Source organism: Phacochoerus africanus, chromosome 6, assembly GCF_016906955.1.
Source record: "Phacochoerus africanus isolate WHEZ1 chromosome 6, ROS_Pafr_v1, whole genome shotgun sequence".
Taxonomy (NCBI): domain Eukaryota; kingdom Metazoa; phylum Chordata; class Mammalia; order Artiodactyla; family Suidae; genus Phacochoerus; species Phacochoerus africanus.
The window spans coordinates 77,306,144-77,449,060 of NC_062549.1; the positions used below are offsets into that span (position 1 = coordinate 77,306,144).

At 44.7% G+C, this 142,917-nt stretch overlaps 4 protein-coding genes across 7 annotated transcripts; 2 read left to right on the forward strand and 2 right to left on the reverse strand.

The window, feature by feature from the left end:
• Positions 1-15,866: 15,866 nt before the first annotated feature.
• MRPL15 (mitochondrial ribosomal protein L15) lies at positions 15,867-30,028 on the reverse strand. Its single transcript, XM_047783917.1, has 6 exons — positions 29,751-30,028; positions 21,876-22,425; positions 20,950-21,104; positions 19,821-19,986; positions 17,027-17,150; positions 15,867-16,365 (listed from the first exon to the last, which is right to left on the reverse strand). Exons 2-6 carry the CDS (start codon positions 21,981-21,983, stop codon positions 16,028-16,030), a joined length of 891 nt encoding a protein of 296 aa, XP_047639873.1. The 5' UTR covers positions 21,984-22,425; positions 29,751-30,028; the 3' UTR covers positions 15,867-16,027.
• A 96-nt stretch (positions 30,029-30,124) lies between these two features.
• Positions 30,125-48,891, forward strand: LYPLA1 (lysophospholipase 1). 2 transcript variants are annotated; one of them, XM_047783918.1, is made up of 9 exons: positions 30,125-30,382; positions 31,135-31,166; positions 35,385-35,450; positions 37,218-37,265; positions 39,134-39,204; positions 42,824-42,897; positions 44,682-44,783; positions 46,061-46,237; positions 47,133-48,891. In XM_047783918.1, exons 1-9 carry the CDS (start codon positions 30,314-30,316, stop codon positions 47,184-47,186), a joined length of 693 nt encoding a protein of 230 aa, XP_047639874.1. In that variant the 5' UTR covers positions 30,125-30,313; the 3' UTR covers positions 47,187-48,891. The 2 variants fall into 2 exon arrangements, with proteins under 2 accessions (XP_047639874.1, XP_047639875.1); XM_047783919.1 differs by lacking the exons at positions 30,125-30,382; positions 31,135-31,166; positions 35,385-35,450 and adding an exon at positions 35,783-35,801.
• Positions 48,892-56,376: 7,485 nt separating this feature from the next.
• On the forward strand, positions 56,377-84,797 carry TCEA1 (transcription elongation factor A1). Of its 3 annotated transcripts, none has more exons than XM_047783920.1 (10): positions 56,377-56,591; positions 66,957-67,019; positions 71,264-71,369; positions 74,740-74,827; positions 76,087-76,232; positions 77,271-77,327; positions 78,863-79,017; positions 79,409-79,555; positions 81,591-81,662; positions 83,270-84,797. In XM_047783920.1, the coding sequence occupies exons 1-10, from the start codon at positions 56,529-56,531 to the stop codon at positions 83,276-83,278; spliced, it is 906 nt and encodes a 301-aa protein (XP_047639876.1). In that variant the 5' UTR covers positions 56,377-56,528; the 3' UTR covers positions 83,279-84,797. The 3 variants fall into 3 exon arrangements, with proteins under 3 accessions (XP_047639876.1, XP_047639877.1, XP_047639878.1); XM_047783921.1 differs by having other exon boundaries at positions 76,090-76,232; XM_047783922.1 differs by lacking the exon at positions 56,377-56,591 and adding an exon at positions 64,604-64,680.
• A 3,595-nt stretch (positions 84,798-88,392) lies between these two features.
• RGS20 (regulator of G protein signaling 20) lies at positions 88,393-103,557 on the reverse strand. The gene is made up of 4 exons (XM_047783923.1): positions 103,364-103,557; positions 99,938-100,024; positions 94,128-94,362; positions 88,393-90,642 (listed from the first exon to the last, which is right to left on the reverse strand). The coding sequence occupies exons 1-4, from the start codon at positions 103,507-103,509 to the stop codon at positions 90,454-90,456; spliced, it is 657 nt and encodes a 218-aa protein (XP_047639879.1). The 5' UTR covers positions 103,510-103,557; the 3' UTR covers positions 88,393-90,453.
• Positions 103,558-142,917: the final 39,360 nt, after the last annotated feature.

Here is a 142,917-nt window from a genome sequence, read left to right on the forward strand (position 1 = left end):
CGAAGTCCCACCAAGGGAGGGCGTTCCTTATAGTTCAGCGCAGACGCCAAAACACCCCCCCCCCATTTTTTCCACCTCTAATTATTCCAGCTCAGCTCGTGATTACACAGTGTACTCGGGAGCCCAGAACAGCCTCGGTGGATTTCTTTTGTGTGATGAGAGACTGGAACACTGAACTCTACTTCTGACCGTGACGGTCCCCACACCTCTCTGGCCGCATGAGAGCGGGGCGGGCGATGGGAGAGGCCTCCTTGTGGAGGAGCCTCAGACACCGGCCAGGACACCCTCGCCCCACCCCCACCCCCGCTGCCACCGGAGTGACCCGGGTGTGCAGGGAGGCGGCCAATGGGTGGCCCAGCCCCACTGGAAAGGCTTAATTCACACTCCTTTTGAAAAATAGAAGCCCTTTAACCCTCAGCCACCCGCTACCCCTCTGCGTTGCATTTGCTTGGGGTGCAATTTGGTGTTTTCTAAGGGAAATATCTGAAGAATACCTTGAAATTCTGATTTGACAAGTCATGGGCCACAGGGGCCAAAGTTCTGTTCTTTGGTTTTCTCTGTAAAACGAGGATAAACAGCACGGCCTGGGTGGCAGTGCCCAGGGAGAGAAAGCGGGTGAGGGCACTTGCTTTCCCTCTGCCTCTGCAGGGCGCCAGGCTGCTGGCCTTTCAACACCCTTTCTGGCCTAGAATGTGGCTGAGCCTGGAAGTGTGAGCAGGTTTTCAGGTCTGCAGACACCATCAGGCTGCCCCCTCAGCAGGGAGGCTGCAAGAGACCAGCTCCACGCACGCTCCGACCCTGGTCCCGCGGATTTTATTTCATCATGGGTGAGGTGGCCTGATTTCCTACACTACCAACTATTTCTCTGAATCTCTCGTTTCTCTATCGGGTCGTTTTATCGGTCATCATTTGCGTCCTACAACATGAGCTGACGGTCCAGGCAGACTGAAGGAGGGCCGGGAGGGAAGGAAAGGATGCTGCTTCTCCAGGGCAGTTGGGCCCCACACCAGCTGGGAACCTCTCCTCCAAGAAGCCGGCTCCTGGACCCGGAGGTGGGTCTCATCCTCCCCACAAGGCTGAGCTCTGCCCCTGCATGCCCGTGGCAGCTGTCACTCAGCCCAGCCTCGGAGTTCCCCATAGCTGGTAAGCCTGGAGTCTCAGTTTGTAGATGTCTTTGTTTGTTCTCAAGGAAAGAAGCAGGAAGTTCATTTTTACCGGTGACCTTGACTAGAAGTCTTTGATGATGAGGTTCCATGGGTTAAAGGTTCATCATGGTTTATTTATGTCATTGTAAGATGACGCATCCTTGTTCTTACATTTTTTCACATTTCTTTAATGGATGTACTTCTTGAAATAAACTGCACACACACACACACCTGTAGTTCAAAGCAAAATTAATTTAATAGATCTTTTTTTGTAGCTCCATCCCAACCTATAATATAAATAATGTCATGTCATTTTCAAATACTTACCTGGACATTTAGAATAATAATTGTCTTAGTCTTTCTAAAATGTTTTAGACTTTAATGGAGAAATTTAAAACATTCCTTAACTTGTAGATCAAACATAACTTTTTTGGTATTATCTTTTTTTCTCTTTGTTTAAAGAGAAAAAATGTTTTTCCAATGGAGGGGAGAAAAAAAAACCTGATTGCAAAAAAAAAAAAAGTGATTTACAGCCTGTGGTTCTAAATTCACCTTTAGGAATAAGAAATTTGAGGAAATGGTTCCCTCTAGTGTTCGAATGAGGTACTGCAACATGCCGGCTCCATAACTATCAGATCTTCTCCAACTTTAACTGGTACAGAAATTATCTGGGACCTTGTTAAAATGCAGATTCTTGTTCAGATGGTGAGGGGTGAGGACTGAGATTCTGCGCTGCTAACAAGATCCCTCAAGGATGCAAATTCTACTGGTTCATGGAATTTCAGTGAGTTTGATGATAAGTCTGGTTGTCATAATAGAAGGTTGTAATTATATATGAAGATCTTTTTCGATGTTAAAAATTCATGTCAGACTCGTTTTCCCCCCTTTCTGCAAGAGGCACCGTATGAGCTGCATTGGTGATGTTGATTACCAACTGCAGAAAAACTAATCGCCCTAAGTGAATTTCCTTGAATGCTCAACCCTTACTTTGTCCCTTTTTTTTTTTTTTTGTCTTTTTAGGGCCGCACTCATGGCCTATGGAGGTTCTCAGGCTAGGGGTCTAATCGGAGCTGTTGCTGCCAGCCTACACCAGAGCCACAGCAACGCCAGATCTGAGCCGCGTCTGCAACCTACACCATAGCTCAGAGCAACGCTGGATCCTTAACCCACTGAGCAAGGCCCAGGATCAAACTCTCAACCTCATGGTTCCTAGTCGGATTCACTTCCACTGCACCACGATGGGAACTCCTCAACTCTTATTTTGAACTACAACAGCTAAGAACACGTCCGCTTACTCCTTTGCCCCTGCCTTCTGCCAACAGTTCTAGGAGACGCTGATATCTAAACAACTTTACAGGGTTTCTGGGCGGGTTAAGTGAAAATCTGTGTAAAACATTGTTGCTGCTTTGGGTTTAGTTTCTTCCTCCTCCTCTGTCACCAGCTACAGCCAATAAAGACTTGGATTTGCTCAGACAGACTCCAATTCCTTCTAAATGCAGGTGAGCATTTACGGCTCTGTGTTTTCATTACTTCTTCAAACTTAGTTCCCCTTCAACTGGTTTGTGTAAGGCAGTCACTCTGCCTTTCCAACTTTAGTAGCCCCAGTGCCTAACACTGTGCCAGGAGTGTGGGCCCTTCAGGTTTATTCGTTTTTGTTTTTTGGCCACACCTGTGGTGTATGGATGTTCCCTGGGCAGGGACTGAATCTGAGCTGCAGTTGTGACCTATACCACAGCTGTGGCAATGCTGGATCCTTGACCTACTGCGCCACAACGGGAACTCCCTGCACTTTGGGCTTGTTGAAAGTCTAAATCATGCAAAATTAAGGATACTAAGTGGGACCAAGGTCCTACCTGGAAACCCCTGTGAGGTGTTCACATTTTGTCACTAGGTGGCAGTCTTGTCTCATTTCTGACTGTTTTTGTGAGGGTGAAAGATTCCTCTTACAGAAGAAAGCTTGTAGAAGCTTGTAGAAGAAAGAATTCCCTGGAGCCTTTTTGGGCCATGGCATGTAGCAGCTTCACGTGGGATGTGGGACCTCAGTTCCCAGACCAGGGATTGAACCTAGGCCACAGCAGTGAAAGTGCCAAGTCCTAACAACTAGACCACACCAGGGAACCCCCTGCAGCTCTTAAAGTTGGAAGGAGTCTCAGAGGTCACTGCCCATCTCTTCTGTGGGTCCTTCAGTCCAGCTCTCAGGCAGAGGGCCCGCATTTCACTCTGGATAGCTCTGGAAAGCCACTGCATACAGCAGCCAAGAGGTGTATAGATAAAGGAGGAGACAGTCAAGGATCGCCTGCTCAGCCCAGCGGCCGCTGCAGACCTGTCCCAGGTCCTGGATACACACCTGTCACAGGTGTCACAGCTAGGGTCCATGCCAGGGAGCAGCGGGGAGGTGTGGGGAAAGCCACAACCGCAGCCTCTCCAACAACTTCCAGCAGCATCGAGGCTTTCTCTGGAATTCCTCCCTCTCAGAAGAGGGAATTTAATTGTTATACAATCATCTTTGAGTGATGACATGGTGCTGACATAATATTGGAAGCAGCAAAAAGAAAGAACTATAAACCTCTGGTTGATATGAGAAGGTGCAGTTAAGAAGAAGGTTGAAGATGTGAAGAAGGCAGAGGGAAGTGTAGATTCCTTCCACCAATAAACTGGACACAATTTTATTACGCTGCATGTAGGGTATCTACCACTATCATTTATTTTATTTTATTTTATTTTTTATTTTTTGCTTTTTAGGGCCGCACCTGTGGCATATGGAAGCTCCCAGGCTAGGGGTCTAATTCGAGCCGTAGCTGATGGCCTACACCACAGCTCACAGCAATGCTGGATCCTTAACCCACTGAGTGAGGCCAGGGATCAAACCCGCAACCTCATAGTTCCTAGTCGGATTCATTTCCGCTGCACCACGACAGGAACTCCATACCACTATCATTTTAATTTAAACATGTTTTATATTGTAAAATGTCTGGTTTTAAAATATTCTTTTTTTTTTTTTTTTTGGCCGTGCCCACAGCATGTGGAAATTCCCAGGCCAGAGACCCAAGCTGCTGTAGGACAATGCTGGATTCTTAACCCATTGTTCCGCAAGAGAACTCCTTAAAATATTCTTTTCTGTTTTTGTTTTTCTTTTTTTGTTTGTTTTTTTTAGGGCCTCACCCACGGCATATAGAGGTTCCCATCAGCTCCTTAACCCACTGTGCCCAACCAGGAATCGAACCCAAGTCCCAGTGCTCCCCAGATGCTGCTGATCCCGTTGCACCACAGTGGGAGCTCCTATGGAACATTTTTTTTTGTCTTTTGTCTTTTGTCTTTTTGTCTTTTTTGTTGTTGTTGTTGTTGCTATTTCTTGGGCCGCTCCTGCGGCATATGGAGGTTCCCAGGCTAGGGGTTGAATCAGAGCTGTAGCCACCAGCCTACGCCAGAGCCACAGCAACGCGGGATCCGAGCTGCGTCTGCAACCTACACCACAGCTCACGGCAATGCCAGATCGTTAACCCACTGAGCAAGGGCAGGGACCGAACCCGCAACCTCATGGTTCCTAGTCGGATTCGTTAACCACTGCGCCATGACGGGAACTCCTGGAACATTTTTTGATTATTCGTTCAATCTCTTTACTTGATAGACATCTTTTAGAAAATCATGAACAATCCTAGCAAACCAAATCCAAGAACATGAAAAAAGAGTATATGTCATGACCAAGTGGAGTTTATCCACAATATGCAAGATTGGTTTAATATATCTGAAAATTAATAATAGAATAAAAGACAAAAGCCACAAGATCATCTCAAAGACATAGACAAAGTATTTAACAAAAATCAATATCCATTTATGATTTAAAAACTCAGTAAGAGCAGAGAAAATGTCCTCAACCTGATGAAAGTCATCTACAAAAAAAAATGCACAGTTGACACCAGTGAAGAAAGAAAAGCTTTACATTTTACAGCCAAGAATAGGAACAAGGGATGACTGGAGTGACCTGTTTACAGCAAGAACATTACGCAAGAAAAAGAAATAAAAGGCACCCAGATTGTAAAGAGAAGACATACCATCTCTACTCATAAATGACATGATCTTGTAGATTATCTAAATCCAAAGGAATCCACAACATCAACAAATCAAAGCTAAGGAAATCTCAAGCTCAGCAAGCTTGGAAGATACAAGATCAATATACATAAGTCAGGTGTATTTCTATACACCACCAATAAACAATTCAAAAATGAAATTAAGAAAATAATTTAAATTACAATGGCAGTAAAAACAAGATACTTAGGAATAAATTTCACAAAAAAAGTGCAAAGCTTGTACAAAATATCATTAAAAGACCTAAATAAAAGACTTCCCGTGTTCATGGATTAGAAGACAATATTACTAAGTTGAAAATATTTCCCAAATTGATCTGCAAATTTAATACAACTGTTCTAAAAAAATGCAGAAGAGCCAAAATAATCTGGAAAGGATAATTGAGTTCTCTTGCAACCTAGTGGTTAAGGATCTGGCAATGTCACTGCTGTGGCTCTGGGACACTGCTGTGGCAAGGGTTCCTTCCCTGGCTCAGGAACACTGGATGGTCGTGGGGAGGCCCCTCCCCACCCAAAAAAAAAATTGGAAAAAATCTTAAAATTTCTTAATTTCAACAAAACTAGAGTAATCAAGACTGTATGGTATTAGCATTTTTTTTTTTTGGTCTTTTTGCCTTTTCTAGGGCCGCACCCGCGACATATGGAGGTTCCCAGGCTAAGGGTCGAATCGGAGCTGTAGCCACCGGCCTACACCAGAGCCACAGCAACATGGGATTCAAGCCGCATCTGCAACCTACACTACAGCTCACAGCAACGCCGGATCCTCAACCCACTGAGCAAGGCCAGGGATCAAACCCGAAACCTCATGGTTCCTAGTTGGATTCGTTAACCACTGAACCACGATGGGAACTCCAGTATTAGCATGTTATTAAATATACAGCTCAGTGGAATAAAACCGAAAAACGGAAAAAGAATACTTTCTTCAATGAATGTTGCCGGGATATCTGGATATCCACGTACAAAAGAATAAAGTTGGACCCCCAATTCATATTCAAACATTAACTCAAATCAAATGCCTAAATGTAAAAACCAAAACTATAAAATCCACAGAAGAAAACCTAGGAGTAAATCTTCATGATTTATGAGGTACCTTGTATGAGGTAATTGTTAGATATGACACCAAAACACAACGGAAAAAAAATAGATAATGTGGATTTCAACAAAATTAGAAACTTCTGAGCATCAAAGTGAAGATGGAAGAAAATATTTGCAAATCATATATCTAATAATAGTATCTTGACTATATAAGGAACTATTACAACACAACAATAAAAAGACAATCCAATTTTAAAAGAGATTAAGGACAGGAATAGACATTTCTCCAAAGAAAACACGTAAGCGGCAAGAAAGCCAGTGACGGTGATGGCCAGCATGTTTAAATAGTAGGGAAATGCAAATCAAAATGACCAGAGATATGAGGTCATACTCAGCAGAGAGGCTACAACAAAAAACACAGGCAATAACCATCTTGGCAGAGGATGTAGAAAAACTGGAGCCCTGGGCACGAGGCTGGTGGGACTGTAAGTGAGCATGGCCACTGCAGACAAGAGTTGGGCAGTTCCTCACAGAGAAAAACAGCTCTACACATGATCCAGCAATTCCACTCCTAGGTACAGACCCAAGAAAAAGGAAAACAGATACTCCAACAAATCCTTGTATGTGAATGTTCATGCAGCCCTATTCACAATGGCCGAGGGGCAGAAACAGCCCAAAGACTCACCAACGGATGGATGACAAAGAGGGGCGTGGTTTACTCACAATGGCATATTACTCAGCCACGAAGAGGAAGGACATTCTGACACATGGATGACCTTGGAACATATTATGCTGAGTGAAAGAAGCCAGATACAAAAGATGACATACTGGGTGATTCCATTTACATGCCATATCCAGAACAGATAATTCCAGAGATAGAAAAGCACGTTAGCGTTTGCCAGGGAACTGGAGAGGATGAACAATGGATGACTGCTTAGTGGGAACACATTCTTTCTGGAGAGATGAAAATGGAAATAAATGGAGGTGGTGGTCCCACAACATTTGGGATGCAGGAAGGTGTCTCTTACTTGGTGGGAGGAATTAATGATCCATAGCCAGGGTGAAGGTGCCCCCCTCAAGCCTGGTCCAACGCTCGTTTTAGCTGAGGATTCTTTCATTCATTCTACAACACCTATTATAATAGCTGAAATTGAACAAGATGGTCCAGCAAGTGCACTGGAAGCATCTGGAACTCTCCCTTGGCAGCGGGGGGAATGTGAAATGGCACAGCCATACTAGAAAAGAATGTGGTATATGATGTAGACAGATATCTGTGAGAAAAGAAAGCCTATGCCCACAAAGGCTTGTACACAAATGTTTGCAGCAGCTTTATCCATAGTAGACAAAACTATAAATGGGCAGATGCCCATCAATAGGCGGATGAGTAAACAGATTGTTTAATGGAACACATGCTTTGCAATAAAAAAAGGAATACACTATTTATACACACATTAGCATGGGTAGACCTGAAATTTAATTATAGTCACTTTACCAATAATCACTAAAAACTGGAAAATGACCTGAACCTAAAATAATGCACACGCCATGTACATCCACAAAATGACTGGCCTGAGTGGTGGATTGGCCCTTAACAAGGCTGAGCCTTTCGTGGGCACTGTGATAAGAGAGCCACACTCTTGTCACAAACTGTAGGAGTCTGTCTAGAGGAAATTCTCTGGGGACAGAAACCAGTCCACTGGTGGCCAAGTGCTGGGATTTGGGGGAGGAGACTAACTGCAAAGGACCAGAGGCAACTTCAGAGGTGGTGGCTGTGTGTTATGCTCAGCTGTAGACCCGAACACTTTTACTGAGTGTAACTACCAGGAACCTTGACCTTCTAGGAAAAGAGGACATCAGTGTTCACGGGAGACCCAGGCTTCAGCCAGGCCACGGAAGCACAGCCTTGGGAGGAGGAGGACAGAGTTGTCCTTACAGGGGAGGGTTTGCCAGAAGGTCCACAGACGTGGTGCGGGCAGGCGGGGGAAGGCAGGCCCAGTCCCCAAAGCTGCGTGTTTTTCAAAAGAAACCTGAAGAGGCTGGCACAATTCACAGGAGCCCCTCACACGCTTCTCCCCATAGGAAATGAGCTCCTTTCCTGCAAAGTTACTTGACTTTGAATCTGGACTTGAAGGATTATCAAGGTCGTGGCTACTTCTGTGATTGATTCCGAGCAGCTCCAGTTCTCTGAAGAAAGCACAAACTGAAGGCCGAGGCTTATCCTAACCCGATTACCAAAGGGCCCAGATCAGACTGCACTTAACCTTCTAGCCACTCTCTACTCTGAGGTGTCACCACCCGAAAACAGACTTCAGCTTCCCTGAATGTAAAATGGACACGTTCACCTCGTAGAGCTGTTGTGAGGGTTTCTGGCTCTGGATGAGGGATTTCTGTTCCCTGTGAGTTACCAGAATAATCTTCGCAGTCAGAAGAAATCAAGAAATATTAGGTTTTGCCCTTTTGGTTTGTTTGTTTGTTTTGCCTTTACTAGGGCCGCTCCCTCGACATACGGAGGTTCCCAGGCTAGGGCTCGAATCAGAGCCTACACCACAGCTCACATCAATGCCAGATCCTTAACCCACTGAGCAAGGCCAGGGATCGAACCCGAAACCTCATGGTTCCTAGTTGGATTTGTTAACCACTGCACCACAACGGGAACTCCAGTTCTTATGTTTTATAAATAAATTTTAATGTTAACTATAATTTAATTTTAACTATAATTCAATTTTAATGTTAGTGTCAGATTTACAATGTTGATTTTTTTTGTTTGTTTTTGTTTTTGGTCTTTTTAGGGCCACACCCATGGCATATGGAAGTTGCCAGGCTAGGGGACAAATCGGAACTGTAGCTGCCACCCTACACCATAGCCACAGCAATGTGGGATCCGAGCCATGTCTGCAACCTACACCACAGCTCACAGCAATGCCAGATCCTTAACCCACTGAGTGAGGCCAGCGATCGAACCCAAGTCCTCATGGATAGTAGTCGGGTTTGTCAACCACTGAGCCACGACGGGAACTCCTGATTTTTTAATGATTACTTTCATTTATTTTTTCTTTTTATGTCACACCTTCGGCATATGTAAGTTCCTGGGCTGGGGGCTGAGTTGGAGCTGCAGCTGCAGCTGCAGCAATGCTGGAAACTTAACCCATTGAAGGAGGCCAGGGATCAAACCTACATCCTCATGGAGACAGTGTTGGGTCCTTAACCCACTGAACCACAATGGGAACTCCTACTTTCATTATTGAAAGCAGAATTTAAAGCTTTTCGGTTCATATAGTGAGTTCTTGACTTGATGCTTCCATTTAAATCTTTCAAACAATAAATTTTAAAACATGTGTATTCATATATAGGAAATTTAAACTATGTTGATGCTTATAAACCTATCCTGTAAGATATACACAATAACCTTAATTGGTGAAATGAAAAAAAAATCAAGTAAATCCATACAGAAAAATAAAAGACCAGAGCATTACATGGCCAAAAAGCATATGATTAACAGGCTTTTTTCTTCCCTTTTTGTAATTTCCAGTTTTTTTTTTTTTTCACTACATAGAATTTTTGGAATGAGATAATATTAACTATTTTAAAATGTTTCCCTGAAGTTTCCATACTTTCTTCAGATGGAGGATTCCTTTTGTAAACTAAGGGAACCTAATAATTTTGCAAACAAATCAGTGACTTAGTCACTGAGATTCAACTTTATCCTCCTGGTTCTGGGTCAAATTCCTACAGCCTCTTCAAAATGTCCTTTCTCAGCATTCCTATTGTGGCTCAGCGGAAACGAATCTTACTAGTATCCATGAGGATGCAGGTTCGATCCCTGGCCTTGCTCAGTGGGACAAGGATCCAGTGTTGCCGTGAGCTGTGGTGTAGCTCACAGACAAGGCTCAGATCCTGCATTGCTGTGGCTGTGGTGTAGGCCAGCACCTGTAGTTCCAATTCGACCCCTAGCCTGGGAACCTCCATATGCCTCGGGTGCAGCCCTAAAATAAAACATAATGATAATAATAATATGTCCTTTCTCACCAGGTCCTGATTAAAATAATAAAGTTTAGGAGCTCTCTTGTGGCTCAGCAGGTTAAGGATGTGGTGCTGTCACTGCAGTGGCTCAGGTCACTGCGGTGCATGGATTCAATCCCTGCACCTGTGAACTTCCACATCCGAGGTGCAGCCAAAAAAAAAACAATTAAAAACCTGACTTCGTTCAGTCTGAGCATCACCAGATGCTTTTGGATCCACCAGCATCTGCCTTCTCCAGACAGTGGCATTGAGGCACAGAGAGGTCAGGTACCAGTCGTACCAGTCACACAGTGAGAAGCTCTCAAACAGGCCTCTGCCCACGTGACCTGGTGAGTCTCCAATCACAGGGGTGTTGCAGTTAACTTCAGCTGCAGTTAAACTCCGCTGGTGCCTGAATCAGCACCTGCAAATCAGAGCCCTGCCCGCCCTGCTGCCTGCAACAAAGCTTCCAGACTCAGCATTCTGGGATCCGTACACACGGTTCTCTGACACACTGAGCTGGTTCCTCTGCTGGTGTCTCTGCTGTCACACAGCTGCTCCATGTTAGAAAGGATAAAGTAACATTATACAAAGGAAAGTGAACCCCCGGAATCCACTGTCATCACGTCCAGGCATTAAAGATCTTTTCTAACGCATATCAACTCAAGCATCTCTGGTCTTGGACACACACAGGCCACATGCACTGAAAACAAGCTGAAGGCCACAGACCAGGAAAGGGCCTGGGTCTAGTCCGAGGGCAGCTTTCTCTTAGGCCTTGGGGTGATGTGAAGTCCTGGTCCCTGGAAGTGCCCTTGGAGAGCTCAACCTGTGTCTCCCCGCTGCGCAGCCGCCAAGCACTGCCTTTCGAGCAGAATGCATGGGGTTGGTGGAACGTGCCTGTTTGGCAAAGAACCATCTGCACTATCACAGCATTAAGCCCAGGATACAGCTGCTCGTGACTAAGACCCGCTGCCTGAGCGGACATGTCACCAGACAGCTGTTTCCTGTTTACCTCCTTCCCTGTATCTTCCTACCCTGATTTCCTTTCACCTGGAGCTCCCCCCTCCCCAGGACAGCCCAGCTCAGCCAATCTGCTCTTCGCCCATCTCCTTGCCACCCTCGGCTGCTGCTAGGGAGCCGAGTCCTTTACAGGGGACGGGGGGCCCTCATACAGCCTCAGGACTACTTTCTGGGACTACCTTTGCCTGACCGACCCCCACCCCCCACCCCGCCCCCTCCGCCATTCCGAGGTCCCATGGGGCCATCCCAGTCCCGCAAAGCACAACTGTGAGCTGAGGCACAGGACAGTCTCTGTGGGGTGGAAACTCCCCCAGAGCAATGCCCACATTGGCACAGGGTTCTCTCCTCCTCCAGGCGGACACAGAACAGGATGCGTTTAAATGTAAGGAAGTTCATTTCTATGCAGTTTTCCTTAATCTAAGGCAACACCTCAGTCCTCACTGTGTTAGAGCAGAAAGGGACTTCGAAGGTCACTTGACACAACTCTTGTCTCACACAAAGATTACATCACTGGTTTACAGTGAAGAAAGGTGAAGTGACTTGTCTAATGGACCTGATTTCAATGGCACAGAGTGGAAAGTATCTTTGAAATATTAGATGTAATGAGTAAGTCATTGCCTTCACTTGCAGCCTTTTTCCCTCCATTTTTTAAAGAAATTTTTTATTATTTGTTTATTTATGTTTGCTTTTTAGGGCCACACCCGAGGCATATGGAGGTTCCCAGGCTAGGGGTCCAATCAGAGCTGCAGCTGCCAGCCTACACCACAGCCACAGCAACACCAGATCTGAGCCGCATCTGCGACCTACACCACAGCTCATGGCAGCGCCAGATCCTCAACCCACTGAGTGAGGCCAGGGATCAAACCTGTGTCCTCATGGATGCTAGTCAGGTTCGTTTCCACTGCACCACGATGTGAACTCCTCTCCCAAATTTTTAAAGTTTTATTGAAGTATAGTTGATCTACAGTGTTGCGATAATTTCTGTATACTTGCAGCCTTTTTGATTTAAAAAAAAAAAAAAGACCGCAAATTGAACAGTGGTTTAGCTATCTCTGGGATATAGGTCAGGATGGGCAACAGTACGAGAATTCAGGCTTTAGTTTTTAAGACTTCCGTATTACATAATTCCAAAACAAGCATGGACTACTGTTATAAAGATAGACTGGGACAACTTGTCCCCATGATTCTATTTTTTGTTTGTTTTTTAGGGCTGTATCCCCAGCATATGGAGGTTCCAGGCTAGGGGTCAAATCAGAGCCACAGCTGCCAGCCTACACCACAGCCACAGCAATGCACGACTTACGCACATCTGCAAACTACACCACAGCTCACAGCAACACCGGATTCCCGATCCACCGATCGAACCTGAGTCCTCATGGATCCTAGTTGGATTTGCTTCCACTGTGCCACAACGGGAACTCCCATCCCCATGATTTTAAAAAATGAAAATGTATTCTGCTCCTGACTTAGTGAGTCGTTATGATGGTCAATAAAAACACTTTTTTTTTTTTTTGGCTTTTTAGGGCTGCATCCACAGCATACTGAGGTTCCCAGGTTAGGCGTAAAATTGGAGCTGTGGCCACTGGCTTTTGCCACAGCCAAAGCAACACAGGATCTGAGCCACATCTGTAACCTACACCACAGATCATGGCAACACCAGATCCTTAACCCACTGATAGAGGCCAGGGATCCAACCTGCATCCTCATGGATATTAGGCAGATTCGTTTCCAATGAGCCACCAGAGTAACTCCATAAAAACACATTTTTTTGTACTCTGGTATTTTTTCTTTGTAACCTACCATCTCTCTTCTTCCATAAACAGTACTCAAATGTAACTTTTTAAATACCTAAGATAGGAAGACTGCAACAGTTTTACGGCCAAAATGTTTAGAAAAGGCAGATACAGAAAAAGGAGATGGTTTCCAGAGGAGTTCCATTGTGGCACATCAGGTTAAGGATCCGGCAGTGGCTCTGGTCAATGTTATGGCAAGGGTTCAATTCCTGCTCGGGAACTTCCAACTTATTTTTAAAAAAAAAAAAAAAGATGCTTTCCACCCAGAGTTTTATCATCTCTCCTTCATAAACACCGTGCTCACTGAGACTGATGCATCAGCCAACTTAGTTTTATAACTCACTGAACCCAGCATCCCAGAATGGTGCATGTAGGGTTAAGCACAGAAATACAGAATCCTGCGCTTTTTCAGATGTTTATCTGGTCTAAGTCAATTAACCTCAGGGCTGAAGTTTGGGCAATCCCCCTGCTGGTGGTCCAGCATATTCACTCTGATCCACCCATCACACAGCATTTACACCAGCTGCGGAGGAAAGCCTTTAGCCCCTGTGCAGGAGGGCAGTACCCAACCCCTGGCCTAGGGAATAGACACTTAGGTTCCCTCCGTCATAGGAAAAGCTGGCTCCTCCTGGACCCTTCTCAGATCAGGAAACATATCTCACTCTGGGGATGGGAAAAGCTGGGACAGGCTTGGAGAATGCAAGGCAGCAGTCAGAATAAGAAAAAGAATCTCAGGAGTTCCCATCATCGCGCAGTGGTTAGCGAATCCGACTAGGAACCATGAGGTTGTGGGTTCCATCCCTGGCCTCGCTCAGTGGGTTAAGGATCCGGCGTTGCTGTGAATTGTGGTGTGGGTCAGAGACTCAGCTCAGATCCCGCTGCTGTGCCTCTGGCACAGGCTGGCGGCTACAGCTCCCATTCGACCCCTAGCCTGGGACCCTCCATATGCCGCGGGAGCGGCCCTAGAAATGGCAAAAAGACAAAAAAAAAAAAACCAACCTCATTCAAGTCACTGTGACTTGGGGCCAAAACTAATATTAACACCCCAGCTCTGTCACTTGGTGTCTGAAAAATAAAAGTGTGTTTTTAAATTGTTGCCTATCCTCTGAAATTCATAGGCGACTATCATTGAAGATGATGGCCCTGGGAGTGATACTTTTTTTTACTTTCAAAACTTTCGATTTTCTTTTTTTTTTGTCTTTTTCCTGTTTCTTTGGGCTGCTCCCGTGTTATATGGAGGTTCCCAGGCTAGGGGTCTAATCGGAGCTGTAGCCACTAGCCTACGCCAGAGCCACAGCAACGCGGGATCCGAGCCACGTCTGCAACCTACCCACAGCTCACAACAACGCCGGATCGTTAACCCACTGAGCAAGGGCAAGGACCAAGCCCACAACCTCATGGTTCCTAGTCAGGTTCATTAACCACTGCGCCACGACGGGAACTCCAAAACTTTCGATTTTAATGACTATTAATAATGACAAAGTATTGCAGTGTACCATATCTTATTTTGGTAAACACCTTGGTAAATAGGACATTAAAAAAAATGGATGATATCCAATGATGCAGAATGACAGGGTATGTCCTGAATGAAAATATTAATACTTAGTATAAAATTTTAATTAGAACTTGGAATTGCTTGTTCATCCTAAATACAGAATGGATTCTAGATTTTTTTTTTTTAAATTACGTATTGGTTGGGATTAGGCTCGATGCATTCAGCAAAAACAAACAAGCAGTATCAGAAAAACCCAAAAAGCTGAGGCTTAAACAGTAACGCTGAGATAAGGAATCTGAGGTATTCAGCCCAGGACTGGTGCGGCAGCTCCAATGCCTACAGGGTCTCAGACTTCAAGCTCCAGGCTTGACTGTCCCTCAGTGGGCCCTGGTAGTGATTCTTTTCAAGTTCTAGGTACTAAGAAATGGTTTAATAACAAGCTAAACTAAATAATCCTGGTTAAAAACCAAGTATCTCTTGGTCCATAAATTACATAATAAACTGGACCTTAGCTCAGCAATATTTGAAGTACAAAACAATGTTTAGCGTTTAAAATTTTAATAAACAAGGAGGAATCATTTTATTTCTACTACAGAAGAATTATCATCAATTATCTGACATTTAATTTCATCAAGATAAATTAAGCTTTTGTATGGCTCACATACAATAGACTTCTGCAAAACCAAGGACCTTACTGACTGCTGAACCTTTTCTGTTAAATGAGTTTAATTTTCACATGACCAACTGCTTTTATGGCTTATGTAATAATTGAACATTTTTTCAAAATCATTTAAAATGACTGAAAGACAAATGTTTCCAAAGTCTAAGAAGTAAGAGAAATTCTATCAGTTAGAATTAGAACATTGCCCCCTTCAAGAAAAAACGTTAATGGCTTGATCATTTTTGCCTATTCCATCACAACTGAGAAACTGAATTCACGTGGGATTCTTCCTTCAACTCTGCTAGCAAATTCTGAACTACTGAGAAGCTACCGACCAGTCCTGGTCTTACATTCACGTCCCACATCACCATCATCCCGAGGTGAAGGCCTGACGTCTGGACACTGGGTGGCAGAGCTTCCTCGTGGCTGCTGATTACAAGGCTCCCCAGCTGGACCCTGCGGCCTGCCCCGCAATCCCACCTGCCCACGCTCCCTGAGCTGCATCAGGTATGACAAGATCCGGATGGGAAGATGGGAAACTCAGCCAGAAACATTCTAAGAGTTCCAACCTTCCTTGGGCAGAGTACCAGGAAGCTTGTACCTTTGAGACAGAAGGCACACAGATCCAGTTCCTCGAGTACCGTACATTTATTTTAATTTAGGTTAAAAAAAGAGAGAGACAGGATTATACCAAACACACCAACCTCTGCAGAATTACAGTTAAGCACATGCCACGGGAAAGACGTGTGTTCCGGCCACTCCCCAGTGCTCTGACAATCTCTCTTGGAAGGAGCTCACGAGCTGTAGTACTTGAGGAGATTCTCATCTGTAGGTTTTAGAATTTTCTTATCTGCCATATTCACCACCCATCCGGGAGCAAGACCAAAGAAAATCTGCCTTGGATCCTTTCGAGTACGGAGCATTTTGAAGAGTTCGTCTTTAGTGATATCAGGCAAAACATAACCGTACTTCCTGGCGAGCTCAAGCCTTGCTTCAGGAAATCGGGCAGGATCCGCCAGGTACCCGCGGTTCTTTGCATCAGTGTAGTACGGTACCAGCGCCTCGGGGGGGAGCATGCGCTTCGGGATGGGTTGTCCCCGGAGAAAGAACGGAACAGGTTTGCACAGAATTTCTAAAAAAAATTTTAAATTAAAAAAGAGAGATGCATGCTGTATAGCACTGGGAACTATATCTAGTCACTTATGATGGAGCATGATAATGTAAGAAAAAAAGAATGTTTGTATGTATGTGTGACTGGGTCACCTTGCTGTGCAGAGAAAACTGACAGAACACTGTAAACCAGCTATAATGGAAAAAAATAAAAATCTTTTAAAAAAAGAGAGAGATGCAAATATTGGCTATATACATAACAGTTTTCTTTTAATAATGATGTTCTTTTAATTATTAATTTTTAATATTTCTGAGAAGAACTTAATTCTAAAAATTTTTTTTTTATTAAATAGTCTTAAGTAAGCAAACAGAAACACTTGATTTTCAAACATCTGCTCTTAAAAGTCAAAGTTACTCCTGGGTTATCAACAACTGGTGAATTTCTAAGCATGAAGAATGTTATATTTAAACCCCATATTTGGTGGGCTTTTTTTTTAACCCAACACCTTTTTATGACATACTGGCTAACATGACTTCATGTTAGAAGACAGCCCCACCAGCCACACTGCTAACAAAATCCCACAGCAGAAAACCAAGGTGTCTGAACAGCAAGTCCAAGAGCTGTGAGAGCATTTAAACCCTCGTGTGGCTGTCAGCTCGGGACCCAGAGAGGACAAGCTTACCCAAGCTTCTCGGGTCGTAGAAGGCCGTTGTGACAACACCCCCATTCTTCTCGATTGCAGCGATGGCCAGCTCTGAAGCCATCTGTACTTCAATATTGACTTTCGCCTTAAAGGTGTCGGCACCCTGTCACCCATCAAAACAAGGTCTGTGAGCACCTGGCTTGGAGGGCAGGCTTCTTTTCTCCTCCAGGGCGCCCCCAATGTAACAGCTGTTCCTCCCTTAAATACCTCTGCTTCCAGGTCCTATCAAACACCAAATTCTTCCACACTGAGGCCAACGTGTTTTACCAATATTCACTCCCTGAGCAGGGGTGATTAATAGATTTTATGTATTCGGCAGACACCAACACAAGCACCCATTCCCACCACTTTATTAGACTGTTTAATCCTCAAACAACCCTCAACTGACAGAATCAATGCTACACCATCACAGACACTGAAGAACAGAGAGGTGAAGCAACTTGCCCGAGATCGCAAAGCCAAGGAGTCTGGTGCAGCACCTGCGTTCCTAACCGTAACATTATGCGTGTGCTATAGATACAAACTCACCTTCCTGATCCATAAGAAGGCGAGAGGCCAAGGGACAGACGGTGAAAGAAGGGGACAAGCGGGCAAGGACTAGCACAAGACGAAACAGCTGAACTTGGGCAGCTCAGTCCCTCCAGGGAAAGAGGCAGAGAGGGTAACAATAAAAACCTACTGAACTTTTTAAAGTCCTGGCTTTGATCACTTTAGTTAGAACATACAATATTTTACTTTAATTTCAAGAGATTCTGACAAAAATAGAAAGGCAGTGGCACAACCGGTTTTTTGGTAGTGATAAAAAATTTTTTTTGCTATTTTAGTGTGGCTGAAACAAGCTGGCTCCCAATTTCAAAATATTCCACCAATTCTAAGACACATTTTCTCACATTTTCCCATCTATGATACCGGCAGGCATTTTATAATCAATGCCTTGAACTCAATAAACTAAGGTCTTGTCATATTATTTTATTTATTATTTATTTATTTATTTTGCTTTTTAGGGCCACACCTGGGGCATATGGAGGTTCCCAGGCTAGGAGTCTAATTAGAGCTGTAGCTGCCAGCCTACGCCACAGCCACATCAGATCCAAGCCACACCTTCGACCTACACCACAGCTTGCAGCAACGGGAACTCCCTTGTATTATTCTAGATTGCCACTGTCCGTTTTCGCAGGCTCTTTAACCAATTCCCTATCATCGGGCACTGGAGTTAGTTTCTATATTCTCAGCATCAGGAGTATTTTTAGGAATGTCTTATTCTGTTGTTTTGAGAACATATTTTCCAAAATTGGTAATTTTATGCTGAGAGATAAAACAGTTTTATTATCCACTACTTACTACAAACCTGAAATCCAGAAAAGGTCAACCAATTTACAGAGCTATAAATGATGTGTAATACTTATTCAACCACCGCCCCAGTGTGGATTTCAGAATGAGTTTTGCTAGTTTAATAGACACTTGCCTGAAAGCTGATGGGTGTGCAGTTTAATATCTGGTGAGGTCATGGGTTTTTCCATATGTTAACCTATGCCTTAGACACTGAAGCAGAATACTGGAGCTTAATTGTGTACTTGGTATTCTCTCTTCAAATAATTTTTTTTTTTTTTGGCTGACCCAAGGCATATGGAGTTCCCTGGAAATGAACCAGATCCAAGCTGCAGATACTCCAGGCCACAGCCGCAGCAATGCCAGATCCTTTAACCCACTGTGCTGGGCAGGCAATCAAACCTGCGTCCTGGCACTGCAGAGACACTGCTGATCCCATTGTGCCACAGCAGGAATTCCCAAATCATTTTATTTGGAAAGGTTTTATCCATAAGTTTACTCTTCTGAAGGAATCTGCTCTTTTCCTGTAAACATAGGCTTCCCTCTAGTGGGCACGAAGTTACACACACTTCCTTATATTACGCTACCAACTCCTTAACAATGTACAAGTTCACTTGCTTATAAAACTCCTGGCCATTTTCTATGAATAGAAAACTCTTCAGTACAATTAGAACTGGATTTGAGGGAGTTCCCATGGTGGCTTAGCAGGTTAAGAACCTGACTACTAGTATCCATGAGGATGTGGGTTTGATCCCGCCTCGCTCAATAGGTTAAAAGATCCAGTGTTGCCATGAGCTGTGGTGTAGGTTACAGACATTCTGGTGTTGCTGTGGCTATGGTATAGGCCGGGAGCTACAGCTCCAATGTGACCCCTAGCCTGGACAGCTCCATATGCTGCAAATGCAGCCCTTCAAAAAAATAAATAAATAAAATAAAAAGAACGTTCCTTTCTTCCATAAATATTAAGTGATCATCATGGCCAATAGTTCTAATACTGAAAATACAGCACCTGCTCTCAAAGAACGGATATTGCTGTGAGGAAAGCAATGAAAAGTAAATGCATTACTCATTCATAAGTAGCAGGTGTTCATATGTTCAAAGAAAAGCCCCCTGGGCATAGTAAGGCTGCTGCTTATGGCTGCTTTATAAAGGATGTCAGAAAGATCTTCCTATTGGGATGACATCTGAATGGCGGTCAAAGGGAGGGAGAGAGCAAGCAGAACAGACACAGAGAAGAGCATTCCAGGACCAGGGAATGGCCCGCCACTGTCCCACCGGAGAGAGCCAGCAGCTTTCTAAAACCACAACAGAGCAGAGCAAAAGCGCCACCACATAATGGTTATCACAACTCAAAAGGGATCAAAATAAAGGCAGCAGCATGTAGACTGAATGGAAATCAGAAATAGGCTTCTATGTAATTCCAAAAACTTGAATCCAGACTTACCTCCTCTACCAGCTGGACACCATAATCCCTCTTAGATGGCTGGATGGTCACACCCCTGCCATTGACAAGCTGGGTTAAGTCAATAGGTTGTGTAGGATCAACTCGACCCAAGTCAATAAGATACTGCAGTCTATTGAGACTCAAAGGCTGATACTGGTGTCGGAAGCTGCAGAACAAGAAAGGTGAAAACGCAGTCAGACTTATCTTCCTGTGAGATCCAAGGCTTTGTCCTATGTTTTCTGCCCTCAATTTAGATGGTTTAATGAAACTCCTGAGTATACTATAAACATGTAATACTCCTTGAATTTTGGCAACAAAACAAAACCATTAAGTACTTACTTTGTTTCCTTAAAAATTACTGGCCTAAGCATTTACTTCACTCACACAATTAAACAAATACTGAAAAATTTAACACACTATCTGAATTATTCACTAAAGGAATTCAGGGAGTTCCCGTCAGCTCAAGGGTAATAAACCTAACTAGTATCCATGAGGACACAGATTTGATCCCTAGGCTTGATCAGTGTGTCAAGGATCCAGCGTTGCCATAAGCTGTGGTGTAGGTCAAAGACAAGGCTCGGGGAGTTCCCGTCGTGGCTCAGTGGTTGACGAATCCGACTAGGAACCATGGGGTTTCGGGTTCGATCCCTGTCCTTGCTCAGTGGGTTGAGGATCCGGCATTGCCATGAGCTGTGGTGTAGGTCACAAATGCGGCTCGGATCCCGAGTTGCTGTGGCTCTGGCTGGCAGCTACGGCTCCAATTTGACCCCTAGCCTGGGAACATCCACATGCCATGGGAGCGGCCCTAGAAAGGACAAAAAAAAAAAAAGAACTCAAAGTAATGGTAGTTATCATGTATTGGGTGATGATAGTGGACCAGATTTTTACATATATTGTTGTGCTAAACAACCTCAAGAGCAGGCTCTATAAGTATCTCCATTTGGCAGGTCTGAGTGCAAAGTCTGGCTTTTTTTTCCCTACTAAATCAGGCTAAGTTTCATTACCAAAAGTGGGTCACAGCAACAGGAGCAAGTTTGCTTCAAGTGGATTTAAATTTCTACCAAGCTATTTTTAGGTGATTCTCAGTAAGAATTAGAGATTTTCAGGTTGAGAAGCAAAGCAAAGTTACCTATGTCCTTCATTAAAGCCATATTTTGGGATTCGAAGGTAGAATGGAGTCTGGCCTCCCTCAAAGCCCAATCGGGGCCGGGTTCCTCTCTGCCGTTCTCCCTTGTGGCCTCTGCCACATTTTCTGCCTCTTCTCCGACCTCTTGGTCGTCTTTCCTACAAGGAAAGAAGAATGTTCTATGATCCACACGCGCATCTGTTTAAATCATATTTCACCTTTGTGCTGTATCTTTTGGTTATGCCCTTCATTCATCCACCAGCTAGCAATAGCCAAATTTACAAGGTTCCAGACACCATCCTAGCTGCCCTGAAATCCAAATACTCAACACTAACAGCTTTGCCTCTGAAGATGTAGCTGATTCTTGCAACCAAGTTGTGTTTCAAAGGCAAAGTTCCAAGAATGAGATGAGAAAAAGGATTCTATGACAGGCGGGAATTGAAGAAAATTCTAGAATTAAACATCCACGACTAGCAAAATTTATGTAATATTCAAGTGCATTTATTTTTAAATTAATTGTAAATATGCCACTGTTACCCATATATAGTATTTTATTTAACTTAATTTCCTGTCACTTCACGAAATCAAGGAGTTCTTAAAGTGACAGTACGTCCACTAACAGCTCAGTGATTTACAGAAGAAACATCGAACATAGTATCTTTCCTATAAAGATAAAGACACAATGGAAAAAACTTCATTAAAACCCGTCTTAACGAGACAGTCGTTTTTAACTCCTGCGATTTCGCTCCTCGATAGTAAAATAATTATGCTCTTAAACCCGAACCTTGCAGAGAACTGAAACCACGTGGTCAGGAGTTTTCCCACGTCACTCAAGGAGACCTGGGGCCCGGCAGCCCCTCCCTCCCCCCAGAGCCTATGGACTCACAACCCTCAGGACCCCGCAACCGCGCCGACGTCCGCGGCCTTACCGGTTTCCTGGAGCCCGGATTCGGCTTCAGGTTGGCCAGACTCACTCTGGGCAGGGCTCGCAGCAGGTCCAGGGCCCGGGGCCCACCGCCCTGCACCGGGCCGCCCATAACCCGCGCCGGAAAAGCCGCAAGGGCGCCGATCTACGTGATCTGGGACGCTGCTTTACGGCTGCGGCACCGCCCCTGTCGTGCTGTCAGTCCGCTGCGCCGCTTGCCGCGGGGCACACCGGGAGCCGGCTCCGCGAGGGAGGCAGCACGTGCCTCCCCATGTCCACCTCGTAGCGGCGTGATCTGGCTTTGTTTTCAGTTGGTTGGGGCTGGGCTATTTCGAGAGGTCGTGCCCCGACCCCGGCTCTGAATGTGCAGCGTTTCTCTTGCGCTGCACCAGGCAGGCACTGAAAACGCTGTGTGTAGGAGTCCCTGGCCTGTGCTGTCACAACGTCTGGTCCTTAGAAGCAGGGCTGTCTCTGACCTCCAGGTGGAGTGCAGAATAAGATCACCTGGACGCTGAAGCACTAGCTTGCGCTGGGCCAGTTGTATACACTATGGCCTGAAAAAAAGTTGTGCAATGTAAAGGTTGGGAGTTAAGTTTTATTTGGGGCAAAATGACTATAAAGTCTGGGAAACAGCGTTTCAGGGACCTCTGAGGAACTGCTTTGAAGAGGTAGGGGGAAGGTCAGTGTATATGATTTTAGTGAAGGGGGTACGTGCAATCAAGCACACGTTTTGGCAGACGTTTGCTGCTAGTCATCAGGAACAAATACCATGGTTAATGACTTTACGGCTTTTCTAGACAGGAGATGTAAAAATTTGGGTTCATAAAATCCCCTGAAAATAGCTATCTGAAAGTTGTTCTGCCAGTTTTTCCCAGAGCACATTTCTGATCTCCATGCTTTCAGTATGTGTTGAAGGTCAGCAGCTGCAGTGGCTACTAACAATCCTAGGAGAGACAGATGGCCAGTGCCAATTTTTAGTTGGCACCAGTGAGACAAGAATACCTGAGGTCTAGGTATTGCAATGGCTGGCTAGTAGCAACTGTGAAGAAGACTCAAAACCCTGCATCCAGTCTGAGTGCCTCTGTTATGCCTTGACTGAGTCACTGAGGTACTAACTCAAAAGCTGTTAATAATGAAGAAGCCAGGCTGAGTGCTTGGTATGTCAGTCACGTGCTGATTCAGCCTCATTTTGTTCAACTAAACAACTCCTCGTGGGGTAGATGTTTTATCACCTTTGACAGACTTGGCAGGGTTGGTAGTTGGACTAAGATCTCAGCAAGCCGCAGAGACAGGATTTGTACTTTGGCTCCTATTATATAAGTAATATTTTTTTATAACATGAAGCTGAATATCTGCAGCACAAAATACGTAACATTTTCACTGAATAAAATATGAGCTTCCCTATTTTTGTCTTAAGTGAGTGTAATATAGACCATGCTTCTTTCTTTTTCTTCTATTGTTTTTTTTTGTTTGTTTCACTGTCTGGGGTGTTGTTCCTACTGGTTCCTGTTAGTGTAAGTAAGAAATAACTTTGTGGAGCACAGCTACTTCCTTTTTTTTTTTTTTTTTTTAAGGCTGCATCTATGGCATATGGAAGTTCCCAGGCTAGGGGTCAAATTGGAGTTATAGCTGCCAGCCTATACCACAGCCACAGCAACACCAGATCCAAGCTGAGTCTGCAACCTGCACTACAGCTCACAGCAACACCAGACCCTTAACCCACTGAGTGAGGCCAGGGATCGAACCTGCGTCCTCATGGATATTAGTTGGATTCATTGCCACAACAGGAACTCCACTACATCTATTTTTAAACCTTTAAGAAGTCATTTTAAATCAAGTATAAAAAAACTGCCAAAAAAGAAGAGTTTGCATTCTCTCCTTTATTTAAGCAATATTTATGAGCAAGATACTGAACTTGTTACTGAAAAACGTACAAAGATAAAGTCAAACAAGATCTTGCTCCCAGATTGTTTGAAATGAGGTAGAGGAGACTTTCCAAAATTGAGTATTTTTTAAAAGTTAAAAAAAAAAGTAAGCCTCTTATAGCTCTAATAACACAAATCAAGAAAAATACAGATATGTGAGTTCTATAAAACGATATGAAGATAAAGTCCAGACTCTATTTAAAAGTGTAGAAAAAATATGGTGGAAAAAAATAGAAGCTAGTTCCTGCCTTTAAGTGTTTTCAATTCAATATATTTCATCATCTTTTTGTTAAAAATTTCATACTTCTGGGAAGAAAATTGCAAAACATGTTGCAAAATACTGCCTACAGAAAGACACACCATATTTCCCCTTAATCAGAAAATCATTGTACTAAGTAATGAGCTCCTGGGTGAGTGTTAACGCCAATAATTTTTTTATCATTGAAAAATTTTATTGGGTAAAAGAGATACAGGAAATATAAAACAGCGTGCTGACTTCCAGGAAGTAGATTTTCTTTGTTGGCTAGGTTGTATAATGTTATTGGTGGGCATAGGTTAATAGTGGGAATAATAATAGTTCGCAGTTAATTGTAGGCTACCTGTTTGTTTATCCAGTAATGCAGCATGTTGCCCTAGCTTATAAAGCAGTCAAAATAATTTGGTGAGTCTCATCTCTGTTGTAAGAATGTAAATCCAGGGTGTGTGGTGAGTAAGTCATCGACCTTTAAGCCTATAGAAGTTTTACATCATTGTTATTAATGCAGGATAATTTTATTTTTTAGGGCCACGCTTGTAGCATATGGAAGTTCCCAGGCTAGGGGTCGAATCCAAGCTGCATCTTCGACCTACTCCACCAGCTTGTAGCAACACTGGATACTTAGCCCACTAAGGCTGGTATTGGATACTATTCAGGTTCGGGTTCTTAATCAAACCACAACGGGAACTCCAGGATAATATTTATTAAGCATCCGCATGCTTGAAGTGTTGTGCTAGCCCCTGTTTAAATCACACTAAGAAAACCCTGTAATAAGAAGACATCTCAGCAACTACTTATTATGCATCCTGACTCCAGCCCTGGTCAGTAGCGACTCCTCATTATAAAGGAATGAGGTGAACCCTATAAAGGTGGTGTAACTTCAAGTCCTTTGGGCAGGGCCTCTTTCTCCTACACTCCCAAATCAACTTCCCCACCTGTCTCGGTGCCTTGACAGTCTCTCAATACAGATTGATTTCTGGTGCCTCTCTTTCCCTATTGCCCACATCAACGAGACCTGTCTCTCTGATCCACAAACACCATGCTGGTTCAATCCATCTTCATCTTGCCTAGAACAGTGCTACAGTCCACTGACTGATCTGTTTTCATTTCCACTGTTGCCCCCTTCCAGTCCATCCTCCAAAAGTAGGCAGAGTCTCATTACCCTTCAGTGACTCCACATCGCACTGAGAATAACATACGAACTTCTTGCCGTGGCCTGTAAGAATTAGAACTGATTCCTTCCTGTCTCTCTGTCCTCAAAATGCTGGGATACTGCTGTGAATGAAATAGGCAGGTCTTCCCATGGGGTTTCCTGGGGTCTTTTTTTGGGGGGAGGAGGGGGGAATACAATAAACAAGTACAAATAAATAAGGCCATTTCTGAGAGTAAGGAGCCCCATGAAGACAAACAAGGGATTGTGTTAGTGATTGGTATTTGTGGGGGCTTTTAGAGAGTGCCTCAGGATTGTCTCTGAAGGGACATTTGAGCTGAATGATACAAAGGAATTTTTAGCATTTTCTAAGTGAAAGTTTATTTCATGATTATACTGTAATCCCACCAAGGATCAAGAATTGAAGTAGCACAAACTGTGATCTCTAATCACAGCAAAATTGAATTAGAAAATAGTAACAAAGATATCTGAAAAACTCCATATATGTGGAATCTAAACATATTTCCAAATAATCTAGGAGATGAAGAAGAAATTACACAATAGATTTTAAAATATTTTGGGAGTTCCTGTTGTGGCTCAGTGGAAACAAATCTGATTAGCATCCATGAGGACACAGTTTCAATCCCTAGCCTCACTGAGTGGGTTAAGGCGCCAGCATTGCCATGAGCTGTGGTGTAGGTTGCAGACACGGTTCATCCTGCATTGCTGTGGCTGTGGCGTAGGCCAGCAGTTACAGCTCTGATTCGACCCCTAGCCTGGGAATCTCCATATGCTGCAGGTGAGGCCCTAAAAAGACTATATATATCTTTTGAACATATATATCTTTTGAAGGTATATATTTTGAAGGTATATATTTTGAACAGAGTGAAAATGAAAGCATGACATCAAAATTTGTAAGATGTAGCTAAGCAGTTCTTAGAGGGAAATTTGCAACATTAAACTCTCATATTGGAAAAGAGAGTCCTCAAATCAATGGTTAAAGCTCAATAAGCTAGAAGAAGAGCAAAATAGGCATTCCCTAGCAGTTAAGGATCTGCGTTGTTACTGCTATGACTCTGGTCACTGCTGCGGCTCAGGCTTGACCCCCTGACCTGGGAAGTTCTGCATTCTGGGGATATGGCCAAAAAAAGAAGAGCAAAATAAATTCAAATAAGCAAGAAAAAGAAATGGAAGCAATCAAAATAATTTTTAAAAGAAAATAACCAAAAAAAGAAAACCAATTAAACCAGAATAGTTTGTTTGAAATAAATAAAACTGATAAACTCGAGTAAGACCATAAGGATAAAAAGAAAAAAGACACAAACTGCTGTGTCAAAAGAGAGAGGAGACATCACTACAGGTCCTTTGAACATTAAAAGTGATATGGAATCTAGTGGACACCTTTATGCCAATAAACTCAACTTAGAGAAATACAAAAATTTTTTGAAAGACATAAACTACCCAAGCTGACTCAAAAATAATAAAGATAGGACTTTCAGAATGATGTGGTAAGGATCCTGGAAGAACATTTCTCCAATGAAACAATCTTTTCTTTTCTTTTTGACTGCACCCAGGTCACATGGAAGCGTGGGCATATGGAAGTTCCCGGGCCAGGGATCAAATCTGAGCCACAGCTGAAACCCATGCCATGGCTGCAGCAACACTGGTCCTCCTTAACCTACTGTGCCAGGCCAGGGATCAACCCCAAGCCTCAGCAGCAACTGCAGACACTGTGCCAGGTCTTCAACCCACTGCGCCACAGTGGGAACTCTAAAACAACTGTTTAAATGGTGAAAAATGGTACCAACTTTGGAACCAGGAATTTGGTGCTGCTCAAACAAGCATCTAAAATTGTAGAAATGGCTTTAGAACTGGCTAATTGATCGAGGCTGTGAGTTTTGAGGTACATGTTAGAAAAGGAAACAAAATTGAAGACTTTGAAATTTCTCAGCCTATCTATATTGCAAAAAAATGAAACAGATTTCTAGAGAGACCATCAAAGATGTGACTAGATGATTACTCAGTAGAGAGGCACAACAATATGTGTGAGCCGAAAGATGGAAGAATCAGAGAAGTGAAATATAGATTGATGGAGTTTATGCAATCTGAAAAGCAAAGGGAAAACAAGAAAGAAGAACAATGAGCAGGGCCTTAGAAAACTGTGGGACACCATTAGAAATACCAGCATTTGTGTAATGGAAGTAAGAAGGACAGGAGAAAGAGGAGCAGAAAAATATTGACTCTGTAGTGATTGAAAACTTTCCAAATACTATAAGAGACTTTTCATATCCAAGAAGCTCAAAAAGTTCAGGGTGTTTGAAAGGACGTTTATACTTAGACACATGGTCAAATATTGAAAACTAAAGGTATGTATCCAAGGAATTGAGAGCAGGGACTCAGATATTTGTATGCCAATGTTCACTGCAGCATCATTCACAAAAACCAAAAGGTGAAAACAACCCAAGTGTCCATTAATGGATGACTGGATAAATAAAATTGAGTGTATACCTGCAAATTTATATATTATTCAATCATAGAAGGGAACGAAGATCTGATGCATGCCACAACATGGATGACCCCTGAAAATATTATGCTAAAGAAAATAAGTGAGACACAAAAGGACAAATACTGTATGAACCCTCTTATCTAAAATACCTAGAATAACCAAATTCATGAAAACGGTAGATTAGACATTACTAGAGGCTAAGGAGAGGGTAGAATGGAGAGTTCTTGCTTAATAAATAAGGAGTTTCTGTTTGGGGTGAAGAAAAAGTTTTGGAAATAGTGGTAAAGATTGCACAACATTTTAAAAACAATTAATGCTACTGAATTGTATACTTTTAAAATGGCTAGGAGTTCCTGCTGTAGCACATAGGTTAAAAACCTGACTGCAGTGCCTGGGGCCATTGCAGAGGTGCAGGTTTGATCCCAGGCCTGGTGCAGTGGGTTAAAAGATCTGGTGTCACTGGCTGCAGCTGCATGCATGTCACACCTGTGGCTCAGGTTCAACCCCAGGCCTGGGAACTTGCCTGGTGTGGCTATTAATACAAAAAACAACCCAGTATGAATAAGACCCCTACCTTCAGTATTCTGGTTATCATGTGAATTAAACTTTTTTTTTTCCTTTTTAGGGCCACAGGTGCAGCATATGGAGGTTCCCAGGCTAGGGGTCGACTCGTAACTGTAGCTGCTGACCTACTCCACAGCCACAGCAACACCGGATCCTTAACCCACCAAGCGAGGCCAGAGATCGAACCTGCGTCCTCATGGATACTACTCAGATTCATTTCCGCTGAGCCACAACGTGAACTCCTAAACTGGGTTTTTAAAGATCTTTGTTCACTAGCTTCCTTCCCTATCTTACACTAAACTCCCTAAGGATTATTTAGAAAAAAAAAAAAGTCAACAGAGTAAATTTAAAGATTGAATTGGCTTTATTCAACTTTTATGAATCAGGAAGCTGCCCATCCAGCTCTGAGGAGCAGTGCCAATGGAAGACCTGTAAAGGCAGAAGGAGAGTGGGACAAGCAAAGAGCAAATTACCTCATTTTTTTAAGGAATGGAAGAGGTCTTATCAGGTTGATCTCCTCAATAGTGCTGATGGGGAAATTCCAGACTGACTTTAAATTTGCATTCCTAGCAGAGATTGAAACTGGGATAAGGTTAGGTGGTAAGCTTTGGTTAGATTACGATGTGGCCTTAGCACAAGTGACTCCATTTGGGGCCTGTTATCTCTCTTCTAACGGATTGTATATATCCTCTAAGGTTTTCCATTCTAACTAAAACTGTCCCTTTGCCTTCTGGTTCTACAAGAATGAAGTCATTAGGCACCAAGGAATTCAGGGTGGAGATCAGGAATGAGACCCTCTGGGCTCTGGGAAAACAGGCAGCATGGCCTTCAGATAGATACTTTTCAGGTAAAAATGTTTATGAACCCAAACTCTTTTTTTTGGGGGGGGGGGGTTCTTTTGTCTTTTTAGGGCGGAACCTGCGGTTTGTAGTTTCCCAGGCTAGGAGTCCAGTCAGAGCAGTAGGCACCAGCCTACATCTCAGCCACAGCAAATCGGGATCCCAGTTTCATCTGCGACCTACACCACAGCTCACCAGCAATGCAGGATCCTTAACCCACTGAGCGAGGCCAGGGACCCAACCCACGTCCTCGTGGAGGCTAGTCGGGTTTGCTAACCACTGAGCCACAAGGGAACTCCGTGAACCCAAACTCTTGCATCTTCTGATGTTTAGAGAAACACTAGAACCATTAAATAAGATTATCTTCTCCCCCTGACTGGCAGCAAACTTGTACCAAGATGTGTGCTTGATGGCATGTAAACCTGGGCCAAAATCATAGGTATAATGACACCCCCCCCACCACAACTTTTCAGGGCGGTCCCCGAGGGCCGGCTGAGGGGCCATCTCCCAGGCTATCAGCCACAGCCACTCCCCAGATAAAGCGGCGCTCAGACTGCAGGTTTTCCAGCGGAAGCTGCCACCTCGGAAGGGCAGGGCATTTGGCCTTTGTGTTTCCGTCTTTCCTCTCCCAGGTCCTACCATGTGTTGATCAGCAAGGAGCGGCCGCTGTAGAAAAGGGGTCGTGCTGTCTGGAAGCTAAATCTGTACAATATCCGTCCATCAGTAAATTGCGGAAGCTCGGTGACAGCTGAGTGTTTCCTGCCTCAGCTGAAGTTTAAAGACGGAGGCGAATAACCATCCATCGCACCCTGGTGTGGCCCCCAGTGGAAAGATGCCGAAGCTCCCCAAGCCCAGTCCTTCTGGGCCCTTCCGGGAGTCACCTGGGCGGGAGAGGCCTGGCCAGACCGCGCGGCCCGGCCTGAGGGCGCGTTCTGGGCGGCGCACGGAGCATGCGCGCCCGCGGGCCACGAGGTCAACCGGGGCCGCCGGGCGCCGGGTGGCCGGACATTGTGACGCGCGCGGCCGGTGGAGCGGACGGGGAGGCGCGGGCACGGGGGCCCGGAGGGCGGCGCGGCGGGGGGCGCGCACGCGCCTGAGCGCGCGCCCGTGCGCGGGTCGGACTCGCCGTTCGCACGCCCTTGGGCTGCGGCCGGCTCCCGCTCTGCCTTCCGCTTCCGACGCGCTGTCTGTCCAGCCGGTGTATGTGCGGCAATAACATGTCGGCGCCTCTGCCCGCCGTCGTGCCCGCCGCCCGGAAGGCCACCGCCGCGGTGAGTAGGGCGGCACCCGGGGCCGCGCGGCCGGCGGGTGGGCAACGGGCCGGGCCGGGCCGGGGCCGGGGGTCGTGCGGGTGGTGGGCGCGGCCCGGCGGGGCTGTGCGGGGTGGGCCGGGGGTGGGGGCTCAGCGCCCCCCACCCAGACCCGGGACCCCGTCCCCAGCCGGGACCCCGCCCCCAAGACCCCGCGGGAGTGGAGGGCGCCCCTACTTGGGTGCCTTTGGAGCAGGTGGGTTTCTGTCCGGTCGGCGCATGAGCCAGGTCTTAGGTCTGCAGGAAAATGCCTTTCTTTTCTCCCGCTGTTCGCCTGTCCTCAATTAGAGAAGTTTGAAGACTTAGTGTCTTTTTCGATCAGAGGTTTTGGTCTTTAGGAAACTTGTGCCTGAGGATCTCAAACTTACTTTTATCCCCGGAAGCCCCTTTTTTGTGCTGGAAACATTCTCCCGTCTAAGTGAGACTCTCGTGTTGACTTGAGGGAAGTATTTTTTGTAGAATGTAGTCCTTTGCCCCGAAGAATGTCTAGCCGGGACCTCTTTAAGTGCTGAAACTCCACGGTAATTATCTTTGGAGCTGCAAGGAGAGACGTTAAGGATTTTGGCCACTTAAGAGAGGTCCGTGGAGATTAATTAACTGACTGAAGGCAGTGTTCTGGGCTTCTGGCGGGCACCTTAACCAGAGCTTCCATGCTTGACAGTTCTGGTGGGTCTGTTTGGACATGGCTTATCCTTTGTTCTTTTCTCTTCTAGGTCATTTTCCTTCATGGATTGGGAGATACAGGGTAGGTACCCTTGTTTGTACCATGACGAAATGGGGTCATGCAACTCTGTGCGATCAAGGGTTACCAAGAACTGTAGGATTGTATAAAAAAAAGATTGCTGGTCTCATTTCTTACAGTGCAGACCGAAGATAGAATCCTTTCTTTTTTGCCACCCCCCCACCCCCCGTCCCCCAGAATTTCCCCCTCATCATCTTAAGGTGTTAGTTTTCAACTTCTGCTTCTGGCACATATTAAAAATGCGAACTCCTCTTTGAGTTGCTGTGGATATAGGATACCAGACCAGGGGGTATGTTCGTGGGGACTGCCACCGAGAGCTTTCCGGAGTAGGTAACATTTCCGGGCAGGCTGAGAAGAACTAGCTGATTTTGATAAGAGAAGTAATAGCGGTGTGAGGTATACAACCTTCTGAATGAAAGCTTAGATGTTCCCTTAAAAGAAAAAAAAAAAAATCTGTTGAAGGGCAAGGAGTGCAGCTCAAAGATTTGCCTGGAGGCTTATCAAATGCCTTTTGTTGCTCAGCTTTTTCTGTTTTGAGAGCTTTTAAAAATTTAAACCGGTGATTATCTCTTTGAAACGTCAGCAAGATTGTGGTTATAAAATTGTTACAAAATTTTACAATTGCATCAAAAAAAAAAGATAAAAAATTTTACAATTGCAGACTTGGAGGAAAAGTGAAGATAAATACATTTGATAAAATAATGAAGAAACTATTATATCTTTACAAGGAGGCATTGGGCTAGATTAATTCTTAAAAGTGATTCCTAATATTGTTTTATGCTCCCAAGTAGAGGTACATGCCTTGCATGGAGTTAGGATGGGAAAGGTTTTGGGGCTCTTTCTGGCCATCAGGTAGTGCTGTGAAAAGGTCAGGCTTATTGCACTGTTTATTCGTTTTACTAAACAAAGTTTAGCGGCTCTGTTTTATCACCAAACCCTTCTTGATGCTGAGAGCCAGAGGAAGGATCTTACTAACCTCCCAAAAGAGAACTTCAAGGCCTGAAGAATCAGACCAAGAGAAGAAAGCTTCCATTGTAGGAAGGTTTTCTGTGGACCCCAGTTTAGCCAGATTTTTTAGACTAAAGTTAAGAGTGAAAATGGTGAAGAAAATGAACAGTGAGATTACGTATACCCACAGCAGCCATGACACCTTGACTAAGAGTTCATATTGTATAAAAAATTAAAGCTTCCACTCCTGGACAGACTTGGCAAGATGACAGTAAAGAAGGCTGGCCTGGCACTAGGTTGGTTCTATGAATACGTGACCAAGTTCAGAACCAGCCAAGCAGATTGTTATTTAATGTTCAAAATACTTTTTGGAGAACTAGTTAAAGTTCATTTGTCTAGTTACCTCGGAGGAGGTTGGGGATTAACCCTTCAGTTTGCTGCTATAAAAATGGCAGGTTTTTAGCCTTTTTTGGTTAAGGTTCTTTTTTGCAGGACCAGCTGAAATGTGCTGTCTGGTAACCTGCGTCTCCTTTAGCTGCCTCATGAAAAGTGTTTGCGGGTCAAATAAGATTGGGAGACTTTATATAATTCCATATTTTCTCAATTCTAATATGTCATTTTCCCCACGTTTTTATGTTTCTGAGATTGATATTCATCTTATTATATGTGTGTTTATGGTAGTTGTGATTTTTTTAATAAGCTTTTTTTTTTTTCAGTGATGTCACTTAGATTACATCTTAGTGTTTAGGAAATATGATGTGGCATTTCTCCCTTTGAAGATTTATAGTGTATGCACCAACATGTTTAAAGCTCTGAAAAGTTTTTCCAGAAACTCATCTGACCACCATAGTGTTCATGTGTGTGTAATATTCATAATGTGTATAATAAAATATGAAACATACTCAAAGAAATACATTTTAAACCAAACTGTATTGCATGAGATCAGTTTTCCTTCCAAAATAAAAATACCTTTTGTTATAATTATGAAAATGTTACATTTGTATTATAAAAAAATTCAAATATGCTTGAGAAGTCAGTGAAATTCAGTTGAAATCCTACAACCCAGAGATATGTATTTATTTTTGATAGCATTTTTTAAATGTTTTGTTTTGAAGTGCTTTTGAATTTGTAGAGGAGTTGCAAGAATAAGGCAGATTCCTCAATAACTCTTACTCAGATTCACTAATCTCTTTGGAATATGTTGCTATGTTTGCTAAAACCAGGGAGAGTAAGTTATCAATATCATGATTCTTTATTTGCAGACTTTAGCATGTATCTCCTAAGAACAATCAGAGACTCTTATACAACCACAGGAAATGATCAAATTCAGGAAACTTAGCACTTATTTAATATCATTATCTGATATGCTCTATTATCTAACAGACCTTGGCAGCTGCCCCAGTAATGTCCTTTGTAGTAAATGCTCTCACTCACAGTCCAGTCACAGCTGTGCTCAGCCCTGAGCTGCTACAGCTCTTCAGTCTCTCTAATCTAGACCTGTCCCTCAGCTCCTCTTGAGCCTTCATGACACTGACGTTTCTGCAGGGATCAGGCCGGTCCCTCCACGTAGGTTGGTTTGACATCTCCTCGTGATGAGGTTCAGTTTGTGCATTTTGAGACAAATACCATGGAGATGGGGTGTCCTGTGCATTGCATCCCTTCAGGGGACAAGTGCGCCGCCTGCCCTTCCGTGGTGCTGCCCCGGTCACTTGACGCGGGTGCCATCCTCCGCCGGGTGTGTCTCCCGCACTTATTTCCCTGTGCTCAGAGCTTGTCGTGGGGAGATGCCGGGAGCACGTCAGACCGTCACCCAGTGTTTTTAGCACCCATGCTGTTGCTCCTTTTCTGTTTATTAGTTTGCCCCCATCTGTGTTATATGGACTCACTAAGTTACTTAAGGGTTATATTCTGTCATTGTTACTATGTAAAATTTTTAACTACTTCTTTTAAAACAACTTCAAATCAGAGTTCCCGTTCTAGCTCAGCAGGTTAGGAACCCAACTAGTATCCATGGCCTTGCTCAGTGGGTTAAGGATCTGGTGATGCCACAAGATAGGGGTTAGATCCTACATTGCTGTGGCTGTGCTGCAGGTCCAATTCGACCCCTAACCTGAGCATATGCAGTCATAAAAAGGAAAAAAAAAGAAAGAAAGAAAGAAAAGAACTTCAAATTGTTACCATTTCTTAGGCATTTGAGATTAAGTTGCAGGCATGTTGCCTCCTTACTCCAGAAAGCTTCATTGTGTGCTTTGTATGTACCTGGACACCCCTGCCCACCCCACAGTAGAACCCCCAGTTGAGAAGTTAACACTGATCTCAGCATTGACCTCACGCCACCACCACCACGTCCACCAGCCCCATTCGCGTCTCCCTGGCTTAACTCAGTAACGTCCTCTGTGGGTCCAGGATCACACAGGGTTGGTTGGATTGAGTTGTCACGACTCCCGTGTCTTCTTCGGTCCAGAGCAGTCCATTTTCTAGTCTCTTGTGACCTTGACACTTCTCCAAACGGGCTGGTTGCCCAGTAGGATGGCCCTCAGTGTGGGGGACGTGAATCTTGCTGCCAGAAGGGAGGGATGCCACACAGGTGTCGCCGTGCTGGTCGGGACCCACACAGTGTCCGTCTTCGTGCCTTTGCTGTGTGGGGATGTTACATGTCATTGGCCGGTCTGTAGTGTCCGCCAGATTTCTCCGCAGTAAATTAATGTGTAATTACACTTAGTATTTGTGGGGAGATACTTTGATTTTATGAAAATATCTGTTTCTCACCCCTTTTTCATCTATGGATTTAGCATCCATTAATGATCAATATCTGAATCTACTATTGTCATGGTTGCCAAATAATGATCTTTTAAAAGTTAAGAGGTAGTTGCTCATCTTCTGTTTTGAACACATGTACAGTGGGGCAAATGTTAATTAAAGTCGTTATTTTTGACAGTGTAGGAAGCGTGTGGAAATAGCAGACACCCGATTGACTTGACTCCTCTGAGAGTTTGTTATGCGTGTTGTTGGCAAGTTATAAGGAGATAAAAACTGTATTTTGTAAACTCTAAAGCCCGGTGGAAGCAAATGAAAGAAAAAACACTGTTCGTCAGAAGTCATCCTTATCCACAGATAAAGCTTAAATAATGAACTTTGTTTTGTTTTTAGGTTGGTCAGTGGTGTGATAAGGAGTTAAAATTTATCCTCACAAATTTAAATACTTTTCTGTTACTAACTTACTGGAATTTAAAACAGTATCTAATGGCATTATTCAAATGATTTCTCTACCAGGCACGGATGGGCAGAAGCCTTTGCAGGTATCAGAAGTGCTCATATCAAATATATCTGCCCTCATGCGTAAGTATTTTTATTTTATTTTTTTGTCTTTTGAATTTTTAGTGCCGCACCCACAGCATATGGAGGTTTCCAGGCTAGGGGTCTAATTGGAGCTGTAGCTGCTGGCCTACACCACAGCCACAGCAACACAGGATCCCAGCATGTCTGCTACCTACACCGCAGCTCACGGCAATGCTGGATCCTTAACCCACATGAGCAAGGCCAGGGATGGAACCTTCATCCTCACAGATACTAGTCGGGTTCATTAACTGCTGAGCCACGACGGGAACTCCCATAAATATTTTTAATTTTCAGGCTTGGGACTCAGCATCTGGAAAAGAACAATTCTATTGGCTTTACTTTTCCAGAAAAGTATGTGCATACAATATAATTAATGTTTTTATCTTTTAAATATTCAGCTTCAAAATAAAGATTAGTAAGTTCTTTAAAACAAAAATGGTGTCTTGGTTACATTGAATTTTTTTTCTTTTTTTGTTGAGAAATGTAAAATAATTCTCTCTGGGAAATCAGTTGAACTCACAGCCAGAAAAGGTCTTGTAGGTATACAAATATCTGTTAAGTTCTAAGGACATCCATGAGCCATCTCTGAAGGAGATTACCTATCCGGTTTGTGAGAAATCTTTAGTACCTTGAGATGGAGCATGGAAAAAACACAGACTTTGGAGTCTGTTCAATTGGGTTTTGAATTCTGAAAATGTTTGTAGGTGTCAACAAGAAGCTAGTTAGGTTTTGAACAAACTCAGAAAATCCATGAGATGAGCATATGTCAGGTCAAGGGGTGCTGAAAAGCAGTGGCCATGGAGAAGAGACAGATGGGACCAGATACAAGCTGGTAGGTTGTAGTTCACCCTCAGAAGTGGTGGCAGCAACAGTGGATCCATACGAACGAGGAATGTATCTGAGGTTAGGTAAGAAAATGTCCCCACTTGTCCTGATAAGAGGCTGTGTGCTAGCTCTGTGGCCAGGCTGCTCTGTCCTTCTCTGGTTACCTCACTGTCATGGCTGCAGCCCATGCTCTGTCCTCCTTCTCTGACTCATGCAAGACAGAACTCTCAGTTGTATTAGAATTTCTGCTGTATTGTTATTAGTGAATTTGGTTTAAGGCTATTTCCCAGCCAAGGGAAGTTTCTGTTCTCAAGGAAATGTTATTAAGATTTTGTGACTTCTGAGTAGACTTGCTTCATGAGGCAGGAGGATGGTGGTGGGATGTAGTTAGAGTGTCTTTGTCTGCCTTCGTACTCAGCTGCCTTCTGGTCGTCCAGCAAATGTCTGATCACAGACTTGAGCTGGGTGTAACACACGCACGTGTGTCCCTTATTTATTTAGGGGTGGCTTAAACAAGCAGGTACAGGTATATAGCTCAGGCCTCGGTGTAATTTGAGACCACAGGGATTAATGCTACGTTTCTGTGCAGTAAGTGGCTCATATCCTTTGTCCTTTAGCCAGAGTCTCCTGCTTTATACGTTTTCAGGTGTCTTGGTTACTGGTTTTTCTTCTCACATCGGGTTCAAAAGTGTTAAGTAAAGGTGTTGGAAGGGGAGATGATTTTATTTGCCAGCTTAGCCCCTTCCAGCTGTGGCTCCATCCTAAGAACTGTGTGGAGTCGTGGGAGCAGAACGGGGCAGGTGTGGGTGCATTGAAGTGGCTCCTCCATAAAGTTGGAACATTCAGTTTTGTGTAAGCCTAAAGGAACCATCTGTGGGATTTATTAGGTTTTACATACAGCTTTGTTATATTATTTTTATCTTGCTTTTTTTCCCCCTACAGACCAGTTATGCCTGTAACATTAAATATGAACATGGCCATGCCTTCTTGGTAAGTAAGACTTGACTTCTTCAGTAAGAACTTTTTACCTAGTTTTTTTTTTTTTTTTTTAATCAGAGGTGCTTTTGTATATTGCAATTTTTAATTAACTATTTCAAGTTGAAAAATTATATAATTAAATTTAACCTTTATTTGACGATTTCAGTTTTTATATTTTATTTATTTATTTATTTGCTTTTTAGGGCCACACCCGAGGCATATGGAGGTTCCCAGGGTAGGGGTCTAATTGGAGCTATAGCTTCCAGCCTACACTACAGCCACAGCAATGCAGGATCCGAGCCACATCTGCAACCTACACCACAGTTCATGGCCATGCTGGATCCTTAACCCACGGAGCAAGGCCAGGGATCGAACGTTCATCCTCATGGATGCTCGTCACATTAATTTCCACTGAGCCACGATGGGAATTCCCAGTTTTCATATTTTAGATCCAGGGGCGAACTTGAGGAGCTACACCAATGGGTGGAGAAAGAGTAGAGAATGGGTGGATAGAAAGATGGTAGAAAGCATCTCTCAGTGCTTGATAAGCCACTGTGGGTTCGGTAGCCGGGTGTTTGGCTGAGCCCATGGGACATCCACTCCGGTGAAGCCACAGCCTCTCCTCCCACCTTCCACCTCCGAGGAGAGCTGGCGGGTATTGCAGGAGACCACTTCCTGCAGTGTAATCGCAAGACCTTGAGGATGTCACGCGTTCCCCGTGGGCTTCACAGGCTGGAGGTGGAGTCAGGGCTTAGTTCTCTGAGCCACTTCAGGCCACGTTTGCTTCCTGGTGCTCCAAGACCAGTGCGGTCAGGTCTGTTCACGAGTGATGACCTTGACACCTGATTCCTGTTTTCCTTTCCCCTGTACCTCCTGGCACCGGCCCTCTTTCGGGTGACTGCAGAATGCAGTGTAAACGGCCCATTTGCAGCCTGGACTGGCTTGTTGCTGCCTCGACCCTTCTCTTCCTGGTGGCTTTATCTTGTCTCAGCTTCAGTCATCCATAGACATTCCTTGGGTTTTGTCATCTGGAACTGTCCCTCCTTGGAAGTCACTGGATTCAGACCTGACTGTCAAGCAGAGCTGTTCATCCTTTGAGTGTGGACCCCAGCCTGTCTCCACCTTGTCCTCTCTACCTATCCCCTCACCCCCACCCCCAGGTGGAAGGTGGGAGGAGAGGCTGTGGCCTCACCAGAGCTGACGCCCCATGGGCTCAGCCAGACACCTCCTTTGTTATGCACTTGAGGTTCCTTGGAAACTTTTACAGGCTCCTGCCTCTCTTGGCCTTTGATTCGCCCCTCTTCCCTCTCTGGCAGAATTCCTGTCCACAATCAAACTCCTGCCTCACGTGGCAGATAGAAGCATGGACAAGCTGAGGAAGGGCTGCCCAGACCCTGGTTTGGGGTCACTGCGGGGTGTGGTGAGAGGTTTCGAGGTTGTGCAAATACTTGTGTGAGCAGGTGCAGGCAGTGCATGCAGGGGGTGGCATGGTCGGGCAGGTCCATTCCGGAGCGCAGACTGAGGACGAGGTAGGACGGAAGGGTGACTGGAGGTCCTGGCACACTTCCTCGTGCTGGGGTTTGAGGTTCCTGCATGCATCTCAGATTGGACCAGGTAGTTCTCTAGGTGTTTCTACCTTAAGATTGTGTGGTACCATGACCCCTGAATGGAGTCTGTGTCTAACTGGAGTGAAAAGAACATGCAGGTATCAGCTTCATGCAGTGGAGCTGACTGGCCTCCAAAGACAGTTTACTTGAGTTTCATGCTATAGAATGTCTTTGGTTAGCCTTTTTTTTTTTTCTCTAAAACTACTGTCTTCTTTTGAAAGTAGATAATCTTAGAATTGAGTAATTCTTCTAGGACTTTGCCTTGTCTTCCAGGTTTAACATTATTGGGCTTTCGCCAGATTCACTGGAAGATGAAACTGGAATCAAGCAGGCAGCAGAAAATGGTAAGTAAGAAAGGTTTCCGAGTAGCTGTGTTGATGCTGATGAAATAGTGCCGTTACCTAAACGCGGGTTGGGGTGTTGGAGCTGCTCCTCTGTTCTCGTCGCTCTCGGTCTTGCTGGACTCGTTGACCCTGGTCCATGACCAGGGGGTGGGGTTTGTCACACTTCAGCTCTGTTGGATACATAGTTTTTTTGCTGTTTTTGGCCACACCATGTCATATGGAATTTCCTGACAGGGATGAAATGATGATATAATGATGTGATGGCATGTCATGAAAATTATACAGGAAAGGTTAGTTTTAGTGTGGTGCCCCTGTTGAAGACTACTGAACACACTAGGTAATTGTGGTGAGTTGTCTCATCCGACACTCCGGCAGTAGTAAAGTGTGAGCTCCACAGACTCTGCAGTCCCATTCTCCTTCATGAACGCAGTAACGCTGCTTGTGTTTGGGGTGAAAGCATGAAGAGCACTCACTTGGAGAAGTCTGCTTTTAGCACATGCACAGGAGCATGTGTTTCTTTTACACGTACGTACTGAAACAGCGACAAGTAGACAGCGTGGTGTGACGGACACTGGAGTGGCCGTCAGCATCGTCTGGGTGGTGACGAGGTGGCCTTGGTGAGGTGTGCCCTGCTGTGAGGTGGTGGGGACAGAGTGAGGTGACCTGTACCCCGGAAGTCATTGTCTTTCTGTTTCACATTTGCTTCAAATTTTCTTTTTTTTAATTTATTTTAATTTTTTTATTATTATTTTTTATTTATTTTTTTTCCACTGTACAGCATGGGGACCAAGTTACACATACATGTATACATAATTTTTCCTCCCATTGTTGTGTTGTGATGTAAGTATTTAGACATAGTTCTCAATGCTACACAGCAGGATCTCTTTGTAAATCCATTCCAAGAGCAATAGTTTGCATCCATTAACCCCATGCTCCTGATCCCTCCCCCTCCCACTCTCACCCCCAGGGGCAGCCGCAAGTCTATCCTCCAAGTCTATGATTTTCTTCTCTGTGAAACGTTCATTTGTGCTGTATATTAGATTCCAGTTATAAGTGATATCATATGATACTTGTCTTTCTCTTTCTGACTTACTTCACTCAGTATGAGAATCTCTAGTTCCATCCATGTTGCTGCAAATGGCATTATGTCGTTTTTTTATGGCTGAGTAGTATTCTATTGTGTGTCTGTACCACATCTTCCTAATCCAATCATCTGTCGATGGACATTTGGGTTGTTTCCATGTCTTGGCTATTAGGAATAGGACTGCAATGAACATGTAGGTGCATGTATCTTTTTTAAGGTAAGTTTTGTCTGGATATATGCCCATGAGTGGGACTGCTGGGTCATATGGTAGTTCTACGTATAGATTTCTAAGGTACCTCCATACTGTTCTCCACAGTGGCTGTGCCAGCTTCCATTCTCACCAACAGTGCAGGAGGGTTCCCTTTTCTCCACACCCCCTCCAGCATTTGTTATTTGTGGACTTATTAATGATGGCCATTCTTACTGGTGTGAGGTGGTACCTCATGGTAGTTTTGATTTGCATTTCTCTAATAATCAGTGATGTTGAACATTTTTCCATGTGCTTGTTGGCCATCTGTATATCTTCCTTGGAGAATGGTCTATTCAGGTCTTTTGCCCATTTTTCAACTGGATTGTTGGCTTTTTTCTGTTGAGTTGTATAAGTTGCTTGTATATTCTAGAGATTAAGCCTTTGTCCGTTGCATCATTTGAAACTATTTTCTCCCGTTCTGTAAGTTGTCTTTTTCTTTTTGGTTTCCTTTGTTGTGTGCTTCAAATTTTCTAAGGCTGTTAAAAAACCAAAACCAATAGGATCATTTTTAAATCTGTTTTTTAAGTCTTTTTTTTTTTTTTTAAAGAACTCTTAACTTTACAGCAGGAAAGATGCATTCAAAACATATTGGAAAAAATGTCAGACCAAGAACACTGACCAGGATCATCAAAAAGTCGGTCAAAGCTGTAATCCTAGAGCTAGAGTTTTGTCAAAAAATAGAAGGTGGTAGGAGTTCCTGTCGTGGCTCAGTGGTTAGTTAACAAGCCCAACTAGTATCCTTGAGGATGCAGATTCGATCCCTGGTCTCGCTCAGTGGGTTAAGGATTTGGTGTTGCTGTGGCTGTGGTGTAGGTCGCAGATGCAGCTCCGATTAGACCCCTAGCCTGGGAACCTCCATATGCCTCGGGTGCAGCCTTAAAAAAAAAAAAGGGACAGCAGGTATTGGGTCTGGGGGTGAGTGGTCAGACCTGGGGGGAGGGGGAGGGGACCCTGTGCGTCAGACAGCTGGACCTGGTGGGGCCAGGGTGAAGCCTTCCACCCCAAGGTAACTGGGCCTGTGACGTTCTCTGACCTGATGTGTGTTGGAGAGAATGAGGTTCAGACTCGCGGCCAGGAAAGGGGTGTCGGGTTTGGGGCTGAGAGGGTGTGCAGAGAACAAAGGGGAGAGTGCTCAGGGTGGGCCCAGGGGTGGGGGCTACGACTCGTCCCTCCACAGCGGACTGCAGTCCCCGTAAGTGGCTTGACGTTGTGTCATCAGGTGTGAGCAGAGGAGTGACGTTCTGGGGGTGGGGGGGGGGGGTCCCCGCAGTTTCTCACCAGCCCATTCCCTTCCTTGGTCCTGCCCTGACCTGTAGCCCCCTCTCCACCACGCACTCATCAGGGCACCTCCTGCTCTTCAGGCTCCTTTAGCTAAGAACTGCATTTATGGAAAAAGAAATAATTTTTAATTCGGGCATTTGGGATTTTTGCAATAAAAGCAAGTTTCGTTTTTGGTAAGAAGGAAATATAAAGTTGGACATTTAAATCTTAACATGAAACTCAGAGTTCTTCGGTTGGTGCAGCAGGTTACCGATCTGACGTTGTCACTGCAGTGGCTCGGGTCGCTTCTGCAGCACAGATTTGGTCCTTGGCCCAGGAATCTCTGTATGCTGCGGGCACAGCCAAAAAAAAAGAGGTGAAACTTTTACACGTATGTCAAAAAGTGAGAGGAGATAAATTTGTAAAAGGTGTAGTTATTCCAAAAACATAGTATTATGAATAAAAAGGAAATTCTAGGAGTTATCAAATAATATATTTAATGATGTGTATCAGAGTCTTTTGCAGAAACAGAAGAATTCGTATGATTTTTTTCCTGCATTGTTTACTGGGCTATAGGGAAAACTAATACTTTTTGGTTTTGTTTTTAATAACAGAATGATCAGTTTAAACACTAAATCATAAATCATGCATAAGCTACTTAACTACTTATAATTTAAAATAACAGCTTTTTGGTACAAATGCTTATGGTTCATTGAAGAGAAAGAAATATAAAATGTATGTAAGCGGATCAACCGTAGATAAAAAATTCATATCCATCTGTTGATGAGAGAAAAATTGTTGACAAATTGTGTAACAAATAATTGAACACTTTAAGCAGCACCCACAAAAATCTGAGTTTTTGAAAATATATTCTAATTTTGTATTCTAATGGAGCGCTTCAAGGTTTTCATTTGTTATAACTTTTAATAATGTGCTTTCTTGTTCTTAATTTTTTTCCTATGTAAATTGTATCAATGGGCTTATCTTTGAAAATATTGATGATTTAACTTTTATGTTATTTTCAGTAAAATCTTTGATAGAGCAGGAGGTGAAGAATGGCATTCCATCTAACAGAATTATTTTGGGAGGATTTTCTCAGGTAAGATAAAAGTTTGCGTGGTCCCTCAGCGTCGCCAGTGTGTTTATCTAGAAAACGAAGTCTGGGGTTCCAGTCCTTTTTCTGTGGAGGAGTCCTTTTTTTAGAATATGGTATAGAATCTGATCTACCACTGACCTTTAGTGCTGAATTAAGTTTGCGTGAACCAGAAGTGATTGCTAATGAACTGGGGGATATGTCACACTCTTGTCTAGTTTTCTCTCTCCAGTGATAGCTTCCACTTTTATCGGGTGTGTCCTGAAAATTGATTTGCAGGGGAACTGAATGGGACCTGGACTGTGTTTTTCTAAGGCCCTCATGTGGTTAAGTCTGAAGTGCACACCACGAACCCCTCTGGACAAAACGCTGCTTAAGGGAGGGTGTTTGTCCCCTGTCCAGGGCAGATGACTGAGGGGATAATGAGGTTGAGGACAAGACTCCCTTCCCCTTCTGTGACAGTCAGATTCCTAGGAGTCAGGATCTGCGTGGGGGCTGAGGGAGGCCTCTGCGGGGCTCTGGGCCAGTCTTGTGCTGAGTCTGTCCTGGCCTCTAGGAACCCCTCAGGGGTTCTGTCTGGAATGGGTGATAGGCGTCCTTGTGGGGGGAGCAGAGTCAAGAGGGGCCCGTGTCACCATCTTGGTGACATCACTCTGTCCTCTTCCCTCCTCTTGTCGTGGAAGAGAGGTTTTGGATAAAAGATACGGTGTTTATTTTTGGCACCTTTCTTCTCTTCCTGTGCGTTTCCTTCTGCCTTCTGTGCTTTTCCTGCAGGCAGTTACAGCGTATGACTTTCCGTCTTAGTATCGACCACCCCGCTGCCCTTGATCCTGACCCCTCTGTCCTCTAGGTCAGCGCTTCAGCGTCCGCACCACTGGGTCAGGGAGGGATGGGATTATGGAATCATTTAGAAGTTAGAACTCGGTAGAAGGCTAGAGTGTAGATACGGTACAGGGAGGGAGTGTCATTGATGTAGTACCTGTTGACACAGGTGATGTACATTGCTCTACACCTTGTGACCTGAGTGTGGGCACAGAAATGGATGCTTGATTCAGACAGGAGTCTGTATGTGAGATGCGTTGTATTCAAGTCCTAGTATGTTAAGAGAGAGTGAGTCCTGAGTCTGGCATCGCATCCAGGAAGCTGAGGATGAGGAGCAGCGTGGCCCCAGGAAGCAGCCAGGGCTTCTCTGCTCTTCTTCCTCTGCCCACCAGCTTCACCTCCCTGTCTGCCTCCACTGGGCTCGCTGCTGCCTGCAGGTTTTCCAATTCTTGACTGTACATGTTATAGTTCCAGCTGTAAAGAGAGACTGACAGTCACTGAACATCACCTTTCATGACTTGGGTGGGAGAGAACCTCTCGTGCTGGGGGCCCAGGGCACTCAGAGGGCCGCAGGTGCCGTGAGGTCCCAAGGTGTCCGCCACGCCATCCTTGTCACCTTGAAGCCTCGTTTTAGAAAATATGCCAGCTTAAGACCAGGTTTGATTTTTCTGCCTGCGACTTTGCAGAGAAAATAGTAACTATGAGTTCAGAGCATCCCTAAGGCACTGTCAGGGCAGCAGCGACCTCCGTGTTAACTCTGTCTTGGCTGGTGGTTGCCATGTTCTCGTGTCTTCAGCGTAGAGAGAGGAGTCCTTTAGGACATGCCAGGGTGTGTGTGTGTGTTTGCCAGTTGGCCTGTTTTATTTGACGTCAGCCACTCAGTTGGGTTTTTACGGACAGCATCAATAACAAGAAGCACTTGCATGGCTGTTGGTGGTGAGCCCCCTGAGCCCTGCTTCTATTTCCAGGGAGGAGCCCTGTCCTTGTACACAGCGCTCACCACCCATCAGAAGCTGGCCGGCGTCACCGCTCTCAGCTGCTGGCTCCCGTTGCGATCTTCGTTTCCAGAGGTGCCTGACCGATGCCAAGCGCTGCATTACAGAGCTAAGAGATTGCAGATAATGTGGGGACAGAGTCATTTTTTTTTAAAGTATTATTAATAAACTTAATTTTTTCAGAGCAGTTTTGGGTTCACAACAGATTGAGCAGAAAGTGTCTATATATCCCCATCCCCTTCCAGGCACAGCCTCCCCAGTGACATCCCACAGCCCAGAGTACAGCTGTCATAGCCAGTGAACCTGCGTGGGCACATCATTGGCACCCAAAGCCCGTAGTTTCCATCAGTCACCTTTTCAAAAGAGACTTGTCTTAGACCTTTGCCATGTGGGCTAGGCTTTATCTGTACACTACGCTGTCTTTACAGCAGGGTGCATAGGCTGGAATAAGACATATGAGTCCTTAAAATGAGGAGGAAGTTGCCTCGTGGCGCAGTGGGCTAAGGATCCAGGGCGGCAGCTGTGGTCCAGGCCAAATGGAAAGAAAAGATCCTATGTTTGAAGTGTTTGATACATTTTAAGATACATATCAAGATTAGACCTTTTTTTTTTACACATAGAAATAACATTTTTGAATGCTTAGTATGTTCACTACTTAATAGTAGAATTTTGCTATAGAATATAATTTCTAAATACTCCACAATTGTAGAACACATGGGGGAAATGGATGTTATTTTCAAATTCATGTTTAAGTTTAGGATTTTTTGTCACTTTATAGTTAGTTTTTGGTGTTTTGCACATAATTGCTATTTATTAAGCTGCTTATTTAAATCAAATAAAAACTGAGAACATAATTCAGCTAAAACCTACCTTTTTTTTTCTTTTTTTTTATGGCCACACCTGCAGCATATGGAAGTTCCCAGGCTCTGGGTTGAATTGGAGCTGCAGCTTCCGGCCTACACCACAGCTCACGGTGATGCCAGATCCTTAACCCATTGAGCAAGGCCAGGGATCAAACCCACATCCTCACAGACACTGTGTCAGGTTCTAAACCTGCTGAGCTACAATCGGAATTCCCCAAACCTACTTCTTGTGTCAGGACACTGTGAACACGTAAGTAGGATATAGTGCACGTCCAAGAGAGCAGGTATATAGTACAGGGGAGTCATGTGTCCTGTACAGGTTTAGGTAAGGAGACGCGGAGGGTGGAAGATGAAAGGGCCCTTGTTTCTGTGGCCTGATGCTCCCCTTATGTGCGGAAGGCAGTGCTGTGCCTTCAGCTGAGCCCATGGCTGAACGTCCCCATGATGCTCCCCACGTTGGACTCAGTAATGCTCTTGTGTTTTTTGCAGTGTCCCATCAGTGGTGTGAATAGAGACATCCCCATCCTTCAGTGCCACGGAGTGCTGGATCCTTTAGTTCCCCTAATGTTTGGCTCTCTAACTGTTGAAAGGCTAAAAACGCTGGTAAATCCAGCCAATGTGACTTTCAAAACCTACGAAGGCATGATGCACAGTTCCTGCCAACAGGTAAACCTTGGGGAGCAGTGATTATAGAGATGGATTTGCAACTTCCTATGTGTGCTTTTTTTTAAGATAAATAACATTTGACTGCTTAGGGGTTTAAAGCAGTTAGTTCACATCAAATCACAAGTTAGTAGGTCTTACTTAGATCAAAGTTTATTCAGTTTAATTCAGCAGGCATTCACTGATTTTCTGTTGTATGCAAACACTGTCCATGATTCAAATGAAAAACATTCCTTTATTAAGATCTAAAGTAGCTTAATTAGGGAGTTCCCTGGTGGTCTAAGGGTTAGGACTTAGTACTTTGACTGCCAGGGCCTGGGTTCAGTCCCTCCTCAGGGAACTGAGGTACCACAAGTGTGTGGCATGGTCAAAATAAATTTTTTTTTCAAAGTAGATTTAATAAAAAATTTTTAAAGGGGAGGGAGTCCCTGTCATGGCTCAGCAGTAATGAACCCAACTAGTATCCATGAAGATGCGGGTTTGATCCCTGTCCTCGCTCAGTGGGTTGAGGATCAGCATTGCCTTGAGCTGTGGTGTAGGTCGCAGATGAAGCTCAGATCTGGAGTCACTGTGGCTGTGGTGTAGGCCAGCAGCTGCAGCTCTGATTCGACCCCTCGCCTGGGAACTTCTGTATACAGCAGGTGCGGCCCTAAAAAGACAAAAAAAAATTAATTGTAGCAGTAAAAATGTGTTTTTGGAGTTCCCTGGTGGCCTAGTGGTTAAGGATCCAGCATTGTTGCTACTGTGGCTCAATTGATCCCCCACCTGGGAACTTCCCCCCCAAAAAAATGTGGTTTCATCTTACATGTGCACACCTTGGATTCAGTCTCTGGTGTCTCAGTGGGGATTTCGGTTCTGATCTATGTGACCATTTATTAAGTCCCTTTATTCCAAACAGGAAATGCTGGATGTCAAGCAGTTCATTGAAAAACTGCTGCCTCCCATTGATTGACGTCACCGAGGCCTGCGTGGATGTCACACCAGCACCTTCGTAGTAGAGTATCAACCTTTTCCTGCGCCCCATCTTGAAACCTCTAATGTTTGCAGTGTTAAAATATTTTGCAAAGACACACCAATGACACAGACTAAATAAATCTCCTTGTGGGACATTTAGGATCTCTCAAGTTTCACTATATGTGTTTGTATAAAATGATCCGGAATATACTAGTATTAAATAGGTGAAGCAGCTAGCTTCTTTTTCCCAAATGTAATTCAGCAAAATAATAAAATACTGCAACCAGATTTTTTTTATTATATCATTTGAAAATCATTAGTATGCTTAATGAAAACTTGTTCAGGTGTAAATGAGCAGTCGGGTCATCAACAGTTTATGCGTGCTGTGACTTCGACTATGGACTTTTCCACCGTTCCCTAGTCACCATGCAGGATCTGTATTTTTAGATATGTGTTCATATACACTTAATGGTTATAAATCATAGTAGGAATGAAGTGTTATTAAATTATTCCTAATGATAGGGATAATACCTCTAAGTGTCAATAAAGAGTGATAATTCTCTCTTCAATTAATGGCCCTTTTATTTTGGGGACCAGGTTTTTCTTTCCTGAAGGTAATTTCTATTTAATATTGTTTTTTTCTTCTCTAGAAAAAAGATACATTCTTTCTTCTTTTGTATCCTTCATAACAGACCAAATATGTCTCCTTGCCCTAGACATCTGCTGGCAGTTTGTGCTGTAACTTGATGTTCTGAATCACAGACATGATGGTGTTTAAAATGTACTTACAGAAAGGAATCACAGACATCCCTTCAAATTTTCTACACTACTTCTTAAACTGGACCTTTTTAGACCTACAGAATCATCAGAATCTTTAGTCCAGATAACGAGAATAATTCTGTGGTTGGATTATTCTGTTATTAACTGAAAGAATAATTAGGTCATATTCTAGTATGTTCTGGAATATTTAAGGCTGATTTTCTTAAAAACTGTTAATTTCTAGGATGATTTGCTCTAAGTAGATTCTCCTCATAGCATAGAGTTTTAGTTTATTTATTTTGCACGTATGTTTGAAACCAACTGCTGTAGGAAATGAACAATCTAGTTGAAAACTATGCTTTACTTTTATCTGCCAGCAGACATTTTGGAAATGTTCACTTTAATCAGATGATCTTTTTAGGTTAGTTTTTGTGCAAACATTAAAGTAGCAATTACTTGATTTTAAATAGTCAAAATTTTCAGATTATTGGTTAAAATTATTTGAAAACAAATTTTGGGTAATAAAAGTCAGAACTCAGTACATATAATCTAGTTACCACACAGTTTCATACATAGCAGAAACGTACGCCTGATATTTCCAAACTCTTATTCTGCTGTACTCCAGCTGACCGGAACAGCATTAGGAATATGCAGCTCCAGGAATGGGTGCTACTCATAATAGAGATAACTTGGTGTGGACTATTTAGGGTGTTAATAATGAAGCCATATGTTTATGTCTGGATTTACAATTTTTAAACAATCATTTACTATGTCATTTCGCTTTACCTTGGAGAACAAAAACGGTTGTTTCACTTCACAAATCAGCAAGATCTAATTTATGGCAAGAACTATTCTGTTGAAATGTGCTGTAATGTGGGAAAATGTAAATCTTTTTCACGGTTTCTATCAATGTGAAATAAAATTTAATTCTGACTTTTCCATGACTGGCTTTTTCGAATATCATTTGTTAACATTTAGATTTGCCTTGGAATGGCTGTCTGTAATGAAAAAGAGGAGAGCCACAGTGTGATCACAAGAATATACTTTGAGGGAGTTCCCATCGTGGCTCAGTGGTTAACAAACCTGACTGACATCCATGAGGATGCAGTTTCAATCCCTGGCCTTGGTCAGTGGGTTAAGGATCCAGTGTTGCAGGTGGACTGTGGTGTAGGTTGCAGACATGGCTTGGATCCCGAGTTGCTATGGCTGTGGTGTAGGCCAGTGGCTACAGCTCCAATACAACCCCTAGCCTGGCAACTTCCATATGCCGTGGGTGAGGCCCTAAAAAGACACACACAAAAAGAGGTTTGTGATGGGGTAGTTGGCCTGGAGTGGAGCCCAACTTCTCTTGTTCCTCAGTGTCAACAAGCTAAAAACACTCTTTACTTTGATTGCCAGTGTTCCTAACCCATTTCACAAGGTTTGTTTTCTGTTTCTCTTCATCTTTTCCTTTTATGTAGTATTCATGGGGGGGGGGGTTGTGTTTTTTTGTTTTTTTTTTAATCTTTTTGTCTCTTCAGGGCCACATCCTCGGCATATGGAGGTTCCCAGGCTAGGGATCAAATCAGAGCAGTACCCGCTGGCCTACACCACAGCTCCCGGCAATGCCGGATCCTTAACCCACTGAGCAAGGCCAGGGATCGAACCTGAAAACTCTTTGATGATTCGCGAACCACTGAGCCATGACGGGAACTCCTTCATGGGGTTTTTAATTAGTGTCATGAATCAGTTATCCAAATAGTTTTGCCCCCTTTTATTTCACTACTGACTTTTATTTATTTATTTATTTTGTCTTTTTTAGGGCTACACCCATGGCCTATGCAGGTTTCCAGGCTAGGGGATTGTATATTGATGCAACCACTGTGGAAAACAGTATGGAGATGCCTCAGAAACTACCATTTGATCCAGCAATCCCACTCCTGTGCATCTATCCAGAGAAAACCATGACTTGCAAAGACACATGTACTCCAATGTTCATTGCAGCACTATTTGCAATAGCCAAGACATGGAAACAACCTGTGTCCTTCAACAGAGGAGTAGATCAAGAAGATGTGGTACATATACACAATGGAATGTTACTCAGCCATTAAAAGGAACAAAATACCGGCATTTTTAGCAACATGGATGGACCTAGAAATTATGCTAAGTGAAGTCAGCCATACAATGAGACACAGGCATCAAATGCTTTCACTGACATGTGGAACCTGAAAATAGGACAGACTGAACTTCTTTGCAGAACAAATACTGATTCACAGACTTTGAAAAACTTATGTTCTCTAAAGGAGACAGTTTAGGGGGTGGGGGGATGTGCTGCGAGCGAGTGTAGGATGGAAATCCTATAAAACTGGATTGTGATGATCATTGTACAACTATAAATGTAATAAATTCATTGAGAAAAAAAAGTGAAAATGTAATTTAAGTACTTGATACATTCCAGGCTTGAAGTGTTTCTAAATGAGACAGCAGAAGTATAATCCCGATTTAAACCTTTCACTTTGTAATGCACTGGGTTAAGGATCTGGTATTGTCACTGCTGTTCCTTGGGTCATTGCTGTGGCAAAGTTTCAGTCTGTGGCCTGGGAACTTCATGCCTTGGGTGTGGCCAGATTAATTAATAAATAATAAATAAAACTTTTGCTCTTTCAAAGACTCTGTTAAGCTAAGACTGGGGGACACTATCTATGAATCACATATCCAGTATTTAGAATATATAAAGAAGTCTCAAAACTCAAAAAAAAAAAATCCAGTCAGAATATAGGCAAAAACGTGATGCTATTTCACTCAAGAGGCTATATATGGTTGGTAAATAAGCACACTGACCTACATTCAACAGCACTAAACCTTTAGGAAAATGAAAAATTAAAACCAAAATGAGACATCAGTTATTAGAACAGCTAACAAAAAAAAGTTAATGCCAGGAGTTCTCATTGTGGTTCAGTGGGTTAAGAACCCAACATAGTGTCCATGAGGAGGTGGGTTTGAAACCCTGGCCTCACTCGGTGGGTTAAGGATCCAGTGTTGCCACAGCTTTGGCATGGGTTGCAGATATGGTCAAATGTGGGGTTTCCATGGCTGTGGCGTATGACACTGGCTGCAGCTCTGACTCGACCCCGGCCCAGGAACTTCTATATGCCACAGGTGTATCTCTAAAATGAAAAATGTTAATGCCACATGCTGGTAAGGATGCAGAAAATTTGGATTTCTCATACATGGCTGGTGGGAATGTAATTTCCTATGGTATGATAGCTCTTATAGGAAAGACCAGAGTAGAAGGGCCTCTAGCAAGAGAGAGCGGATTGCTTGGGGCTGAGGAGGTAGCGGAGGTGGACATGGCATGTGCTCGTAATGAGTCTGGGGTTCCTTCTAGAGGAACAAAGATGTCCTAAGGTTAGAGTGTGAGGACAGATGAACAACCCTGAGCCTTTACAGAAAACCCATGAATTGTACACTTTAAATGGGGTGAATCATGTGTGTTAGTTGTATTTAGACAAAGCTGTTTTTAAAAATAGACTTTAGGAGTTCCCGTCGTGGCGCAGTGGTTGACGAATCCGACTGGGAACCATGAGGTTGCGGGTTCCGTCCCCGCCCTTGCTCAGTGGGTTGGCGATCTGGCGTTGCCGTGAGCTGTGGTGTAGGTTGCAGACGTGGCTCGGATCCCGAGTTGCTGTGGCTCTGGTGTAGGCCGGTGGCTGCAGCTCCGATTCGGCCCCTAGCCTGGGAACCTCCATATGCCACGGGAGTGGCCCAAGAAATAGCAACAACAACAACAACAAAAAAGACAAAAGACAAAAAAAAAATAGACTTTAACCCCAAGGGTAATATTAGGGATAAAAATGATCACTACCTTATAATAAGTGATAATTTTCCAGGAAGATAGGCTAATTCTAAACACACATGTTCCCCAAATATGCAAAACAAAAATGACAGTGACAGTAGTGAAAGAGGCAGGGTAGGGAATTCAAAGGGTCTGTTCCTCCACTGAAACACCCCAAAAACTGGCAGAATCAACTTTATGGAACTCAGGAAAATAGTCAAAGTAGACAGCAACCAAGTGAATGAGTAAATCAAGAAAAAGTTGAATGGAACCCAGTAAGAAAGCTTTGTGCCATTTTAATTTGCCCTTACTTAATCCCCCCCTTGCAGCATGGTGATGCTTTTTTTTTTTTTTTTTTGTCTTTTTAGGGCCACACCCGAGGCATATAGAGGTTTCCAGACTAGGAGTTGAATTGGAGCCGTAGCTGCCAACCTACAGCGAAGCCGCAGCCACGGGGGATCCAAGCCACATCTGTGACCTACACCACAGGTTGTAGCAACACAGGATCTTCAACCCACTGAGCGAGGGCAGGGATCAAACCCACATCCTCATAGGAACTAGTCAGGTTAATTACCACTGAGCCACAATGGGAAATCCTCTCTTCTTTTTTCTTTCTTACCTCCCTCTTTCTTTTTCCGTCCTAACTGCCTTTCTTTCTTTTTTTTTTGTTTTTTGTTTTTTGTCTTTTTGCCATTTCTTGGGCCACTCCCAAGGCACATGGAGGTTCCCAGGCTAAGAGTCTAATCGGAGCTGTAGCCACCAGCCTACACCAGAGCCACAGCAACTCGGGATCCGAGCCACGTCTGCAACCTACACCACAGCTCACGGCAACGCCGGATGGTTAACCCACTGAGCAAGGGCAGGGACGGAACCCGCAACCTCATGGTTCCTAGTCGGATTTGTTAACCACTGCACCACAACGGGAACTCCCTTTTTTTTTTTTTTTTTTGCCTTTCTTTTTTTAAAGGAAATCTGTCAATTTACTAGATGGACACTAAGCTAACAAGAGACTTACTAACATCACATGACAATGAATATATCTTTACAAAAAAGACTTTAGAAAAGTCACTAAATTAAAACAAAAAACTATAAACCTGAAAAAATGGTAACAAATCTGGCTTCCATAGTTATTACATTATAACCCTCAAAATGCCCAGTGTCCAACAAAAAATTTACAGGCATGCAAAGAAACAGTTTAGCCCATTTGCAGGGGGGGAAAAAAAAAAAACAAAAACTCCCCCTGAAGAAGTCCAGAAATTGGACTCACTAGAAAAAGACGTTGAATCAACTGCCTTAAATATGCTCAAAGAACTAAAGTAAACCATGGACAAAGAATTAAAAGAAAGCAGGAGAACATCTCAGTACTAAGAACATTATTAAAGAGAGAATAATTAGAAAAAGATATCTGGAGCTGAAAGAACAATAATTGAAAATTCACTAGAGGGACAGCACATTGGAGCAGGTAGAAGAATTAGCATACTTTTTTTCTTTTTAGGGCTGCACCCTAAACTTTATGGGGGTTCCCAGGGTAGGAGTGGAATCCGAGCTGCAGCTGCCAGCCTACACCAAAACCACAGCAATACCAGATCCAAGCCATGTCTGTGAACTATACCACAGCTCATGGTAATGCCAGACCCTTAACCCACTGAGCAGGACCAGGGATCGAACCCAGATTCTCATGGATACTACTTCATTTCTGCTGAGCCACAGGAACTCCCAAGAATCAGCATACTTAAAGATAGAACCATTGGCATTATCCAGTCTGAGGAGCAGAAAGCAAAAAAAAAAAAAGTAGAACAGTAAAGAGAACCTAAGAAATCTGTGGGAAACCATCAAGTGTACAGCATACATATCATGGGAGTCCTGGAAAGAGAGACAAGGGAGGGGACAGAAAGAACATTTGAAGGAATAATGGCAAATCTCCCCACTGGCCCAAAATTGATAAAAGACATGAATCTACATATCCAAGAAACTTAATGAATTCCAAGTAGGATAAAGTCAAAGATACCCACACTAAGTCTATGGAAATCAAACTGTTGAAAGACAAAGGTCACATATTGTATGATTCTATTTATATGAATGATCAGACTATTCGGGCCCATAGAGACAGAAAGCAGATTAGTGGTTGCCAAGGGTTGTGGGGCTGGGGGAGTCAGTAGTGATTTCTTAAAGGTTACAGCTTGTTTGGTTTTTGTTGTTGTTGTTTGTTTTTTTGCTTTTTAGGGCTGCACCTGTGGCATGTGGAAGTTCCCAGGATAGGGGTCAAATCCCAGCTGTGTCTGCAACCTACACCACAGTTGACAGCAATGCCAGATCCTTAACCCATTGAGAGGGGCCAGAAATTGAACCTGTGTGTTCATAGATAAGAGTTGGCCTTGTAACCCGCTGAGCCACAATGGGAACTCTTTTGTTTTTTGTTTTTTTGAGGTGATGAAAATTTTTGGAAATCTTTTTGAAACTAGATAGTGGTAATAGTTGAGTAACATTGTGAGTGTACTAAATGCTACTAAATTGTACATTTGAAACTTGTTAAAATGCTTAAGTTTTATGTTGAGAAAGTTAATTCCTATATGAAGAACCAACAAATGGAGCCGTAGTGGCTCTGTCCACATCACAGATCTAAACCAAGTCAGTCTGCACTTATGGGAGATACCTGTCAGGGAATCCTACTACCAGCCACAATCCCAGCTTTACTGAGCTCACTCACCCTAGAAAATGGGACTTGCCAGCCCTGTGAGAAAAGCCCAGCTCCTAGCCAATCTTGCCCTGTTTCCAGGTTGTCTCATGTGACAACGTATATAACTCTTGCCCTCGTTCTGTTCAGAATAGTGCCCACTGCTCGTGAGATGCTATACTTCCCAATTCATGAATTGTTTTTCTGTGGATAAAGGACATCAAAGACATCATTCAAATTGTTTTCTTTTCTTTTCTTTTTTTTTAGGGCTGAGGGTGCATGGAGGTTTCCAGGCTAGGGGTCGAATCAGAACCACAGCTGCCAGCCTACACCGCAGCCACAGCAACCCCAGATGTGAGCCACGTCTTCGACCTACACCATCGCTCATGGCAACGCTGGATCCTTAACCCACTGAGCAAGGCCAGGGATCAACGTGCAACCTCATGGTTCCTAGTCAGATTCATTTCTGCTGCACCACAATAGGAACTCCTCTTTTTCTTTTTAGCCACGCTCTGAGGCATGTGGAAATTCCTAGGCCAGGGACTGAACCCATGACCGGAACCACAGCAATGATGCCACGTCCTTAACCCCCTGTGCCACAAAGGAACTCCTCAAATTGTTTTCGTTTTGTCATTTGACAATGTTATATGCATTTTACCACAGTGAAAGAATATTAAACTGATAATAAAAATGACAATTATTAACGTAAATGCACACACATCTACAATCACAAGTGGAGCTATGTACATACTCACTAATTGATTCCTCAAGCAGACAAGAAACTGGGATATAAGTATTTGAACAATAAATAAAATTAATTTCAGGCTAACAGGCCTGTACAGAACTTCACATTTGCCACTACACAACTGGAGGCCCAGAGAATGTTTATAAAAATTGACAAACCAAATCTCAGTTAAATACCTTAGAACCAGTAGATGTGCAATCATATAATAGGTCTCACTATAACTTATGTTGGGAATCAATAAAAAGATAATTTAAAACAAATGAAATAGAGACACGGCTTAAATTACCCTTTCCCCCAAATAACTGAGCTAGAACAAAATCTTACATCTTGGTATAGAAAAACAATTATTAGGGAATTTTCTTTTCTTCCCCCAGTGGCACCTGGGGGCATACGGAAGTTCCATCCAAGCAGCAAAGGGCGCTGACTGGGCAAAGACCTATTGAAGGAGCCCACTCTTCAGTACTGATAATTTCCATTTTCTATCTTGCTTTTGTGTCCAACTTCCTCACTGATCTTCAGAGCAGGTGAGACACCTTAATTAATTTCTTAGATGAGAACGTTTTTGTCAACCACTATTCAGCTGTATTCAAGGCATTCCGTTCAAAGTTCCGAGTCGGAAAACGAGATTGTGTCTTTTTTCTTTTTCTTCTTTTTTTTTTTTTTTTTTGGCGGCATCCGCACACGCGGAATTTCCCGTGCCAAGGATGGAACTCGCGCCACAGAGGTGACACGCAGGGTCCTCGACTTGCCGCGCCCCCAGAGAAGTCCTGGGTCTCTGTTCTTAAGGTGCTTACAAAGGACTTGACTTTAAAAAGGAAATGCTTACAACCATCAGATCCCTACGATAAGGGGCCTCTTAGGAGATGGGGTCTGACTTCCAGGTGGGAAAAAGCTGGGGCCTCCTGACCCACGCGCGGTCCTCCAAAGCCGCTCGAGCTGCGCGCCGCATGGGTCTCTGCTGGGAGTTGGGGCCGGGAACCAGGAGCAGTGGACCGAGGCCGGGGAACCGGGGAACCTGGGACAGGGACGGGGGCGGGGCCGGCGCGAGCGCGCGCAAAGTTCAGTGGTGCCGCCCGCCCAACTTTCACCGCAGCCAGCTGGCTGCGCCGTGGCTCGCGCTCCCCTCCCATCCGCTCTCGATTGGCGGTGCCTGCTTGGCGCGCGCGGGGCTCGATTGGCGCTGCCTGCGGGGGAGGAGCGAGCCGCCGCCGCGGCCTGGGTCCGTGAGGAAGCGCCTGGGCCTGGCCTGCCGAGCGGCCTCGCCGACGCCCGGGCTCGCGCGCAGCCCCTGCCAGCTTCGCGCACTTCCCGTCCCGCGCGACTGGCGCGGGGAAGGTCTGCCGGAGCCATGGACGACGAGGTGGTCCGAATTGCCAAGAAGATGGACAAGATGGTGCAGAAGAAGAACGCGGTGAGCGCGGCGGCCGGCGTGGGCCGGAGGGAGGCCAGGCGGCGGGCGGGGGCCGGACGCGGGGGCCCGTCGGCCTGAGGGGGCTCCTGGCCCTTGCCGCCTGTCTGCCCGCCCGCCGCCCTACCCGCGCAACGGGGCAAGGCCCGCGCTCTGGGGAGGGAATCCGGGGGGCGTCTGACCCCGCGTCCTGGGGAGGGGTCCCGGGCGGGAGTCTTGTGGGGGCGTCCTGTCCCGCGACTTGGGAAGGAGTCATGGGAGGGATCCTGGGGGGAGGGCGTCCTGTTTCCTCTCCCTGAAAAGGGGCCCCCAGAGGGAGGTTATGGGGGCGTCCTGGGGAGGGGGTCTTGGGAGAGCGGTCCTGACCCGCGTCCTTGGGACGGGGTCGCAGGAGGGGGGTCCTGTCCCGCGGCAGCAGGCGTGGGGACTCCCTCTGGTTGCCCTAGTTCCCTGGTGGTTGTGCAGCGTAGCAAACTTAATCCAGGCGTCCTCCCTTATTTTAAACTCGGTGGTGGTAAAGCCTCTCTGATTTAGTTTAAGAGCACAGAAAGTCCCCACTGTTTGCAAGCTAACAGCGAGAAAGAGCATCAACATAGAGGTCTGAGGTCTCTTTTAGACATCAAGCTGATAAAACTTTTATGTGAAATTCTTGGATCCTATTTCTGAAGAAGGCTAAACTGCCCCCTTGATTATCTCACCCACCCTACGCGTTTGTTTAGCAATTAAAAACGTATGCCAGTGTACTTGACAAGTTGCTAAACATTTAAAAAAAGTGGATCTTGTTGGGCATACCGTGAGGAAGAGCTCATTTAAGGCACGTTCACTGACTACGGTGTGCTGCTGGCTGGAATTGGCAAATGTCCGTTGCTGGTACTAGGTGGTTTACGGTTAATACCAGCGGAGTTATCTGTTATTGATAACGTGTTCATGTTCTCTTGTGGTTTGTATGAAGTGTGGCAGTTTCTGCATTTCCGTCCACCTGTGTGCTACTTTTAGTCCCTTACTTCATAGTCATTTGTTTTCAGCTAAACTTGTAAAATTCTGTGTCAGACCAAAGCGAAGGTCAAAGGGGGTGCACTGATTTGTACACCGCTTTAGAGATACAAAGCATCTGTGCAAGATTCTTTTGAGACTCAAGACACAGCTGTGCTCCGTGTATTTTACAGAATAAAAAACTGAGTCAGAGAGCCAGTAGTTGGTGTATTTAAATTCAGTGTGTGCAACGTGGATTAAACCAGGACCCAGGTTTGCTGCTGGACAGCACGCCAGAGCAGGAAGTAGTGTTAAGCACTGAATTCTTTAAAAAAACAAAAAAATGAAAAACAACACTGAATTCTTAAGACTTCAAGCATAGCCTGTTCCTCTTTTCCTTTAACAGGTGCATTGTCCAGCATGTAATTTCATACCCTGTTAATCTGTATTTGCAATTTTGAACTATTAAAGTATTTCCTGTTTGTTTTCTGTTTCAGACATTATCTGTGCCAATTGTTTATTTTATGCCTTTTTTTTTTTTAAGGGCTGCTTCTAAGGCATATTTGGAAGTTCCCAGGCTAGGGGTCACATCAGAGTTGCAACTGCCAACCTATGCTACAGCCATAGCAGTGCCAGATCCAAGTCACATCTGTGATCTACACCACAGCGGCTTACCTGGATCCTTAACCCACTGAGTGAGGCCAGGGATCGAACCCGCACCCTCTTGGATACTAGTCGGCTTCATAAGCTGCTGAGCCACAACAGGAACTCCAACCTGTACCATTTATATTTCCTATTTCATTACGCACTGCAAGCGATGAATTCTGGATATGTGATAGGCCAAACATTTGTTATTTTGTTTAAACTGGAAGTTTTTTCCTTTGCTTAGTGAACCCTAGACTCCGACAATAGAAGCTAATTCCTGAAAAAGGCTGTTTGTTGGGTATTTTTTTCTCTAACCCAGACTATATAATGTGTACCTTTTAATCATCTGGTGCATTAGATATTTGTTTTGTTTGTTCCCATTTCTTGGAATAGATGTTTCCTAAAAATGAGGAATACTTTAGTGGACAATTATGGAGAAGACCAGCCTGTGTTTATCTGCAGTTCTCAAATAGTAAAAATGTAACTTATCCGTGGAGAATGAGAATAAGCTCCACAGATAATCCTCAAGTCGCATTTTTCAGCTCAAATCTTATTTTTCTGGTAGTACAAAACTTTACCAATATAAAAACTTGCCTCCTCCTTCCCCCCAAAAAGGAAAGGTGATAAAATGGACTGGCTTTTTGTTTTTTTATATTCTCTCTTTTTCTGTCTGTTGTTTCAAATAAGCAAATGAAGTAGAGAAAGGGAAATGGTCTGCATGACTCAGTCCCTGCCTCTGAAGTGCATCAGCCCCCATAAAAATAGCTTTTCAGGTGTTCAGCAATTTAACAGAAGTTGTTTGGGGGGCTGTAGGATTAGGGTAGATTTACTTCTCTCTTTTGTGTATGGTTTCCACATTTTCTCTTTGACCTATTTTTTATATTTTTATACTGTGAAAAATATGCTTTACGAATAATAGCTGTTCTCTGAATTGAGGATCTTTTTCATTAAAAAAAAAATTGTAAGTATAGGAGTTCCCATCGTGGCGCAGCAGAAATGAGGTTGTGGGTTCTATCCCTGACCTTGTTCAGTAAGGATCTGGCGTTGTCGTGAGCTGTGGTGTAGGTCACAGACATGTATTGATCCCGTTTTGCTATGGCTGTGGTGTAGGCTGATGGCTACGGCTCCAGTTGGACCCCAAGGCTGGGAGCCTCCATCTGCTGCGGGTCTGGCCCTAAAAAGACAAAAAAAAGATAAAAATAAATATAGTTGATTTACAGTGTTGTGCCAATTTCTGATGTACAGCAAAGTGATCCAGTCATTCATATATATATGTATATATTCTTTTTCTCATACTCTCTTCCATCATGTTCTATCCCAAGAGATTGGATATAGTTCCCTATGCTCTACAGTAGGACCTTATTGCTTATCCTTTCTAAATGTAATAGTTTGCATGAATTGATGTTTCAATGCTGTTGTTAGAAATTGCTTCGTTTTAGTAAAACCACAGGTGTCACTTTTAAGTAATAACTGAGCTAGTACTCTGAGCCAGGCTTTCTACCTTGTCTCATTTATCCCTTGGACAGTTTATTAAGTATTATTTCTGTTCTATAAATGAGGGAATGAAGTATTTAGAAAGTTAACTGAGGAGTTCCTGCTGTGTAGAAGTGGGTTAAGAATCCAACTGCAGCAACTTGGGTTGCTGTGGAGGTGCGGTTTCGATCCCAGCCCAACACAGTGGGCTAAAGGATCTGGCTTTGCCACAGCTGTGGTGTAGGTCACATCTGTGGCTAGGATTCAGTCCCTGGCCAGGGAACTTCCAGTGGGTGCAGCCATAAAATTTAAAAAAAAAAAAAAAAGTGAATTGTCTTCAGTTAAAGAGCTAGAAAGAGGCCAAATGAGAATGTGACTCTAAATCCGTTTTGCTTCAAAGCCAGCACTACTCTGTTCAGCTACAGCATCTCTGCAGTTCAGTGCATATACACTCAGGAAGTAAGGGTATTTGCTGTTCTGGGCAGACAGATTTCCCTAAATATCCCAACAGTTATCTTCACTCTGGTACTAATCAGAACGTTGCTCCATGTGTGTACTTGATTTTAAACAGTATTAGCAATTTTAGAAGTACACACATTGAGGTCATGATGAACCACATAAATTAGTTCCAAATTTTCAGGTATCAGCTATTTATTTTCTTAGTTTTTTTCCTTGTTATTTTGACTTGATGTCAACAAGCAAGTCTGATTCCTAATTTGGGTTCAAATCCTGGCTCTTTTGAAACTTTAGCTGTTGATCTTAGGCAGGTCCCTTAACATCTCTAAAATATCTTTCTTGGTGGTAAATTGGAGATAGTTTAGTGAAGATTAGATGAATATAAAATCTTGGCAGTGCTTGGGATATGGTTAAGGGCTAAAAATCCTGGATTATCTTTGTAAGGGATTTATAACACTACATTGTAGAAAGAGGAGTCAGGTAAGAACCTAGAATCTTCAAAGCATGGACACATTTTGTGAGTGGTGTTGAGGATTGTTTATTTTTTCTTTATTGAAGGCTCAGGGCTGAGTAGGCTTAAATGACAGAGATAGAAATTGAAATTAGATGTTTGTATTTCTTAGGAGCCTGGATACCTGAAATGTGTACATTTCTAAGTCTTAATCGTACCTGGGTTGGGGGGGGGAAACCTTTAGTTTCAGTATCAGGGCTAGATTAATTAGCATAAATGGAAATTTAGAATGACTACACAGTTTTTTGTAACAGCTCTATTGAGGTGTAGGATACAGGTCACGCTTTTAAAGTAAACAGTTCAGTGGTTTTTAATATATTCACAGATTTGTGCAACTATTACCATTATTAAATTTTAGAACGTTTTTATCATTCCACATAGAAACTGTATCTAAGTAGTCCATCAAGTAGTCACCATATCTGCTCCCTAAGCACCTGTTCCAGACATTTCTTACAAATGGAATCATACAATGTGTGGCCTTTTGTGTCTGGTGTCCTTGACTTGGTGTTTTCAGTGTTCATCTGTGTTACAGCATGAGTCAGTACTTCATTCCATGGTATTGTTGAGTAGCACTCCATTGATATATACTGCATTTTGTTCATTCATTCATTTGATGGACATTTTGGGCATTTTGCACTGTTTGCCTGCCTATTATGAATTACGTGCTAAAAACATTTTTCAGCAAGTCTTTGTGAGGGCACAGATTTCATTCCTGTTGGTTATATACATTGTAGAATTCCTGGACCGTCTGATAACAACATCTAGCCTTTTGAGGAGCTGCCAGACTGGGTTCCAGGGTTGCTACACCGTTTTACATCTTTAGCAGTAGGATATTGACTGTTCCTGTTTCACCGCATCTTTATCAGCACTTGTTGTTATGTCTTTTTGATTATAGCCATCCTAGGGAGTGTAAAGTGGATCTTAGCACAGTGAGATGCATGTCTCTGAGGACCAGTAGGGTGAATTTTTGTCATTGATTGTTGTCCATTTGCATATCTTTGGAGAAATGTCTGTTTAGATCCTTTGCCCATTTTAAAATTGAGTATTTGTATTGTTGAGTTGTAAGAATTGTTTTCCTTTTGAATACTAGACCCTTATCAGAGACAGGATTTGCGTATATTGTCTCCCATTCTGTGGGTTGTCTTCACTCTCTTGATCATATCTTTTGAAATACAAAAGCTTTTAAGTTTTCTTTTTTTTTTTCTTGGCTGGCAGCAAAAGGAAATTCCAGAGCTGAGGATCAGACTCATACCACAGCAGTAACTAAAGCCACAGCAGTGAGAACTCTGGATCCTTAACCCTCTGAGGCACTAGGGAACTCCCAAAAGCTAATTTTTATGAAGTCAAATTTATATATATATATTTTTGTTGTTGTGCTTTTGCTGTAGAATAAGTACATATTTGAGATGAAATAGTAAAATTGAATTTCCTAGTTTATAGTGATATAGCTTAGCTGTAATTCAAATATTTGTGTTTCCTTCTTAAAAAAATAAATGGCATCTTAATTTTTTAGATTTTGAAATCTCGTCACAGTTCTTACTAAGTGTTTTAGTTGATTGAGCTTTGAATAATGCTTCCTTAAAATGTTGGCTTTATGGCTCTTTGAGGATATTATGGTAGAAATAGGTAATTTTTATATCTTTTATATGGCAATGCCAGATCCTTAACCCATCATGCCACAGTGGGAACTCCCAGATGCCTGTGTTCTTAACAGTATATTCCATGTTGCTTCTTTCCTCTTACATCCCCTTGAAGAGAAGGTTGAATCCTGTAGAGTCTCTTCTATGTTGGGTTCTCAATACAAGTTTTTTGTTTTTTGTTTTTTTTGGCTGCATCCAAGACATATGGAAGTTCCCTGGCCGGAGATCAAACCTGCACCACAGCAGCAGCTGCAGCCACTGAGTGACAACTGCACCACAAGGGAACTCCTAAATACAGGTTTGAATACCATATTTTGTAAAAGTGCTTGTTTCCAATGACAGGTAGTTGTATCAATGATGCAATAAAGTTGTGTGGTAGCTGTTGTTTACTTTTTAGCCAGTACTGTGAACTACATTTGACTTTAAATTAAGGTGGAATCTTTCTTTCTCTTGCATCATTATCTGCAGGAGATGCTGCAATCTAATAGACTTGACTTTTAGAGGCAGGCAGATGTTCAGGGAACAACAGAATGCAATTCCTTGCTTAGTAATGCTCTTCACCCGAGTCCACAGAGCAGAACTGCCAGGGAGCCTGTGGAATGGAAGCAGCAGTGGTGTGAGGGCCAGAAGACCAGGTTCTTGTCCCATCACTATGGCGGTGGACAGGTCACTTAGCTTTTCTGAGTTTGTTAGGCTTTGGAGTAGATACTCAAAGATGTCTGCTTATTTTTGAATTCCCTGAATTCAGAAAGGGCTTCTGTCTTTCTCCTTTCTGTGTCCTCAGCACAGAACAGAGTTTGGCACATGATGATGTTAATGGGTATTTGTTGAGAGGCAGTAAGTGTAATTTGACAGAATGGGGAAAATCTCATCTTTTCTAGTTACTAATCATGAGACTTTGTGCAAGTTTCTTAACTTATGTGGGCTTTGATTTCCTTGTCTGTAAAAATAGGGATAATAAGGTTACCTGCTTCCCTGGGGCTTATTGTAAAGATGAAATGAGACAATATATGTAAAGTTTTAACACAGAGTGATGACTCAAAGAATTTTTTTGTCACTGAATTCACATGATTGTATGTTTTTTGTCCTTTTCACTCATTCAGATCATTATAGTTGTTTTTTCTGCAAGAACTTTGATTGACAGATTCATCTTATTTGGTTAGCACATACTGTAATTCTGAGAATGGTCATAGTTTCATCCCATGAGTGTATTTAACTTTTTCTTTCCTTCATACCCTGTATCTCTAGCAGTCTCACCAGAGAGATCTGAGTGAAAAAAAGAGAGTGTGATGAAATTGATGCAAATCTATTGCTTCCACTTGGAAAACATCTGAAACCTTATGCCACGTTGCTGATGTGTTAGAAGAATCAACTTTGCATGTGACAGACAACTTTATGTAAACCTAGAGACCCTACTTTTTAAGGGACTTGTGATTCTTTTTCTTCCTTCCTAGTTGATCCCAGGTCAGAAATTGATTAAAAGAACATGGAGACATGGTTAGAAGAAAAACATCTATGGTAGATATGGGATATTGGTCCACAACCTCTTAATCAAAACCTTTGTAGTCTGGTATATTTGAGAATTCCAATTTTTTTCAAATTTTATAAAGATAATATGGTATATACATCATATGTTTTATAATATCCTCAGTGAGATCTGGGTAGTTTCCAATGTCAGTTTCCAGATATGAGCATTTCTGTAGTGAAATGCGGCATTCTCACATGAAGTGGATAAGTACAACATAAATAGCTTTGTATATCTGTTGAGATTAGATGTTGCTGCCAAATGTGTTTATTGAAAATCTATGAAAAATCTTTCAGTTTTCAAAGGATTTTGGTTTGGGCACTCACAGATGAGAGATTAAAGACGCTTGCTCACAAAAATGTCATGCCTATTGAAATTCTTTTTTTTTTTAAGTTTGACTAAAGTATAGTTGATTTACAATGTTATGATAATTTTTGCCTACAATAAATAGAAATTCTTGATGAATAGTAAACTTAAAGTTAGTGTTTTATTTTTTAACATCTATAATTTATTGTTTTTAATTGCCTCTAAGTAAAAAAAAATATGGAATTTTATCATTAGAAGGGATCTTTAAGCAGTGAACATTAAAATCCTTCATAATAACCTGTTTTATAATTTCTGTTGAACTTAAGTTTTTATTTATAAGGTACTGGATTAAATTAAAATGTTATATTAATTTGTTGCCAGAAGAAGAGTTAATACTGTTTTATTCTCCACAGCTAAATCTAAAGTCTGTCAACTTTAAATGGAAAAGTTATATGACTGGAAACCTTTGCTTGATTTTAAATTGCAGAAATACTAACGATGCTGTGAGACTCCATCCTTGTTTCTTCCTTTGGGGGTTCATCTGGGGCTTTCTGCTTTCCCAGGGTATGCTGAGTTTCACTGATTTGTAGGGTGCCTACTTTTCATATCTGAATATATCAGAAGGAGTTACACATGTCACTGGCCAGATGGCTGTTGGGATGTCCTTTCACAGGCAGAATATCAAGCCCGGCATCGACATTCGCAGAATGGGTGTCAGTGGCTTGGAAGCCATTCTGAGAGATGTTAATGGAATGATTTTTGAGCCTGAGGAGCCAAACAGTAGAAGAGCCATAGGGCGAAGGCAGCGGGTTCTGCACACCTCAGTGTCCAGAGAGCTGACGGCTTTGAGCTCTTTTATGACTTCTTTTTTTTTAGGGCCGCTTCTGTGGCATATGGAAGATCCTGGGCTAGTGGTTTAGTCGGAGCTGCAGCTACTGCCCTACACCACAGCCATGGCAACACCGGATCTGAGCCACATCTGCAACTTAACACCGCAGCTTGTGACAGTTGCCTGATCCTTAACCCACTGAGCGAGACCAGGGATTGAACTCACATCTTCACAGAAACTGTGTTGGGTTTTTAGCCCACTGAGCCACAGTGTGAACTCCACTTATGGATTCTTTTGTGAAATGCTTCATTACTATTGTTTTGATACAACTTTTTGTGGGCTAAAAATGGATAATCACTCAATCTGAATTAATAAGTGATTCATAAGCGTTAAACTCTGGATGTGAAGTAGTTTTAGAAACACCTTAGCTAGTTTTGCTTGTATTTTCTATATGTAAAAGGTGATATATGATAAAAATTCCAAACCTAAAGGAATTGCAAAAGTTAATAGAAGTGATAAGAAAAGTTTCTTACTATGGTTTAATAGACTTTTATTGGTGGTATATGATGTGTCCAAGAATAGTACATTCACTAAGTGACTGTTAGACTAACAGTGAAGTGTGACACCACCTTAGTGAGAGACTGACATTTATAAATGGGACGTGTATAAACAAATACTACTGAAAGTAAAACCTTTACAAAACAACTTTTTTTCCATAACTTTTTTTTTTTTTTTTTTTGCTTTTTAGGGCCACATCTGCGTCATATGGAGGTTCCCAGGCTAGGGGTCAAATCAGAGCTGTAGCTGCTGGCGTACACCACAGCCACAGCAATTCGGGTTGAGCCGTGTCTGTGACCTACACCACAGCTCATGGCAATGCCAGATCCTTAACCAACTGAGCAAGGCCAGGGATGGAACCTGTGTCCTCATGGATGCTAGTCAGATTTGTTAACCCCTGAGCCATGAGGGGAACTCCTCATCACTTTTTTTTTGAAGTGTAGTTGATTTACTGTGTTCCTTCAATTTCTGCTGTATAATAAAGCAAAGTAACCAGCCACACTATGCATACATTCTTTTCTTGTCTTTTTTTTTTTTTTTTCCCATACTATCTTCCATCATGTTCTAACCCAAGAGACTGGGCACAGTTCCCTGTGCTATATACAGTAGGACCCCATTACTTATCCATTCTAAATGTGGTAGTTTGCATCTACCAATCCCAAACTCCCCGTCCATCCTCTTCTCCCCCCCAATCTCAAACACAAGTCTGATCTCCACGTCTGTGATCTGCTTCTCTTTTGTAGATAGATCAATTGTGCCATATTTTAGACTCCACATAGAACTGATATCCTGTGGTTTGTCTTTCTCTTTCTTACTTACTTCACTTAGTATAAGAGTCTTTAGGTTCCATCCATGTTGTTGCAAATGACATTATTTCGTCCTTTTTTATGGCTGAGTAGTAGTCCATTTTATATATGTACTGCATCTTCTGTTGATGGACATTTGGGTTGTTTCCATGTCTTGGCTATTGTGAATGGTGCTGCAGTGAACATAGGGGTGCACGTATCTTTTTGAATGAAAGTTTTGTCCAGATATATGCCCGGGAGTGGGATTGCTGGGTCATATGGTAGTTCTATTTTTAGTTTTCTGAGGAAACTCCATGCTGTTTTCCATAGTGGCTGTACCAATTTGCATTCCCAGCAATAGTGAAGGAGGGTTCCCTTTTCTTCACATCCTCTCCACAAAGCAGTATTTAACCAGTGCTGGTCATAACCCAGTAAATAGTTTTTGTCATCCTCCAATGAGTTGAAACCCCTACTTGAAAACTGTCTCTTTCTGTCTCGTTCTCTTCCTCATATCTTTAGATCTATAGATCTATACATCTATCTACCATTCTCCTTACATGAATACGTGAGCCATAGTGAATTGTGGACAGGAACAATATAAATATAATATAAATTTAAATTTTCCTTGACATTCTCTCTGGGAAATTCAGTATTATTTTATTTTATAGGCTGGAGCATTGGATTTACTGAAGGAGCTTAAGAATATTCCCATGACGCTGGAATTATTGCAGGTATGTGCTAATATGTGTCATAAGTTTTAAATAGATAATTGTCATGAAATACCAGAACATCTTCAGTATCAGTAAAGTCTTTTGTATTTTCCCATTATAGTGTAAACTGTTATTAACTTGTATTTTTAAAGATGGTCGTATAGATCAGTAATCTCCTAAGTTACCATTGTAGAGAAGTGTTACCTTCCTTGGGAAGAATAAACCCTGCATCTCCAAGGTGACAGTAGGAGTCAAGTCTCATTGTGAAAGGAGGTGACTTGGCGTGGACTTGGCACTGACTTGCTGAGCAAATGAGGCTTCCAGTCTACCCAGATTCCTGTCCTCACTTGTCATTATCTGTCTTTGATTATAGCCATCCTAGTGGATGTGAAGTGATTGTTTATTGTGGTGTTGGTTTCCATTTTCCTCATGACTAATGATGTTGAACAGTGTTTCACGTGCCTGTTGACCATTTGTGTTAACTTCTTTGGAGAAGTGTCTTTACAGCTCCTTTGCTTATTTTTAACTTGGATAATTGGTCTTCTTTTATTTTTGAGATACAATAGTTCTTTATATATTCTAGAATTTAAGTCCCTTATGAGTTACAGGATTTGCAAATGTTGTTTCCCATTCTGTGGATTATCTTTACTCTCTTGGTAGTATCTTTTTTTTTTTTTTGTCTTTTCTAGGGCCACTCCACGGCATATGAAGGTTCCCAGGCTAGGGGTTGAATCGGAGCTGTAGCCACTGGCCTGTGCCAGAGCCACAGCAACGCAGGATCTGAGCCACCTCTGTGACCTACACCACAGCTCACGGCAACGCCAGATCCTTAAGCCACTGAGCGAGGCCGGGGATCAAACCCACAATGTCATGGTTCCTAGTTGGATTCGTTAACCACTGAGCCACAACAGGAACTCCATCTTGGTAGTATTCTTTGAAGCACAAAAGCTTAAAATGTTGTTGTAGGGTAACTTACCTGTTGTCTTTGGTAGCTAGTGCTTTAGGTGTCATATCTAAGAAGGCATTGCCTAATTCAAGGATACAAAGACTTATTCTTAAATTTTCTTCTAACAAAAAAAAAGGAGTTCCCATTGTGGGTCAGCAGTTAACGAACCCAACTAGTATCCATGAGGACATGGGTTCAATCCCTGGCCTTGCTCAGTGGGTTAAGGATCTGGTGTTGCCATGAGCTGTGGTGTAGGTTGCAGACGCAGCTCAGATCCCGCATTGCTGTGGCTGCGGTGTAGGCCGGTGGCTACAGCTCCAAATGGACCCCTAGCCTGGGAACCTCCATGTGCCTCAGGTGTGGCCCTAAAAAACAAAAAGACAAAAAAAGAAAAAAGTTCTTTTAAAAGTTTTAATGGTTTTAGCCCTTTCATTTAGGTCTATAATTCATTTTTAATTAATTGGCTTTTTTTTTTCTTAGGGCCCAAGGGCCAAAGGTACAGCATATGGAATTTCCCAGGCTAGGGGTCGAATCAGAGCTATAACTGCCAGCCTACACCATAGCCACAGCAACGCCGGATCCGAGCCGTGTCTGCAACCTAAATTGCAGCTCTCAGCAATGCCACATCCACTGAGTTGGGGTCAGGGATCAAACCCGAATCCTCATGAATACTAGTTGAGTTCATTTCTTCTGAGCCACAATGGAAACTCCTAGGGGTTTATTTTTGGATTCTAAACCCTGTTCATTAATTTTCATGTTTCTCTTTGTGTAGGACCATATTGTCTTGATTATTGTAGCTTTGTATTAAGTTTTGAAATTGGCAATTGTGAGTCCTCTAATTTTGTTCTTTTTCAAGATTATCTTGTCCATTTTAGTTCCCTTCCATTTGCATATAAACTTTAGGATAAGCTTACAAATTTCTGTGCAAAAGGCAGCTGTAATTTTTGATGGGAATTGCATTGTAGTTTTAATTTGATTTGATTAGTATTAGAATCTTAATTAGTCTTCTAATTCATGAATATGGAGGCCTTTCCATTTTCTTGGATCATGTAAAATGTTTTCAGTAGTGTTCAGTAGTAGCTGTTTTTTACTGTAAGGTTTAGTGGCTATCTTAAATCATCTTGGTGAAAACCCACGAGTGATCAGAAAGGAAGGTGGTCTTCTGTTTTTCTGAAAGTCTGCTTGTTTCCTGTGATAGTGACTGACAGTGTCTCTTGTTATACCACTCATTCCTTTCAGCCTTACATCAGTATGCAGCTTAGCGCTCTGTTTTTCCAAGGTGTACAATCTTTCTAACTGTATGCCTTGAAACCAATGTCAACCACGGGCGGAGCCACTCATTTTACTACGTATAGTTTATCTCAGAAACTTATTAGTCCTGCAATCAAGAAGCCTGTTTAAGTCTACAATTCCTAATGTCACTTGAGCACAAAACACCTTTTTTGTAGCCCACCTGTTACATCCTGTAAATCCCAGTCCACCAGTTGGAGGAAAAATTCGGAGTCTAGGGAATTCTTAGAGGCAAACCTCAACTTGGTTACCCAAGTAAAATAGCTTCATAATCCTTTCCTTTGTCGACTTTCTTCTAGTATTCCCAAAATAGCCTCTAAAAGGAAGAAAACTTACCCAAATGATCTTAGTGCTTTGCCTCATTTCTTTCTGTTCTTGGCGAGACGGTCTCTTCTTGGGTAAGCAGGTTTTTCCAGATGGCTGTGTCTCCATAGGGGCTTTCTTAGGTTTTAAGCAGAACTTAGGTTTGGTCTCTTTAGTGATCAGAATATTCTGTGATAATTAACAAGAGGTCACCCTTCAGTACACAGTTTGTTTGTGATCTCTGTATATCTTTGCTCACCTCTGACACCTCCTAAAATCTGATTTTCTTTGCCAATTCATGTCAATTCCAAACGCCAGAACTATGCTAGTAACTCAAGTTATTTCCTCCACTTGTTACAAAGATAGGTTTTCTTGTAGATGGAGGTCGGAATGCCTGTGAGAAGGAGCCACGACTGGGAGCTGGGGAAGGAGGGCGCCACAGGCCTGGGGGCGCAGAGCCCCCCCAGCTGGAGTACTTAGCAGATCATGTGGGGCAGCTCAGGGACCTGTGCCGTCCGCCTCGGCACCTGGCTCTGGAAGGTTTTCTGCCCTGACGTGCCTGTTGCATCAGCTGATAAACTAGTGTTTCAGAGAAGTTCTGAAACATTGTCATGTTCTAAAAGCTTCTTCACTAAAAGTGTTCTTATTACCTAAAAGGGGCTACTTTCTGTGGGGAAAACCCAAACATTACTTTCACCCCATTTGGGGGTTTCAGATAATTTAGCATTTTTCATTTATCATCCATGATTGGCCTGTCCTAGCTGTAGTGTTCTCTGAGTGCAGTTGGAAAGAGCGTGGACTTCGGAGATGACAGACCTGGATTAAAACCCCAGTCTGGCCAGTTAGTAGCTGGGCAAGTTATTTATCGGTACCTGTAGTCTCTTCATCTTTAACCATAGGGATAGTGATCTTGACTTTAAAGGAAGGTAAAGGAGTTCTTGTCGTGGCTCAGTGGTTGACAAATCCGACTAGTATGCATGAGGATTCGGGTTCGATCCCTGGCCTCGCTCAGTGGGTTAAGGATCCGGCGTTGCCGTGAGTTGTGGTTTGTCAAAGACATGGCTTGGATCCCGCATTGCTCTGACTGTGGTATAGGCCGGTGGCTACAGCTCCGATTCGACCCCTAGCCTGGGATCCTCCATATGCTGAGGGTGCAGCCCTAGAAAAGGCAAAAAGACAAAAAATATAAATAAATAAAATAAAGGAAGGTTAACAAGCACGGATGCTCACAGCATAACCCAGGGCACCTAGGACACCACAGGTTACGAGCTCTGTGGGGTCCATTTTTAGTGTCTGTGATCATGGCTGGTGGTGTTTGTCTGGGTGTCCTCCCTCCAGGTTGCAGCAGGTGTCAGCAGACTGTTGTTAGAGGGAGGTGGAGAAGCACAGTGTGCGTTGTCAGCCTCCCTCAGGTACAAATGCAGACACTTTGTGTTTATTCTCCTCTGGTGGGGAAGACTGGTTTCATTGTACTAGTTCCGCAGCCCTAGTCCAGGAGCAGGTTACATGCTTGCATATCTCGGTGATAGCAACCTTGATGTGTCTAATGTTTGAGCTGAAGAGGTATGTGTCTTAAGTCTGTCGTCTGCTATTAAAATAATTCATATAATTGAAGCTTTTTTTCTGTTCTAAAGTGGAAATAGGCATCTGGGAAAGAAAGAAAATGAAACACTGAATTGCCCAAAATAAAATTGCTTGAACACATTTTTTTGTCTTTGTCTTGCAGTCCACAAGAATTGGAATGTCAGTAAATGCTATTCGCAAACAGAGCACAGATGAAGAAGTTACATCTTTAGCAAAGTCCCTCATCAAATCTTGGAAAAAGTTATTAGGTATAGTCCATCTTACCTTACATATGTATGATGTCCTGGTTTATTCAGACAGGGCCGTTGCAATTTTTTCTCTTAATGAATATAGATGTTTTGAAATCAGTGCCTTATGAGACGGGGACTTTAGTCTGACCTCCTTGAGGGTTCTGCTTTTTAAGCTAGTCATGTAATTTATAACTGGGATTGCCTCTTTAAGAAGAAAATAATCCTTCAAGGAGAAGGTTTCACACTTTTGAAAAAGTTTTTGAAATAGTTTTCTAACTTACATAAAGTTTGTAAGAATAATAAAAATAACTCACACGTCTTCTTTCTAGATCATTAATTTTTAATATTTGCATGTTTGTCACATTCTCCCCCTTTTTCTCTTTATGTATAACTCAAATACATACTATTTTTCCTGAACCATTTCAGAGTAGATTGCATCTATAATGCATTATTTACTCTTTAATACTTAAGTGTGTGTTGTCTTGGAACAAGTTCATTTTTTTATGTACTTACAGGAAATGCATTGGTGCAATACTTTAATCTGTAGTGCATGTTGCAATTTTGTCAGTTGTCTTAATAGCATCCTTTACAGCTTTTTTTCTCCTCCAGAAGATGTCCATTCTAGGATCATGTATCTAGTCTGCTAATGTGGAGTAGTTTTCAAGCCTTCTCATGTCTTTTAGGACGTTGACCTTTTTTTTTTGGCCGCATCCACAGCATGTGGAAATTCCCAGGTTAGGGATCAAACCTGCACTGCAGTTGCGACCTGTGCCACAGCTACAGCAACGCTGGGTCCTTAATCCACTGTGCCATGAAGGAATTTCTAGGACATTTGACTTTTGAAGAATACACGCACCCCTTTCCCCTTAGTTTTTAATAACATGTTCCTTATTTGGGTTTATCTGGCATCCTCTTGTGAAGAGATCTGGTTGAGCCTGCACGGTTGGGACATCGCGCACGTGTGCTGTGTCCTTCCTCAAGTGCTGCGTCCAAGAAAGGGGCAGGATGGTGTTGGTGTCGAGACCCAGGCGGGGTGCACTCTGCATTGTTTATGATTTTTCCTCTCGTGCCTAGTAGGAGATGCCGAGACCCTGAAACTGTCTGGTTCCACCTCTGACCTTCCCCCATCCCCTTTAGTGTCCACTGAGTCTTTCCCAAAGCACCCTGCACGGTGACGATTGTAAAATTGTGTTTTTCCACTTCTTGCACTTCTTTAGTATTTATACATCATTGTTCGGTAAGAAAGAACCCTCCTTTTACCTCCCATTTACTATCTACTGTTAGTGTGCACGTGTGGATCCCTATGCAATCGATTATAACCCACTACTGTTCCTGTTGATTTTGATATTTCCACTGTTCCAGCTCTGACCACTGGGTACCCTTCAAACTGGCTCCTGTGTCCCTGTGACAAGCCTCCCCCGCCTTTTTATCTCTTTCTTACATTCTGACGCTGCAAAGTGTGTTGGGTTTATCTATCTTCCCTGCCCCAGCCCTAGAATTAGCTATTTCCCTAGCAGCTATTGGCCTTTCATGGAAGAGAAAATAGAAAAGGTGAAGCTTTTTAAATTTCTTAGATAGCAATAGGAAAAGACCTATTACTTACAAGAGCTTTGAAACCAAGAATCAAAAATTGTGAAGTCTATAAAATTACAGAAGCCTAGTCTTAAGAAAACCAATGTGCAGTGTATGATCCTATATTAGGATTCTGAACAAGAAAGAAACATTGCTGTAAAGATGATTATTAGGAAAATTGGCAGAATTTTATAAGTTCTGTGGGTAACTAAACAGTTACTGTTTAAACCCACTGCTGTGGTTATATACATGAACTTCCTTATTCTTAGGAAATACCTAGTGGAGTATTCAGGGATCAAGGGACATGATATATGCTGCTCATTTCCAAATGGTTTAAAAGAAGTATGTCTGAGTTCCCTCGTGGCACAACAGGTTAGGAATCCGGCATTGTCACTGCAGCAGCTCAGGTCTCTGCTGTGGTGCGGGTTCAATCCCTGGCCAGAAACATACTGTGGGTGCAGCCAAAAAAAAAAAAAAAAATGCCGGTGTGCCCACTGTGTATGTGTCCACACACACATATCTACGTGGAGTGGAGAATGAGAAGGAGGTGTGCACACAGTGTTTGTGTGAGTGTGTGTCCACACACACATATTCATACATGAAATGGAGAATGAGAAGGCTGTGTGCCAGAATGTTAACAGTGGGGGGGTCTGGGTGAAGTTCTTTGTACCATTCTTACAACATTTGTGCAAGTTTCAAATTATTTCAAAATAAAAACCTTTTTTAAAAAGGCTGATCTTTAAAGATAAGCTCTATGTTTATAGTTCACTTAAATTTTATTTTATTTTTTTCTTTTTAGGGCTGCACCCACAGCACATGGAGGTTCCCAGGCTAGGGGTCGAATCAGAGCTACAGCTGCCGACCTATACCACAGCCACAGCAAGGCAGGATCTGAGCGTCGTCTGTGACCTACACCTCAGCTCACAGCAACGACGGATCTTTAACCCAATGAGTAAGGTCACAGATCAAACCCGCAACGTTATGGTTCCTAGTCAGATTCGTTTCCTCTGCGCCACAACGGGAACTCCTCACCTTAAATTTTAAGTCTAATTCCACATTCTAGAGTAATTAGTCCTTTTATGTACTTTATTTCCCCATGTCTCATTGCTCACCTCCTTAAGTCTTAAAGCTTGTGCTTTATTAGAAGTAATAATCTGTGTTAGTTTACAGATTATTTAAAATAGAGGAGGTACTGCGTAGGCCTAACTGATAATCTTAAAGTACGTTCTATGAAAATGTTCTTTGTGTACTGTCCCTGAAATATTTATATTTTAATTATCACCTCAATTTTTTTTTTTCCCTGAGCCCACAGCATGTAGAAGTTCCCAGGCCAAGGATTGAAGAAGCTGCACCACAGCAGCAGCCAGAGCCACTACAGTGACAATGCCGGATCCTTAACCTGCTGTGCTATAGTGGAATTCCCTACCTCAAATTTCTTGACTTTGCAAAAAGTTACCAAAGCAGTATTGCTATATTTGCTTTGCACTTTCACTTTTTAAGTGCAGTGCTAGTGGTTTTTCCATACTTTTTCCTTCCCTTGTTCTGCAAGCTTGCCCCCCTTTTGTGCTGCCACTGGAATCTAAAGTTGTGCTCCCCACCAGATGAGAAGGTTTTTTTGGGGATGTACATTATGAAAAACACCCATGTGTATCTGCTGATAGAACAGCTTGCATTGACTTTACTTGTTAAAATCTTTGGATTTTAGTGGGGTTTTTTTTTTTGGTGGTGGTTGTTGCATAAATAGCCTGATAACATGTAGTAATTCTGTGGGTTTTTTAAAAAAATTCTAACAATTAGGAATTTCATGAATTTTCAGATGGACCATCAACAGATAAAGACTCTGAAGAAAAGAAAAAAGATACTGCAATTACATCACAGAATAGCCCTGAGGCACGAGAAGAAAGGTATTTCGCCTTTTGGACACTTATTTATGTTGAAAGTGATCGTTTCCCCACATCCGTACTGGATCCCACATCTGTACTCCCCTTTCTGTGCTCTCATCGCACAGAGTTAGTATAGATGTAATTAGCAAAATAGTCTGGCGTTTCTTCTGAGATTGTTCTGGAAACTCAGAGTTAGACCTTACCCAGGGAGGACTTACTCACATTGCACTTGACCAGCCCGGCCTGGGTAGCCTGGGAGACCTGGCAGTGACAGTTCTGACAGGGGCTCAGAACCATGGTGGCTTTCTTTATTTACCACATTGTATTTGTTTGTTTGTTTGTTTGATGTCTTTGTACGGCCACACCTGCAGCATATGGAAGTTCTCAGGCTAGGGGTTGAATCGGAGCTGTAGCTGCTGACTGAAAAAGTTACTGAACAGTCCTGATTGAATTGATGTTTCTGGGAAGAAATTAAGAGATGCTTTTATATTTCCTCGACTCTTCACTACACGTGGTTTTTATCCGTGTCAGCCACACCGGCTGTCTGACTGGAGCAGGTTTCCGACATTTCCCCGTTTTTGTTTGATGCATTGCACTTGCCAGCGCCAGCGCTTCACAGCCAGAGTCCTCCCTTTGCACTTGTTGTATTGAGCTGTAATGTGCATTTTATGTATTAAAAGTATTGTTTAATATTTTAAAGGCTAATCAAGGTTTAAAAAAAAAGTCAGGAGACTTGTCTCTTATCTTTACTAAAATTTTAACTTTTTTTTTTTTTTTATGTCTCTTTAGGGCCACATCCGCAGCATGTGGAGGTTCCCAGGCTAGGGGTCTAATCAGAGCTGTAGCCGCCAGCCTATGCCAGAACCACAGCAACGCAGGATCCGAGCCGCGTCTGCAACCTACACCACAGCTCACGGCCACACAGGAGCCTTGACAGCTGAGCGAGGCCAGGGATTGAACCCGCAGCCTCATGGTTCCTAATCGGATTCATTTCCGATGCCACGACGGGAACTCCAACTTCTTTTTAATCTATATGCAGGCAAATTTTTTTTTTCATGTAAGAGTCACTGAAATACTGTGTCATTTATTTAGGCCAAAAACGTTTGTTTTTGAAGAGTGATAGTAATGTTGCTCCTTCTTTTTAGTCAGGCAGATATGGGTTTCTTTCGAGAGAAGAGGGAGCAGATAGGTGTGGGGAGGAGGGCACGGGCACAGGGAGGCTCTCACCTGAGAGCCTTTTCCTGACCTCTCTTTGGGGCGCGTGCCTATCTCTGTTGCAGCAGCTCCAGCAGCCATGGCAGCAGCAGGAAGGATGAGCCCAATGCACGAGACACCTACGTTTCCTCCTTCCCTCGGGCCCCGAGCACTTCCGACTCTGTGCGGTTAAAGTGCAGGGAGATGCTCGCTGCCGCTCTGAGGACGGGAGGTGAGTTCCGTGCCCTCTGTTCTGTGTCCGTCACCCCGCCCTGACCCCCTCCTTAGTGTGGTCCCCCAGTGGGAGCCACTGGAGCTGCCTGGTTTAGGGGGCTGGGGGCAGAGGTGTAGGCAACCTGGGCCTTCCAGAAACAGCTTCCTCCCAGAAACATGTGGGTGTTTCCCCTGGTTTGTGCTGTTTATATGGTTCTTCACCACCTTTTTTTCCTCACATTTAACCTGCAAACTGATCGCTCCACTCCTTGGATTAAGAGTTAGCCACGCTCTGTTTGGGTCCCATTGTTAAATATTAGTGTGCATATAGTATGTCAGTTTTCTATTCCTAATTTCATTTCCTACCTTTCTTAAAGTGGAAAAGAGGTCTTTATTTATATGTGGGAGCTTTAGTTTAATTTGGAACCATTTATTCTTATTAGTTTGGCTTTATCATATATGGAATGTTTATCATCTTATATGAATTCATCCTTTTTCTTTTCGGTTACACTGAACTGTAGTTCATATGACCTGTGTGTCTCTTTCCTTTGCCCCTTCTATTCTGATTCCTATACTGTCTCTTTATATCTTTTTTCTTTTTTCTTCCTAGTTTCTTTTTACTTCCTTCTATCCCTTTGAATATTTGCATAGGAGTCTTCTGAGTGTGTCCGTAGATGTGATTGGCAGATGAAATGAGTGATTTCTTTGCATTGAAGCCTGAGTCCCAGGAGACAAGACAGTTCTTTGTATAACTCTGTCCTCTGCTGGAACAGCCAGAGTGTATGGCGTTGTGAAGTGCGGGGTTGCCGCTAGATGAATCACTCCCCTGCTGAGGATGAGGCGTCCTCCAGGCAGAGCCCTGTGGACTTTAGGTGAATCCAGAGGAGGAGCCTAGGGGTAGTGAAGAGACCAGGTGCTCACGAAACCCACCTTCAAGGGTCTTGCACAGGGCAGGTGGGGTTGGGGGATTGGAGCACAGTGTGATTGGCTGTCTCGACATTTTCTTATAATGTATGACCATTGCTTGTTCTTGATGCTTCTCTTTGCCTGTGTTTAGAGGATTACATCGCCATTGGAGCTGATGAGGAAGAATTGGGATCTCAAATCGAGGAAGATATCCTTTGCCTGTATATTCATAACTGTTTTAAGTAATCTGCTAGATTAATTACAATTTTTCCTTCCTGTAAGGAATTCAGAGTTATATTCTTCAGTTTCTTTTCTTTTTTTTTCTTTTTTTTTTTTTTGGTCTTTTTGCCTTTTCTAGGGCCGCTCCTGCAGCATATGGAGGTTCCCAGGCTAGGGGTTGAATCAGAGCTGCAGCTGCTGGCCTACACCACAGCCACAGCAACGCCAGATCCAAGCCGCGTCTGCAGTCTATGCCACAGCTCATGGCAATGCCGGATCCTTAACCCACTGAGCGAGGCCAGGGATCGAACCCGCAACCTCATGTTCCTAGTCAGATTCGTTAACCACTGAGCCATGATGGAAACTCAGTCTTCAGTTTCTGTCTCGATTGTTTTGCCAGAAATGGGTAGGACCATCCATGTCATTTTATTCTTCTTGTTTCCCTGTCATTCAAAAGTAAAACACGTAGTATTTGATAGTATTTTTATTTTTCTGCCTTGCAACTTGAGAATGTAGCATCTCAGTTAAAGTTGTGCAGAAGGACATGGAAACAGACCTGCTAGTAAGTGTGAAGTGGAGTTTTATGTTTGGGAAGGGGGTGTCGAGCCCAGCATATGCAGCCCCCTGAGGGAAGCATGTTCCTGCTGGGAGAGGAGTCTAGCATGGGGGAAGGGGAGCAGGAAACATCTCAGTGACAGTGATGGTGGCACTGTCCTGGCTGAGAAATGGCCTTATTAGAAAGGAGCTCCTCTGGGGCTTGCCCTCCTGTAGCCTCTTCTGTTGAGAAAAAGCAGCAGCTAAACTAGCTCCTGGCTGAGCCAGGGAGGAAATGAACCCTCGGGGCCTCTGTGAATGGCCTTAGGCCCTTGAGGGAGCTCTGTAGTCTTTTTGAGTTTTTAGGATCCTTGGTAGAATGTAGATTTGTGGGAGGCAAAGCATATATGAGTTCAAGCTCTTTTTTCACACCTGTGTTACATTTTATTTTATTTTATTTTATTATTATTATTATTTTTTTGTCTTTTTGCTATTTCGTGGGCCGCTCCCGCGGCATATGGAGGTTCCCAGGCTAGGGGTCGAATCGGAGCTGTAGCCACCGGCCTACGCCAGAGCCACAGCAATGCAGGATCCAAGCCGAGTCTGCAACCTACACCACAGCTCACGGCAACGCCGGATCGTTAACCCACTGAGCAAGGGCAGGGACCGAACCCGCAACCTCATGGTTCCCAGTCGGATTTGTTATAACCACTGCGCTACGACGGGAACTCCCTGTGTTACATTTTAAATGAAGCTCTTACTTTGTGTGCTGCTGGCATTAAACATGGAGAAAGCACTGCGCACTCACAGCATAAAAGGATGCTCACTGTTACTTGCCAGTTAGAGATCAAGAGATCAGGCAGAAACGCCTTATTTTTAGCATCAGTTGGAAGCACTGCTTAGAAATTCCAGAAATTCTTATTGTGGCAGAATAGGAAAAAAATGATCTTACCTTTATAATTTAACCTTTTTTCCTTAACGACCTAGTACCTATATATCAAGAAATAAGGAATACAGACATGAAATATAAAAATAGAGTACGAAGTAGGATATCAAATCTTAAGGATGCTAAGAATCCAAATTTAAGAAAAAATGTGCTGTGTGGGAATATTCCTCCTGACTTATTTGCTAGAATGACAGCAGAGGTGAGTGCATCTGCATGTAATGTTTCTGTGATGGGATTCAATGTGTGGTGCCATATAAATATTACATATATAATAAATTGTTATAAGCTGTTCTGACACGTGTGCAGTATACAAAACAAATACTTAGGGTGATTGGCTCTTAGCATCAATACTTTGTCCCTTTCGTGCTGTACCATGATCTTTGGGTGATTGCCTCAAATTATCATCAAAGAACAAAGGAGTTTTTACTTACTGTGGATTCACGTAGAATCAAAGAGTTAATTGCAAACAGACTTTGTAACCTCTAAGCTCTCTTCATGGATAAAAACGATAAAATTGATGAACATGAAAAGCATTCAGCATATATGTGCCAGAGGCGCGTGGCTGAGTGGTACTGCTGTCTCCCTGACAGGAAATGGCTAGTGATGAGCTCAAAGAGATGCGGAAAAACCTAACCAAAGAAGCCATCAGAGAGCATCAGATGGCCAAGACAGGTGGGACCCAGACGGACTTGTTCACGTGCGGCAAATGCAAGAAGAAGAACTGCACTTACACACAGGTCTGTGATGCCCATAGCAATGTATTTTCAGAGTTAGGATGTGCTCCACTCCTGTTTTAAAACAAGCAGTGAAGATAATTACCAGCACTTTGATGTTTGCCAAAGGAGATGTCCAGTTAGTTGAAAATAAGTTGATACAGTTATATGTTCGTAGAAATAGCTGCTTGGAAATCTGTATAAATTAAAGTGATAAAATATTACAGAATTTAATAAAGTGGCCATGTTCTGTCTTGAAGAGCTAGTAAGCAGTTGACTACTGGTAAGTCTGTAGACATGCTGTAGCTCTTTGTATTTGGCTGGATCACGTAATTGAGGGAAAGTTCTTTGCTGTCTCTCTTGGAGCCTGGGTACTTTTAGCTTAAGTGGTTTCCAGGTATTCCTTTTTTGCAGCATTATTGATGACTTTTATCTTTGTTTGTGCACAGATTCCCCCATCATTATTGAAAAATAATTAGCACGTATAGTTGTATGCACTTAAAGTGTACAGTGTGATGATGTGATGCACATAGGCATCCTGGAAGGAGTACCACGATCAAGATACCTCACAGTTACTCTTTTCCTTTTCTTGTTGTGTGGTGAGGATGCTTAAGATCTACTCTAACAATAGTCCCCATGCTGTACATCAGATCCTCGGGACTTACTCTTCTTACAACTGCAGGTGCTAGCCTTTAATCTACATCTTCCATTTCCCATTTCCTCCCACCTCCAGCCCCTGGCAACCACATCTGTTCTGTGCTATGAAGGCAGCTTTTTTTGTTTTAGATGCCGCACATAAGTGATGTCATACAGTATCTGTATTTCTCTCTTAGCGTATTTCATGTAGCATAATGCCCTCTAGGTTAATCCATGTTGTCTCAAATGGCAGGATTTCCTTCTCTTTTATGGCTGAGTAATAGTCCATCGTGTATATATGCCATTTTTTTCTTTATCCATTTGTCTGTTGAAGGACATTTAAGCTTCCATGTCTTGGCTATTGTGAGTTATGCTGCAAAGGACATGTGTACAGATAATCTCTGAGATACTGATTTCATTTCTTTCCGATATGTACCAAGGTGTGGAATTGCTGGATCATATGGTAGTTCTATTTTTAACTTTTTAATTTATTATTATTTTTTTAATGACTGCACCCATGTCATATGGCAGTTCCTGGGCCAGGGATTGAATTTGAGCCTCAGCTGCAACCTATGCTGAAGCTGTGGCAACACTGGATTCTTAAAACCATTGTGCTGGGCTGGGGATTGAAACTGTGCCTTTGCAGTGACCCAGACCACTTCAGTTGGATTCATCGTCACATTGGGAACTCCTATTTTTAATTTTTTGCGGAATCTCCATACTCTTTTCCACAGCGGCTGCACCAGCTTACGTTCTCACAACAGTGCGCAAGGGCTCCCTTTTCTCCACATCCTCACCAGCACCTGCTGCTGCTTGTCTTTTAGCTCCTAGCCATTCTGACAGGTGTGAGGCGCTGTTTCCTGTGGGTTTGATTTGTGCCTCTCCCATGATGAGTGATGCTGAGCTGGACACAGATTTTTGGGTTTCCTTTTACTGTCTTACAATAGATCAGATACCAAGTTCCTAGGCCACAGAGAATAGATGATTAAAGCTCTTACCTTGTTGCTGCCTAACTTTTGGAAGGATCGTGGCAGTTTATATTTATCAGAGTGAAATATTTGTAATTTTTACATCTTTGCTAATTTATAAGAGAAAATTGACATATCTTTTAATCAACAGTTCAGTGCTTTATAAAAAATTTTCCTATTAGCCATTTATCAGAAGTACAATATGTGACTTTAGAGGATTTCCCCACTTAACTGGGATAAATTAAACATGAAAAGACAAAGAGAAGTGACTTAGAAAAATGAGGTTTGGAAATTTGTGTCCATTCAACATTATTTAGCTTTGAACTTGTTTCGAGCTCTTAGACATTTTAATGTGGCACCATTGTAGTTATTATATATCTTCATGTAGAATGTTCTTATTTAGGATGGACTTTGTATAGTTTTATAAAAAGCTGTGTTTTCTTGCCTTTGCTCAGGTGCAGACTCGGAGTGCTGACGAGCCCATGACGACATTTGTTGTCTGCAACGAGTGTGGAAACCGATGGAAGGTACGACGCTTCCTGGGATTCCCGTTTCCCCCATTTGCGTGGGGTGGTTTCTGCAGGGGCCTCGGGCAGCCTGGACCCAGTGCGTGCGTGCGTGCGTGCTCCCACTGCCTGCTGCTGGGGAGAGCTCGGCCGTCGAGTCCTGGGACATACTGTTTGCTGCCCTGCTGGGAATGAGGCATGTTAACTTCCGGCGCCCACCTTCATGGCGTCTTGGTGCAGGCAGGAGGGGCTTAAATCTTAAATGTGCACAGGCCAGTGTTTACTGTGTCCATTCAGCGCACTGCTTGCACTCTTGTTCTTCCAGAAAGCCTCTACCTTGTATGACTTGTCTTCGTAGATTTTTAAAAACTGTTGACCTAGTTGAAAAACAAGAAGAAACTACTTGACCTTGTTGAGATCCAGCCTGAAGGTTTCAGTGTTTATTTTAGGAACTCTGACGAGCACTGCTGTGGTCTGGTAGGCTTTTCAGCAAGCCTCCGTGCGTGCTGCCCGTGTTCTCTTGAATTAGACCCACACGGGCAAGTTATGTTAGTTAAGCGATTTTTGTGAGCCACAGAAACAATTGAATGCTGGGAGAAGAATTACACGTGACCCGAGGTAGAGGCGGGGGTGTGAGGATGAGGACTTGGGGAGGCTCACAGGCTGGGGGTTGAATCTTGGGAGCCTTTGCCCCTTGTTACCGAGCCATAATTTCCTCACGAAGTGAATGTGAGTGAGACCTCTGTTAGATGCGGTGGTGAGTAGTAGAAATGGTATATTTAAAGTGCCTGGTAATTGTTGGTACTGCAGAAAGGCTGGCTCTTTTTAATTGTTGTGAAATTCGTACAAGATTTTTTTCATCTTACATTAGACTTTTAATCTAATGCTTATTTTGAATTATTCACTTAGGTTAAAGCATTTTCTGAATATCGGAAGTGAATTAAAAGCCCAACAAGGGAGGACATCCTTCACCAGTGTAGTGTGAGACTTTGGCTCTAGGCAGTCACCGTTGAGGAGTTGAGGCCACTTACCATTTGTGACCCACAGAGATGTAGGTCTCAGCTGGGGGACTAACGGCATTGAGAGTGTCTTCATGGCTTGAAACCGTGTCTCCTGTCCTAAGCTGGCAGGTTAATTTTTAGTTGGTCTAAAAGAGGGATGTTGTTGTTTTTTTTTCCCAGTCCTGTAGAGCAGATCTGGCTTTTCCGGAGCGCTCGTAGATTTGTGTTACTCGGTGATCATGATGGTAATGATGGCCGTTGGGTATTTGCAGTTTGTGTTGAATACAGGCAGTTTGCTGTGTTCTGATGTAGTTACTATTGGACTTAAGAAAGTTCAATTTAATGTAGGACGCTGATGCTTACAGTGGCTTACTCTAGAAGTTCAAACTTGGAATTGATTTTTTTAACCTAACTTAATAAAGAGTATTTTACACAGTTCTGTTATTTATGTATTCCTGGTAATTCTAAGTTGGAAGAGCCAAACCCTTAACGTAGGTAAACATTCAGGTCTAGAAAACGTAGCGTCTTTTTCAGCAGTATGAAGTACACGCTTCTTTCAGTGGGGGAGAGGGTGCACGCCTTGTCTGTATTTAAAAGTCTCACACAATATTTCTTCTTTTTTGACAGTTCTGTTGAGTTGGAAGAATTGGCAAAATGTCTGGACCATTAAGAAAATGGATTTTGTAATTAGCTTTAAGATTAGGCCAACCAACTAGTTTTCCTGCAAATCAGATTTTTAAAGTAACATGAGTCCCTTGGGTGAGTCTTTGTTTCTGACATAGCATCCCTTCCTTAAATACCTTCTGTAGCTTCAGACCAATAGGGAGGCCACATATGATTGTATGGCATCTGTCTCAAAACAGGTTGTTTTGTTTTTTGTTTTTTTCATTTTTGTAAGTAAGTTGATATTAAACTTTTGGCAGTTTATTTTTACCTTTTTTTTCTTCTTAAATGAAAATGTACCTTAACTTTTTTACAGTCTGAAACATACACAGTAGAAATGCTATTCTTCTCATTTAATGCACAAATGGAAATTACATTTTTTCCTATATTGGCATGTACTTGCAAATATTAAGAGGAGAAGAGGTAATGTAATTATAAGTTTATCAAACATGGTGTGTATTCAAATAATACTTGACCAGCTTATCTAAATTGTATATAATATTTGAACTAGCATATGAAATTGATTTTAATTATTATGTTCACAAGTCTGGGATAATTAGTTATTATTTTGCATTTGTAACTAACTGTGATCCTCATTTCTTGTAATTTCTTGTACATGTTTATTACTTGTTCTTAATAGATTTTACTTTTGGAAACATGACTTGACTTTGTGGAAATCAGTTTGGCTTGCCGTTTATTTCCCTGATTGACTTTGCAGTGTATTTTAGTTTGAGGCGGAACTCTGTCGTAGTTTAGTAGGCTTTTCATAAAACCCGGCACAGGCAAAGGATGAGAGCGATTGACCATTTTTTCCCCGTGTGGGAGGACAATCCTGGGAAGCAGGCGCTAGCGTTTTAGGATAGCGTAGTCACCACGAACAGTTACGACTTAACTTCGACTTGGAGTCTGCTGACCAAGGACTTCAGGGTTTCTGTAAATGACCATAGCTGGGTCTTTCCTCACAGAGATCAATAGAGACATTTCTGTCCTGACTAATTTGCTGACTCTCCTTCTGTTACACAAGAGTGAGGTTGTGGAACAAACTAATGTGTGGGCTCCGACGTAGCTCGTTTGCAATTGTGTGTGCCATCTGCTGTGTTAGAACTAGGAAAGGATGGTTTCCACAGAGGCTCCTTAGAGCACACTTGTTCTAGCACATCTTAGACCACTGTTACAAAGTCCACACTTCATCGGCTCCATCTCTGTGCTCAGCACCTGGAGAAGGACCTCGGTACATGCTGTACACTCCCCTTTGCTTTGATATAATACAGAAAATAGCATCCCAAAGTCCATGTTAAGATCCCATCTATAAGAATTGGCCCGGTAGTACCGTCCCACCTCTGCTTTGTCAAGTCACAGATTAACCTTTTATCATTTGAAAAATAACATGCAGTTTTGAAGAAAATGAGTTTAAGGAGAATAAAATAGTCCCACCTTTAAATTAAGTGATCCATTTAAAAATTTGTAATTCAATAAAGTTTCTTGTTATTAACGTGTCACATTTTGTCATTTTATTTAGACACTGGCATTTGCTTTATCTTTTGTTTAAAAAGTTCTCCTTTCCCAACTAGGAAGGTCTTGTCTTTTCTTTTCTTTTCTTTTCTTTTCTTTTCTTTTCTTTTCTTCCTTCCTTCCTTTCTTTTTTTTGGTCTTTTTGTCTTTTTAGGGCCGTACCCGCAGCATACGGAGGTTCCCAGGCTAGGGGTCCAATCAGAGCTATGGCTGCCGGCCTACACCACAGCCACAGCAATGCAGGATCCGAGCTGCATCTGCAACCTACACTACAGCTCACAGCAACACCAGATCCTTAACCCACTGAGCGAGGCCAGGGATCGAACCCGAATTTTCATGGATGCTAGTCAGGTTCACTAACCACTGAGCCACGATGGGAACTCTGGAAGGTGTTTTTAAATGCAGTTGTGGTGAAGTGAGTGGCAGCTGGTGCCGAGCATGGTGCGGAGCCTGCCTGCTTCTTCCGTCCTGGCCCTGGTGAGGGTGCAGGTGCTTGTGGGCAGAGCACGTGACTGCCTCCCAAGTGTGAGACCAAGTGTGAGTCTCAGGTTGGAAAACACCAGCCAGCTGCAAGGAACCTGGAAACTGTTCTCAGGGGCGCTATTCGATAAGTTGTTGGGAAGACAAAGGAAGTACATACCGAGACCTGAGGGATGTGGGGCAGTTACTGAAGGACTGTCTTAGGAAGGCAGAAAATGAGCGAGGAGTGGGGCTGAGCGTTGGCGTTAGGGCTTAGGAGGGCTTAGGAGCTGTGGCATGAGTTCTGAGATGCTGACATACACACAGGCGTCACAACCTGTCCGCCTATAGATGAATCGCGTTTACAGCGTTACCAACACAGCAAGAGAAGTACAGGCTAGACTCTGACAGTGCTTGCCTACAGCACTCAAAGTGTAATTTGGGGATTTGCATTGAATTATCAAAGTAAAAACTACAGTTAAAATGTTGTGATTTAAGGGGTATTAATCACCAGTTACTCTCTCCTGCAGTTGTGCACCCACCTCCCCATCTAGCTATGGAAAACCGGCCATTGAAGAATCAGTTATCCCACTGGGAAATGCAGTTGAATGTTTACTGACATAAAATCATATATTTCTCTAAGTTGCAAGAATAAGCAGAATACCAGCATTGATGTTGTCACTTCACAGTAAATAGAACAGTCACTGCAGGACAAGTTTCTGGGTAGTAATGGAAGAATTTGGCTGCGGGAAGCTTAGGTCAAGTAGAATCAGCCCAGAGTAACACAGGAGTTGGGGGAAAGTCACGTGATCGGCTGTAGCCCAGGGAAGGGGAGTGGAACGTCCCTGCTGTACTGGGCTCCTGGAGGGCACTCATGCGAGAGGCGCTCATGAAATTGTTTGCCTGGTTATAGGTTTTCTTGCTTGCATTTCTTGTTAACTGCGGGAGCTGAGCCATAAAGATTGTTCCACAGGCCTAGGGCGGTGACTGGTGGCCGGCAGCGCTTCAGCCTCCAGCCCCAGAGGCAGAAGTACTGAGCTCCGTTCCCAGGAGGTCTTCTGATACCTCAGGTCTGCAAAGTGATGCAGCGGCTTTACTCATAATTAAAAAGTCTTTCAAATCGGCCTGTGTGCTCTTGCACTTGTTTATCCACCTGGTGGGCGGAAAATGAAAGCACCACCCGCTGCCTCCGATGACCTGCTCTGGTTCCTTTGGTTGCTGTAAAAAGACAGCTATGATTATTTTCTCCTTAATGGCCCTGGCTGCAAAGAGAAACATTTCTCGTGGGATGTTCTATACCATCCATTTAAATTAGCCGAAGTATTTCCATGATTGGAAGACTGAGCTGCTTTGACATGAAGGGGCTTTTTTACACTTTTATGTGGTTTATAAAGTATATCCAGGCCATCTTTGTAGTAGTGCCATTAGAAAGTATGGCTGAGAGAAAAAAACCAAGCTGTGAGAGCCCTGGAAAGGGAGGACGTGGCTGTATCATCTGTCTTTTTGGTGCTAGTTCCCAGGCATCTTTTCTGAGCCATTTAGGGCACACCTAAACTCCATGTGATCCTGGCGAGTCTGTGGTTCCATGTCCTTCCCTGGGACTGCTTCATGAAAGATGGGAGAGACGCTGTTTGCACGGTGCTGCCCCTGGGGCTCCCTGTGCCCTTTCACCCACAGTGCGCAGAGCCTGTGTGACCAGCCGGGGGAAGGTCTGGGCATCGTTGAGCGTCTAACCCAGCCGTGCAGACACTGGAGCTACTCTGGGCTTTCTGCTGATGAAAGCCAGTCAATTTTCTTTTGTGTTAAAGCTAATTTGAGATAGATTTCTGTAACATGCAGCTGAAAAAAGTGTTTTAATCCTCAATAGATTTGGATGAGTATTTGAGTTAAGTAAATGTGTGATTCTAAATAAAAGCTCTGATAACAGGACATCAAAACCCATGGGAGCAGTAATAAGATTTCCAGTTGACTTGCAGAAGCATTTTTGATCTGGAAGCAGCATTGAAGTCATGGGTCAATATCAGGCTGATTTATCTCAGGATTGTCTCGGGGATGGATCTTAATAATTGCAAGTTTCATCCTTAAATTCAATAAAACATATCCATAAGATCAAATGCTCGTTAATCCTCTCCCTGTTAAAAACTTTAGAAATTGAGATTGACCCTTGAGCAACTCAGATCTGCATTGCATGGGTCCACGTATATGTGGATTTTGTGAATACCTACTGTCATGCCACAGATCCGCAAGTGGTGGAATCCACAGATGGGACCTAGGATGCAGAGGGCTGACTGGAATTCTATGCAGATTCCCAACCTGGTGGATGGGTGGCTCGCCCACCCCTCATGTCATTTGGGGGGAACTGTGATTGACCTAAAACATTGTATTTGCTGTAGGGGTACCACCCAATGGTTTGACACATGTGTCTGTTGCATGATGACTGTCACAGTATATCCAACACCACATATAAGTGATGAAAACCTTTAAGATCTCTTTTAGCAGTTTTCAGATACACACAGATAACTGAAGTTACCATGCTGTTAATTTTTAAAACTTTTTGTGATTAAGTAGATAATTTTTTATTCAGACTGGCTTCTGAGGCAACTCAAGTTTTAACTCCTGGTTTTCTCACAGTTAATATTTTGATTATTTGTTTTTCCCAAATATTCCACTGGGACAGTTAATTCAAATGGGTAGATTATAATGTCATGGCCACAAATTCATCTCCCATGAGATGAAGTTGGCATTATTCGGGAAACACCCTGTTTGGTGGCTGCTATACTTTTGATGATTCAAAATAGAAAATTTTGATTATAGACATGTCAGGAAAGAAGCTTAATGGTTTAGCTCCAAATCAGTATCTAATAGGAAAAAAAAAACAAAACCTGACTTGTGTAAAACAGTAGTATCATTTTTATATATGAAGCCTGCTTTTATTATTTATTTATTTATTTATTTATTTTGACCATGTCTGCAGCATGTGGAAGTTCCCGGGCCAGGGATTGAACCTGTGCCACAGCCACACCCAAGCCACAGCAGCAATACCACCAGATCCTTAACCCACTGCACCACAAGGGAACTCCAGAGGCTAACTTTTTTATAAAGGTTTATTTCGTCGTGTTATATTCAGTATGAAAAACTGGCCACCCAAGCCTTTGAGAGTTTTAAGCCAAAGGTGGCTGGAAGGCTGTTCTCAGATGCCACTTCGGGAAACTGGCTGGATTACCTTCATCTTTTAGGTCAAAGTCATGAACTAGAGAAAATGATGTCCCTGGCTCTGTAGTTTTGTGTTGTGTCTGTGTGTACTTGCTCACACTGGGCTGTCTTGTCCTCTTCCTGGGAAGTGGGCATATTTGGAATTGACGTTTGTGTGTATGTATTTACATATTTCCAAGTGGAGAGGCATCTGTCTCAACAAAATCAGCTTGGAATTGCACAGAATCTGTAGGCTCCTCTGGGCACGGGCTTCAGGATTCATCTACCCACATCCATAGGTGGTACTACATACAAACTCCCTGGATGGGGTCGCTAGTGGTAGTGAGATCAGGAGTCACATGGGCTGTGATGCTGTCCTTCTGAAAGGTGACATGTTGTGAAACAAACTCGGGATGGAATTTTATTTTATCACCATGGAAGGTTTTCATGCTGTATTTCTCATGTTCTACAAACATTATAGAATACTGCTCTTTGTGAGACAGTGTCTATTAACTGAGAGACAAGGTGTGTTTTCAATGTCTCTGGAGCTTCCTGTCTAACGGGAAAGGCAGTCGTAGTAAACAGATAACTTGTAATAGCTTGGATGATAAGTGTTTGTGATGGATATTCCTAGAATTCTAAAGAACAGCACCAGACACGGTTTAGGCGTGTTGTTGTCGCCCTGGCAGATCTGTTGTCCTTACCTGCAGGTAAACAGGTAGGGGCAGCGTTTACGCCTTCATCCCAGTGACATCCCCTTTGTCTACAGAGACCACAGGAGACGAATCAGAAGCAGCATATGCAGGAAAAGGAGGAAGGGGCACTTCTCTGGGCCGGGGCTGAAGGAGGCAAATAGATGCTGATCTGTGCAGATTACAGGCTACATGGGAAGGTGCAGGGTCAGGAACATGATCCTCGCAGTCAAGTGGCAGGCGAGGTCTTTTGCTGAGAATGAGGACAAGGGGTCTTGGTTTGGGGCCTGCAGAGAGTAACGAAGGAATTAGGCTGTAGGACCAAGAGGGCCCCCATCAGGGCCTAGGCATGGGGGTGCCTCGTGCCGTTACTCCCCAGCCGGCTGCTCCAGCCGTTCCAGATTTGGGATGCCTTTCTTTCCCAGTCATTGTCCTGAGGGGTTTCTTCAGTGTTTTTGCCTGTAAGCTGAGGTTATTCCATTCACTTGTGATTAAAACAGTGCGATCCATATAGGAAGTCGTAGTCTGGGAGCTAGAAGTGAACCTGTACTCCCACTTAATTAATCTTGTTACCCAAGTGTTTACGTGGGAAAAAACACATTGAGATAAAACTCTTGTGCTTTATTTTTTTTTTAAGAGTGAAAATGCCCATAGGTCTTTTAATCCTAAAATGTCTTTAAATCCTAAAAGTGGAGATATGCTTATTTGAATGTTCTGTGATGAACGCCAAGTTGTGAACCTACAAATTTATCCTTTAGCCTAGGAGATCCAGGGGATAATATCACGGTAACTTTTCAACAAAAGAATTTCCTGAGCACTACCTCTTTTGCCAAACGTTGGAGGCCAGCCCACTGTGTGTACAGAGCTTTACGTGAACCATGTAAGATACACACGCACACAGATGCATCTACAGACATGTCCCTAAGATAAAGCGTTTTCACGAGTAGTGGTTATGTCTTCATATAAAGGGTTTGGGTCCTGTTTGTTCCACTGGATGCAGCCGCTCCAGGTGCTGTGGTGTCTTGTGTGTCGCCTGCCATTGAGAACACGCTGCTGCTACTGTAAACGCCCATACACTATGTTTCTACCACAGCCGTACCCCATTTTTTCCATAAGTATCACAAAAGGTGGCTGCCATTTACTTGGCTCATCTACAGTCTTCTGCAGAGGCGGTGTCTGTTGTTAAAATAGCCTGAGAACTACCCGCAGAAGGTCCTACTGCCTCTAAATCCCTGTACTAGGCAGAGTCCACGAGCTCTTTGTTCCCTTGACGCATAATAAATACCTAACACCCTACGCTTCCACGGACCTCTCAGATAAGGCCCGCAGTAGGTCTTTATAGAGGGTAGAGCTCAGGAAGCGGGGGTACGAGTCTCTGTGCATCAGCGTGTAGATCTGGAGCTGGGCGTCATCGAAGATGTGTGGGGACGGCTCGGCCATGTTCCTGTCGATGAGCTCCCGCACGCGCGAGTCCAGGCTGACCTGCCCACAGGACAGACCGGAGGGAGCTGTTAGACACCTTTCTCTTTGGAAATCTGCCCCAAACGCCCACCACCACTGTTGGTTTCTCAAAATCCCAGACCAGGAGTTCCCCGATGGCCTAGTGGTTAAGGAGCCAGCGTTGTCACTGGAGTGGCTCGGGTTGCTGCTGTGGCGTGGGTTCCATCCCTGGCCTGGGCACTTCCACATGCCTTGGGTGTGGTCAAAAAACAAAACAAAAATCCCAAACCAAACAAGGTCATCCAAAAATCCCAGCCTCCTAAAGGGAGGAAATAAGTTTTGATGTTGTTTTCTTTTTGGCTGCCCCGTGGCACATGGCGCTCCCAGGCCAGGGATCAAATCTGAGCCACGGCTGCGACCTAAGCCACAGCTGTGGCAACGCCGCATCCTTAACCCACCTTCTATCCCCGATCCTTGTTGGGCCGGGGATCGAACCCAGCGCTCCCAAGAGGCTTTTGGTCTCGCCACAGCGAGGGCTCCGAAGCTGCGTAAAGAGAAGCTACACACAATGACCCGGGGTCTCAAACTCTAGAGGCTTCCGAAGCCCCTGAAAGGCTCGTGAATCCGGGGGCTGGGCCCCCGCAGAGCGTCTGACACTGTGGACCTGGGAGTTGGGTGCGGACCGATGTTTCTCCGCAATGCTGGTGGGGATCACGCTGCTTTAGAAAACAGCGCTGCGCTACTTCTTTAACACGCACCTGCTGTGCCTTTGCGGGAAGAAGGGAGCGCGCTTCAGCGAATCCGCTAGCTTCCGAAGAAGCCTGGGGCTAAAACCTGGAGCTCCTGGCTTCGGTCAGCCAGGACCCACCCAGGCCCCGGGCCCGGTCAACATCACGAGCCCCGACTTAGCTCCCGGCTTTGTCACTGTTTAGTTGCGGCGCCACCCGCACCAGCGAACTCCTCCCGGTCCAGCGGGGTGACAGGGGAGGAAGCTGGGGAGGGGTCGACGCCAACGTCCTTAGAGCGGCGGCTTCAGGTAAGTCCGCGCCGAGGCTGGCTCCGCTCTCGGGGCGGGGCTCATCACCGGCCAGAGCAGCCCTCTAGGCGGGCTCTTCTCCCGGGACCTGGGACTGCAGAGCACAGCCAACCCCAGGCTGAGCTCACGTCTCTCCTGAGTCAGATGGAAGCTTGGCTGGACCATCTCCGCACCGACGGCAGGATGATGTGCAATGCGCCTGCTGCTGCTTAATGTAAAAATGAAACTGTCGCCAAATCACTGACAAGGTCTTCGGTGACCGTCCTCCCAGGTGCATGAATCTGCCTTCTCCGAAAGGCCCTGCGCTGCCCTCCTGCTCACCCCCGGCTCAGTGGGAATGGACTCCCCGCACCTCCGGATCGCTCCTCTGCAGCTCAGAACCCTTTATTCCCAGCAGGTTCAGCACCCTGCTCAGCCTTCATTCTCCCTCTGGCTCTCGGTTCAGTTGCAAACTCCTGCTGATCCCAGCTCTTTATTTATTTTTATTTTTTGGCTGCGCCAGTGGCATGTGGAAGTTCCCTGGGCCAGGGACTGAACCCAAGCTACAGCAGTGACAACTCCAGAGCCTTAACTGCTGAGCCACCAGGGAACTCCAGTTGTATAATGCTTTGAAAGACAGTCATGAAAACTCGTGCATTAAAAAATAAAATGGAGGAGTTCCCATTGTGGCTCAGTGGTTAACGAATCCGACTAGGAACCATGAGGTTGTGGATTCGATCCCTGGCCTCGATCAGTGGGTTAAGGATCATCCGTTGCCGTGAGCTGTGGTGTAGGTCACAGGCACGGCTCAGATCCAGTGTTGCTGCAGCTCTGGCATAGGCCAGCAGCTACAGCTCTGATTAGACCCCTAGCCTGGGAACCTCCATATGCCGTGGGTGCAGCACTACAAAAGGCAAAAAGACAAAAAATAAAATAAAAATAAAAAGGAAAGTCAAGACAAAAACAAAAAACAAAAAAACCAGTGGGATCGGACGTTTCTGTGGCAGCACAGGTTCCATCCCTGGCCCACACAGTAGGTCAAGGATCCAGCATTGCCTGTGGTATAGGTTGCAGCTGTGGCATGGGTCTGACCCCTGGTCAGAGAGCTTCCATACGCTGTGGGTGCAGCCAAAAAAAAAAAAAATGTGGAAGCCATAAATTAAAGGACAAAAATTCTCTTGGTTTTTGTTTACTGAAGTGGAAAGAACTTTCTGAACTTAATATTTGCACATCTGTCAGCTGTGAGTATCTTCAACTTAACACAAATGTAAGTGAGCAAAGCCGAGGCCCCCTGCCCTTCTCCCAAGCTCACCACCCTGCTCTCTGCCCAAAGCAGATGTGCAGTCATTTCAGACTCGGGAGTTACTTCAGGTCAAGGCCATGCTCTGAGTTTCTCTTCAGCTGGCCTGGTGAGGCCCTCATTGTGCCTGGGCTGGACTACTGAATTCGGTTTCTCCAGCCTCTGCCTCTTCTTTTCCTAATCTACTCTGCAGCCACATTGGTCTTCAAAAACCCACGTGTGATGATAGTGCCAAGCTCCAAGCTAAATCAAGAGCTTTCCAGGATAAACCTCAGAAGACCCCAGCATGGTCCCCAACATCTCCCTAGGCTCTCAGACCACCCTCTGTTCCTAAACTGCCCTGCTGCTGCCTGCCACCAGCCCCAGTTTTCAGCTACCCAACTGCAGACACGTTGACTGTCCTGTGACCGACGCTTTTATCCTTGGCCCGTCTGGTCCTGCCTGGCATAGCCTTCATTCCCTGTGTTTTGGGTGATCTCCTCGTCATCGTCCTTGCTCCACTGATGGCCTCTCATGGTGCCTCTTCCTCGCCCCCCCTGGGTGCTGGCCCATTCCACCGCCTATTTGGACCCCGAGGTGTCCCACCCAGGCTCCGTGTCTGCTGCCCATTGTCTGTGAGCTTCCTGACAGGGGAGGTCCTGTCTTAATAGCTTCATATCCTACAGGCATGTGTAGCAAACAATGAAGGGGCACTGGAACTACAAGGTGCTTTGGTTTGAGACCAACTAATCCTCCTAGATTTCAGATTTGGAGGAACAAAAACGGAGATGGAAACTTGGTTATTTCCCTCATTTCATCATTTCTCTGATTTAACCAAGGGATACTTCAGGGCAAACTTCCGAAACAGCAGTATCATATTAATGATGCTGTTACCGTCCCAAGTCAGGATACCTGCACATGAGATTTGGTGCAGAATAAAGGGATAATTTTGTTTAAAGGGATGCTTCTGGGGTGTGGTATTTCAAAACCATGTTTACGGCAAAATGCATAGACGCCTACTTCTGGAGAATCTGATCAAAGTTATGGACACGTTTTTCTAGGAAAATGCACACAATCTTTCACAGATTTTCGGAGGCACTTGGCATCTATTCCTGGGACCCAGATCCAAGGCATCTGAACACTATGAATGGAGGGGTGGGGTCGTTTTCCCTATTTTGGAGCAGCAGTGATGGGGCCAGGTGACCAGACCCAGCCTCCTGGGGGCAAACGTACCTCTTTGGGAGAAAGGATGGAAATGTAGTCTTCATATATTATCCTGGCTTTCTCTTCAATAATGGTTTTGTTCACCTCCTTTTTCAGTTCCTCACAGGCCATCCAGAAGAGCAGGTTTTCCTCGCTGAACTCCGTGCGGAGAAACTCCCGGAAGGCGTTCCTGCCGGCGGCCGTGAGCATGAGCTGCTCGAAGGACCGGGCCCAGGCGCTGGCCTCCTCCAGCGTGGGACTCGGGCTGCGTGGGGCAGAAGGAAGGGCCGGGGGCTGAGTTATTGGAGGCTGAGGTGCGTTTCGTCCCTAGAAACACGTCTTTGTCCCTCTGAGATGGAGAATGTACACTTGGGCCCCTCAGGCAGAGCGCTCTTCTCGTCCTGCAGCCTCCGGCACAAACAAGCCTGGCGCTTTCCGACCGGCTTGCTGGCCGGCACGGCCACTGCCAAAGGCCTTGCAAACCTGGTCGCTAGAAAGAGCTGCTAAGAACACGACTGTGTACATTTAGGCACATCCTGGCGACGGTTTTATTTTTATTTTTCAGTCTTTTGTCTTTTTAGGGCTGCACCCATGGCATACGGAGGTCCCCAGGCTAGGAGTCTAATTGCAGCTGTTGCTGCCGGCCTACACCACAGCCACAGCAATGCCAGATCCTTAACCCACTGAGCGAGGCCAGGGATTGAACCCACATCCTCATGGATCCTAGTTGGGTTCGTTAACTGCGAGTCACGACAGGAACTCCCTGGCGACCACTTTAAATTATAAAAGTTTAGGGGTTCCTGTTGTGGCTTAGTAGTAACAAACCCGACTAGGATCTGTGAGGATGGGGGTTCCATCCTAGGCCTCGCTCAGCGGGTTAAGGATCCAGTGCTGCCGTGAACTGTGGTGTAGGTTGCAGGTGTGGCTCAGATCCAGCGTTGCTGTGGCTACAGTGTAGGCCAGCAGCCACAGTTCCTATTGACCCCTAGCCTGAGAATTTCCATAAGCCATGGGTGTGGCCCTAAAGAGCCAAAAAAAAAAAAAAAAATCCTGCAACTGTTCCACCGAAAACTTCCCAGACCCAGGGTCAGACCTGACCAACTGCTTCCAGAACAGCCGTGGCCAGTGTCTGCTCAGGGATCTTAAAAATTCAAAAGGGAATTTTAAAGCAAAAGAGAAAAGAAGGTAAATTATGGAATTGCAAGTTACGAAGGGTGATGAGGACATGAACACTTAGGAATTCACCATCTGCCATGAGACCCAGGCCACAGCCATCACCCCACCTCCCTTGGTGCCAGGGCCACGTGCTGCTCTCCAGATGCCCCCTCCATCCCTGTTGGAACCGCTCTCCTTGATTTGGGGCTTACCCTGTTGTAGTTTATTTTTACTTATATTCTAATTGTATTGAGGTCAGAAAACACAATCTGTTTAACAATGATTTTTATTTTTTCTTTTGTCTTACCTTTTTTCCCATAATTTTTAAGCTACATCCTTGAAGAATGTATTCTTTTAAAAAAATTTTATTATAGTTGGTTTATGATGTGCAAATTTCTTCTGTAAAGCAAAGTAACCCAGTCATATATACATATATACGCATTTTTACATATATATCCAGTTCGCATCTATTAACCCCAAACTCCCAGTCCATCCCCCTTCCACCCCTTCTCCCTCCGGCTTGGGAACCACAGTCCTGTTTTCCATGTCTGAGTCTGTTTCTGTTCTGTATACAGGTTCATTTGTGCCATATTTTAGATCCCACATATGTGATATCATGTGGTATTTGTCTTTCTCTGTCTGGCTTACTTCACTTAGTATGAGAATCTCTAGTTGTATCCCTGTTCCTGCAAATGGCATTATTTTGTTCTTTTTTATGGCTGAGTAATATTCCATTGTGTATATATGTACCACATCTTCTTTATCCATCCATCTGTTGATGGACATTTGGGTTGCTTCCATGTCTTGGCTGTTGTGACTAGTGCTGCATGTATCCTGAGGAATGAAGAATGTATTCTTTAGGGTCATTTTTGTTTTTGTTTTTGTTTTTTTCTTTATAAAAGTGGCTTACTGTATTATGTCTTCTGCAACTTGCTTTTTTCACCCAATGCTAAGTGTCCAGGTGTCGCCCTGGCTGCTATATGTGGCCAGAGTTCCTGGGTAGGACTCATCTCTAATTCTGAGTTCCTGGGCTATCCTCTTCCGGCTCTGGTATCACAGTTATGGAGTCTCTTAGACATCTGGGCAGTTTTTCAAGACTCATATAACCTTGCAATGATCAATTCCTGAAATGCTTTGTGGAACTAATCTGCAAAACCAATTGCAGCCAGTGTTTATTTTGCAGGAAGCTGCTGAGGAGTGAACTGTGTCTCCTAAAAAAGCTATGTGGGGCGTTTCGTTGTGGCTCAGCAGACAATCTGACTAGTATTCATGAGGATGTAGGTTTGATCCCTGGCCTCACTCAGTGGGTTGAGGATCCTGTGTTGCTGGGGCTGTGGTGTAGGCGGGCAGCTACAGTTCCGGGTCGACCCCTAGCCTGGGAACCTCCATGTGCTGCAAGTATGGCCCTAAAAAGGCAAACGACTTAAAAAAAAAAAAAAAAAAAAGCTAAGCAGAAGTTGAGTCCTCAGCACCTCAGGCTGTAACCTCATTTGGAAACAGGATCTTTGCAAATTTAACCAAGTTAGGAGGTCATGGGGGTGATAATCCCCTATAACTGATGTCCTTTTATAAAGGGAGTTTGGACACAGAGACAGACACATGCAGAGGGAAGACGTCACATGGCTGGCTCGGTGCCTCTACAAGCCAAGGGACGCCAAGGATTGCTGGACACTCCCAGGGAAGCTTGTAGAGGCAAGGAAGGCTTCTCCCCCAGAGCTGTCAGAGAACACGGCCCTGCTGACACCTGGATTTGGGGCTTCTTGCCTCAAAAAATTAATATATAAATGATTTAAGAAAAAAATAATACAGGAGTTCCCGTTGTGGCTCGGTGGTTAACGAATCCAACTAGGAACCATGAGGTTGCGGGTTCGATCCCTGCCCTTGCTCAGGGGGTTAAGGATCCGGTGTTGCTGTATGTTGTGGTGTGGGTTGCAGACACGGCTTGGATCCTGCATTGCTGTGGCTGTGGCATAGGCCGGTGGCTACAGCTCCGATTGGACCCCTGGCCTGGGAATCTCCACATGCCTCGGAGCGGCCCAAGAAATAGCAAAAAGACAAAAAACAAAACAAAACAAAACAAAAAACAGAGGGATCCCATGTACTCTCTGCCTGTCTCCCCTGTGGTAAGCCACATCTTGCAAAATGATAGGACAATGTCACAGTCCTCCTGGGAAAAAAAAAATTTTTTATATACAAATTTCTTATTTATTTTGCTTTTAAGGGCTGCATCCATGGCATATGGAGGTTCCCAGGCTAGGGGTCCAATGGGAGCTACAGCTGCCGGCCCACACTACAGCCACAGCCACAGCCACAGCCACTCTGGATTTGAAGCACGTCTATGACCTACACCACAGCACACGGCAACACCAGACCTTTGAGCGAGGCCAGGGGTTAAACCCACATCCTCACAGATTCTAGCCGGATTCATTTCTACCGCCCCACAACGGGAGCATATTTGCTCATTTTTGTGATTCTGTGTTGAATTGGTTTAAATATTTCAGAGACCATTAGTTTATATTTTATATCAGATAATTCTAACAGCTGAAGTCCTGTGAGCTCTAAATCTAAGTGTGGTTTCTACTAATTCTCACTTGTGGTAGGTTCTCTTCTTCTGATTTTGTTATTTTTGGTTGGTTTTCATCTTTAGGAAACTGAGAGTCCAAGCTGACGATACTTCCTTTCCTCCAGAGAGGACGTATGTTTGCTTCTTACTGGCAGGGGACCACTTCCATGGATCAGGGCTTTCAGCCCTTGCCCCCCTCGTAAGCCACCCCTTACCCCGCACTGGCCCTTCAAGGAAACCCTTCTGTCCGGTGCTTAGCAGTCACTGCTCAGGGCTGCTTGTTTTGCAGATACCTTGTCACTTTCCTTACTGTCTCTGAGCCCAAACGTGTAGACCTGGGCAGGATCCGTTCTGCTTCAGAGGGGGCCCTCTGATGACCCACTCTCACAGCCAAAGGCTCTCAGTTCAGTTTGGGGATGAAGGGTCTATAACCAAGATGCTGGCGCCCACAAACGTGTCCTAGTTGTATGATGATGGTAGAAGACCCTCTGCCATATACAAACTCACAGTGTGAAATCTGTGTCCTTTTCTTGAAATCATATCTTGAAGATGGATTACATCTGACCCAGCTGTGAAACATCCATGAAAAGTGGGAGCTCCAGAGAGAGGGGGTCGTAAAAGAGGGTAGCCTGCTGAGCCAACAGTGAGGCAAAGATGGCTAAACATCATTACAAGATTAGTTTCAAAGTTAGATCTGGTGGGTATGGTGGGTCCCATGTGAGTACAGACGTATGGGAAGAAACAGGAAGTTTCTCTGAGGATAATATGCGAAAAACTGTTGACAGCCAGGGATGGGGATGAGGTCCGGGTAGGAGGACAACAGTGCTTTTATCATAAAACTGTTGTATTGTTTGATTTCTGTTTTTATAGTGGGTATTTACACTTTTCATCACGAAGATTATTCTGCATGAAAACATCAATATCTACCATAACTTGGAAAATTAATTTTGAAAGAAATATTTTAAAAGATGTTTAAATGGTAATTCACAGTAATCTACATAAACATCCTGAATTCTTTTTAGAAAGGTTACTTAGGCTTAGAAAAGTATGATAAACTATGTTCCTTAAAATGGAGATTTAGGAGTTCCCATCGTGGCGAAGTGGTTAACAAATCCGACTAGGAACCATGAGGTTGCGGGTTCGGTCCCTGCCCTTGCTCAGTGGGTTAACAATCCGGCGTTGCCGTGAGCTGTGGTGTAGGTCGCAGACTCGGCTCGGATCCTGCGTTGCTGTGGCTCTGGCGTAGGCTGGCAGCTACAGCTCCAATTAGACCCCTAGCCTAGGAACCTCCATATGCCTCGGGAGCGGCCCAAGAAATGGCAAAAAGACAAAAAAAAAAAGAAAGAAAGAAAATAAGCAATTCAATACAAGATCTATTTAAACAATGTTTTTATGATATTTGTCCAGTATCTGCAATTATATAGACATAATACAAAGAAGAGGTATAAGAATAGGTAAGTGAAAATGAATCCATTGACAATACAGGAAGGAAAAAAGACAATTTTGAAATCTGGCATTATGGAAAGTAATTCGTATTTTTCCCAACTTTGTTTTCAAAATGCATAAAAATAGTACATTAGCTAAAGTACCAATTTATAGTTAAGAAAAAAACAGACTTAAAATCATCTTGAAAACTCAACTTGTGTGTCATTATATTGTTTTATTTTAAAAAGGACATCACATAAAAATGCAATGATGTCATCTGTTTTGCCAAGAGGCATCAATTTATATTTGCAATTAACAGGCAAGAGATGAATAATGGAACTGATCTCTCTCCTGGCCACACAGTGAATTCAAAAGTACTCTACAGAGTGAAAATGTGATGCCACATTAGGATTTGATACGATAAAACTGCAGTTAGAGAAACTGTGAAACTGTGTGTTCTATTGAAACATATAATACAAAAAAAAAAAAAAATCAGGTCAGGAATTCTGAGATGATGGGTGTTCACTAAATTTATCGTGGGCATAATTTCATGGCGGATGTAAGTCAGGTCATTATCCTCCGCACCTTAAATTTACATGGTGCTGGACGTCAATTATATCTCAATAGAGCTGGTAGAAAAAAATAGTAAGGTTGGCATTTCTGTCGATTTACTGAGCTCAACAATGTGAGAGTCTACCTTTCTTCACAGGTGAGAAGATCCGCCCTTCTGAGTTCATAGGAAGCCGGCCGGAGCCTCTGTTCCTCTTGGCTTCTAACGGTGAGGCTGCGTGAAACAGGACACACGTGTCAGTGGAGATCATTCTGCATCAAGGAGGGTGTTTTCACAAGGACTTCAGGGAACTCAGCTTAGCAAGTAGAATTTCTTTCGTGGAGTTCCTGTCGTGGCTCAGTGGTAACAAACCCGACTAGCATTCATGAGGATGCGGGTTCAATCTCTGGCCTCGCTCGGTGGGTTAAGGATCCAGCGTTGCCCTGAACTGTGGTGAAGGTCGAAGATACAGCTTGGATCACCCATTGGTGTGGCTATGGCTGCAGCTCCAATTTGACCCCTAGCCTGAGAACTTCCATATGCTGTGGGTGCGACCCTAAGAAGCAAAAAAAAGTAAGAAAAAAAATATTTCGGGAGTTCCCTTCATGGTTCAGCAGTTAATGAACCCAACTAGGATCTAGGATCCTGGAGGATGCAGGTTTGATTCCTGGCCTCGCTCAGTGCCTTAAGCATCCAACATTGCCGTGAGCTGTGGTGTAGGTCACAGACTCGGCTCGGATTCCGCATTGCTGTGGCTGTGGTGTAGGCCAGTGACTAAAGCTCTGATCGGATCCCTAGCCTGGGAACCTCTGTTGCTGTGGGTGCAGCCCTAAAATGGAAGAAAAAAAAAAAAAAGAAAAGAAAAAAAAGAGTATTTCTTTTTTCTTTTTTTTTTGTCTTTTTGCCTTTTCTAGGGCTGCTCCCTCAGCATATGGAGGTTCCCAGGCTAGGGGTCCAATCGGAGCTTGTAGTCACCGGCCTATGCCAGAGCCACAGCAACGCGGGATCCGAGCCGTGTCTGCAACCTACACCTCACAGCAACGTGTGATCCTTAACCCACTGAGCGAGGCCAGGGATCGAACCTGCAACTTCATGGTTCCTAGTCGGATTCGTTAACCACTGTGCCACGACAGGAACTCCTTTCTTTTCTTGAAAAGAATGACACTGAATTGTTTTCTTAAGAAAACCAAGTGTTAGCAAAATAAATTCTATTTATAATGCTGTGGTCTATGCTAATTGAGAGTTTACATTGAGAATAATAATTTTTATAAAACATGTCCATGAGAAAGTAGTAAAAAGGTAAGGTTTTCAGGAATTTGGGGTTTCATTTCCCACCCCTTGCAAAAGGTACGCATTCTCCAGACATTGTTTTCCAGTGAAAATGGAGGTTTTACATATTTACAGGCACACACACAAAAGTATGAGAGAAAACCAGGAAAGCGTACCAGCAAAACCTCTATGATATCTCTCTTTTATAAATTTATTTTTATTTTTTATATTATTTTTTTAATTACTCAAATGAATTTATCACATCTGTAGTTGTATAATGATCATAACAATCCAGTTTCACAGGATTTCCATCCCACAACCCAAGCACATCCCCCCACCCCCCAAACTGTCTCCTCTGGAGACCATAAGTTTTTCAACGTCTGTGTATGATCTCTCTCAAGAGTTGGTTTCCTCTTACACCTTGTGTGCCTTTCTTTATAAATTTATTCCAAGTATTTTTGTGGTTGTATAAGTGGAATTTTTACTTCTATCTCATCTTCTAACTTCTAACTTTATTTGTACTTATGAAGGCCATTAATTTCTTTTTTTATATAAGAACTTTTTTTTTTGTCTTTTTAGGGCCACACCCATGGCAAGGGCTATTAATTTCTTAATAGCTTTATTGAACCATCATTTACACATCATTAAGTCACCTGTTTAAAGTGTGCCATTCAGTGGTTTCTAGCAAAATCACAAGGTTGTACAACCCTCACTATGAATTTCAGAACGTCTTCATCACCCCGAGAAGAAGTCCCATAAAAGAGCTCCCTTGAGGCACAATAGGTTGGGGATCCAATATTATCACTGCAGTGGCTTGGGTCACAGTTGTGGTGAGGGTTCGATCCCAGGCCCAGGAACTTCCACATGTTACAGGTGTGGCCAAATAAAAAAGAAGCCCCCCACACCTGCAGCAGTCACCTCTCATTATACGCTATCTCCCGAGTATCCCAGGCCTTGACATACACTAACCCACTTCCTGTCTCTATAGATGTGTCTATTCTTTTTTAAATAATTGAAAGAATTTTTTTTTTTTTTTGTCTTTTTAGGGCCTCACTAGCAGCATGTGGAGGTTCCCAGGCTAGGGGTCTAATCAGAGCTGTTGCTGCCGGCCTAAGCCAGAGCCACAGCAACGCTGGATCCTTAACCCACCAAGCGAGGCCAGGGATCAAACCTGCAACCTCACGGATCCTAGTTGGATTCATTTCCGCTGCACCACGACGGGAACTCCAGAATCTTTAAATTGTATACTGCTTTACAATTTTCACTGGAGGGTGGGCTCTTAATCCCACTTGCAGCCAAGACTAAATGACTTCATAATTTAATTGCCTAAAACTATGCACACATTTGGTTGGCGCCAAGCACATTTCATAGCCAAGATTTCAGAAAGGCACCCCAACGGTCCTGTGATTTTGGGGTGTAAGTCACAGACATTTCTCCAGACTTTCAACAGTGACGCAAATGGTCAAGCCCTGGCTCTCTCTCTCTCTCTTTTTTTTTTTTTTTGTCTTTTTAGAGCCACACCCGTGGCATATGGAGGTTTCCAGGCTAGGGGTCAAATTGGAGCTGTAGCCATTGGCCTACACCACAGCCACACACCAGATCCGAGCTGCGTCTGTGACCCACACCACAGCTCACGGCAACGCTGGAGTCTCAACCCACTGAGTGAGGCCAGGGATTGAACCAGCAACCTCATGGTTCCTAATTGGATTCGCTTCCGCTGCATAACGACAAGAACTCCTCTATCTCTTTTTTTAAGCAATGATTGTGACTCTTCTATTAGTAAGTTAGGTTATATTTTTAGGTTTTTCTCTCTGTCAAGCATATATTTTGGCATCTTTATTAAAAAACAAAATTAACAAAACAGCAGCAGCAGAAGATAAAATCCTGGCTCCTTCTCCATCATCCTAAACTTTAAGACTCAGATTAAATTCTAAGTCCTTCACAAAGTCTTCATCACCAACTCTGGCCTCGAGGGCACTCCTTTTTGACCATCCATTGTGTCCAAATATTAATATTCGATCACCAGCTGCCTTAGATGGTTCTTCAGTTCCTTGACATGTGTTAGCCTGCTTTCAGGGATTTGACTCTAAGCCTCCCCAGAGCTGGGATGCAGCCTCTTCCTGTTTTTTACATTTTTAAATTTTGTTTTTGTTTTTATCGATATTGGCCTTCACGGAACCCAAATCAGAGTCAGGCATACAGCAGTTTGCTCAAAAAGCACTTGTGGCATTCATCACAGGCTGGCACTTCGGGGGTACCTTTTGCCAACCGGGAGAGCATTCATAAAAAAGCTGCAAACCTTACCACGAACAGCTACAGCAGCAGCACCAGCAGAAGCAGCAGGCATTGGAGCCCCGGCTCCCCCCGCGGGGCTGGCCTGGGCCCGGGGATGCGGGCTTCGCGGATGCGGCCATCTGCCGCTTCCGCACCTCCATCCGCTCCGACCCCATCAGCTGCACGAGGGAAAGAAAGGGGGGCAGAGTTAGCGCCACGAAAGGCCCAGAGTCCGTCTTAGGCTCTCTATATTTTTGTCTTTTTAGGGCCCCACTCGTGGCATGTGGAAACTCCCAGGCTAGGGGTCCAATTGGAGCTGCAGCTGCCGGTCTACACTACAGCCACAGCCAACACAGGATCCCAGCCGCGACTGCAACCTACACCACAGCTCACCGCAACGCTGGGTCCTTAACCCACTGAGCGAGGCCAGGGATCGAACCTGTGTCCTCATGGATGCTAGTAAGTTTCTAACCTGCAGAAGCACGACGAGATACCCCCCATCCGTTTTTAGGCTCTTTGAGAAGATGCAGTGTGACTCCATCCGGGTCATTTCTGCTAATTCTGGTAAAAGCTGGTGCTTCAAATCCATTCATTTGCCAAACGATGTTCACTGGCTAGAATCTGCCAAGCACTGTGATAAATTCTAGGAGTAAATGACGCACGGCAGGTCCCTAAGGCACACAGTTCAGTGCAGGAGACAGACGCTGACTTCACATCCCTCAGCTGTCAGGGACCTACAATAAGTATATTTCCCCAACAGCTCAAGTCCCCAGGGCAGTTGCAGTGACCACTGGGCCGTGGCTGCCCCGAGGCCAGAACACCAAGGTGGACAGTGGCCCAGACCTGTCCTGCCACCTGTAGGGACAGTGCCCTGGCCCACTTTGGAGGACAATGCACCATCAGAAACCCTTTCAGTCCTACCCTTTCCTGAGAACTACAGGAACGACTGAAGGAAATATAAACACAGCACAAGAAACAAGAAATTGCCGAGTCCACTTTTACCTTTGATTCTTTCACTGAATTTGTTACTGGAGTAAAAGCAAAAAATGTATATATATTTAAGATATATATATATCTCAAAGCCATGTGAAAGAACTTTAAATAGGCCTTTGGGATTACATTCTGAATGTTTTATTCTATTCCAACATTAAATTTATCAATTCCTACTTATATGCTATTGAACTTTTGATTATCATAGTTTTATTGTATGTTTTCACATGAGGTAGGTTAAATTCTCTTTACCAAGTAAAACTCCCCAGTTTTTTTTTTATTGTTCTGGCCTGTTTGTTCTTCTAGTTGAATTTTGGAATCAGCCTGTCAGTACTGCATGGGAATTTTGATTAGGAGCACTTTGGATTTACTGGAAATATTTATGAGAAATGACACCTGTTTCACAGTACCTATCAGGGCTAATGGCCCTTTTCTTTCCGCCCCTCGGCATATGGAGTTTCTGGGCCAGGGATCAAATCTTAGCTGCAGTTGTGACCTACACTGCCACTGTGCTGGGCAGGGATCAAACCTGCGTCCTGGTGCTACAGAGACACCACTGATCCCACCGCGTCCCAGGATAGAGTGGGAGCCTTGTCGGAGGGACATCCCTCACCCACAGCCAGAATAACACTCAGAATGCTCATCCACAGTGCTTGGCCCGAGTGGTCCAGCCTTCCAAATGGACCCCATTTAATGTCCCAGGGTGGGGTCAAAGACCAGCTACCCTGGGCATCACATTCTCGCTGGCATTTTAGTGGAGCCAGAGTCTGGTTTCACTTCATTCAGGACACGGAGGGCCAAGGACAAGCCAGCCCCATCTCCAAACAAAAAGACTTTCAGCAGAAGATGCGCCAGGTAACTCATTTTCTACGAGGTACTGATGCAACTTGTCTCATTAAAAACAAAATCCCAGTTGCTTCTCCAAAGAAGGAAGGATCATGACGAGGTAATGTCAAGGGACTCCTATTCCAGCATCTTTGCAAGTCTGGGTCTCCCCAAGCACAACATGAAATATCTATTCATTTAAACCCTGTCTTGTGTATAATTTAAGAGTGCTCTTAAAACAGGACTTGTATATTCCAATAGGTCTCTTCCTGAACATTTTGTAGATCAATTTTTGCTGCTGTTGTAAATACCCCTCCCACCTCCATGTTTGGAAAGAGTTCTTTTGGAGTCCAGGAAGCTAAGGACACTCTCTCCGGCCTCTCTGTTGAATTCTCTTACTAGTTCCAGCAGTCTTTCTGTTAATTCTCTTGTTAGAATCTCATTTTCTAATTAGAGGGCCATACTGTGGCTAAATACACTACCTGCTTACCTTTTGTCCCTTTCCTAGGTACAAACGTCTTTCTTCTCTTTGGTCTTATTTCATTGGCCAGGAAGTTCAGTAAATATTGAAAATAGAAACACTAGCAAGAGCTTTCCTTTTTTGGAGTTCCCGCTGTGGCACAGTGGGTTAAGAATCCAACTGTAGCAGCTCAGGTGGCTGCGGCAGTGCAGGTTCAATCCCTGGCCTGGCACAGTGAGTTAAAGGATCTGGGGTAGGTTGGATTCAATCCCTGGCCAAGGCACTTCCATATCAGTGCATAGGGCCGTACACACTTTTTAAAAAAATTTTTTAAAAAGAACGTTTTTCTTCATGACTTTCATGAGAAAACTGGCAGAAGTTTGCACATATGTGTGATGTGTGTTGGAGGTTTCTAGGAGAAGATAACTTTACCAAGTTAAACAAGTTTTCTTATATACATGGTAGAAGTCGTTCCAGCCTATTTTATTAGTTAGCAGATTTTGTTTGTGTTTACCTATTTCTTTGTAAATATAGTCATCCCTCCGTACTCATCCAGGACCCCCAGGATGTCAAAATTTGCAGATGCTCAAGTCCCTACATAAAATGGTGTGGTGTTCGCATGTAACCTACACAACCCTCCCGTACACATTAACTCATTTCTAGATTTCTTGTAATACCTAACACAATGTAAATGGTAATTAAAAGGCTGTAAATACAAGGTCAATGCCACATAAATCATCGCACATGCAATAATTGTAAATTCAAGTTTTGATTTTTGGAACTTTCTATAATGTTTTTTCGAATGTTTTAAATCTCAGCTTGGTTGAATCCACAGATGCAGAATTTGAGGATGCGGAGGGCTGACTATACCTGGAAGAATCTTAATGATTTGGTGAGCAAATTCTTAGAGGGCATTATAAGGTTGCTCACGACTCAAGACAGACTTCAGAAATCAGAGGAAAACCCCATCCAAATCTGTTCTTACACACGTTGGAAAACAGCTTTATCGAGGTCTAAGACATGCAGTAAACTGCGCACGTACGTACTTGCGAAAGGGCCACCCTGGTCGGGACCACATCCTCAAGGTCACGTCTCCTCGCATCCCTTGGGAACCCGTGTCCTCCCCTCCTTCCTGCATCTGCCTCCCCCAATCACTGGCCTGCTCTTTCCTATTAATTATCAATTTGCATCTTCTAATTTTAGATGCACTGGATCACACAATACCTACTCTTTTTTGGTCTGGCTTCCTTCACTCAGTCATTCAGGATAATTATTTTGTGATTGTTGTGTGAACTAGCGGTTCATTCCTTTGCATTTCTGAGCAGTATTCCTTTGCATATAGATGTACCACAATGTGCTTGTCCATTCACTTTTTTGATGACCCTATACCTTTTTGATGGTTGCTGGAAAAGATTACACACACACACACACACACATATATATATAATCACTGTCTTCTTTCGAATATGAAAGTCTTTTATTAGATAAAACCAGACATGTATGTTGCTGAGACCGTGTTAAAATTTGCAGCACTGCATACGGTTGTAACATGTTTCTCCAGTGTATTCTTCCGCATTGAATACTGTTCAAGGATTACGATCTTCTGCTATCTGTACTGGATTAATCCTGGGATGTAACCACTGTCCTAATTTATAATTCCTCATTTCTTTTCTCAGTTTTCTATGTTTCAGATCATCTTTGTGGAGTCTCAACTTGGACCTATAATCTATCTAATTATCCTCCTAAATATCATTACAATTTCTTGTATGTTTCCTTGGAATTTTTTTTTTTTTGTCTTTTTGCCATTTCTTGGGCCGCTCCTTAGGCACATGGAGGTTCCCAGGCTAGAGGTCCAATCGGAGCTGTAGCCACTGGCCTACACCAGAGCCACAGCAATGCAGGATCCGAGCCGAGTCTGCAACCTACACCACAGCTCACGGCAATGCTGGATCCCCAACCTGCTGAGCCAGGCCAGGAATCGAACCTGCAACCTCATGGTTCTTAGATTTGTTAACCACTGCGCCACGATGGGAACTCCTTTTCCTTGGAATTCTTACACATGGTTCCTTAACTTTGACATCTTAAACCATTTAGAATCTTAATGCTTTGAATAAGCAAGGATACAAAATATATGCCATTCCTACAAAATTTACTAACAAGCTATCATTTCTCAGTTACCATAATTCTAAATCAACAGGCATGGCTTTTACTCGGTGACTAGTGTTGGGGTGTTTAGTGGCGGGAGTGGTCACCAATACCCAGGCCTTGCGGAGCTGTGGTGAAATGGGAGTGATTGAGAGGAAGCTAAAAGTGTTAATGAAACATGACTATAGAGATATGCAAAGTGTTGACAATGGTTGAAGTTGTGTCATTAGCACATGGCATTCATTATACTTTCTGCTCTACATTTATCTGTGCTTGAAAATTTTCCTTAATAAAGTTTCTAAAATGTTGAATTGTATCACATTAAAAAAGATCTACTGAAACGATCGTATGACTCACCTCCTTTGAACAGTTAATGAAGGGAATCACACTTCTTAATGCATTTCTTAATGCTGAATTACCCTTAACTTACTAAGGAAACTCTTACTAGGTTTAAAAAGATGACTATTTTTGGAGTTCCTGTTGTGGCTCAGCGGGTTTCAAACCTGACTAGTATGCATAAGGAGGCAGGTTCGATCTCTGGCCTCACTCAGTGAGCTAAGGATCCAGTGTTGCCCTGAACTGTGGTGTTCAGGGTGAAGATTTGGTTCAGATCTGCGTGGCTGTGGCTGTGCTGTAGACCTGCAGCTGCAGTTCAAATTTCACCTCTAGCCCAGGAACTTCCATATGCCGCAGGTGCAGCCCTTTAAAAAAAAAAAAAGAAAAAGAAAAAAAGATGATTATTCTTTTATTATACTGCTGAAGTTGATTTTGTAGCATTTTATGAGAACTTTAAAATCTATCTTTCTTTCTTTTTTTCTAAGGAATTTTCCCCTGAAGATATTTAGAATTTGCCAGTGAAGTTACCAGAACATTTCAGGAGTGGCCTGTTTTGACTGTGTTTTCAACTTACTCTTTTTTTTTTCTTTTTATGGCCACACCTGCAGCATATGGAAGGTCCCAGGCTAGGGGTGGAATCAGACCCCTAGCTGCTAGCCTACACCACAGGCATAGCAACACAGGATCTGAGCCGCATCTGCAACCTATGATCCTTGAGTGAGGCCAGGGATCGAACCTGCATCCTCACCGACACTATATCAGGTTCTTAGCTTGCTAAGCCATAATGGCAACTCCCTCAACTTATTCTTTGATTTCTGTTCTCAGTTTCTTCCTCTCTTTGAGTCAAAATGGTATTTTTCATTTTCTGAAAAAAAAAAAACCCATTCATTTCATTGTTTTCAAATTTATTGAAACTTATCATGGTTAGCTATTTTTTTTTCTTTTGTATTTTGGGTTAGTTGTCTTAATTGTCAGATCAAGATGCTTTAAATTACTGCAGGCATGTTCAAAAAGCAAATATATAGTTGCTTATGGAAGGCTTGCATACTTAGTCTCACTAAATATTTGTAAAGAACTAATTTTTTTGGCCACGCCTATGGCATGCAAAAGTTTCTGGGTCAGGGATCGAACCCGAGTGACAGGAGTGATCCAAAGTGCTGCAGTGAGGAGTTCCCATTGTGGCGCAGTGGTTAACGAATCCGACTAGGAACCATGAGGTTGCGGGTTTGGTCCCTGCCCTTGCTCAGTGGGTTAACGATCCGGCGTTGCCGTGAGCTGTGGTGTAGGTTGCAGATGCGGCTCGGATCCCGCGTTGCTGTGGCTCTGGCATAGGCCAGCGGCTACAGCTCCGATTTGACCCCTAGCCTGGGAACCTACATATGCTGCGGAAGCGGCCCAAAGAAATAGCAAAAAGACAAAAAACAAACAAACAAACCAAAGTGCTGCAGTGACAACACTGGATCTTTAACGCCTAAGCCACCAGGGAACTCTTGAAAATTAATTTTTAAAATGTAATAGCTAATTAATATGAAGACTAATAACATTAAATGAATGCTAACTATTTGCAAGATTTAAAAAATATGCCATTGTCGTGTATATTAGTTCAGCTGGCCTTTCAGACACTGATATGGGGTCTGATTAGCCAAACAAGCCGCATGCATGTCTTCCTATGTCTCCATCACACGTGTGGGAGACCTCCACCCACATTCCCTTCCCATTTGCTCTTTCTACGTGACACGGAATCGGCGCTCCTTTGACACTTATCTCCTATTCCTTGGGTGTGTGTCTGGCGCAGGCTGCTGGGCACAGTATCAGGGTCTTTGGGGTGACTCACGTCTGATGCATGAGAGATGCACCAGAAACTGGCCGCCTTTGCTTGAGGATCCTGAGGCTCAGAAGTTAGATGAACGTGACACCGGTGTCCGTGACCTTGGAAGCTTCGATCTATGATTTACGGCAGTTTGAGGAAATGGGAACAACAGGTTGGCAGTTTATTAAATATTCAGATCTTAACTAAGAGATAATCCTACACAGACATGGCTTTTCCATTCCTAGGAACCCAGCACTGAAGAGAATTCTTTCAAAGTTCAAGTAAAAGCCAAGGCGAATTCCTAATTTTGATCTCAATCTTTGCATAATAGGGAGTGGAAAGCAGAAACTAGTCAGAAAACATGTTACCATAACCATAATTAGCTCAGAAAAGTGACTTATTTTCTGGTAAACTTAAACTCAGTAGTCAAAGTCCATAAACAGCTATATTTATTTTCCTCCCAGCAACAAAAATGCAGCAACAGGTGGGTGACATGTCTGCCCAGAAAGCCCCTTAGAGACACATCATACAGGATTTCTGTCCAGGCTGGTTACATAGGCATCTTCTGGCTAGAATGTTCCAGACTTCCGGAAGGAAAGCAGGTACCCACCATAAAGCAGAGTGTTCATGTGAACACTCTAGGCCCAGAGAACCACGGTTTGCAATGACCTGTTCATTGAAAATACTTTGAGAGGCAATTTCCCAGGCTCTAGCCACAGCCCAGTCTTGCCAGCAAGATTGGGGAGGTTCCAAGTACCCGACTAGGATCCATTAGGATGTGGGTTCGATCCCTGGCCTCCCTCAGTGGGTTAAGGATCCGGCAGGCTGCCCCCTGCCAAGCATGGGAATGTTTAAGGATCAATAGGAACATTAACTGCAAAGCTCTGAAACATGGGATGTGTGTAAATCCAGGACTTCACAGGGATGCTAAAATGCCCACTGTTACTTTTAGAAAATGGTAGGCAACCAACTTATTTTGAAAACTGGTAAACAAGGACAGAGAATTGAGGGTTTTTTTTAAATAATTTTTTACATTTATTTTATTTTATTTTTTTTGTCTTTTTCTAGGGCCGCACCCGCAGCATATGGAGGTTCCCAGGCTAGGGGTCTAATTGGAGCTGTAGCCACTGGCCTATGCCAGAGCCACAGCAACTTGAGATCCGAGCCACATCTGCAACCTACACCACAGCTCACGGCAACGCCAGATCCTTAACCCACTGAGCGAGGCCAGGGATCAAACCTGTGTCCTCATGGTTCCTAGTCAGATTCATTAACCACTGAGCCATGATGGAAACTCCTAAAATCATTTTTAAAATTAGAGCTGATTTACAATGTTTTGTCAATTTCTGCTGTACAGCAAAGGGACCTGGTCATGCATGTATGAGAATTGGGTTTTCATCCCATCTTTCCTACACAGATGTTACTTCATGGTGACCTACGAGTTGGTAAGGAGAACTTTCTCTTTGCACAAGTTTCCTAGCCAATAAATGAAAAGGAACTTTCTCCTGGACAGTAAGTGGCCGGCTCCCTCTCGCCCTGTGCGAGGGTGATCATTTTTCTCAGTCCTCTATAAAGACCTCGCCCAGTGTTTTTTGGAGTCTGTTCAAAAGACCAGTTCTTTGCTGCTGCTCTGTATTACGAACAAAGTTCCTTTCTTCCTGGGCCACATCAGTTCATTTTTCTTTCACCGCCTTCTGAGCTTCCCCTGGCCTCAGGAGCAACATGCAGCTAAGATGGGCCCTACTCCACGGACATCCTGTGTTAGGCCGCGTCCGCAGACGCTGTCATTTCCTTGTTAACTGCAGTATCATTTCTGAGTGTTTAGCACCACGGCCCCCTAATTCTAGCCTCCTTTGGGTCCTTCAGCTTCTAAATTTCCTCAGCCTGGGAAAGCTCTCACTAACCTTCTTTTGCCCGGATGCAAGATGATTTTTCTCAGGTTCCCGTTAGTTACATGTTCTGCGCCCACTCCACCTGCCCGTGATCACATCCAGGGGGTGCTGCGTGGGAGCTGGTGGAGAAAAAGGGGACTCCTGCAGGCTTGGCTTGAAGCCTGGTGCTCAGCCGGGGCTGAGGCTGGAGGAAGCTGTGACCCAGGAGCCTCTCAGCCCAGCCTCCCCCTCCCCAGAACTGGGAGAAATCAGTACCCAGTAGGGAAAGGACCGGTTAAAGGGAGGGAGGTACTAGGCTGGAGGGATGCTAAAGCTGGTGTTCAGACCCTGGAACGAGGTTTCTGAGGAGGTGGGGCTTTGAGGCTGGTGACTCGACAGGAAGTCTTTTTTGGCTGCTTTTTCTCTTTCATTCAAGAAACAATGAAGTGTGAAAAACAGACCAACTGAAAGCAGAAGGGCGGCTTTCACTTCGGACTCTCCCTGGGTTTAGCTCTGAAAATAGCAGCAAGTGAACACAGCTCTCTGAATCCCACTCTAAGCATAAACACTGGTCACTGATGCCAGTTAAGTCACAAACAGGCCCTCTGCCTGCCTGCTGCTCCCAGCTGTTATTAGTGGCTGGGAAATAAATTGAATCCAGTCAACAGCGACGTTTCTTTCCACTGTTCCGCTGGATCCTGGAGTAAGCCGATTTTAAGTCCGAGAATGCTGGCACGTTACCCTGTGGCAGAGTCACCACCAGAAGAAAGTCCAGCTCGCTCTGGTTCCTGAAATATTAATGAAGAGCCGGAATTCCTTGCATTGACTTCAGCACAAATCAAATCAAAGCTGTAACTTCCACTTTGTAGGACCCAGAAAGCTAACAGTTTTTAGTAACTAGTGGGTTTTCGTGGGAGATCTAAATTCTTCCTCTGTGCAAAACTGAGTTTTCACAGTTTTCGGTCTTTTGGTTTTACTGTCTGAACAAATTCGGAACTATTTACAGAAGAAGCTGGTACACTGTTCCAGTAGGGGAAGTCAACTAAAACTTAATAGACTTTTAGTATTATAATGACTTCCAGATGGATGCTTACTCTCGTACCCTTACCTTTAAGAGAACTATTTAAGTATATTACCATCTGTTTTTCAGTGATGTTGAATGGAAATCTTTACTGTTGTTTATCTAACTGTTGCCAAGTTTGTAACTTAAGCCACCCAAGGTTTTAAAACTATGATATAAATGTCTTTTTCTTCTGCTGTTCCTAAATGAACATACTGTATAACTCAAGTTTTGCAATTGCCTTCAGGAAATATTAAGAAATTATGATCTGAAGGAAATTCATAAATGATGCATGCGTCTCCTTGTCCTTTGTTCATACCAGTCAACAATTAAAGAAGTATTGATTGAAACCCTGACCACAAGGCTTTCCTTACCCCAAGAAGCCACGGGAGTTTCTCAAGGAAACCATAGAAAGGCCGTCCCGTGATTACACAGCCTGGGGCACCTCTGAAAGGACCGAACACTTAATCTTTGTCTGTGGGGTTGTTTTAGGCAACTTTCAAGTCATTAAAGAACGGGCCAGGTTTGGGTGAGACTTTTTGCTAGCTTTTCAGTGCATCACAGCAGGGGACAGGCTCTCTAACAAGAATTTCTGAGCAATCGCTGCAAATCACAGAAAAAACAGGATGAAATATTTGCAATGTGGAAAAGTTAATGTCTAAAATCAAATTTTTTTTCCCCCGGACACACCTGCCTGTCCTCTCCCTTCCTGCGCCTTGGGAGCGGTGTGACGTCTTTCCAGCCCCCTGAGAAAGCCTGAAGTGACTTGTCAACTTCCACCTCCTGGCAAAGCAACTCCTGCCTCCCAGGTGTCTACAGCCTATGCCCTGTTCTCTTTCCAGGTGCACGGCCCTGTCCCCATCTCAGGCCCTGCATCACGCAGGAAAGGCCATGTCCATCACTCTGCCTCTGCGCTTGCTCTGGGCCCTAGAAAAAGTTATAAATGCCTCCCCACCCCCACCCCCACCCCCCGTGTGGTTTCTCTTTCAGTCCTCCTTCTGAAGCGCATTTAGGTGGTGTGTCTTGGTGGGGAGGGACCTGACCTCCAGATGAAGGTGCTTCGGCAAACGTTTTCATTTTGGACAGTTGAAAAGGTGAGGCTGAGTTCCCATTGTAGCTCAGCAGTAACGAACCCGACTAGTCTCCATGAGGACGTGGGTTCGATCCCTGGCCTCGATCAGTGAGTTAAGGATCCGGTGTTGCCATGAGCTGCGGTGTAGGTCGTAGACTTGGCTCAGATCCTGTGGCTCTGGTGTAGGCTGGCGGCTACAGCTCTGATTAGGCCCCTAGCCTGGGAACCTCCATATGCCTCGGGAGTGGCCCCAGAAAAGGCAAAAAGACAAAAAAAAAACAAAAAACAAAAAACAAAAACAAAAACCAGTGGCTGAGATGGCATGCATTTCCCGCAGGGGTCTTTGACTAAATCTGGTGTCCAGTAGGCACAAGGTGTCACTGCAAAGGCTTCGCACAGTCCCTGCGCCCTGGGCAGTGTCAACACCACACTGTGAGAAATGGTAGAAGAGGCCTTCTCAACACCCTCCCTGGTGCTTAGTCTCCCGGTTTCCCAAATGCTGAAAAAAAAAACGCCAAGTCTTTACTCAGGGTCTCACGAGGAGGGCAGGTAAGCAAAGCTGAGGTCATAAACCTGGCTGGAGAGTTACATGGACAGCTTTGTTGACAATAGTCCCTGTGCTCTCCAGTAGGTCCTCGTTGTTTATTCATCCTAAATAGAGTAGTTTGCATCTGCTCACTCGGTCCCTCCCCACACTCTCACCCCCTTGGGAACCACAAGTCTGAATTCTATCTCTATGAGTCTATTTCTATCAATAAATCTGTTTTAAAATACCGTTATTTTGATTCACTTTATTTTTAAATTTTTAAAGAAATTTAGCCATGTCCTCCACATGTGAAGTTCCCTGGCCAGGAACTGAACCTGTGCCACAGCAATGACCCAAGCCACAGCAGCGACAATGCCGGATCCTTACCTGCTGAGCATTAGGGAACTCCACTGTTATTTTACCTTAAAAGCGGTATGGTAGACTGAGAGGAATGCTGAAGGGATGGCAACGTTTAGGTAAGGTGGGCTCAGCGACCTTACCTAAGTCACTTGCCTGTGCTGGGCTTCCTGCTTCATTAAGTTCATTTTAGTTGGGATCTTCATTTTGTTGGGCGTGACAAAGGTATTCCTTGGCTGAAAGCCAAGCCGCATCAGAAAAAGAAACATACTCAAGGGAGCAGGAGGAGGGACCTGAGGCTAGGCTGCTGCAGTGGGGGTGGCGACGTGTGTGCAGAGCAGGGAGGTGATGCTAGCAGCTGAGACAAGAGTGTTCTACAGCCCTGGGGTGTGGTCTGTGTGGGGACAGTGCCCAGCCCCTGGAGGAAATGCTACATCAGAGCCGAGAACCAGGGTATTTACTGGAAGTGTGAAAGTGTGTATTTGGGGAAAGAGCGCCACGGAAGTCCTTTCCCTGCACGTCACCTTGCAGTGGAGAGTCCAGGCGACCACACCAGGCGGAGCGTCTCAGCTCTCCCTCATCAGGTCTGGAATGCAAGCTCTCTCCCTGGCTCAAAGCACTCGAGTGCTCTCTGGCGCAGAGAATTACTGTATTCAGTCCTCTGTACAATCAACAGTGGAGAAGTGGGTTCCCAGAGTACCTCCCGAGAAACAAATATGCATACAATGTAACTAATTATATTTCAGGTTTTATTTCATAGAGAAGACTGGCTACGTGCACTTAAGGCTGCACAAGCTCTGAGTGTGTTCCCTCTCATTCATATTTCGTCTCTACCTTGGGCTTGAAAAATGTAAATAAAACTAGAGCTTGGAGGGTATTGTGAACTATGCATGCTTCAGTGAAACCCTAAGAATGTGAACTGAAATTTCATGTGGATTTAAATCCTCTACAAATTCACACGTCTATAAACGTGCCTGAAATACTGATAAGAGCAAATGAGCCTTACTTTAAAAAAATTTTTTTTATGTATTTATTTTTAGGGCCACAGGTGGGGCATATGGAGATTCCCAGGCTAGGAGTCAAATTGGAGCTGCAGCTGCAGCTGCCAGCCTACACCCCAGCCACAGCAACATCAGATCCTTAACCCACTGAGCGAGGCCAGGGATTGATCCCGCATCCTCAGGGATACTAGTCAGGTTCTTAACCTGCTGAGCCATGATGGGAACTCCTGAACTGTATTAATGTACATGCAAATTAGGGATGATAAAAAGGTACAAAAAGGCGTGTTAGTAAGTAACTAACTTGGCATTCCCTCGTGGCACGATGGGTTAAGGACCTGTCATTGTCACTGTAGTGGCCTGGGTTGCTGCTATGGTGTGGGTTCGATCCCTGGCCCCAGGAACAAAAAGTTTCATTAGCCTTTTCTACTCCTTACAGGTCTGTCTGGGCTAATTTTCTCTCTTTTTTCACAAATTTTACTTTTCCCCATAGAAATTTCTCCATGATCCCTTACTGGATAGTAGTGTTGGCTATTCAGACTTTGCGCTGTCCATTATTAGCTAGAATTTTCACCTGTGATGATGCTCCTCTTATAAATGATAAGAAATATCAAGCTCCCATCCTATGTAAAGCTTTTCAGCTCTGAGTAACTTGAATCCCTAAAAGCCTCCAGCATCTGAGCTCATCAAAGCTTTATGTATCATTTCCCTCTGGCCCGTCTTCATTAGGACTATTGGGGCTTATTAATTGTCATTAAGTTTCCCTTAGTACAAAATTGCTAAATGCTGAAATGGTGGCTGCCAAAAGGAAAACAACTTAGATCCTTTGATTTTGTTTCCTGTGAGAGATTGTGTTTAATTGGATTTTTGGTCTGTCCTTCTGGATTTTTTTTCTTGAGAGTGCACTATTTCTGTAAGAAATGACATTGGGTTGAACTTACTTTCATTTAGATTGTTTCCTGCAAGAACCTGGTAATACTCCACACTGACACTTCGGTTATGGATCAGAGGTCCTTCCCTATAGGACCACAGATCAATATGGTAGCTTTTTCTGGACTCCTTGCAGCTGTCAGCTCTGTCTCCATCAGTGCAAAAGCTGTTACTGGCATCCTGCTGTATGTGAATGCTTGGGGTGTGGGTCCAATAAAAGCTTTATTTAGGGACAATGAAATGAGAATTTCCTAAAACTTTTGTGTCATGAAATGTTATTCTTTTGCTTCCCTCCCCCTTACAATTAAAGAAGGTAAGAGCTGAGCTTCTGCATTAGAGAAGCTGGGGGTGGGGCACCCAGAGAGGGAGGGAAGCTCTTCCCCTCCCCCACACCTTGCCCTCCAGGCCTCCTTCCCTTTTGCTGTTCTGGAGTTACTGCCCTTCCCCTCCCCCCTCCCCCCTCGCCCCGCAAGAAGGGATGGTGCCAGAACTGCAATCCTCCCCTCGGCCCCAGTCTGCCAGCTTCCTCCATGGAGATTTCTGACTTGCCAAGCTTCCCAGCTGTGAGAGCCAATTCCTCAAAATAAATCTCTCTATGGAGTTCCCGTCGTGGAGCAGTGGTTAACGAATCCGACTAGGAACCATGAGGTTGTGGGTTCGATCCCTGCCCTTGCTCAGTGGGTTAAGGATTCGGCATTGCCGTGAGCTGTGGTGTGGGTCAAAGATGTGGCTGGGATTCTGCATTGCGGTGGCTCTGGCGTAGGCCGGCGGCTACAGCTCCGATTAGACCCCTAGCCTGGGAACCTCCATATGCTGAGGGAGCGGCTCAAGAAAAGACAAAAATAAATAAATAAATAAATCTCTATATAAAATAAATAATAAGCAATTTTTAAAAATATAAAAACGTTTCCAAGTGACGGGCCATAGAAAAATGGGCAGTGGTCTGGATTGGGGCCAGTGCCTTAGCTGTGGTAAATACACAGAAATGCGCAGGAGGTTGTTTACTGCGAGAAAAAGAGGTGCAGGTCTCTGTGGCATTTACATCCCATTGAAGGGGCTCAGCAATTTCCCAACACAAGCCCTGAGAGCTGAGTACACCACAGCACAGACTGCACATCTGCCTCCAGCCCAGCCCGCTTCCCTCATTTCCGAACCTACTCACCCAGCAGACTCCTTGTGCCACAACTGGAGCCCTTGCAGATGCCTCAGATTTGGTGTCTAAAGGGACGCCTGTCCCCACTCAGGCCCCACTCTGGCTCTTCAGTTGGCTTCAGTCCATCCGTCCACAGCACCCTCTCCACCCATCCGAGGAGTCACCTGGATTCCTCTCTGCCCCTCACTCATTGCTAAGCTTGCTGACTTCTCTCCAAATCCACCCCATCCTCCCCCACTATCCCCCCCAGATCTCCACCACAGGGGCAGTTTTAAAACAGAATCCAGGAGTTCCCGTCATGGGTCAGTGGTTAACGAATTGACTAGGAACCATGAGGTTGTGGGTTCGATCCCTGGCCTCGCTCAGTGGGTTAAGGATCTGGTGTTGCTATGAGCTCTGGTGTAGGCTGGTGGCTACAGCTCCCATTTGACCCCTAGCCTAGGAACCTCCATATGCTGCAGGAGCAGTCTAAGAAATGGCAAAAAGACAAAAAAAAAAAAAAAAAGACAAACAGATTAAATAAATAAATAAAACAGAATCCAGACCAGGGGAATCTCCTCCTGTGGCCTGCAGCAGCAATCCATGATGCCAGAATACAATCCTCACCCCAAATTGGAGCCTGCCTTCTCCCAATTGCCAAGGATGTACAAATTCCCCTCCGTCTGGAGGGGCAAATGCAGCAGAAATCACACCTTACTTATATGCACCTGCGGGGCCGTGCCCACGTGGACTGAAGTCTGCACCACCCTGCTCCAGTCGGGGGTCCATCCCACTCCCTGCAGAGTGCTGGGGCCCCAGCTGTGCGCTGCCAAAGTTAGACAGGCTGCCGCTGTTTTGGGACACCCATCAGTGGGGGCCTCTGGAGTCCTTTTTCCAGCAGGTCTGCTGCTCATTAGAAGAGGCTAATAGACACTTGGGCACATGGTTACCTGGGTTCCACACTGCTTCATGAGCCCAAGATGGTTCTCTGGGGGCCGAGTTCATGGCATGATAGTCTGCTGTTGCTAGGGTGTGTGTGAGAACCTCTACTCCTCAAGGCGTTGCTTTTCTACAGTTTGCACTAAAATATCTCCTAAATTTTAGGTGCCCACCGCTTTGGCATGAAGTGACCAATAACTAGGTATGCTGATCAAGCAGATCTAACATTAAAAAAAAAATCTCAGTGAACTGAAATGTATTACACACGTGTGTTTATGCATTGTGGACTCTTTGTAGGGAACCAGAGCCATTTAATTCTTTTTGTGAGACTACCTAAGGCATTTAGACAGAGACTTAGGAATAAAACCCCCATCCTAAGGGATGCATTAAAAGGCTCGTAAAGGACCAAGTTCCATTAAGAAAAAACACCAAAACTCTATGTAGTCTTCTGATTCTCAGACTACATTTGATATATTTTAACAAATATATGCTCTATCTAAATTAGTATTTATAGGAGTCCCTGTTGTGGCTCAGCAGAAACAAACCTGACTAGTATCCTTAAGGATGCGGGTTCAATCCCTGGCCTCGCTCAGCAGGTTAAGGATCCGGCTTTGTGGTGAGCTGTGGTGTAGGTCGCAGACTTGGCTCGGATCTGGTGTTGCTGTGGCTGTGGTGTAGGCCAGCAGCTGCAGCTTGGATTCGACCCCTAGGCTGGGAACCCTAGGCCGGGAATTTCCATGTGCTGCATGTGTAGCCCTAAAGAGATTAAATAAATAAATAAAACCCTTCTATGTAGTCTTCTGATTCTAGCAAACATATTTTAGCAAACATATGCTCTACCTAAATTAGTCATTATAGTTGTACCACTTCGTGATTTTGAACACATCCCTAGAAAATATGAGGAAAAACACATCTTCGGGGAGCTAGTTGATGAGATTTAACATGAAGAGGTGAGTTGTTCCTTTTATTAGACTTTGCGTACCTTCTTCACACCTCTTTGTACCACTTTATTCATTCTCCCTTAACCCACATTCAATCGGCCAGGCCTGAAGCGCTGTCCCACTGGCGGGGGCAGGAGAGGCCCGTGTTCCCCAGAACCACCCAGCTGCCTCTAGGACTACTATTTCCATCTTATATTTAGAGTAGAACCTAATTGTTTCCAGATATTATTGAGGTCTTTATTTTTTTAAAGAAACAAATGCAGAAGTCAAAATTAAAGAGTAGATCAGTTACAGGGAATGTAATATGAAAATTAAGTCCATTTAAATAATTTATGGAGGTAATATTAAAATTACAGATCCCACGCAGGCTCTCCTCTGCAAAGGTCAACCAGTATCCTTTCTAGAAAATACCTTTAGCTTTTTCTTCATATTTCTTGTTTTCTCGTTGCCAATATCTTACAAAAAAACCCCCAAAAAACAAAAAAACAAACAAAAAAAACCCCTAACAACAACTCTATTGGCTATAATGCCAAATAGTCAGATGTGAGTTTTACTGAGAGCACACGACTTTGGAGGTAATTCTTTCTGCTGCTAAATTTCATTTATTTATTTTCTGGTCTAAAAGGACAAAGATTCTGGCAAAATACGAATGTATAAACTTATTTCATAATATTTTCACAGATATTAAATCATAGGTACAGGTCTTTCATATTAAAAAGACTTTTTCAGCACCCTGTTTGAATGGTAAAAATTTTAGACTCTGTACCAGATATAAGTATATCAAAATACACGTTTGAAATCAGATTATCTATGTTCAGGTGCCTAACATAATGATGGATAAAGATTAGGGGAACAATGCTAATAGCCATCACTTACTGAATACTCTCTTAAACCCGGGGCTGTACAGTTCTTGCTATGAAGTCAGTGTGATTATCCCCATGGTACTGATGTGGAATCAGAGGTTCACAGAACCAGTGAGCAAAGTCAAAATTCAAGCCCAGTTGTCCTTCATTCCCCTGCTCACACTTTTTACATCACACAACCACAACTGGAAGCCTGAGGGACTGCAGGGATTACAACTCACTTCTTTTCCTTCTAACATTTCTAAACTCACAGAACATGTATTCATTTTATATTTGTTTACAGTGAACTTTTCAATGTTTACAGTGAACTTTTCAATGTTCATTTTCTAAACTGCACTGCAAACAGATGATATCATAGAAGATAAAAATGTGATGCAAAGATAGAAGAAACAGAAAATTAACTCAAGAAAAATCTCTTCCAGAAAAAATGGCAGTAGGTCAGTTCCTGAGCAACAACGGAAGAGCTGAAATCCCATTTCTAAAGACATCAGAGCCTGTGGAAGCAGAGAGACTAAATCACCTCGAGTGAGCTTCTGGGAGCGAGCACAAAAGTCTCCTCCCCTGAGGGCATTTGTGGATTGGAGGCTCTAAAGGGACTTAGAGTCGCAGGAGAGCACATCTTCCCTGAACAAGGTCTTCCTCAGACGTGCGGCTGGCCAACCTCCACACACTTGCCAGTGGGGGAAGCCACCTGGGGAAGGTGGGGGCAGAAAGAAGCTCGAAGCCTCTGAAGATGAGGCCGAGTCTCTCAGTCTTTCAAGACTTTCAAGACTAAGAAGATAGAAACTTGTTAGGCTCTAAATTCAAAGCCCAGGAGAAAATACCTGAGGGATGGGAAATAACCAAGTTACTTAAGTTTTACTAAAATTACTAATTCATATTATGGCTGATGTGGTCAGTTCCTTGTGCTCACAGAGGAAATCTCTCTAAGGGAGAGTCCTTACTTGTGGAAGATATTATCTGAAACCACACAGATTCTTTATAGATGATGTCCACATAAAATAGAAATTACTAGACAGGTGAAGAGATAGAAAAATGTGACCAATGATAAAAACCAAACAACAGACACAGGCTCACAAACATCTCCATATTGGATTTAGTACACAGGATTTATACATAAAAACTGATGAAAAGATCGAGGATGTCATTAGTGAACTGAAATGCATTGAAAAGTATCAAATGGACATACTATATTTAGAATAAAACAGGTTTTGTTTTTTGTTTTGCCCATACCCAAGGCATGTAGAAGTTCCTGGGCTAGGGATCAAACCTGTGCCACAGCAGCAACACAAGCCACTGCAGTGGCAATGCTGATCCTTAACCTGCTACACCACAAGAGAACTCCAAAACAGTTTTTGAAATTAACAATCACTAAGTGGTTTGACAGAAGACTGGGCACAGCAGGAGATAGTTTAAGTGAATAGAAACACAGGTTAAAAGAAAGTATTCAGGTTGAAGGGAGACAAAAAAGGACAAAACCTAGGATAGAATAAAAGACATGAGGAGAAAAAGGAAAAAGGAAAAAGTCTAACATATGTTATGATTTGAATCTCAGAAGCAGGAAACAAAACAGGAAGCAATATCTGAAGAGATAGCAAATGCAAAATTTCCAAAGCGGATGGAAGATATCAATCCACAGATACAAGAAGCCCAGTGAATCTAAAGCAGGACAAATATAAAACACACCTAGGCACACTGTATCCAAACCAAAAAAAAAAAAAGAAAGAAACTTTACATCAGCCAGAGGAAGAAGACATCTTACCTTCAAAGAAATGTGACTTTTCAACAGAAACTATAGCGGTCCAAAGATAATTGAATGAGAGTATAAAGGTGAGGCATGGATGGGATCTGCAACATACTCACACACAGACACAGATACACACATTTTTGACAATAACATATCCAGAATACATAAAAAAAGTAGTACAAATCATTGAGAAAAAGACAATGCAACAGACCAAAAAACTCACAGAGGCAGTTTACAATAGAAGATACACAAATTGCTTAAAAAAAAAAGTGCTCAACATTAGTAATCAGGGAAATACTAATTAAAACCACAATGCTATACCTCTCCAGCACTAGAATGGCTACCATTACATCAGGGGACAACACTAAGTGATGATGAGGATGCGAAGGAATGTGTATGTTGCTGGTAGGGGTGTAAATCGGCTTGGAGCGAAAAAAGGGTTTGATAAACTGATAGCATCTAATGAAGCTAAACATACACTGGACCTATTACCCAGAAAATTCCTTCCTGAATATCCAATGGAAATAAGGGCTTATGTTTATCAAAAGACATGAATAAAAATGTTCATATTAGCATTATTCACAATTGCTCACACTGGAAACAACTCAGATGTCCTTCAAGAGTGGAATGGATACCTGAATGCTGGTGTATTCACACAAAGGAAGAAGGCATTGAAAAATAACAACACAGGCAACAACAGTAAAGGAATCTCAAAAACATAATGCTGAGCTAAAGGACCAGATGCAAAGACTATATACAGTGTGATTTTTTTTTTTCTTTTTTGGCCACACCTGTGGTATGTGGAAGTTCCCAGGCCAGGGATCGAATCTGAGCCTCAGCTGCGACCTATGCTACAGCTGTGGCAACACCAGATCCTTTACCTGCTGTGCCACAGCAGGAACTCCATGCACTACATAATTCTGTAAGAAGTGCAAAACCAGACACAATTCATACTGGTTTTAACTTAAAACATCTACACTTTTACCTATATAGGAAAACAATCTGGAAAAGCATGGATATGTGTATATGCATAACTGAATCGCTTTGCTGTACACCTGAAATTAACACAACATTGCAAGTCAATTATACTCCAATAAAAAATAAAAATTAATTTTAAAAGTGTACACTTTATAAACTATAACAAAGTCTAAAAAGCATGATTCTCACAAAATAGCTACAGCTCCTCATGAAATTTAGCAAACGTATATGAAGCATTGTTTCTCTTTTATAAAATAGTCTATTTAGGAGTTCCTGTTGTGGCTCTGTGGTAATGAACCCGACTAGTATCCATAAGAATGCGGGTTTGACCCCTGGCTTCGGTCACTGGATTAAGGATCTGGCACTGCCGTGAGAGCGTCAGGGTAGGTTGCACCACAGCTGGGATCTGGCATTGTTGCGGCTGTGGTGTAGGCCAGCAGCTGCAGCTCTGATTCGACCCATAGCCTGGGAACTTGCATATGCTGCGCCTGTGGCCCTAAGAAGTAAAAAAAAAAAAAAAAAAAAAGTCTACTTATTAGAGAGTCCTAATGACCCAAATTTGCCAGGAATTACCTTAAGCCCGGAAGAACTGGACTTCTTACCGGCAGCCCCCATTAAATGCAAAGAAGTATCTGTCACTTTTCTATACAGCAGGAAGTACACGGATTAGTGCCCATGTTATCACTGGAAATGGATACTTGGAGACATACAATAAAGGAACATGGTGAAGTCTATGCATCTGGGAGTCTCTTGCATTCATCAGGGCACAAATAGAGAAAGACACACATGCAATTTTTAAAACAGTAGTCTAATCCTGATTCCAAGGATAATAACTTCTTGCCAGTAATTATCTTCAAGACTTCTACACAAATGAAGAAATCTCCTGGTCCCTTAAATCTCATTATCACCCCACCCAGAAATGTAAAAGTCTTTCGGGGTTGAGCAGGGGGTGGCTTGCACGGTCCTTTCCACTGTCCCGTGCACGTGGAACAGCTCTATAAGCCTGCGTTGATTGAGTCAACAGCCTCAGAAGGCCTGGAAGTGCTCGGTGTTGCAGCCTTAGAGCGACGGGCACCACAAACTCATGTTCTAGCTCTGGAGCAAGCACGGTCTAGCTGGCATCAGAGGTGACAGGGGCACAGGCAGAGACAAACCAGAAAACAAGAGGTTTCCCTCTACTTCACTGTTGAGCTGAGCTGCATGTGGTCAACCCAGGACCTCAGGAAGCAACACTGGTTGAGTTGCTATTGTCTAAGATCCAAACGTTAATATGTACTTCAGAAAGGTTTAGAGTGAAATTAATTAATAACTAGAAACTGAGCACTCTGCAACCAGAAAGGTCAACTGGCTGTATCAGTCATTGAAACAACTCCAGGAAACTATGACCGCTGGGCAACAGAACAAAGCAGTCATATTTTGCAAATGATTTCTCATGCAAATAGCTAGAATCTAACCCGCTGGACTCTATGAATTCACAAGCAGGGACTATCACCATGAGCACTCGGGCACATCGGGACTTCGCCAGGAACAGTTGTGACAGAAGCCCATGCAATCATACTATGACTTGCCTTGTATGGCAGTGTCTAAACTCTGGAGGTGGCTGCTCAAAGTAACATTCTGGGACCATCTCAAAAGCGCCGGGTAGTCAGTGACTCACGGGTACCGTGCTCCGTGCTCGGCTCTGACTCAGCGTGACCCCTATCAGTTGCCGGCTGACACAGTAGGTATGTGAATAAGGTTCATGCTGTGAGTCACCTGGTGGTGCGCAGAAAACCCGGCACCAGTATTCCCTGTGGGACAGTGAGTCACCTCCTAATCATGAATGAGATCTGACTTGACACAGGTGATTTCAAAACTCATTTCTGCTGAACTGGCTTGGGAGCATGCTAGAAAGTCACTCCCTGCTTGATGCCCTGGATTTCTGGCTAAGAACACGTGTTAGGTATTCAGGGACGCAAAATCACTGCAGAGAACCAGTTTTCTTCTTCAAGGATACAGGCAACCGTTCCTAGAAGTGCCTTCCCTGGAAGACACACCAGCCCCATAAATAACTTTGCAAGGCCAGACAACCACCTGAAAAGCTTTGCCACGTAATTTCCAAACTGCTTATGTGAGGGCTGGACCTCTAAGCCACCAGATGCATCTGTCCCTGGAAGGTGAATGTCATTAGACGGCCATGTGGAGAAATGAAAGAACAGTAGGACCCTAGGAAGTGATGCTGAAGTAACTGTGATGAAACCAGTGTCCTGGCAGTCACATTAAAATAAGAAAGTCTTTTTCCTCTTTCACCCTTGCTTTTCTACAAAATCTGGAATAATAAAAGCTCCTTGAATGTAATCTTTTTTTTCTTTTTTCTCTTTTTAGGACCACACCTGTGGCATATGGAGGTTCCCAGGCTAGGGGTCAAACTGGAGCTGTAGCCGCTGGCCTATGTCACAGTCACAGCAACGCCAGATCCAAGCCACGTCTTCGACCTATACGACAGTTCACCGCAACGCCGGATCCTTAACCCACTGAGTGAGGCCAGGGATCGAACCTATGTCCTCATGGAAGCAGATTCATTTCTGCTGAGCCACGATGGGAACTCTTTTGTATGTAATCCTGAAATACTTTTGTAAAAAGAAGGTCTCTTACAGGAAAGACCTTCAAAGTCAGCAGGAGGGAGATTTTTAAAAATTTAAGAAAAGCTCAAAAATGATTTCTTTTAAAATTTAAAAATTTTTAAAATTTTTATTTTTGCTTTTGAGGGCTGCACATGCAGCATATAGAAGTTCCCAGGCTAGGGGATGAATCGGAGCTGCAACTGCCAGCCTACACCACAGCCACAGCCACAGCCAAACAGAATCTGAGCTTCGTCTGTGACTGACATCACAGCTCACGGCAACATCAGATTCTTAAGCCACTGAGTGAGGCCAGGGATGGAACCTGCATCCTCATGGAGACTACTCGGGTTCATAACCTGCTGAGCAACAACAAGAACTTCTCAACAATGATGTCTAATGCAAAAGCAAGCATTACAAGGGATGACTAGAACATGCAGCCCGGGGTTGGACCTTAAATTCTAACTCTGACTGGGTGAGCTTCCCTGACCTCAGGCCAGCCCATGGCCATGTCTTCTGCTGCGAGAGGCTGTGATAAAGCGGTCAAACAGCAGCAGCCGTATTACCGCCCAGCCTTTTCTATGTTAGAGATAACACGTGCTTGCATATTTTTCTTTATATAATGCATCCTGGTTTCCTGTTTGGTAAAGGTTCATAAATTTGTAGCAAAGAGGAAGTCATCCGTGTGGTGTGTAGGAGCCCTGGGCAGGGAGTCAGAAGACCTAATTCTAATCTCATTCTGGCCTCTATAGCTGGACATGTCTGACCCAGGCCCTCAGCCTCTCTGAATATTTCCTCACCTGTAAAATGAAGGAGGTAAACAAGTAATCTGCCTTTTAACACTCTATATTCTGTGTATACCATGACCTATTTGATGTATATCCATTTCACAAAGTGAAATGTTTTGACGGTTAGGGATAATTTTCTTAAAGTGCTGTTTGAAGACTGTATATACATATTTCATAATTTGAACTAAAAGGCTCCAGATGATGTAGAAATGTATTTAAGTTTAGATATTGACATATGGAGTTCCCACTGTGTTGTAAGGGGTCAGCAGCCTCTTTAGAGTGCTGGGACACAGGTTCGATTTCGGCCCAGCACAGTGGGTTAACAGATCCCTAGGCTCGGATCTGATCCCTGGGTGGGGAACTCCATGTGTCCCATGGTGGCCAAAAAAGAAAAGAAAAAGATATCGAAAGCATTTTTTTTTCTAATTTTGATGGACATCATGTATTTCATTACATTTACTCTTTATAACAAAATACGTGTTTTGTTCCTGATCTTTTTATAGTCTACTTAGCCAATTTAGCACCAGTATAATAACAATAGTAATAATACCTTTATGTTAGGTCTGTGCCAGAACTCTACTGCATTACCTTACTGAATGCTGGCAGCCAACCCGTGAGTCAGGTACTTTTCTTGTCCCCATTTTACAGATGACAAAACTAAGGCACAGAGAGGTTAAGCAACTTGCCTGAGGCCACACAGGAATTTGAATCCAGACAGTTACAGAATCCAGGACTCTTACTCATTAGGCAATATTGCCACTCATGCGTTACTGATGCGTAATACCAAAGATGCCACTTAATGAACAGAAGATAAACAAGACGAGGCCCACTAGAAAATTAGGTTGTAAACAAAAACTAAGAGTTTACAAGATGGAGTCTTTTCATTATAAACTGCCATTGCCAAGTCTGGGGAGGAAGTCAGACCGTTTTGTGAACTCGGACCCTTGTTTGCCCAATTCCATAATCTGGAACCGCCCTAAGTGAAATGAAGCCAAGCCAAGCAGGGGCCCTGCAACCCGCGCTCCAGCAGAGCGGGGCTGACCAGGGAGGGTAATAAGACCGTGCAGGAGCTCCCCGCTCTGCGGAGCAAGGCGAGCCCCTGCGGGCGAGTGACTGCATATGCTCCCCGGCAGGCAAGCAGAGTCTCGTCTGTGGCGCCCGCGCCCACTGCAGTTGGGGCCACCCGTGCCCTGCGGCTAATCCGCGTGGAGGGGGTGGACAAAGAGCGTCCGGCCTCCGCGGGATTGTCCCGAAGCAGCGAAGTGGGAGAGATCTGCCTTGTAGCGCTCTCCTCCTCCAGGAAAGACACTCTGCCATCGCGCTCACTCTGCTCCCGGCACTAGAAGCCTTCACCGCCGCGGGCCTAGCTAGCTTCGGGCCGCCCCACGCCCTCCTGGGCTTTCCTCGGAGGACCGTAAGTCCCGGAGGCTCGCAAACCGCTCCGATCCCCGGGCACTGCCTCTTCCCAGGTTCTTCCCGCGCCGGCTCCAGCAGCACCGGACCCTGGCCCTCCCCGCGCCGCCCGTCAGCCGCGGGCGCCCTGCTGCCTCCGCGACCCCTCCCCCGCCCACTCCCGCAAGGGAGTAGGGGGAGTAGCCCAGCCCCTGCGGTGCCGCAGCCCCCAGGTCCCGCCACTGCCCCCTTGGGTCTCCGCGCCCCGGCGCCACACGCCTTCTAAGTTCCAAGCGCAGCGCCCAGCGCGCGGAAGACTCAGTCGCCAGGTTCCCGCAAAAGCAAAATGCCCGCGGCGCCCGCCTCCACTTCCTTGGCGTCCGAGGAAGGCAGGACAGTTCTGTCCATTCGGTTTCCAGAGTCAGACCCTCTGGGGTCCGCGGCGGGCGCCCGCTTCCCGCCTCGCTCCTTGGGTCCCCACCTGAGTGGCGCGTCTCTAAAGAGAGGTTCTGCGGTTCGGCGAGTGTCCCCGCTTCCCTCTCGCCTGCGCTCGGGCTGCCCGCTCCCGCGCCGGGAATTTCTCAAATCTGCTAGAGTGTCAATACGACCGCTCACTCCCGGACGCCCGGCCACAGAGGTCAGTCGTGTGGACGCCGGGATGGAGCGCCCCGGAGACACGGCCACACCCCAAGCCCCACACCCTCCACGCACGGACTGATGTAGGGGCCGGACCCGCTCCCGCCACCCCGGCCACGACCTGAGCGCCGAGCCCTGCCCAGCGTGCGCGTCCCGCCTGGCCCCGGCCACCTCCCCGCCTGAGGCCTAGGGGCGAGTCCAGGAGGGGACGGGGGAGTTGAGCCAGCTGGTTACTCACGGTTCGTCCATCCGCCCCGCGAATCCGAAGGGAAGCTGCGGCCGGCTCGCCTCCGTTGGCCGTGCGCATGCGTCCCGCGAGCGCCTTATTTTTATTATAATTCTAAGTGCAGCTCTCACTGCGCCCGCGATCGCTTTCCCAGGCTTTCTTCTTCCTCAGACTCTCGGTCTTTCCTGTCGCCCTCTTCTCTGCCCTCTCCCTCCCTCTGCTCTACGTCTCCCCGCCCCTCACCCCCCGCCCCCCTGCCGGGCATTCCCTGGGCTCGCCTCCGTCCCGCGGCCGCGAGCTCCTCTGCGGAGGGGTGGGGTGGGGGGCAATCCGCCCCTGGACCATAGTCCATTTCTCCAGCCAGGGGTTGGGAAGTGCCGAGAGTGTGGGCGCCCCTTTGCTGTTTCTGATCTGGGGAGCGCTGGGGGCGGAGCGAGCCTCCAGCTTGCGGGAAAGCGTGCTCGAACCCAATGAATGAAGCGGGTGGTGGGAGGGCCCGGTGTGTGTGCGGGGGTGCGCCGCGCTCGGGGGTGCTGGTTCGCGGGGAATCTGGCAGCGGACTGTCCGCCTCTCGGGGGCAGCCCCCACCATCTCCCTTTACCCAGAGCGCTGCTCCCCGCTCTGCCCCCGGCGCACTCTGGTGCAGCCTCTGCTTCCCGCGGTCCCGCCCTGGAAAGTGGCTCCTCGCCCCTCCCGGCCAGCCCGAGCCGAGAGCCCCACTGGGCTGGGCGGCAAGGAGGTAGCTAACTCTCGACTCCGGAGTCGGGGGAAGGATGAGACTCGGAGGGTGGCGGGAACCCGGATGCCCAGCTCTGCGGGCGCAGAGACTCGTATCGCGACAACCCCCTGTGTGCCCTCGGGAGCGAGAGAGTCAGGCCGCCGGGGCCGTGCGCCCGAGCTCGGAGGGCCGAGCTGAGGCTGGAAGCTGACAGCACACTAAAAGAACGTCACGTCATTTCCTCCCTGGCCTCCCACATAGCCTGGGCTGGGGAGTGGGAGCGCGAGGAGGGGGCGGAGGCCGGTCTGGGGGAGGCTTGGGGGAGGGGGAGGAGAGCCGGGTAGAGAAGGAGACTTTAAGAAGAGCTTTGGGGAGGGCGCGGGTTCCCTCCCTCTTCCGTTGACCCTGGAAGGAAATGGCCCGGGAAAAGTAGCTTCGAGGGTCTCTAGGGGGGAGGGAGTGTCAGGCTGGCGCCTTTTCTTTGATTGTACTCAGCCCGGTCACGATCTTTCCATCCGCCCCCTCCCCCACTGCTTGCTGACCGGAGCCCCTGCTGGCTGCAAGTGGAGTGGGTCTGTCTGGGATGGGGAGAAACTAGAGATGCTGGCGCCGGGTGAGGCCGCGGATGGGGTGGTGGAGACCACAGTACTCACCCGCACGGGCGAGCTCTGCCCAGCGCTGGCTTCCTCATCCCTGGGCAGGCGTCTCCCGGGGGGTCGGCCGGGCAGTGCCAGAGCTACCCTAAGCAGGAGCGAGAGGCGGCCCGGCCGCTCCTCGGGCCTCCGCGCAAGCCCAGCAACTGGCAGGGCAGGAAGAAGAAGTGAGAAGTCCGGACGCCTCTGGGGAGCCTCTGGAGGGGATCGCCGGAGAAGGTGAGAGAAGAAGCGCGCGAGGCCGGAGAGCGTGCCGGAAAGGATGCTGAGCAGCTTCGGGACAGCGGGTGAGTCTGCAAGCTGTGCAAGGCGGGCGGCGGGAAGGGCGAGAGGTGGAGGAGAGAAACAAAACCAGCACACGGTCACTGTTAGGTCCGGCTACAGACTGAAGAAAATGTGCAGAGGGCCGCGCTTACTGCGGCATTTTGAGGCCTTACTTTGGGGGCGCCAGGGAAGGTGAGTGAGAGCAAAAATGAGACCTCTGCTTTGACCCTCCCACCGTCTCTCCTTCCTCCCCCCACCCCTTTCTACTTCCTTGCTATTCAAAGTGTGGTCCTTGAACCTGCACCCTGGGGAGTACCCGGAAGCCTGCCGGAAATGCAGAATCTCCCATCCTATCTGAACCACTGCTTCAGAATCACAATGTTAACCTTCTCAGGGAATTCGTAGGCACGTGGTTAAATGCGAGGTCTGTGTTCACCTCTCTCGGTTCTTTAGACTTTGGATGAACATCTCCCAGTTCCCTTTGGCAATTCTTGCTCTGCCTCAACCTTCTCTCATCCTGCCTTTCCCCTCTTCCAAGGTGTGGAGGGCCCTACCGCCAGAGGCACAGAAGCTGGATGAGGTTACTAGGTGTCCGGGGAGGCTTGGACACTGGCAAGAGCCAGAGGGCTAGAGGAAAAGGCCCCGGCGATTTGGCTTTGGTTGTGCCGGGTGCTGGCATTGGGGGAAGGTCAGGACTTGTGTGCATGTTCTGCAGGCCCTCCTTCCACACTCCGTGTGTCCATCTCATTCCCCTGAACACAGGCCTTTCCACCCTGCACTTGCTGCTTGAGAGACCTAAGCGGCCCAGGTGAACATGAAGTTATTTTTATCTTAGAAAGTATAGGGAAACAGAAAATTTTAGTCAGAGGCCCAGGGCTCTAGAGGGTCTAGTTCTTGCAACTAAAGAAACAGTAAATTCTCTTTTATTTTTTGAGATTATCTGATTAGTTTATGAGGTAAAGGGATGGAACTCCGTGGCTTTTTAAGGTCTCCTGTCTTGTTCAGGCTCTCATTTTGGAGCTCTCAGGGCTTCTTGGTCCACCAACATTTAGTGAAGTTACTAACTGGAACCTCACTCAGCCAATCCAAACAGTCCCCTTAAGCAAAACAAAAAGACAATTTAATCTGTTTGTGAAAAACAAGAGTGGCGATTGCCAAGAAAAACGAAGGTGGAGGCGGGAAGCAGCGGATACAAGGGACCGGGCGGCGAGGCGTTGGAGGGGGCAAGGTGCGGGTCCCAAGGGCGCGGCGGCCGCTCTCCAGGGTCCTGAAGGCGGGAGCGCGTGGGCTTGGCGCGGCTCCCTCGCTGTGCAGATGCCAGGCCCGGCCTGCTTTCTTTCACCGGTGGAAGTCTTGTGGGAAGCGGGTGTCGGGAGGGAGCGAGAAAACCTAGCAACCCATTCTCATTCATGAGGCCCTTTCTGGGAAGCCGCCGTGAGCGCAGGCGGATTCGTCCTTCGGGCGTTTGTCCGCGCCCGGCCTGAGCAGAGCGCGGTTTGCATTTCGGAGTAAGTTCTCACTGTTTCACTTCCCTTCGTTACCTTTTCCTGGAGAACGGGGTCGTTCTCCTAGTATTTCCATTCTCCGCGTGTGGATGCTTCTCTCTCCTCCCCCGCTTTCTGGAACTGCGCCGCGTTTATTTTAGGGTTTGGAGCTAGGAGCCCGGGAGGCTTCTGGGTAAGCGCCAACGGCTTACTCGAGGGGGGAAATGAGCAATTCAGAAGGCTCTCTGAGCCGGCCTGGGCGCCCAGCATGGGTCTGGGGGGAGAAAGGGAGAAGGGGCCCAGTCCTGGGCGGGGGCGGGGGCTCGGAACTCCGCGCGCACCTGCGGGGGCGGCGGGCCATCGGCCAACTCTGCTCCTGGGTGACCGCAGGCACCTCGGGGGACGCAGGCAACGGGCCGGAAGGACCCCATGCTGAGAACATTAAGAGAGAACCGGCTTATTCCCCGGAGCTCGACGAGCCCACCCGCGGCCTTCCCGCCGGGCTTCAGGCGGGGCTGGAACCAGCCCGGGACGCAGCCAGCCAGCGGTAGGCGCCCTTCGGCGCTCGGCAGACTGCTGGGGGCCCGGAGGCCGCTCCACTCGCCTTTCGCAGGTCCCAGGATTTGGGTCTCCAGCTCAAGTTTTCAAATGGTTTTTTGAGAACGCGTGACCCTGTAACCTGACTCTTCTCTGCTCCTTCAGCCCGAGCCCTCCTTCCCCGGGCGCCGGCCGCCCCTTCCTCCGCACGCTTCATTAGGCTTTCTGCTCCGCTCCTGTGCTTCCAGACAGAGACGCTTGTGAGCGAAATAGTGGAAATGTTTTGAGGCAGAATAAAAGTCCCAAACTCAGCCCTAGAAACGCAGAGCCTGGCTCCTTTGGGCCTCTGGAGACTTCCACCTTTCTCTCTTCCCTGGGGTGGTCTTTTGCCCTCCCCAGTTCTAGCTTTTTTCTGCCCAGGGACCCCGGCAGCTCGCCAGTGGGGGCGCGAGGCGTGACAAGGGCCGGGCCCTGAAATCCTGCTCCTTCGGTCGTTCTGGCTAGGACAGAGCGCTGAGTATCCTTGTAGCCACAAAATTCGGTCTGAGAAAAGTTATCTGAGAGACCTTCAGCTGCCTTTGGCGCTGATCATTCCAGAAAGCTGTCTTCCTTTTAGACCAGATTCTAGATGGCATGCTGAGGGTTTCAAAAACATTAGGCGCCAAATGGAATCATCACAGAATCCGTATTCCTGGAAGCAATGTTCCCTTTAGGGAAGCAGAAGACTCCCGGAACACCTTGTTCTGATGAGCATCCATTTCCCTAATCATGTTTTATTGAACAGCACCACATCCCTAGTCTATATAAACAGAGTCTCACCCCTTAAAAGGCAAATCAAAGTTTCATTCATCCCTAAATAGTACTGTTTCATAAAGGAAGCATTTGTGGCAGAATTAACCTCCGTTCTTAATAGCAACAACAGCAAAAATAAGAGAGCCTTTAGAATTAAAATCACAGTTAGAATTTGAAATTAGATTTAATTTTATGAGATAACTTATTTGCCCTCACCTTTATTTAAAAAAAAAATTCTGGAGTTCCCTGGTAGCCTAGCAGTTAAGGATCTGCATTGTCACTGCTGTGGCCAAGGTTTGATCCCTGGCCCAGGAACTTCTATATGTTGCAGAGGAGGCAAAAAAACAAACAACAACAACAAAAAAAAAACACAAAAAACCCAAAACCCAACTGCTTCCCATATTCTCGAAACACAACTATCACTGTGTTGCAGGCTGAATTGGGTCCCCCCAAAATTTTTATGTTGAGAAAGTTCCTGTCGTGGCTCAGTGGTTAATGAATCTGACTAGGAACCTTGAGGTTTCAGGTTCAATCCCTGGCCTTGCTTAGTGGGTTAATGATCCGGTATTGCTGTGAGCTGTGCTGTAGGTCGCCGACACGGCTCAGATCCTGCACTGCTGTGGCTGTGGCGTAGGCCGGCAGCTACAGCTCTGATTTGACCCCTAGCCTGGGAATCTCCATATACTGCAGGAGCGGCCTAAGAAATGGCAAAAAGACCAAAAAAAAAAAAAAATTGTATGTTGACGTCCCAACCCTCAAGACTTCAGAATATGACAGTATTTGGAATAGAGTTGTTGCAGATGTACTTAAGTAAAGATGACGTCTTGCCGGAGTAGGGTGGGCCCCTAACCCAGTCTGACTGGTGTCCTTATAAAAGGGGAGAGTTTGGACCCAGATGTGTACATAGGGAGAAAACTATGTGGTAATGACAGCAGAGATCAGGGTGATGCATTTACAGGCAAGAGAATGCCAGTGATTGCCAGAAAACCAGGTTCTAGGATGAAGTAGGCAACAGAGTTTCCTGCAGAAGGAGTTTGGCCAGAAGACTGAACCATAGAAACTCTCCCTGAGGTTCCAGCCTGCTTGGACTGCGCTGTGGATTTCAGATCAAGACCAAACCATCAACTCTTACCTAATTTCCAGTCTGCAGGGCTGGCTTCCCAAATGCCATAATCACATGAGTCAATTCTTTACAATCTCTCTTTAACTATCTATCTATCTATCTATCTATCACATGTATACCCTGTTGGTTCTGATTCTCTGGAGAACTTTGATGAATACACCCCAGTACAGGTCTTGGCATCTTTCACCTGGACTATTGGTATAGCCCCTAACTGGTACTTTTACTTCCACTTGGCCTCATTTTTCCTCATCATCTAGTCTTAATACTGAAACCAGTTATCCTTTAAAATGTCGGTCAGATTATGTCACTCTGGAGCACCAAACTTTCTACTGACTGCTCTTTTCAGAGTAAAATCCAAAGTCTTTGCACTCCCTCTCAAGGCTCTTCATGGCTGGTCCTGCCTCACCTCTCAGATCGCCTCTTTCTGGAGGGCTCTCCCTGCAATACTGCTTCTCAACAGCACCCACTACCACCTGACATACCATGTATTCATGTGCTTATTAGTACAACATAGGTAGTAACTTCCCCTCCTTGTGCTTTGTTGTATCAATAGTGACTAGAATAGTTCCTGGCCCTTAACAAATATTTATTGAACAAATAAATGGAAAGGCAAACTCAAATATTATTCAGCCATAAACAGAAATGGAATTCTGACACACGCTGCAATATGGATGAACCTTGAAAACATGCTCAGTGAAAGAAGCTGGACACAAAAGGGCAGAGAAGGATTCCATTGATATGAGGAGCCAAAACCAGGCAAACACGCAAATAGAAAGTAGAACAGACATTCCCCGGAGCTGAAGTTGGAGGGTAATGGGTGCTATTGTTTATGGGTGCAGAGTGTTTGGGTTAATGAAAAAGCTTTGTCAATAGATGGCAGTGATGGTTCCACAACTTTGTGAGTGTATTTAGTACTACTGAATTATGCACTTAACAATGTTTAACAAACGATGGTGAAAAAACACTCAAAACTCTTCATGGTGTGAGCTGAGAGGAGCCTGAGAAGGTCTCTCTAGGGAGGGAGTTCATCACTCCTGGTTCTGCCATAGAATTTTCACTTTGATTTCTGCTACCACCAAGTAAAAAAAAAAGTGTGTGCAGGACAGACACTTCCATCTCTCATCCCACTCCTAGCATTTGGTGGGACTTAGACTGTGATTTGGGGAAGTAGAAAGGGAAGAGCAGAAGCAGGCCTCAGACCAAGAAGTGCCTTGTAAACCACTCATGTATTCCTTCTTTCAACAAAGATGTATTACCTGTCTCTTAAGTACCAGGCAATGTCCTAGATGCTGTGGATTCCCTGAAAGTGGGAAGAAAATGACCTCATGCGCTGGGTGAGGGGGTGTAAGAGTCTAGGTAGACTGACTGGGCAAGCATGTCATAGCAAGGGTTTGGGATTTTATTTTCATTTTTGCTTTTTAGGGTCACACCTGTGGCATACAGAAGTTCCCGGTCTAGGGGTCTAATTGGAGCTGCAGCTGCCGGACAAAACCTGAAGACTGGTTAGGTGAAATGAGGACTAGAGCAAGGTCAAGGGTTATGCCTCTAAATCTCTGTTCAAAACCAGGTAGATGATGGTACCATTTTGCCATCATGGAAGAGTTTGGGGAACAGTGAAGGCATGTTGCTAACCCTTTTGTTTTTGTACTTTTTTTTTTTTTTTTTTTTAGGGCTGAACACCTGACATATAGAGGTTCCCGAGCTAGGGGTTGAATCAGAGCTACAGCTGCCAGCAACTCAGGATCTGAGCCGAGTCTATGACCTACACCACAGCTCATGGCAATTCTGGATCCCTAACCCACTAAGTGAGGCCAGAGATCGAACCCATGTCCTCATGGATGCTAGTCAGGTTAATTTCCTCTGAGCCTCTACAGGAAGTCCGACATGTTGCTAATCTTGACATGCCTGGACATTCCAGTCTAGACTATGAGGAGACTCGTGTACACGCATGTGCGGACTGCAGGAGCGGGTGCTGAGTCATCACCCCTAAGCTGCCTCCAAGCTGCAGCACAGCCAGGATTCGCCAGGGAGAATGAGTTGAGTGGGGAAAGGCCCAGGATGAAAACTTAGGGAATTTCCGACACTTCAGAGTCACTGGAGGGAGAGGAATTTGTGAGAGAGGCTGAACAAGAGCGGCCAGAGGAGCAGAAGGAAAGCAGGTAGGAGGGACGCCATCTGTTCCGCTCCAGACAGTGGTCATAGGCCTTGCACCCATTCCTTCCAACCAGTGAGCGGGAGTCAGTCTCCTCTCCCAGTGGCAGAGGCTGCACCGAGACTCAGGAAGGTGCAATGACTTCACCAGAGACTCTTATCTGGACAGTAACAGATTAAGTTGGAAGGAATTTCGGCAACCCCTGGGGTATCTGGCTTTCATCCTTTAGTAAAAAGAATAAGGTAGGGTGTGTGTGTGTGTGTGTGTGTGTGTGTGTGTGTGTGTGTGTGTGTGTGTAGGCATAAGACCATCTCTGCAGGATACGTAGAAGTGCCTAGGAGTGCAGAGTGTGCCTTGGGTGTCTTGGCCAATGGCCACCTGAAGACTTGGCGTATTGCACACTGCTATGCTTTCTATTATTGTAATAAAGGTCTGTAATAAGGAGCGTGACTCCATTTCTAATGCTTGGCAGCCACCAGCTTCCAGGCTCCAGCACCGTCCCCTGCTTCTGCCCCACATCTGGGCAGCCAATTCGAAAGCCCAGCTGCCTCTCGGTCCCTGCGGGAAGGTCAAACCACGTAAGCGCTGGCCCTTGGCGAGAAGAACGCTCCACTGGCCCCACCATGGAAACCTCAAACAGGCCCTTTCTCTGTCCCCTGAGCCCTTCCTGGATTTGCTCACACCCCACCCTCCCCAGAGGCTGTAGGCATGAACAACAACCTTTCTTGCCCTCTGGCCTGTGTGTGATCTCACTGGTCTGGACATCAGAACCACATTCTGGGTGGGTGGGGTCCAGCCTGCCTCTGTGGGGTGACGACAGCAATTGTATTAAGTCATAACTGTAGGGCTGGACCATTCTGATTTCAAATATTCTAACTGAAAAATGCAAATTAACTAAAACTTTTTTTTTTTTTTTTGAACATGTGGCTAAGCCTGAGGCATATGGAAGTTCCCAGGCCAGGGATCAAACCAGAACCACTGTAGAAGCAACGCCAAGTGATTATGCTGTGAGCCACAGGGAAGTCCGAACTACAGCAATTTTTTCTTTTTCCTTTTTTTTTTTTTGTCTTTTTATGGCCATACCTGCAGCATGTGGATGTTCCCAGGCTAGATGTTGAATTGGAGCTACAGCTGCTGGCCTACACCACAGCCACAGCAATGCCAGATCTGAGCCACATCTGCGACCTACACCACAGCTCACGGCAACACCAGATTCTTAACCCACTGATCGAGGACAGGAATCGAACCCACATCCTCACAGATACTGGTCGGGTGCACAACCTGCCGAGCCACAATGGGAGCTCCAAAAACATTTTTTAACCAGTAGGAATAAAAAAGATCCATGTACCAAAGTGCTAAGATTTCAAAATCTACCTGGGCTTTTTCTCCCTCACTTTTCTTATTTGTTAGTTCACTAAAAACAAAGAAAGGAAAGGAAAATTCAACTAAAACCTATGCATTTTCTTCCGTGAAATTCTATATCTCCAGAAATCAGGAAGGGAATTCTTTTTGTGTGTGTTTGTGTTTTTAGGACCAAACCCCTGGCATATGGAGATTCCCAGGCTAAGGGTCCAATTGGAGCTGTTGCTGCCAGCCTACACCACAGCCACAGCAATGCCAGATCTGAGCCGTGTCTTCAACCTACACTACAGCTCACGGCAACGCCAGATCCTTAACCCACTGGGCGAGGCCAGGGATTGAACTGGCAAACTCATGGTTCCTAGTCGGATGCGTTTCTGCTGCGCCACAATGGGAACTCCAAGAAGGGAATTCTTATTACATAAAATATCAGAAAATTAAAAAGAAAGCTAAAATATATTTTTTTGGCTGTTCCCGTGGCATGTGAAAATTTCCAGGCCAGGGACTGAACCCATGCCACAGCAGTGGCCTGAGCCACTGCAGTGACAATGCTGGATCCTTAACCACTAGGCCACCAGGGAACTCCTCAAAACTCATTTTGAAGCTCTAGTGATGTTTTTCTGGGATCTTCAGCTCTACAAAAATTACATTTGACTAAACTAGTATAGCTTTTTTTTTTTTTATCATGGATAAATAAAATTCAAAAAACCATGTCACAGATACCACGTCAGGGTCTTAACCCCCTGAACCACGACGGGAGCTTGGACAGTGACAGTGTTGATTTATATGCCTGGAATGCCTAGGATAGTTTGCTGTTGTAATTCAGTGCCTGTGACCACACAGATTCTCAGGCCAAAATTTCAATTTCTCACTCTTCTCACACTCAGTGAGTCAGGAGAATTCCGGGACTAGTTATGCTTCCCAGGATCCACAGGGACTGAATTACAGAGTTCAATTCTATAGGTACTAGGTCAGTAATTCACACAGCTGTTAATTCTCCATTTCCTTAGTAAACTGGTTCATTTTCTGAGGTCCTAAAAGAATAACACAGCTTCCAGAATAGCCTACTTACATAAACCTAAGGAATAGTATTTTAGGCACTAACAGAGTAGCCCCCCCCCCACATTTTAGATGGTGAGGGATATACATCCAAGAGAAGGCTTTAGAAGGATCTGCCTCATAACGTCAGTCACCTTTGGTAAATTAGATCCAGGGAGTCCTTTCCATGTTCTTTTTTTTTTTTTTGTCTTTTTGCCTTTTTGAGGGCCTCTCCCATGGCATATGGAGGTTCCCAGGCTAGGGGTCGAATCGGAGCTGTAGCTGCTGGCCTACACCACAGCCACAGCAACTTGGGATCCGAGCCGTGTCTGTGACCTACACCACAGCTCACAGCAACACCGGATCCTTAACCCACTGAGCAAGGCCAGGGATCAAACACGCAACCTCATGGTTCCTCGTCGGATTTGTTAACCACTGCGCCACAACGGGAACTCCCCCTTTCCATGTTCTGAAATGAAATTGCAATACACCTGAACATCTGTGTAATGTTCAAAGTTTCTATTAAAGTAGTATTATTTTCTGCAGAAAGCTTGCAATCTTAGTGCAGCAAAGCTTTCCAAAATGATTGAGAGCCATAGTCTAATTATAAATCATGCATCTATTTTTCACTTCATATACAGTTTCTCTTAGGAAGATAAAGGAACAGGTCAACAAGGCTTCATACAGTGATATTTCATCCCACAGCTTTTCAAGGCTTGATGTCAGTAAGTACAAGAAATGAGAGACCCTTTCATCAAGATCTAAAGCGCCGTGGAAGCAAGCGTGAGTTTGAAACTGCAGGGGACAGAGCGGCTCACAGTAATCAAAGGCTTCTCTTTCAAAGTTGTGCACGTGCATATAAACATTTCCAAAGCCATTGTCGTTTAAATCTTGAACACACACAAGTACATCTAACTCTGGCCTTTCCTTAGAGCAGAGGCAGCAGAATCCACAGAGAGCCTCTGAGCTGGCGGCTTCCTCAGTGTGCACTTACCAGCATCCCCCATGGACTACCTGGCTTGTTAATTAAATCAGGCTGCCTCCCAAACAGGGCTCACCTTGGAGCCTACACTGCTCCACTCCAGGCTAATTGGGTCCCCACCCTGCAGAGGGGCTGATCTTTCTAAAAGGCAATTGTGCACTTGTTACCTCCCTCCCTCCAGCCATTCCTGGGCTCCTCGCGTCTCCACGTGACTTAATGTGACACAAAAGGCCTTTCGTGATTTGTCTCAGCCAACTTTCCTCCTCACTATTCCTTGGTACCCATATCTCCAGTCATATTAGGGTTCCTTCAATTCCTAACATCCCCTTGTTCATTCTCTTCCCTGCTCGTTGTATCAATGGCTCGGTCTGTGGGAATCATGCCCCTTTCCCAGCCTGGCCTCCACAGGACAACCTCCCACTTGGCCTTCAGTCTCTGCTCAGATGTCATTTCCCTTGGGAACTGGCAGGTTGGACTAGCTGCCTGCCCGCTTTCTCCTGCAGCACTTATGCCCTGTGCTGTGACAGTCCATCACCCATGAGATGCCCAGCCCGGCATGTGTCAGGACTTTGGCCTTATTCAGACCTGGGCCTCAAAAGCCTAAAGCAGTCCTGGAACGTACTGTGTATTCAATCAACATCTGTTAACTGAATGAACTTAGAAATGACATGACCTGGAGTTGACTGTAAAACTCGGTAATGGGTAGATGTGGGTTTATGGTGCTATCTTCTTTGCTTTTATGTATATTTGACATTTTCTCTAATAAAAAGATTTTTCAAAAGATGTGGTTTTTAACTTCTAGATCATGGTCTCATCTCTTCTTAAATTGCAAAAAAGACAAGAAACAGTGGGGTAGAAGCTGCCCCAATTCCATACAAGCCTTGAGGGTATGGGCTTATTAAAATGGGCGTTTGTAGGAGTTCCATGGTGGTGCAGTGGGTTAAGGATCCAGCCTTGTCACTGCCTTGACTCCAGTTGCTGCTGTGATGTGAATTTGATCCCCGGCCAAGGACCTTCTGTATGCCAGAGGTGTGACCCAACACCCCCCAAACCAAACCAACTAAACAAAAATGGATATTTTCAGGATACCTGATGCAGAAGGAACAGGGCACGAGCCTGGGGTCCCGCTCCCCCCATCGCTGGGCGGGATCCACCAACGTCACACGAGAAGCACAGAAAATCCACACACAGGATGGCAAGAACAAGGAAAGCCACTGTTCCCTCCAAAGAGGTGGTCTGTGCCAGGCCTGGGAAGGCTGTGTGGGCTTTGTGCTTTTCAGTGGTTCCGTATAACCTGGCTTTGTGTGAGCCTCACACAGGCCGAATGGCACTTCCTCCCTCTCTGCCTGGCTGCCTGAGAATTTGTCAGCGGTCACTGATTTTTTGAGTTGGATGCAAATGAATTGGACTGTTTTGCTCGGCATTTTAAGAGGAGTGGGGTTTTTGTTTGTTTTACTGTTTTTAAACTTTAAAAAAATTTTAGGGTCACACCCATGGCATATGGAAGTTCTCAGGCTAGGGGTCAAATCGGAGCTGCAGGCCTACACCACAGCCATAGCAACATTCGATCAAGCTGGGTCTGTGACATACACCACAGCTCATGGCACCGCTGGATCCTTAACCTAATGAGCAAGGCCAGGGATTGAACCCACGTCCTCATGGATGCTAGTTGGGTCCTTAACCCACTGAGCCACAAGAGGAACTCCAAGAGGAGTGGTTTTTGAGGAAGCTGGAGGTTGGCACCGATTTGAAATGACATTTTGGGGGCCATTCGGGATTCGTAACTATCATTAATTTCCTTTGGGATGTGAGATATTTGGCTGAAGAAAGATTTTAACCATGACCTTGGCCTAAAGAGATCAAGAGAAAATTTAATACCTCTGACTAGGGTTTCACCCATATGCGGTGGGAAGGAAGCAGAGCAATAATGCATTTCTACCTGCTAATCAATCAGCCCATTGGTGCTGACTGGGCTCTTGCCTTGTGCCCCGCAGCTGTGAGGCCCCACCCATGCAAGGAGATAACTCCTTAGCAACTGGGCTGGGAGAAACTGGCTACAAATCAAGCTTGTGGGCCTGGGGGTTTCCCAGGATGACAGTGAATGGGCTAACAGGAAGCAGGATCCTTGGGTGCAGATCGTTTTTTAAAATTCAAAGTATCTGATATCTGAGTTCCCATGTGGCTCTGGCTCGGTGAATTAAGGATCCAGCATTTTCACTGCTGCAGCTCAGATTGCTGCTGTGGGGCGGGTTTGATCCCTGATCCAGGAACTTCTGCATGCCATGGGCATGGCCAGAAAGAAAAAAAAGTATCTGATTTATTTTTTTTTGTCTTTTTGCCATTTCTTGGGCCGCTCCTGCGGCATATGGAGGTTCCCAGGCTAGGGGTCGAATTGTAGCTGTAGCCACCAGCCTACACCAGAGCCACAGCAACGCAGGATCCAAGCCGCATCTGCAACCTACACCACAGCTTAACCCACTGAGCAAGGCCAGGGATCGAACCCGCAACCTTATGGTTCCTAGTTGGATTCATTAACCACTGTGCCATGATGGGAACTCTTGACTTTTTTTTTTTTTTAACAAACCAACCCTATGAAATTATATGTCACAGGTATTACTGTCTTGATGTTATAGATGATGAAACCAAGACTCAGAATTAAACCCAACTTAGACCTGAATTCAAAAACTATTCTTGCCATTCCAAAGACATCACTTTGTGTCTCATACTGCCTGGTGTCAGTTTGTACCTGGGGTCCCCAGAAGGATGCCCATAACGGAACGCCAGCACTTGCATAAACACGTCAAGTAGCGCCTTCAGTTAGAAATCCTGCGGTGCTTGAACTTCCACCAGATGTCACCAT

Coding starts and splice junctions, on each gene's coding strand:
- MRPL15 (XM_047783917.1), bottom strand. CDS start 21,983: ATGGGCGGCCCGGTGCAGGGCGGTGGGCCCCGGGCCCTGGACCTGCTG. Junction 21,105..21,875: donor ATCCGGGCTCCAGGAAACCG/GTAAGGCCGCGG, acceptor CTTTCCTTGTAG/GAAAGACGACCAAGAGGTCG. Junction 17,151..19,820: donor GTGTCCAGCTGGTAGAGGAG/GTAAGTCTGGAT, acceptor GATGGGTGACAG/GGTGCCGACACCTTTAAGGC.
- LYPLA1 (XM_047783918.1), top strand. CDS start 30,314: ATGTGCGGCAATAACATGTCGGCGCCTCTGCCCGCCGTCGTGCCCGCC. Junction 31,167..35,384: donor CATGGATTGGGAGATACAGG/GTAGGTACCCTT, acceptor TTTCTCTACCAG/GCACGGATGGGCAGAAGCCT. Junction 35,451..37,217: donor AAATATATCTGCCCTCATGC/GTAAGTATTTTT, acceptor TTCCCCCTACAG/ACCAGTTATGCCTGTAACAT.
- TCEA1 (XM_047783920.1), top strand. CDS start 56,529: ATGGACGACGAGGTGGTCCGAATTGCCAAGAAGATGGACAAGATGGTG. Junction 67,020..71,263: donor TGACGCTGGAATTATTGCAG/GTATGTGCTAAT, acceptor TTTGTCTTGCAG/TCCACAAGAATTGGAATGTC. Junction 79,018..79,408: donor TTGCTAGAATGACAGCAGAG/GTGAGTGCATCT, acceptor TCTCCCTGACAG/GAAATGGCTAGTGATGAGCT.
- RGS20 (XM_047783923.1), bottom strand. CDS start 103,509: ATGGGGTCGGAGCGGATGGAGGTGCGGAAGCGGCAGATGGCCGCATCC. Junction 100,025..103,363: donor TGCTGCTGTAGCTGTTCGTG/GTAAGGTTTGCA, acceptor TGTTTCACGCAG/CCTCACCGTTAGAAGCCAAG. Junction 94,363..99,937: donor CTTCTCACCTGTGAAGAAAG/GTAGACTCTCAC, acceptor TGCCCCACGCAG/CCCGAGTCCCACGCTGGAGG.